Raw genomic sequence first — 113945 nt, forward strand, 5'->3', positions numbered from 1 at the left:
GAATTAGCATTATTTTCAGGGGATGAATCCACTCAGATCAACTCTGGAATTTCCTTGGCATTAGTATTTATTCTAGATTTCATGCTAAACTTCTAACAGGGGCCCAGTCCCCTAAGCTCACATGTAAGCAGGTGGGTCTAATCATCTCCAGTCTGCAGAATAAACTTGGTTCTGCATCCTTTTGCAGCAGATGGACAAAGAAAACGGGTCTTTGATCATAAAGCGCGTTCTTTGCACCGTGCGTAAACGCGCCGCCACCTTGATTGCATTGTGCTCTGAGAGTGGTCTAGTCGTGACGGGGCAGGGTAGGAGCTCCAGCGGGCTGAGAAGACTATAAAACTGCTTGATGCCCGCTGCTGGATGTGAGCTCAGCTCAGACAGACGGAGTTAGACCGACTCCGAGCTCTCACACGGAGAGAGGGGGCGGACAGGGTCGGATCCTCACTGCAGAGGCAAACGAAAAGAACATTTTTTTCTGCTCCACCGACTGGATTTCACAGCCACCCGTTTCAGAAATGTATTGATTGATTGATTTATTTTTGCGTGGAAGTGAATAGGATGCGCGTCTTCTCCGGTGCGTTTTGACGCATCTCCTCACCGAGCTGGACTCGCGCCCCCAGCCGGACTAATTTTTAACCCTCCTCGTGTTTTTTTTTAACTGCTTTCCTTGTTTGTTTTATTTTCTTATTTAACGCACAGAAATGGGATCGCACCGTGAAGCGAGCGTGTCCGCGTTCTGCGGGAAAACTTTGCTTCAGACGGTGCTGATGTTCTGGCTCGCCTCGCTCGTTACCGGGACGTGGAAGACTGGACTCTATAAAAGTTATTCAGTCGGGTCGCAGACAGCAGGCACTCACACCTCAGTCTACCACAAAAGGTGAGGCTTTAACTTTAGTTCAACATGTCAGTGCGCACAAAGGGACCACGTGTGTTTTTATTAAGCGCATGACAGAGCAGCTCCCATCTCCATCCATCCACCAGCTCCATTGTCTTCCTGACAGCTGGTTTCCCTTTTCCTGTGCTTAAAGCAGGGATTCTCCCATCCCCATTGTTGTCCCAATGTGGAGCACCTCCTCTGTCCCGGATGAGAGCAACGTGACTGTTCCCATGTCTTCAGATTTGACCACAGAGGACTTGGAAGTGTTAGTGACTAGAACATGGGATTAGGAAAGTTTCTGTAGGAGTTTAGAGGTCAAGCCAGGTCGGCTGTGAAGCGTCATCATAATGAGACAACTTTTATTATTATTTTTTTTTTCCTTTTCCACAAATATTTATGCTGACAGATCAGGTGTGGGTGTCTGAAGGAGGCCAGAGTTAGAGTTGTGTCCGGGTAGCTTCGTGTTACCCCCTCCAGCCTCCGTCAGCTCACCTCCTTCACATCCAGATGTTTGTGGACAAGTTTTCTAAACACCAGCAGCTGGGGCTCCACAGCATGTGTGCTTGTTTGAGGGAAACATGTAAGTGTCTGTTGGAATGGGAGTTGGAATAGCTGATGGTTTGAATCAGCTGCTTCTCTCTGAGAGGTCAGAGGGTTTAAAGTGATGTATAGGACCCTGGCTGGTCTGATCAGTGCAACAAGCAGCGGTTTATGGTTTGCAAACATTTCCCAACTGTGGTAATGCTGGCGGCTTGCCGTTTATTAACCAGAACACCTAGTCGGTGGAGTCCAGGTGGGATTTCTGTGTCTGCAAACTGGGAAAGGAGAAGGATCTTCACAGACAAAGCCCTCACACATCACACATTAGATGAGACTAATCAAAGTGGATTAACAGGTCTTGGGTGATTTTTCTGACTTGATAAAGAGTCCAGTCACCCTCGTCCTTCTTAACAACCACAGGCTCAGTACCAACGTCTAGTTGGAGGTGCTGCCCTTCTGAGGACATGTCATGGTCTGTAGAACACCCTGAACCCCATGGCTCTAGTCCTGATCCATCTTCAGCTCCAGGAGGAAGTGACTGAGATTCCAGAGTGACCCTGGATTTAACCCCGAACTTTCCAGAATAACTTCAAACACTCCCTCCTCATCCTCTCTTTGACTCAGTCCTCACCACTATATATATATATATATATATATATATATATATATATATATATATATATATATATATATATATACATACATACATACATACATACATATATATCCTGGCTACGTTTTTAATATTACACACAATGGGAGCTGTTTCAGCAGCATGACTGGGACCAGTACACTCAGTGGCTTTATTATTAGGGCTGATCAGCTTATAGGAATTCTTCCGTTGGCGGATTTTCTTTCTTTTTCTAACTTTCATCCTTTAACACTTACGGAGCCACAGACCCGTTCCATGCAGGCTGAAAGCTCACAGGTGTCCAGAGCTGACAAATGATTTTCCTTTGTGTCTTTCTGAAGAGACACTTAACTCTGACTTTGTGGTGCTTTGATGGACTTCTACCCAAAGAAACAGCCTCAAGCTTTGATATATTCAACACCAACACTTTTTAATTTTTATTTATGGTGGATTCAAATACTCGAAGTGTTTCCTTTTCTCTTCATTGATTTCACCTTGACTGCTTCTCTATTTGTCTCTCTGTCATTTGTTGTTGCACCACATTCATCTTCCACCTCCCGTCCCTCCCATGAGACCATTGCAGCCTCATAATGGTCTTTCTCTCATTTCCCTTTTCCCATCAGACTTTTATGCCCGTTATGATAAAACGACCTGTCCTTTCCTCTGTCCGGTCGTTCCCCACATCAGTATATGTCTTTTGTTCTCAAATCTAGACACGATTCCCTTAGATTTGTATCCTTGGAGAGTGTCACACATCTTTGAGTGTTTGGGCCTCCTCCCATGACTGGATATGAAGAGACTTCTTGCCCAGATTTGAATTTGAGTTGAGACATCCTCAGCACATCTATTGGTGGTTTCTCCCAGATTTTTCATCCATAAATATCTTGATGCCAAAAATGCCTCAACCTATCTATCAACCTCAGCTCTCTTTTGTTTCTCTCTGATTGTCCTCTCCTGGCGTCAGCAGCACTGCGGAACAGATGGGACAAAGCTGTGCGTTTTGTGGGATTTCTCTCTTAACTGTTGGCTGTGGATACATGTGACTGGGATGGTTGATGATTTATTTAGCTTGGGCCCAGCATTCAGAGTGTGCCATGTGTGCTTTGAGACCTGATACTCACTGAGGACTCGTCTGGTGTTTTGCCAGAGAAACAGCACGGCGCTGGTGGGTTTCACACTTCGCAGCACATGGGTGCCTCCAGCAAAAAGTAAGGTGTTGACTGCGAATATGAAAAGTGAAAGACTACGTGCACGTAGGATTTGTGCTCTGTGGATGTGAGTTTTCTGCAGCGTGTCATAAGAGAAGACAAAATAACTGCTTTTAGCTGCAATATCTGCAAGCCTGCTCTAACTATTGACTTGCTATACTCCCTGGTTTAATGACAGCCTTCGCAGCCTGAAGCGCCAATGCAGAAAAATTGAGCGCTTGTGTAAGAAAACCCATCTCCATGTTTATCTGCTGCACCTAAAGGATCTTCTGACATCCTTTAACTCTGCAGTCAGAGATGCAAGGGTTCTCCAACCTGGTGTCCCAGAGCAAAGGGAACCCCAAGGTGCTGTTTAACACCATCAGCAGCATCGTCTCTCCTGCCTCTCCTACAGCCTCCATCCACTCTGTTGCAGACTGTGAGATCTTTCTGTCTTTCTTTGTGGACAAAGTCAATAAGGTTAGATCTAGCATCTCTCCTTCAGCCTTATCTCTGCCTCTCCCGGCTCCAACCTGATCTGTCATCCTAGATAGCTTTGCTCCTGTTTCTTTGCCTGAGTTAACCAAACTAGTTAACCCTATGAAGACCTCTGCACGCCCCCTCGACATCTTACCCTCATCTTTGATTGAAAGTGCTTTTCAGTCCATCGGTCCCAGCGTGCTCTCCATTATTAATGCTTCTCTGGTTTCTGGTCAGGTTCCTGCTTACTTTAAGAAAGCTGTAATCCACCCGCTTCTTAAAAAACCGAGTCTCGACCCCTCTCTCCATAGCAGCTTGAGACTCATCTCTAAACTTCCGTTCATCTCCAAGATCTTGGAAAAGGTTGTGGCTAAACAACTCACAGCTGCTCTTGATGAACATAACATCTATGATAGCTTCCAGTCAGGTTTTCGTAGAGCTCATTCTACTGAAACAGCTCTTCTTAGGGTCTCTAACTCTGACTCACAGTGATGCAGGGGACTGTTCTGTTCTGGTCCTGCTGGACCTGACTGAGCCTTTGCAGACTCTGAAACTCTCTCCCCCTGAGCCTGAGATCAGTGGACTCAGTGGTCTCCTTTAAAAAGCAGCTGAAGACTCACTTGTTCAAGCTGGCTTTTGTATGACCTTCATCACCACTCTCTCTTTATTCTGCTCTCCCCACCTATTCCACCTTCCTCAGGATCCACTGATTTCCCTCTTTCCTATTCACTCTCTCTCTTTCTTTACATTTTTAATCACAATTGTCGATTTTTTGCTCATTTAAAATATATTTTTAATCATTTTCTAAATTATTTTTTATGTTTTTACAATTTTTGTTTTTGTGAAGCGCCTCGTGATTTTTATCTTGAGAGGCGCTATAGAAAATATCTTTTCTTCTTCTTTTTCTTAAGTGGAGCAACCACAGTTGGCATTTCCGCTTTGCACATGTGAACAGAACAGAGTAGATCATAAAACCCTCCCCCTCTTCCTCCCACCTACCCCCTGGTGACGGTCTTGGCTGTTCCCAGGTGAGACCTCGTCTCAGCCTGGGAAACTCAGTTGTTTATCTGTGGACTCTGGCGGATAAGTGGAAGGAAGGAGTCAGGACGCTGTCCTCCCCCTCCCAACGCCACCTGACTTCCGCTTCTTAAAAATCACATAATTTTTCCACCAGCAATTAAAGCAGGGAAAAAAACACACACATTTCTGCACACAAGTCTCAAGTCATCCCCATTTCTTCATGTTTTACTTCCAAAAAAACCAAATAAAAAAAATCGTCTAAATTAGCCAATAGTTTGGAAATAACATTGTGCTAAAATACTATTTTATCTGTCAAACTGGATTTTCTTTAGGGTCTTTCATGGATCTAACTAAGGAGATGGTCACCATCAACGTTTTTGACATGATTGTAAAGAGATCTGTTACACTGGTTCTTTGCTAAGTTACATGTGCCAAGCAACAATAAAGTCGCATTCCTTTGAAATTAGTTGGGCACAAGGCCCAAAACAAATCAGTTAAATGAGTGAAAAAGAGCCAAAGTTGCACAAAAACCTTAGAAAAACTCGAGAAAAACTCCTTTTTTTCTTTAAGCTTGCAAATTTCTTTAAAATATTGAAAAATATTAAGTTTGTCCTTCTTTTTAACAGTCGCCGCAAAAAGTTTTGTCCTTTTTGTCCTAGTTGTTATTAAAGGGTACATATTCTGCAAAACTCACATTTTGCATCTTTTGTGCTGCCATGTGGGTCTCTACTGCCTCTATAAACACTACATATGTAAAAAAAAAAGTATTTGTTTTCTGTCAGTGTTTGGTTTTAGGAATAGTGTGCCTAAAACAAGCAGTTTCAAAAGTCCCTGATTGTGATGTCACAGATGGGGAAAATAGAACATAACCACCTTCTCTTGTGCAAAAGAGAGCTACTGGTGGAGGAGGAGCGGCTCTACTCTGATCCCCTCCCAGATATTTGAGCTTCTCAGCTTATAGCAGCCTGAGTGGGTGATTGGTAGATGTTGCCAATTCCAGCTTGTATTCTTAAAGTGACAGAGCCCTGAATCGGCTCATTCTTGAAGCTGCTGAAACTGTCGAGATCATAACAGGTGAAATTGCTTTATGTGAGAGGGATTTAGAGTGAAGAACTTCATGAACATGTTTTATAGACCATTTAACTAATACAGCTTAAGAAAAAGCCATAATGTGTCTTCTTTAAATCTATGTAGAATACCAGTTATCCAGATTAAGACAGCCCAAATTAACCTGGAAGAGAGACATTTGATCCAGATACATGAAAACGAGTCCCGTGGGTTAAATCAGGTTTCTTGAACAGAAGAATCCCTTAATAACTGGTGAGATAATAAACTCATCATGTCAAAAAGCAAACCTCTGCGGCAGAACACAAATGTTAATCTTCTGGCGGGTTCTCGGCTGTGTGTGCGGTCACCACCGCATGTGGAGTTTATAAAGGAAGCTGCTTCACATCCTCTGCCTTTGGTGTTTTTTTTTTATTTTACTGTAAACTGTCTGATGCACACAAACATATGGGCTCACACATTGACAAACAGACTTTGGCGGGTCCAGCCCACTTTTCTTGCAAGCGTGCTGGCAGCCGAACACACAGAGTGGATGTTATGCTGTGGGCAGCACAGTCTGCTCTGTGGTTTCAAGAGCTCCTGTCTAAGAATCCATAGACGGTGTGAAAACAGAACAGACTAATTGTTTCCATGTTTTTCTAATAACTTTATGAGGGCAATAACCGTATTTGTCCATGTTGTTGTTGATGGTGTAACATGAGCATGTCATCATCGGCAGACTCATTGAGTTTTCCACAAATTAAAGCCACGATTGCTGGAAAAGGATGAAAATTTTCTTCAATGATCATTTTTCCTCAGAAACATCTCTCCTGCGATGCCACAGAGAAATGCATGAAACGTTTCTCAGTAAGGATTAAACTAAACCAATTAGCTCTCAGGCCTCTGGTAACCGAATGCTTATAAACCCTTTATATAACTTGACAGCTTTTAGAGTTTTCACGAGGTATTGTGTAAAAAAAAAACATGCTTTGCAGCTGAAAAATAAATAAATAATCACATTCTCATTGTCAGAACTTCACATCATGATTTTTCCTTCACTGAGAAGTTTCTCAGCTTCTCTGAGTCCCGATAATGTCCTGAGATGCCTCTCTGTGGAGGGAGTGAACTCGTGACCCAGCAGTCACCCGTGTTGAAAAGTCTCAATCCTTGGAGTCCTTTTTACTCCCTTTTGAGAAACTCCACCTCCTCTGAGAGCTGAATGCGAACGGATGTGTACAGATAGAGAACAAACCACGGTGCAGTTACAACCAGTGAGAATCTAGTAGCTGATTAAAACCATGTAAACAACACGAGGAAGTCTCAAAACAAAAGGGTGGGGGATGGAAAACCGAACGGAGCACGCTGAATGCGGCTGCATGGCTAATTAGCTTTTGTGAGCGTGTTTCAAGAGGAAACGTTGCACTGCATCTCTGACTATCCTTCACCCTTCCCTGTGTTCAGGAACTGGTGTCCTCATACAGTAACGAAGACCGTGACCTGCCAGGTGCAGAACGGGACCATCCTCCAGCGGGTCTATCAGACGTGCCGTTGGCCGCAGGGATGCTCGGGAGGCAGGTGAGAGGTCAAAGAGACACGCTGTCTAAAAAGAAAAATACACCCAAGACACAGATCTGCTGCAGAAGTTATGTTGCTGTTTGCATTTTAAAACCATTATTGTGGTTCTGAAAATAAACAAATTAATCAGTCATGACAACCACGCTCTTTGCACAGGTGCTTGTTGTTAAATGTGATGGTTGTGACTTTGTTTTTAGCTACAAGACAGTGGTCAGACCTTCGTACAAAGTGGTGTACCGCACTGTGACCTCCATGGAGTGGAAATGCTGTCCAGGATTCAGCGGCACTGCTTGTGAGGAAGGTGAGTCAGGACAGACGGAGAGTTTTCCGACTGAAACACACTCATCTAAAGTGGAGCTTTTATGCAAAACTCACCGTTTACGTCCTTTTTTGCTGCCGTGTGGGTCTCTACTGCCCCTACAAACACACGGAACATGAAAAAGAATCTGTCCATCTGTTTTCTGTCAGTGTTTGGATTTAAGAAAGAAATAAGCAGTTTCAAAATCTCCATGTTTGTGATGTCACTAGTGGAAAAGGTAGTACAGAATTTCCTCGAGAGAGCCACTGCTGGAGGAGCAGCGACTCTACACTGAGCCCCTCAGGCATTTTGGAACTTTTTAGCTTATAGTAGCCTGAGCAGGTGATGGGTGGGCGTGCCCAGCTCCAGCTTGTTTTCTTAAAGAGACAAAGCGCTGAAACGGCTCATTCTGGAAGGTTCTGAAAATGACAGAGAATTGCTTAATGTGAGAGTGATTTAGTGCAAAGAACTTCATAAACACATTTCGTATCGACGATAAAACTATTTAACATAAAAGAAAGCAATAGTATGTCCTCCTGGCTGACTGAAGTTATGTCATTCTCACGCCTACCTATGTATGTGATTGGCCTAGTGCTATGTGTGTGAAATGATGTCACAGAAAGACACGCGACCAAACCCAAATAAACAGCCAGCAACAAAGCATGTTCGTTTATTTCCTGCATGGAATGTGTTCCTCAAAAAGAACCATAGTATGAGTACCAAGTATAAAAGTACCTCAACATCCTCCATTGTTTTTAAACACCTTATCCTACTTGTCTCAGCTAACTGTGCTGCTTTTATGTACAGCGGTGCTTAAAAATGACACCACAGACCCCTCTGTGCCACTTTAATGGAAGCTGCCCATGTCCTATTCAACCAGCCCCGAGGGAGGGGGCTGTCACCAACCGGCCCAGGCCAAGCTGACCATAGTGTAAATACGGCTTAAAGGCATACTGTGCTACATATTCATATTTTTAAATCACTTTCTTGAACCAGTTTGGGCTAAAACAACTCTTTACATGGTAAAATGAAAAGTCACTTAGACCCCAGCACCTCCTGGGGAAGAATATTGCACTTGCAACATCAGAGTGTCCGGACCAGTCCCTGTTGGACTTGGAGTGGAGCTGACGCGCTAGCACTGGAGTCTGCGTCCATTACATTCCCTGCATGTTTCAGATCAGCTGACTTGTTTGATGTAGTGATGAACTGCTCCAGTAGACACCGATGAAGGCTGAGGAGACGTTTTAGCAGTTAGACTAAGGTGAAGGAGAGAGTTTCAGTTTCGTTTTTTACAACATTGAATTAATAATGGACCCTAGGGGGTGCTAACAGCAAGCTAAAACTACCAAGTGTGCCTTTTAGAAATAACTCCACAGTTTTCCATCTCATTTGCTGTTGAGTTTTCTCGCTTGTGCGTTCCATGAGTTAGACTTTAGAACAGAAGCAATTTCCATTAAGCTTATATAAGGTGGCTTCTGTGTCCCAAATTAAGTTATGAAATACAATCCTTAAACCTCTACAGGGTGAGTCAGGTACCTCCACTCCATTAATCAGCTGTAATGCCTTCATACCAAAAGTAAATGTACCACATAAGGGTTTATTTTCTTCTGTGGTTTTCAGTTTTATGACCATACTGGAACCAGTTCTTCATCTTCTCAGTTCCATGCTAGCAGGACACACACACACACACACACACGCACACACGCACGCACGCACGCACGCACGCACGCACAGAGTATAATGACTTTCCCTGGCACTAGTGTCTGCAGACTGGAGGAGGGCGGGGCACCTGTTTATGTTGTGACCCGGAGCTTGAATGGGCGTAACATAAATTGTCAGGCTATGTAACACAAAGGACAATAAATGTTTACTGTGGTTAAAGTGGTCACCTTTTTGTGGTGCTGAAATGAGAGGCTGTGTATTTCTTTTACGCTGCCGCGTACGAAGACCCGTCCAACTGCTCTGTGGTTTGCTGCAGAGCGGCTTCCTGCTGGCTTGTACTTGCACGCACCAAAACTGCCTGAAAATTCACGCTGGATCCAAACCAACTCGGTCTCAAAGTGAAAAACAAAACAAAACACTTGCAGTCAGACAGCATAGACCTTACTTTACAAAAGGAGTAATACACATAGTGATCCTGGGAGGAAATTATCCTATTAAGTTGTTGCCGGAGGAGATTCCCCTCCGGTTGTCATGGCAGTGGGGGTGGGGCTGTAGAGACAGCAGGGGGAGGGGGGGTACTGGGATCAGCCACTTATCTGAGCGCCGTTCCGGGTGGTTCAGATCACAGGCGCTGCTGAGTGGGAGTGACAGGTCCCATTCTCAGGAGGTTTTACTCCTCAGCACTGTGGATGCTATCGACGGCCTCCAGCACTTTGTTCTGCCCCCATGCATGTGAGCAGAACCCCTCGCCAGTACTCAACCCGATACCTCACCACCGATGTCTGCTAGGAATCACAGCTTGTTGCCTCACTGATAAAGCTGTAGACCTAACAGACCCTAAACCTGTTACCGTAGTGTTGCCAAGCGAAGCTCACGCTGCCCTCATAGTTCAGCGGGTGCACCTTTCAATTTCAGGGTTTTAATATCTGTTTGGCTTCTTCTGCAAATCTCCACACATCTTTTCTGTAGGTTTCCAGACGATGATGAGCGCTTGGTTGAATTTAGGGTCCGCTGCTGTAAAAGTCTCATCAGTCTAACCTGATTTATGTTTTCAAAAGCCGTTGTCTGACTCAGACTTTTAAAAAGAACTCTTCTGATCTCATGGATCTCAGTTCCCTCGGGGTGTGTGTGTGTGTACATCTTTAAAGACCTCATGTTGAGAAATAGCACGCCTTCGCTTCCATCACAGCTTACCCCCCCTCTAGTTTCGCCCTGCCCGTGGAAAATATGGACAATCCACTCATTTAATGCACTGTGTTCAATTTACTGGGCCACCCAAAATAAGCCCCATGGTCATGTCTGCAGTCTGCAACACACCCAAAGCAGCAGGACCCTGGAGCTGCTCAGTTCAGGACGAGTGTCACGGATACACACACACACACACACACACACACACACACACACACACATATATATATATACATATATATATATGAAAGGCAGATTAGAAAGATGTTTTCTCTGGAGAAAGGGTTTCACCGGGACAGATGAGAGGTCTTTATGATGAGAAATCCCACAGTCTGAGAAGCTTTAGCACTCACATGCAGAGTTAGTAATCCAAACATTACATCACACCCTTACAGATAAACATCCTTGCTCCGTCAGATTGTGAACGGAGCAAGACAATACTCCACCAGACAAACATCGTTCACATTTGCTCTCTTTCCTCCTTCTCCCGATCCTCAGGACTTGGCCAGTGGTGCAATTACTACGCTTTAATTGTTTTCTGTGAGGTTTAAAATATTTTGTCTTTCTGCTGGACTTGGAACACAATGGTCTTTATCTCTGATTGAGCCAGAGGGGAGAAAATGGGCTAAGTATTTGCAGATGGAGGCACTTTAATAGCCTGCCAGAAACAAGGGTTTAATGTATGCCTGTTAGGCTTTGGCAATCCAAGAAAGTGAAAGCCGGTTTTCAGTTGGGATATCTCAATTTATGCTACATTAAGCACAAATATCAAAATTACACCTCATTTAGAGGCAATTTTACTGATGAGAATATCAAATGTATCCTTTTAAAGCAACATTATTGTTTTAAAGTTGGCTCTGAGATGCTCAGAGAGAGCTTGTACTGACTTAGGGGTGATTACTCACTCAGCCGTCATTTCTGTAATTTAGCAGGTATTTTGGATGTTTTTATTCCATCTGGTAATTTTGACAGAGTTTTAGAGAGTATGAATAAGACACTAGAGTGACAGCAGTTGATTAGTTGGCCCAGATTTGATTCAACGAGGAAGGCACTTGAAAGGAACTCGGCTGCAGCTTATCACTGGAGGAGGCCGGCGTGAAGAAAACATATGAGGGAATGCAGACGGGAATTAGCACGCCTGTCAAAGAGGTGTGTGTGTGTGTGTGTGTGTGGGGGGGGGGGGGGGTACTCCATCCAGCTGTATCTCACAGCAAAGCGGGGGCAGCGGTTTTTGGGTCACAATTACGATGTGGCTGGGAGGCAGAGGCGCAGTGTCTGTAATAAGCCAGAGAAATGTAATCTGTGTTTTCACAGCTTAGCATGGCTTATCTCAGGCCTACACGCTAAACCCGGCGCTTTAAACATCAGTCGGCTGCAGCTTGCCGTTAGTAAAGGGAGAGTTGCGGTGCGTGGATGCTGGTATACAGTAAGAGTTTGCCAGGTATTGAGGATTTGTACAGTGAGGGATGCAGCTGCTCGCTGTGATTAGTTACTTTGGTAGCTGAGTGGAGGAACTCCACCCTGAGATCGCTGACCACACACACACACACACACACACACACACACACACACACACTGAGCTGCTCTGCCCAACTTATAACACAGACAAAACTTTTTCAATCCACTTTCTGCTTTTTTTTATTTTCCAGTCACATTCCCAAGCTCCCATGTATTTGCATTAGCAGGTGTTCATATTATTCCTTCTTGTTCCGAATAATTGATAAAACATCTTTTTTGGTGTAAGACTGCACTCACATCCATATTCAGAGACGAGGTTTACGATGGTGCACACATGACTTGCGTATGAACACAAAAAATGCCACAGCAGATGATCATCCAACCAGTCCACTGCTGAACTCAAACTGGAAATGATCAGCTCTGGAAAGTAATTTAGACTTGTATTAATTAACCCAGAGCAGAACTGAAAGAACCAATCAGCCAACCCTAAAAATGATCCAGATAGACGGAACTGAGCTTTTTTTCCCTTTCTGTCCTCATTTCCATCCATTCCATGCCCAGAAATCGAGACCAACCGTAGCAGAATACCCTCTGCAGGTTGGTCTAGCCTCAGCAGCTCTACCATTGGACCAAACAAATTTAGGCTGGGCCAGTCACATCACTCTGTTAGTAGAGAGAAATGAATAATGATGATGATGATAATAATAATAATAATAATAATAATAATAATGCATTGAACTTATATAGCGCTTTTCGGGACACTCAAAGATGCTTTCACACACTCTTACATTCACACACTGCCAGTGATGGTAAGCTACTTTGTAGCCACAGCCGCCCCGGGGCTGTCTGAAAGAGGCGAGGCTGCCATTTGGCGCCTTCGGCCCCTCTGACCACCACCAACACAGGCAAGTTGGGTGAAGTGTCTTGCCCAAGGACACAACAGCAGAGTACCCCTGGCAGGAGCTGGAATCGAACCCATGACCCTCCGATCATGGGGCAACCCGCTCTACCGCCTGAGCTACCGCTGTCCCCACATTAGGCAGGTTTAGCACCAGAGCTGTGACAGAGAAAAACTACAAAGATGGCATCGTCTCAGGAAATGGCTTAGGAATTAACTTTGGATTATTTGGTAACACTTTACAATAAGGGCCCCTTTAATAACATTACTTAATGCGTTATTAAGCATTAATAAACAAAGGTCTTTATTAAAGTTGCTTTTATTAACCATTAAGTGTCCTTAAGGTTAGGAAAAAAGGCCGGGGAGGGGGGGGGGGTCTGCTTAGTGATGCATTACATAAAAGGGTTAAGCGGTTGTTAATACGCTATTTAATAGTTTATTAACAGTTAATAATGCACTGAGCAACATTTAAAAAGGAGATGACTATTTAGACTTGGGCTTTTCTTTGAAACATGAGCAGATAGAGGTACTTCTACTTCTCTGACGGTGTATGGCAGACTGTTCTGCTGACTCATGTGTCACGTATTTTACTCTGACTGGTCCTAGTGCTGTCCACTTTCGAGCAGAGACAACTTAGAAGGCAACCATAGACGCTGCCCCTGTGTGTCATAGCCAGACTTTATATTTACATAGATGGGATGGCTTCAGGCTACGTCGTTGCTGCAACTAAAGTACGGTTGATTTTTAAAGTGACCAATTTGGATTGTTCTTGTTTTTTCAAAATGTTTTCCTTATTTTTAGAGCCTGCTGCCTTGCTACTGAGCTTTATCTATTAAATCTAAAATATCCGACAGTGAGCTTCAAGAAACACATGCTCACTTCCACCGAGCCTTCTTTAAAGTTTTATACACACTCTGCTTTGAATCAAGTTATGTTTTATATCTCTGGCTCCTGGACTGGAAACGACTCTTCTGCTTCCTGATTTATTTATTATTTCCTAAGACTTCCCTCTAGAGTACACTGAAAACTGCTTTTTTCAGTAGACAGAAAGATCTAAAGTGGGCCAAGCAGCGAGAGAAAACTGACTGTTGAGCAATTCTTCTGTCCCACATGAAACTAAGGCATTTGCCCCCTCGCCCAGTTGTTTAAGTGACACACCACCAGCAGATGAGCACTTTACAATCTGACAGAAGCAGAGACAGGAAAGAAGATAAAGATAAAACTTATTGAAGCTTTTATCCTAGAAACCCCTCAAATAATCCACTCCTGTTTAAAATCCTGTGAAGGTGACGGTTCTGTCTCCGTTCTGCCATCTTTGATCCACTCAGTGACTGATGCCATTAAAACTGCATTAACCCCGTCTGCTCCCCGCCTTTCAGCACATCACCATCTCTCAGCGTACAAGTATAGATTAGCATGATGTAGGTACCACATAACACAGCACCACTGTTCTTAGTTTGGCTCTAATGAAACATATTTGACGTTTCCTACGTCACTGCAGAGACAATAGTAGCTCTGATGGAGCACAGAGCTCTGAGTCGCTTCTCTACCGCTGATGAGTTCAAAGGACTCGGCTGGAACTTGGAAATCTCTTTGGTGATCTTAATCACAGCCAAGTTCTCCAACTTTTGGGCTGGATTTTCTTTCTTATAATCTATTGTAACTCACGACGTTCAATGTGTAAATCTGTTGTTTCATTGCTTGGTTCTAATCTAAACACAGCGTAGATGTGTTTTAACCTTTGAAGCTGTCCTCATTTCTAAAAAAAAAAAAACTGTTATTTTCTTGATTTGTAGTTTGATGACATTTTACCTTAAGTGTTCATGGACGTCTTTATCATGAGTTCATTGAAAAAGTAACATTTTATAAAGTCATTTTATTTGAATAAAAGTCTTGAACTTGTATTATTTTCATAATTAATGCCAAAAATACGTATTTACAAATAATAACTTTTATTATTTAATGAAACTAGACTAAACAAACAGATTGAACTTTATTTCCACAAACACACACACACACACACACACGCACACACACTCTCTCTCTCTCTCTCTTGCATCATTCAGCTGCAGAACTCAGTTTGTTTCAACCCGACTGCGCATCGAAAGACCAGAACACATAAAAACAAACCAGAAATGTTCTCGTATTTTGTATCTGTCTGTGGTTGTTGTTCCCTCCCAGTAGTCCTGGAGCTGCTCATTTGTCACTGTTATAAGTTCATAAACATTCACAGAACCACATAAGACTAGCTCCAGTGTTGTGGTACAGTGGGTGGGGATTTTATGAACCGCAACTACAAACGTTTTCTAATCCAACACACACTTGAGCAGAAACAGACCACATCACAGCCATTTTTGTTGTGACAACGTCATTCATTGCCTGAGAGCAAAAACAAAGCAGTTTTGGATCACTTGAGTTTCTCTTCGGTCATGGCTTTGGGGTCGACATGTTTTACTATCCACTCATAAAAGTTCATGTAAAAATCCCCTGCCTATTCTAGTATAAATTACGTAATGCCATGTGAAGATTCTGGAATCTGTGCATTGATTTCATTACTAGTAAGAAAAGGCACATATTATGCAAACTCACAGTTGCGTCCTTTGGTGCTGCCATGTGGGTCTCTTCCTGTATAAACACTATAAATATGGGGGGAAAAATCTGTTTTCTGTCAGTGTTTGGTTTTAGGAAACGTGTCTAAAACAAGCTGTTTCAAAAACTCCTTGTTTGTGATGTCACAAACAATAGAGAGCTGCTGCTGGAGGAGTAACAACTGTACTTCGAGCCCCTCCCAGATACGAGAGCTTCTCAGCTTATAGCAGCCTGAGTGGGAATGGGTGGGCATGGCTAGCTCCAGCATGTTTTTTTAAGCAAATTTTACAAAGCAATGCCATCAGTGTGCTGCAACGGCATGCCAACATCAGGGAGCCTTAGGTCGTTTAAAAGCTGCGCTCATTAAGTTTTTTTAACAAGCCGTTCCCAAAGGTGTCTGTCCTCCACAGTGCCCGTACCGTCTCTGGTGATCTCAGCTCCAGCTCTAACAGTGAGAAGCTGTAGCTCTCCAGTTTGCCGTCTCACCTGATTTTGTTCAAAAAGCAAGACTTACAGCCCGTGTTTACTTTCATTTTCAATATAGTTGCCGGCCGGAGCTCGGTTGTAACTCTCCACGTCATGACACCACCCTCTGTTGTGCCAAGGCACAATCACCATATATAAGACAGACAATTACCACAATATTAGTACTGAGCGATGCGGAAGGAATGCTGCTAAATTTGTGCATCGCCATGCCGGCATGGCACGTTTATAAGACACACTGGCACGGTGTGTTGTTTAAAATGGGCTTTAAAGTGACAAATGCCTGAAACGGCTCATTCAGGAAGGTACTGAAACTGTCACGAATGCAGTTTTGTGAGAGGGGTTTTGTTGAAAGATCTTCATAACTTAAGACAAAAAATTATATGTCCCCTATAATAAAATAAAGAATATATTGTTTAGAAAATTGCTTTGTAAAATCAAGAAGGTTTAGTGTGTATTAGTTTATTTGTGTTCAGAGGATTTACTGATGTGCACGTTGTGCAAGAAGAGTTTCTCTGAGGTCCAGGTGTGGCTGTTGAGTGTGTGGCAGTGATGGTGAGTCAGAGTCAGGGGCTCAGAGCCAGAGAGGCCCAGCAGGGTGACCTCATCAAAAACAGGCCGTACCTCTGAACCTCTAAACCCAGACCCACATTCTGTCTGCTCTACCTCCACCCTCGGGACAGATCCAGGGGGGGCCTTCATGGGTCTGATGTTTTCACTGGATCCTTGCCACAACCAGAGCCAAGCTCTCCTGTTTCTGCTCAATCGGGATCATCAACAGAGTCCAGAGAAGGTGTTCTTGCGTCCTCAGATGTTTACGGTCCTTGTAGTCCTTTATGCTGAGTTCACAGCCAGAGCCTGGCACCAAACACACTCACACACATTTAAAAACACCTGCTTCCAAATATATAAACGTATGACTCAGTCTTTCAGACTTTCATCACTGGAACGTGATTAAAAACAGTGAACGTACTGCATCACTGCAGTGATGAGTGAGGTGAAAAAACACAGACGTACTCCGCCTGCTCTTCTGTTTCTGGACAGCGTCGTGTCAGATGCTCTTTCACACTCCTGACCCTGTCCTGAACCTTATGTATAATCCTGAAACTGTGCTTCTGATGAACTCATCCTGACAGATTCTGTAGATTAGATAAAAAAAAGACTCTTGACTGCATCCTATTTAGGAAATGAATCAATGTTGCCTACCATAAATCTGGCTGCATGTTCTTCTCTCACTCTTCTTTTCGACATATCAAAGAGTTAAACAAACATTATCAGTTGGATATTTTGCAGAGAGTTAATTTATGTGGTTCTGAACCATTACTTGCACACAAATCTGCCTCTCTGAGCTCTTTCAGATCAGTTACCCTCTTTGGACATCCCACATCATTACATCCTATTTACAAAAGACCCAACGGATTATTCCCAGTTAATGCGTTTTATATGAACCCTTCACTTTGCCCGTGTAAACCTAGCTACTTGAGTAAACAGATCCCTATTGAAGCAGAGTTGGTAAATCTGCAGAGCAATCGAGTCAGAGACAAAAGATGTGAGTTGGTTGGTTGGTTCTGAAAGTCCGAGCTCAGCTCTTGCCTCCTTTCTTCCTTCCTTGCTCAGAACGGAGGGATAATGTCATCCCGGTTCTTAGACGGAGAAAGAGGTGAGCGTGTGAAATGAGAAGGACCGGCGAGCTCTAATGCAACATGTTTCCCAGGTAGAAAAAAATAAAAACGGGATGCAGGGAGTTTTTCTTCCCCTCTTGTCTCCAGCTGACGCACGAAGAAGAAATAGTGTGCTGAATTTTTCTATAACAGCAATTTAATCTTTTGTGTTTTATCTGAATTGAAAAGTCTGTTCATGCCACAGCAAACTGAAATACTCAGCAGGAAGTTCATTTCAGGTCATGTAGCTTTCAAAGAATGAAACTATGAGGAGTCTCTTGTCTCTGTAGGATGTGTCTGACCCAGCCGGCTTTGGCCGGATAGTCACAGGGATGCCAGACGGGTGAAAGGCCAGAGGATTTAGGGGCACACAGGTTTTGCTTTCCTACAGAATAATGGCGAGTATTGTTCATTAAGTGAATCTAGACTATGATAGGAAATTTCCTTACATGTCCTCAATCAGGGTTAGTCTTAGATTTCTACTTTACAGGAGCTTGACACAATGAGAGCACAATGTGCCTCTTTTAGTGCAACCGTATCGGTGAATCGATGGAAAGATCTTTTTAAAAAGACCTTTTGGAGGATAACTGTCTGGAATATCCACAGAGAATGAGATGTGTTTTGTATTGTCACATGTTTTCACGATTTCCTTTTATTGTCCGGTGTCAGACTGCATGACCAGAGTTCATTGGAGCGTCCAGCTACTGTCACTGGGAGGTGTTATTATGATGGAGGCCTCACACACTCCCAAGTTCACATATTGAAGGAAGAGTGCATGCTGGGAGATGAATTACAAACACAGCCCTTGATCGTTCATCCATCAGAGCAACTTTTTGCCAAGATGGAATTCTTTTCCTCTAGCTGCACCTGACAGTGCAGAAACTGTAGCCCCAAATAATGTCAGTTCTTTCACTTTTTTTTTTGTCAGTTCCAATCGAGCAGCTGAGTTTGTTGAAACTTTTCAGGAAGTTTAAGTACAAAAGGGTAGCAGAAAGCAACCAGGCCTGAAGGATTCGCCAGAGAGGGATGTGAAACAGATGGAGCGTAGATGGATTTCATCAACAACATGACTGATGTTTGAATAATGGTGACTTTTTGTAGGGATGCTGTTGATGAAAGCTGCTGATGTTGAAAGACGGGTGGGTGCACAGGTGTCACAGTCACTGTTTCCTTAAGTTCAACTAACATAACCAGCTGGTGATGTAGTTAAATCTGTTTCCTTCAAATATGAGAGAAGGACAATTATTAAATATGCTGATGATTCGGTAGTAGTAAGTCTCCTGAGAGAAGGGGAATGCAGCCATGGACCTGTTCTTGATGATTTTATCTCTTGGTGTGATGAATCATATCTACAACTTAATGTAATTAAAACAAAAGATATGATAATCGATTTTAGAAGGAAGCCACAACAACAGCATGATCTTTCCATAATCAAAGGTCAAACTATCGAGCAAGTGAAATCATATAAATATCGGGGGACAATTATTGATAGGGAGCTGAATTTTGAAGAAAACTGTGATGCTGTGGGTAAGAAAGGCCAGCAGCATTTGTACTGCCTTAGAAAAATGGCCTCATTGCATGTGGATAGGACTATAATGTCCATGTTTTATTGTTATTTATTGTTTTATCCTTTTCCTTAGCCTCATGGTTTGGCCAGGCCAATCTTAAACAAAAGGAAACGCTGAACAGGATAGTAAAGTGGTTGGGTCGTCTGCTTGTAAAACAAGTGAAAAGTGTGGCACAACTGTACAGTGGGCAGGTAGAGAGAATTGCTAAAGCTATTGTTAAGGACATGGGCCACCCACTGCATACCCAGTTTACTCTCCTGCCATCTGGACGGAGAATTATTGTGCCAAAGTGCAGGACCAAGAGGTATAAAAGTAGCTTTATTCCTGAGGCAGTAACGATTCTCAGTAAGAAATGAGTCTGGCGTTGCCATTTTATTTTATTTTTATTCATGTATTGTTTTTATACTTTTTATTGATGTGTGTGTTTTTGTGACTGTGTGTGTAACCTGGGCGCTAATTCTCGTGTCACATGGCAAATCAAATTTACCTGCGGGTATTAATATAGTTACCTTGACCTTGACCTTCATTTTAGAGACAATTCCATAATCCCATGAGTAGTTTAGGACTGAAAGTGGATCAAAAGGGTTGGTCCTCTAGCCTAGAAATCTAGACAAAACATAGCAAAAGATTTTGCTTTGCAGGTTGCCCTATGTGCCTTTGTAGCCTCAGCTAAGTGTGGATTGGTCTCAATCGCAGCGCTCTCTGTAGAACGACATTGGCGCCAGCATGGACGTAATTTTTTTTTTTTTGGGGGGGGGGGGGGGGGTGTTCCCCCCACTTTTTCCAAAGTCAAGTTTTGACCCCTGCGCATTTTACCATCCAAAAACAATATTACACCATATTAAAATGACACTGGTTGAGCTCTAGGACCAAGCGGAAAACAACCGTTTGTGTTGAAGCCTGTTTCCCATTAGAGCATACTGTAAAGATACCCCCCCCCCCCATTTCTAAAGCAAAAATGACGCCAGTTTTCTTTGCGCAGATGGCAGAACTGCATTGGAGCCAAAACAACATAGATTGCAGCAGCTCAGAACAGTGCTTGTTTGAAACGGCTTTGACATCAACTTTGGATAAGTTAGACTTGGGCTTTTCTTTGAGATGTGAGTGGATGCAGTAGATGTACCCAAGTTCTTTATTTCACAGAAAGGATGCATTCAATGGCTTTGCTGGTAAGATGCAGTGAAAGTACGTAAAAGTTCTTACGTTTGTTTCTCCGATTGATCTTTGAGATTTGATGAATTATAAATGACCCACACTTGTATAGTAAAGTAAGTACATTTTTATTTATGTAGCCCTTATCACAGACATAGAATCCCAAAGTGCTTCACATAGATCAAAACAAAATAAAACATAATCTCAAAACAGAAATAGATTAGCATCAGAAAATAATAAAAGATGATTACAAATTTAAGTTAAAAATAAGAATACAAAAGATTTATGTAAAAGGGTCTTTAGCTGTTTGTTTTTTTAAAGTGTCCAGACTGCCAATCCTACGTAAGGATAAAGGAAGATCATTCCATAGTCGGGGTGCAACAGCCTAGAAGGACGATCACCTCGACTTTTGTATCTGGTCTTTGGAAGCAGGCAATGTGGGTGAAGTGTTTTGCACAAAGAGACAACAACAGAATTGTTTGGCAGGAGCCGGGATCGATCCTACAACAAAGACACTTCTTCATCTTCTATGGCCGACTGCATCATTGCCTGATTTCTGTTGCTATGAATTAGTCACCTTTGTTCATTGCTCTGATTGGTCCTAAAACTGTCTAAATGCGTGCAGAGAAAGTTTGAAAAGGTAGCGTAGATAGACCCTACGACTAAGCTGTGTCTATGGGCGGTGGCCAGACTATATATTTACACATATAGGATGGATTGCCAGGCTACTGGTCTTAGGCTTTGGCAAGTTTGGCTATTTTAACACTGGACCCTTGCATTGATCCTTCAATAAAAAGATTTCATCATTCCTGTGGTTAAACTTTTATCCTGACTGTGCAACATGACCACTGAGTGTAATATCTGTTGACTGTATTAAAGCTGTCAGACAGTTTAGACTGTATGACTTCATCAGTCCATAAAAAGAGAAACTACCACTGAAGATTACCACAACACAATCTGCTTTGAGGCCCACTTGGCTGTGTGTGATTTTTTTCTTTAACGTGAATTATGATAACCATTACCGTCTGACGTGGAACTCTTAAAACTGGGCAGAAACGGAGAGGAGGACCTGAGAGCTCAGAGAGTTCAAAGTGACATTCATTTTCCACTTGTGTGGAGTCGGGAAGTCCTTCAGAAATCCACCCTAACAGTGGTCTTGTTTATAGATTCATTTAAATGGGTGTGTAATGGGTTTTAAAGGCCTCTTTGCCCTAAATTGAAACGTATAATTTTTACAGGTTTATAGATAAAACAGACACAGTTCATAAAGTCACCACTAATTCCTCCTCAGGTCTTTTATTTAGATCTCATAAATAAACTTTGTAACCATTTGAAACTCGTTTAAAAAGTCTTTAGCAGCTACTATTTTTTATTCTGTGTACTGAGGGGAGAACTGCTTGTATCTGTTGTATAAACCATAGATTAGAGCAGTGGGACAAACCCATTAGATCCAGTCTGATCCCAGCTCACAGTGCCAGATATCAGCGACAAAGAGGGGAGGACAGGAACAGTCCATACATCAAGCTTGGACTACATACTCGCTTCAGAAAGACGCTGCACACACTCACATGGGACACACATTTAGTCGAGGTGGGCCAGATGTTTTTTCTCAGTGTGAATGTGTCCGAGTGTTCAGCTCCTGATGAAGGAGGGTTATTCTCTGGAGTTTTTGTGACTTGGCACGTTCCCTCTGCCGCTACAGTTGGGACAGCTCTGATGATTTACACCGCAGGAGGTCTCACCTGCGTGTGATTTATACCACAGAACACCCCACGAGTTTTTTTTTATAGACGCCACTGCTTTCTTATGCCTTTGTCATGGATTTTATCAATATGTTTATAAATAACCCATTTCCTATAGTGAAGAGAGAAGGAGACGATGAGCAGACAAGTCGAACAGTTATACCTGTGGCATAGTGCACGAGGCAAAATGCCCCAGGGAGGGAGGGAGGGAGGGAGAGAGAGAGAGAGAGAGAGAGGGAGAGAGAGAGAGAGAGAGAGAGAGAGAGAGAGAGAGAGAGAGAGAGAGAGAGAGAGAGAGAGAGAGAGAGAGAGAGAGAGAGAGAGAGAGAGAGAGAGAGAGAGAGAGAGAGAGAGAGAGAGAGAGAGAGAGAGAGAGAGAGAGAGAGAGAGAGAGAGAGAGAGAGAGAGAGAGAGAGAGAGAGAGAGCGCAAGCAAGCAAGCAAAGAGGCATAGAGCAGGGCGACAACGTCCTCTGCTGCCCGTGGATAAACGGAGTAGGAAGTGATGCCACCATCAGCGTCAGCTCTGAGGATGTTTTGCAGTCGGCAAACGAAACGTTAGCAAGGTAAAGAAAAACATTTCCTGTTTTAAAAAGAACCAAAACTGGAATTAGAAACTAAACACAGTAAGAACACACCAAAGATATTATCACAGGAAAAAATATTGTGATACATTGACATGTGGATATTTTCTTACATCCCTAATGACCCTATTTCCATTTCCAAAAAGGAGGACAGGGGATCTGTGCCCACCAATGATGTCACACTATGGCAATGCCACACAAACCATGTTGGGACCAATTTTTTCCTGGTGTTAGCGCTAAAATTAACATCAGATTCTGCCAACCAAATGGCTCAAACTATTCAAATGTAAATGTTTTGCACGTTTATTGCCAAATCAAATTTTTCTGCTGTTTTAGTGCTGCAACAACATTATATTAATAAGAAATGATTATACCTTGCATTTTACTACAGCAACGGTAAAGCTACTTCTGCACAGGTTATTAAGAATGTGTTGTTTCGGCGCTCTATGTTCACCTTGGCCCCCAAAATGCCTTGAAACGGCCCTGGGTGTGTGACTGAGTTTTGATGGGTGATCTGAATTGTGTCAAATGTACAAATATTACATGCGTATAATGTATTGCTTCATACAGATAAAAGCGTGTAGTGGAGATAAATCTACCTACAGTGTACTTTTCAAGCACTTTGCTTTGTTTTCTTGTTTTTATTTGACTATTTTCCTGTCCTGTCTGTCTCTGATCTTTCTGCGTCTCTTCTAGACTCTCCAGAAAAACTGCTACCCAGCTTCTTACTTTTTCATCAGATACTTTTGAACTAAGCAGATCAAAGGGATCTCCTGACTGCAAAGCAGAGTGCGCGTTTCGAGGCTGTGTCGGTGAGGTGAAATCACCGCAGCACAGGTGATGAGCTCCGCAGTAGCGGAGTGTGTCAGGCACGATTAAAAGAGTACCAGAGAGTATGAACAGACACGAGCGACCGTGTGTTAATTATAATTTTTGGTTGTGCCACTTTGAGAATGTGCACCGGATGTACAGTAGCTGCTTGGAGCGCATCAACAATCAGCACTCTGTCGCTTTCTGTGCTTTCCCCTCAAAAGAATCTGCGCTACGCTGAGAGTCCATAAATAATGTAATATAGGTGGAAAGTGGATCTTTATTCTGGCTCTAGCTGAATGTGTAAGATATAATTCAAACCCTGCTTCTGGATGAAAAAGCGGACATTTAGATCAATATCAGAAACCCCCCAGACGCCCTGGAAAGAGAGTGAAAAGTGGACATGTCTGGGGAAAAGAGAACATACTGTATGGTCACCCTAGTCAACATCCATATTCAGACGTGTTTGATGCTGGAATTTGGCACGTTTGCTACTTTTCTCTCTAATTTTCACTAAATCATTTGTCAAAAGCTAATGCTAATGCTAGCCCAAGCTACTAATGCTAGTCTGAACTACTAATGCTAGCTTGAGCTACTATTCATTCTAGCCTGAGCTCAGTGAAACCCCTACAAAGGCTCAGGCGTGGCGCTGCACCATGGCTGAATTTCCAGCCTACGAGGTTCCATGCAAATCATCACGCATCTCATTTAATATTCACGTCTTGGCCGAGTGGGCGGGGACAACCAGTCTTTTCGTGGTAGGGCTTTATTATGGAGTTGTATTTGGCCATTATTCAGGGCTCCTTGACCATTGTGAACCCCAACAAATTTACTTTTTAGAGGCTCAAAAAAAGTTTCCATTTGTTTAAGATGTTGTTCTCGGACCACTTTAAGCCTCAGCTGTGCTGCTTGCCTTGAAGTTTCCTCTTCAGCAGTTTCTCTCAGTATAAATCTGAAGGAGCTCGGGTCGGCTGTGGAGAAAAAAAAATTACCAGCAGGGAGGAGTCTGGAGGAGAACTTGTGTTCCTTTGTAACACAGTCCTAAGATAAGAGCTGCATCCTCCACGTCAGCCCCTGCTGGAGCCCCGCGGGGTCACCTGACCCCCGTTGACTTGAAACAGCGATCACACAGTCTGTTTTATAAGCTGACAGGATAAGACATGATTGATGGCCGGGCATTGTTTGCCTCTGGTTTGGTCTGTGGTTTCTTGCACTGCTGAAGGCGGGGATGGTTCTGCTTGATTTTGATCCGGGGTTTCACCTCTTCTCTGTTCTTGTAATCTGCCTCCACTCTTGGGCTCTGCAGCTTCTCCTCTGCATGTGTGAGCTTTCATCTTTGTGTGCAAGTCTTCACACAGCCGGCTCTGTCTGTGGCCATGTGGCGTTGAACAGATAAAACCTCCATCCTGCAGAGTCAGAGGAAAGGTGGAGGATGAAGGCGAGTGAAAACATCATGAGGAAAACATTTTGTCTTCCTCCCCCTGTTTCTTGTCCTCTCTCATCTTTAGGTCTTGTATTATTCTTCCAATAGCTTTTTTTTTTTTCATTTTTCTGTCTCTGTGATTTGTGGCACAGGAAAATGGGAGGTTTAAGTGTCTACAGCACAAACCTCAGATGGACGTCACAACAGCCTGACTCTAAACCTGGCACCAAGACGCAAGGAGTGGGACGTAAACGAACACTGATGCAGAACTTCAAAAGCACAAATCCGTTCATCTGCTCTTCAACGGACTCATTCTGCAGTCAAAAAATCTGTCTTTCAAGCACAAAATAGCCTCAATCAAACAAAGTTCTGGTATATTTTATTCCTTATAACACAAATTTTAAATCATCAACTGTGGCTGATCTTATTTCTAGATGACCCTCTTTATCGACTAGCACACTGCTGCTAACCACTAATACATTCTCTCTCTCCTGATAATAACTTTTTGTTTTCATTGACTTTTGATGTGCTAATACTAGCTTATCCCGTTTAATTATAGATCCACTTGGATAAATACAATAAAGTTTATCTTTCACCAAATACAATATTTACTAAGACATCACAATATAACTATAGACACATTACTTGTCTGTGTGTGTGTGTGTGTGTGTGTGTGTGTGTGTGTGTGTGTGTGTGTGTGTGTGTGTGTGTGTGTGTGTGTGTGTGTGTGTGTGTGTGTGTGTCTGCTCTGTCTTCTCGATCCCCAGTGAGTCGTGGAGGATGGCTGCTTATACTGAGCCAGGATTCTCTGGAGGTTTCTTCCTGTTAAAAGGGAGTTTTCCTCTCTACTGTCGCTGCATGCTTGCTTAGTATGAGGATTGCTGTATAGTCACTGACACTTGTCAGTGACTTGATGCAATTTGCTGGATTCCTTATATAGGAAACATTATTTCTGATTGGCTTAATGAACTGTGAATTGGAATTATGTGAAGTGCCTTGAGACGACTCTTGTCGTGATTTGGCGCTATATAAATAAACTTGAATTGAATTGAATTGAATTGAATTATCTCATCCACTCTCTCTGAGGACCACACATAGCATGCACTCTCATCTCCAATGGTGCAAAACACAAACAGACTGTAGCCACCCCCTCTCGAGTGCATGAGGGCCCATTTTATTTCCATCTGTCAAAAGGAAGCAGACAGAACCACATGTTAGAGCTTTGTGATGTGTGAGTGCAGATAGAAGAAGACACCTGTAAGAGGAGGTGAACAAAAGGCCTTCATAGGTCACGATCATCCATTTTTACTGACGGAACTGAAAGCAGAGACAAAACATGAAGATAAAACGCGCAGTTAACTTCGGCGGTGATTATTCTTATCTGCTTGGTGCTGAAATCCTTTGAAGGTCATTTTCTATTCTTTTTTCTCCCGAGGGGAGTTACTAAAACATGCCGTTTGTTGCTGTTTGTCATCAGGATTTAGATGCTGCTGATAGCTCTGGCTGTAACCCAGATTAGCTTTAAAACGGGCTGTACCGTAATTAGTCTCCTCTTTGCATTTAGTCCCAGAGTACTACACATGCACAGACCCACTAAATCCCTACCAATCGTTTAGCATATTTGAGGATAAAGGCAGTTTATCATCCGTGTGCCTCTAGGGTCTCGCTGCTTAGCCTTTTTAACTCCTGCTCTTGTATCTTTTTGAGACTTTGCTGCTTTGGGATGTTTAGCTAATTTAAAATGCTTCAAACGTTGCTAAAAAAAGACTTCCTCAACTTGTTTTGTGTTGATTAACATGGATCAAACTTTTGGGTCATTACAGTTCATTTACCTTTTCACTGAAAAGGCTGTAGAAATCATAAACCGTGAACAGAATCTTAGATCTGTGTAAGTGTAAACACACACCGAGGTTTGGATGTGACCTCCTGCAGGCTGACGATCAGTCAGCATAGAGCCAGTTAGCGCTATGCTGGATTAACACAGGTTTGACCCCCACCAGGTGTGTGTGTGACCTGCATTGATGTCTCGCATCTCAGTGGCGGTGTCACGTTCCCGCGTGCCTCTGTGCGAGACTACCTTAGCTCAAGCTCGACTTTCCACAGCCACTCCCGCTCCCCGGACCCAAAAAGCTCAGACGACTTTGATCCCGCCCCGCGGCCCCTAGAAGTAAGTGGGGTCTAATCCCCAGAAAGCCAAAGAAAGACACAGAGGAATGCTTGGCATACAGTGCACCATTCACCCGGGGATTAAACCCAGAGGCGCTCAGCTTCACGCACTCATTTACTCACTCGGTATTTAGACTTGTCATGTTCGTCTACACATGTATGTAAAATCTGCAGCATTCAGATCTCAATCTCAGTCTTTGCAGATTCTGAAATGAAATCAGGTCAGGTGGTACGTTAATTAAAATGATTCTCCAAACCGTAGCTGAAAGCCATTTTCATTAGTTAGATTCAAAATGGATTAATTAATTCAAATAAAACAATTTTCCCTTTTTTTAAATTGATTACTTATTTATTTAAATAAAACATTCAGACCATCACAATATAAATCCAATAAATGCTTAAAGAAATGAACAAAATATGTTTTTTTTTTCTACAAAAGCTCATTGTAAAAGCTATATATATATCAGGACTGGAGCAATAAGATTCAGCTGAGTTCCAGTTATGCTTGAGGTTGATTTCTAATCAATTCCTGACTGAATGGATTCTCCAACTGTTTTACAAACATCTGCAGCGGCAGCAAATCCACATCTGGTTAGATCCCAGCACCACTCCCCTCAACACATTTTCTTGTTCTGCTCCTTGAATGAGAGGAGCTGAAGTCTGCTGTCTTTAATTACAGTTTCAGTTTGTGCTCCAGCAGGATTGTCTGTGAGGAATAGTGAGTGTGGAGGCTCCGTCTGTCAGCACAGCAAGCGTCTGAACTCGGGAGTATCAGGTGGATGAGTGTGTTATTCAAGCATGAGTCACAAGTGGGCAGTTTTGTGGTCAGTTTCTGCCCCTCGTGTGTGTGTGTGTGTGTGTGTGTGTGTGTGTGTGTGTGTGTGTGTGTGTGTGTGTGTGTGTGTGTGTGTGTGTGTGTGTGTGTGTGTGTGTGTGTGTGTGTGTGTGTGTGTGTGTGTGTGTGTGTTCAAAACTGAAGTGAGCAACGATATGTAGAGCAATGCTCATGTTTGGTATCATGCTGACGGTAAAAATGGTGAGGAACCATCAATCCTGGAGCGTGGAGGTCTGGATGTTGATCCTGGCTCTCTGCCGCCACTTTCAGAACTTTCACATGTGTGGCTGTTTTTGATCACCAGTTGGTGGATTTCATTTGATCCCGTAGTGAGGAGTTGTTTTACTCTCCTACCTGGAGTATTTATAGTGATAATTCTGTGCTTTTGGTTTATTTTTCTGCCATTCTTTACTCCTGAGTAAACAGGATCAGGGATTTGGAGATGCCGCTGTTGAGCTTTAAACTCCAGGTTATTCAACATGAAACAGGTTTGATGCACAGCTTTGTTTATCGTCAGCCAGACGTCCTTGTCTGCTTTGCATTTATGCAGGAATCTATCCTCCATCGGGCGCTTTTTATGGCTCCTAATGTCACAATGCAAAACCCTCCTCTCGACAAAAATCAGTTTATATTCTGTATTCATGCTAACAGGATATCTCTTTACTCGCATGAGCAGTAAAAGTTTTTTGTGATAATTGAATATATACAACTTATTTTAATTAAAGACCAAGTTCTCAGTGAAACCGTTATTTACTTGTTATTTTTGAAATATGACCCTCTGAGTTTAACATGCAGTCTGAACATAAAAATAGTCTTCTACCCCTATTTCCTACATTAGCCACTGACAAGGAAATACTCTGATAAAGCCTCTTTCATTAAACAGTGATGCTAATTTGCCACAAAGCAAAGGCAGCATCAGGGAGCATTTGGTCATTCATTAGTGGTCAGCCTGTGGCGTGATCTGGCGTTTTTCACTAAAAATTGCGCATCGGTGGTATAAAGAAGGTGCGGTCCACGTGGTTTTGCGGACATCCTTCTAGCTTGGGCGCTCCAGGTGTGGCTGACTGGAAACTATGTTTTAAATTATGTTTCACCCACCTCCTGAATTAGCTTCTGATAGAAAGCAGATCTACATCACACTGTGAATTAACATTCATGTACTCACCCATCTTGACTTGCAACAGGGAAGGCTGTTGTTGTTTTAACGTCTGGGAATCAGCATAGAATGTCTCGGCTAGTTTAAGCTAACAGTTAGCATCAGCAACACCATCACACGCCAGAAACTCCTCCAGGCTTGTGTGTGGAGAAGAAACATCCTTGCTGCAAGTCAGTGGTAGATTCATGTTGCTGTTATCCAATCTGAGGCGAGATGTCCAAATATCAGGAAATAAAACTCCCGTACCTGCTGTCTGAAGCTCAGCTGTGATGTGGCTCACTTCTAGTTCCTGGGAATGATGCACCAGGGCTTTTTTTCCCATGAGTACAACTTACAAGGCATTCATTCCTACTAGAGACCCCCTGCAAATGTATTGATTCAATTACTTAAGTTGTTTTCATGAACAGCTACAAAGCGCAGCTGTCCTTCACTGTCCCAGTAAACTTCCTGTGATCTGTGCTTCAGCTCCTAAGGCCAAGAGCTCCTGGAGCTCTGCATCGCACCAGTTTGTCGTCTCAGCTAATGCAGTTTTAAAAAGTAACACAGTCTACCTGTGTTTACCTTCATTTTCAACATTCTTTCCCGCCAAGGCCGGGCGGATGTTCCACATGTGGTCATGACATCACAATCTGTCGCACAAAGGAGTGATACTCATTCAGAATCCGCCTTTGCTGTAATATTACTATCAAGATACATTCCTGCATGGCTTAACTAAATACCTCCACGTTAGCATTTAAGGATAAAGAAGAGCCTCAAAGGAAACTGACAGGGAAATGATCAGTTATAGTGAAGAAAGTGGAAAACAAATAAAGCTGAGAAGAAGAAGCCTAAACAAACAAACAAATGGCCCGCTGTAGTCAACATCACACAGGAGCTGTCTTCATCTGGTGCAGCTGGATTCTCCTGCAAAGACTCAACAGTTTAAGTATTGAAATAACTACTAAAAGGACAGTATAGTTTAGTAAAGCTCTTAGTTTTTGTCTCAATCACAAATGAGATTTACTTTCAACATAATGCCACAACATACAAGATTTTAGACCAATCAACTGTACCGAACACTCACCCACCAGCCCAGCCGACTGGCCTACTTTCTGCTCGACAGCAGATGTGTCAGAGAGCTGGAACGCGTGTCAACTTCTGTTTGGTAATTAACAGGGTCAGAGTTAAAGGTGTGCCTGCCAGGAATTTAACAGGATGTTTTTGCCCAGAGCAGCAGTGTGTAAACGCCACTTATGTCCTGCTGTTATTCTAGCCGTTGGTCAGTCATCCATCTTTTTTATTGTTTAGTCTTTTCAGCCGATTGTTTGGACATTTAAAAGCCTCTGGAACTTTCTTTGTGTGTCATCTTAACATCTTCGCTCACTGCTGCAAGTCCTGCACTATTCCTAGCTGCTAGTTATCCTCATACTGGCACTCGTTCAGTAAATGTTCAGCTCTGTGGTTCGTGTCCCTCAGAAGATGAAATGTGGAGTTTAAAGCAATGTCACAACCGACCAGCTTCAAGTCTGTAAACCAGGTTGATGTGATGGTCGATGTGCTCAGTGAGCAGTCGAAGTATTAGCAGCCAATTTCATTGTTTCTTTTGCCATTTTTGCAGTTAACACATCCCAGCACTGTAGCAACATGCTCATTGACAGAGGTTGTTGCTTGTGCAAGCTTACCAGATGATTATTGCAGAGCCAATTGTGCCTTGCCAAAAGTTCTATGCCCAGCTATCTAAGTGGAATGGACACCACATAATCAAACATGTACTCTGAGCTGCTGGTGTGAGTTTTATGCCTGCATCACCTTTTCTGGGGCTAAAAAGGCTGCGACCCAAATCTCAACAGCCCCAGATTATGCCCTGCGTATTATTAATGGAAAAAGCCAGGTTTCCTCTCTTTAACCCTCCCATTGTCCCAATGGGTGTGACCCCGCAAGGAAAGTTGACCATTGAGCAGGGTTGATGGTAAATCCCTTAGGTCCATGTGGTATACCTGAATAATTGCATGTACAATACCTTAAATGCTTAACATAGTCAATTTTATTGCTAAACTTTATTGAAAAAAAACTGGCGACAATAAATTTTCACTCACCGGGAGCTGACGCCATTTTAGAGATGACTATTCACCGTTGGCTTGTGGCAGGGGTGAGGAGTGAGCACCACCTCACGCCTGCCAAGTAGACCTCAAGGGATAAACCATCAATCCTGCTCAATGGTCAACTTTTCTCGCGGGGTCACCCATAAAGACAGTCGGAGGGTTAAAAAGGCCAAAGAGTAATCTTTGTTTACAATATGCCGAGTCTGTGCCGGAATTTGTAATTCGACACCAGCCAGCAGTAAACAGGGGCGACCCAGAAGTTATTCCTTGTTTTACTCTAATATCAGGTAAAGAAGACTAGAGGCTAACATTGAGCTAACATTGAGCTAACGGTGAATTAAATACAAATAGTCGGCCCTAAAAATGTCTCAAGCTGCTTTTTCAATTACCAGCAATGTTTGTTTTGTTTAGAACATGGGCTGCAGTAATCAATTTTGACCACAGTGTGTCATTCTTACATCATTCTTGCATAATACACCTTTAAATAAAATTATTTATTTTTTCCTAGACCAGATAATTTCTCATATGTAATCGGTATACTACAAAGCTAAAAAATAATCCAGAAACAATCTAGAGATCTGGATTATCAGAGTACAGCTCAGTTGGGATCAAGAAAAGCATCACACAGTAACACCAGATGTTTCTGATTTAAGGGAACAGCATCAAACCAGATGTTTTGGAGCTATCTGTTGCATAGCGAAATATAATTAAGAAATTAAGTAAACAAAGCGATGAAGCCGAATTGCAAAAAGGGAGAAAAAAGAAAGTAAAACCCGACTGTGTTGCTAAATCAATAAAATTGAATGAAATCCCGACAGAAGGCCTCAGCAGATCAGCAACTCGCAGAGTGGCAAAAGTAAATAGAAAGTACAGCTGAGCTCGAAACTCAAACAAAAACACAGGCAGAAAAAAAACGTCATTGGGCCATAAAACAGACAGCTAAAGAGAAAACAGTTGTGCCTGATCATTTGTGAAACGTAAATCTTGTGCAGTCAGATTTAATTAGAGCCTGGACATTTTTACCCATCCTCTCCTTTCTGTATTAAGGGTCATGAGGGTTGTGTTCAGATGAGGGTTAATGGACTCATGAATGCATTAGGAAAAGAAAAGACCTCTAAAGGATGTCCAATACAATGTGTGTGTGTGTGTGTGTGTGTGTGTGTGTGTGTGTGTGTGTGTGTGTGTGTGTGTGTGTGTGTGTGTGTGTGTGTGTGTGTGTGTGTGTGTGTGTGTGTGTGTGTGTGTGTGTGTGTGTGTGTGTGTGTGTGTGTGCACGCATACATGCGTGTGTGTTTGTTTACTGTTTTTTTTCTGTGCTGAGTGAACTTTAATTACCACTGTGTTGTGCTTTATTGGAGGAGGTCACAGACAAGATGGTTCCCTCCCTGCCAACATGAAACACCACCGTGTGTGTGTGTGTGTGTGTGTGTGTGTGTGTGTGTGTGTGTGTGTGTGTGTGTGTGTGTGTGTGTGTGTGTGTGTGTGTGTGCGCGCGGCTGATTTTAGCAACTCTGCCCTTTTTCTTTAACTTGTTTTGTCCCGGTGACCCTAGAAAGCATACTCTAAGGAGGCTGTGCATCTCTGAATAAAATGTCCAATGGGAACTTTGCACAGTGAAGATAATATTTGGTGGCTTAATCCTGCAGGAGACTCAGAGTTATTTCCTCATTCTGGATTAAATAGAAAATCTTCAGCCTGCTGCTTTCAAACTGGTTGCAGGTTTGACGACTCCTGGCTGGATTTGTTGTTCAGTTTATCCCGACCGCATAGCTATGCTGCACTTTGACAGCACCCACCACTAATTTTAGTCGCTTTACACAAACAGCAGAGCTGTTTGCTTTAACGACACAAAGACAATCATTTCTGTTTTGAAGTGTGCAACCAAAGGATTTTTTTTGTAATCTGTCAATGATAAAACATCATATCAGAGATGTTTATTTTTAAATATGCTCACATTAGATCTTTCTCAAACCTATGTAAACACCAGAGGTTTTTTATTCCTGTCCTAGCTCTTTCTATTCTCACTAAATTTTTCACAGAGGCTGCCAATAAATGCTATAACTAGGATAAAGATGATCAACTCACCAGAGTTCACAAACAGCAGAGGAGGTCTCCGATTAGTAATTAGAGGTGATGGTGGTGAGTGATTTTGAAACAAAGGTAAATAAATGCTAAAACTAGGATAAAGATGATCAACTCACCAGAGTTCACAAACAGCAGAGGAGGTCTCCGATTAGTAATTAGAGGTGATGGTGGTGAGTGATTTTGAAACAAAGGTAAATTTTCCAGTAATTACTATCTGGAAAGGCCTTCCAGGTTTGAGTGCCTGCTCGCTGTCTGTGGGGCAGATCGCTGCAGGTTTCCCATGATAAAACTCTCCAGACTCCTGGTCAGAGAGCTGCACCTCACAGCTGTCGGTGCCTAGAGTGACCAGGTCTCCTGCAGACAAACACCTCTGTCAGCAAACCCCGATCACCCCTCCGCCCTGTAATTACACACCGAGATGCCTGTCTGACATCGGCAGGGTCAGAAATATGGGGAGAGTGATTGAGAGGGACGGTGAGGTAAACTCACCAGAGATGTGGGAGGAAGAGGCAGCAGACCCTCCTCTTTCCTGTGGGAGATTAGAGGCTGTGTGTGTGAACACATCTGGATGGGCTGGAAGCGCTGAAAGGAGTGAGAACACAAACTGAAGGCCATCAGTGAGAAAATACTGCTGGTGAAAATCAACAGCAGGTTAGCTGCTCATGATATCTCAAAGGCATTTCAAACAACTCCAGTCAAGCCAAATTACAGCAATAAAAATTGGGAATGGTATTAATTAAGCATAACTTATTAAACACACATCTGATGAATTCAGCTGAACAATTTGCATCTTAAAACCTAATCAATCTGCAAATAAGATCAAATAATTAGTAAATTTTCTCGCTAAAGTAAATTAACCAACTGCTAAATGACAAAAGGCATTTTACATCTAATGAGAGAAGTTATTATAGACTAAAGGTTGATGCTGGACTGATGGAGGTTTGTCTTGGGGAATGTCTGGGTGCTGTAGAGCCTACAGCCCTGCAGTGTTTAGTCTTCCGTCTCATTGCTGACTGATGAGGTGAGATGTGTTGTGCATGCAGGCGAGAACTCTGACCCTGCATAGTCTCACCTCAGGGTCCTTAAAGGCTTCAGCATGTTTTCATTTGCTGCAGGTCTTTGCAACACCTCTATCAGACTTAAAAACGCAGATGTAGTGGGCTGGATGCTTCAGTGCAAGTTTGGATTCATTCTGGCTCCTCTGGGATTAATTACCTGACCATTTGTTAAAGCAAACCAACTTTCCTCTCACCTTTACTCAGAGCTGAACCTGCTCAGCCTGCAGGTGAACAGGCAGAGCTGTGGCTCCAAATGACCACGTCTGCCTGAACATTTAAGAGAAACACACAATAAAAGAAACCGCAGACCCTGGAAACCTACAGAAAACTCTGGAGTTCAGATGCGTTTATTTATTTATTTTTTCTGAGTGGACTGAGACTGGTCAACATTGTTGTTGCATGTTAATACTCAACAGGTGTGTAGCTCCTGCCAAATTTGAAGAATCGGATGAATAATTAAGTGTTTATCAGTGCTAATTAAACCAACCACCCCCCCACCTCTGAAATAACACAGCTGAGTGTTAAAATACTGGAAAACGACACAAAGTGTGGATTCTGCTCTAGCTGACCTCGTCAGATTAAGTGTTAAATCAGTATGAAAAACAGGCTGCAAATGTATGATTATATATAAAAATGTACCAAATTGACTGGCAGTCTGCAGTTTTAGATTCACACAATTAGTTTATTCACCGAAATCTATAGTTAATAGTCCAGTTAATTGTATATTAAGCTTAATAAAAACATTGTGCAGTTTTTAAGTGTAAAATTCCAGTTTTTAAAAAGTAGTGCTGCTTTTTTAACTGTTTATCTTCTTTTCATTCAAGATTTTCAAAATAAAAGCAGAAAAGTTATTCTAAATCTGTAATAGGTAGGATTGGAAATAATCTTAAGCAAAATAATGAAAAACTCTCGAAATGAGTTCATGAGATTTTACTGATTTATACAACAACAAGGGTGTTTGAGGCCAAATTTTTATTGAAGACAAATAGGTTCTATATTTTGTAAATGTTAATAGAAATGCAGCTAGATTGTTGAAAATATATCCATTTTTGGTTATTTTATTTGATGATAAACAGGTAAAACAAAAGTTTTATTAGGTTGTATACTTATTATTTCTGTTCTCCGTACATAAAAATGTCAAGAGATTGTCAAGAAATCCGAGGAAGGCAGAATGAAACAGTAATAAGGTCACACAAGATTTCGATTAGTCTGTGTTTATTTTAAAATTTGCAAAAAAGGCAAAAAGAAAAGCGATTATTCAGCAGTCCTACTGATTCACCACCAGCTCGATTTGTATATAGTCCAGAGTTCCCTGTGAAGGGACTGTGTGTTTATCTGAAGGCAGCAGCAGCAGCAGCAGCTTTAGGTCTGAGTAGTGCAGAGACAGAGATAAACGCGTCTTCCTTCTGGCTGTCAGCACCTGGTCACTAATGACGCCGCAGCGCTGAGCTCAGCTAATTGAGCAGACAGAGATGGATCAGGACTTCACACTCTGCTGTTTCTGCTGTCTGCACTGTGTGTGTGTGTGTGTGTGTGTGTGTGTGTGTGTGTGTGTGTGTGTGTGTGTGTGTGTGTGTGTGTGTGTGTGTGTGTGTGTGTGTGTGTGTGTGTGTGTGTGTGTGTGTGTGTGTGTGTGTGATCCCATAGTCTTCTTTTGTTTGCAACTGCTGGCAGACTGTTCTCTCCAATAAAAAGCTCAGACCTTGAGACGATACAGTCTAACTTGAGAAAGAGCCGTGCTGTTCCAGCTTGTCTCGCAGGCTTCACCTGAGAATTCAAAAAGATAGTTAAGGTCCAACTTTCTGCTGAGAACGCTGCGTGGAAAATGATCTGGGAGCGTCGCAGAGCGAGGTGTGTGATTAAAAGTCACCAGGATTAACAGAGCTGTTTACATTAGGTTTGTTGATTTCTAATAAGAGGAAATGATTGATTGCCACGCCTGCAGTTCACAGAGAGGTGCAGCTGCAGTCAGATAATTGAGGAGAATTTTTAGACCATTAATAAATGCTGCTGTGATAAAACTGCAGCGTCATTTATGGACATTACTGATGGTTTTATGAAATTCAAACCGATACTGATGTGTTCTCCTGAGTATAGACTGTTCAGATGAAGAGCTTCCCCCTCTGACCTTGTTCACACTTGCTATAAATGAGTCTCTTGTTGGCTTAAAACTCTACTCATGTCAATGCTTGGCTCTTTTTTTGGCTCACATTCTTTAATAATCCTCAAATCAATTAAAGGTTTTGTGCAACTTTGAAAATGACAAATGAAACCGCTAAGAGCTGCTGATTTTAAGCCATATTTATTATTACATTAGTCTCAGCTGGATATTTACACAGCCTCACTGTGAAATATAACAGTTAAAAGCTGGACTCACCTTCAGTATTTTTCTTTTATTGCAGCTGGAGTTTTAAAGCAGAGAAGGAAAAACTGTGTCTGGGCTCTCAGGTCTACACGTGTGGGCAGACAGCTTCTTTTACAACCATAAAAACCTGCTTAGAAACGCGTTTTGGGTTTCTTAAGAGCTCCATATTGAACTTGCGATCAAAATTAGTCTAAAATAGATCAATTAAAAAGTCAGATTTGCCTTTCAGTTGCTCCTTTTGTCACCATCAATGTAAAGTATGTTTTTGTTGTGCTTCTACTGGCTCCTGTTAGTTCAGGCGCTCAGCTGCATTTTGCCCTCATTTAGTTTGTCTTGCTAAGCAATCAAAAGATGGACACGGCTGGTAAAAAAAAGAGGCAGAGAAAGAGCTGCATGTCTTAATGGATAAAGAACAAGGTCACCTGTCCACATGAGTAATCATGTTCAGGTTTACCTGAATACAATCTTCTTATTTCCTGAATATATTTTTTTTAAATTCAAGATTATTACAATCTATAACTTTATGTTTTCTGTCCCTGAGGGAAGAATCGTTCCTGACATACTTTACCTCATTTTGGGAAATAAAAATATCCAGCAGAAACGTTTTTTTTTCCTCACTGAAGCATGAGGCAAGTAGTGCAGGTTTTTTAAATTAAAGGGATACTTTGCAACTCAGTTTCTTGAGCCAGTATGTGCTAAAATTACCCTTTACAAGATTAATGACAGGCCACCCAGCTTTTATCGCCCCCCTGTGGCCAATAGTATATGACTACAGACACGAAGACCACGGATTCAGGCCAACTGGAGATTCAAGCTTTCAAGAAAGCAACCTCTAAATTACAGATGTTTATGGTCCTTTGGGTTAGGACAGGGGTAGTTACCCTGGTCCTAGAGAGCCGCAGTCCTTCTTGTTTTCCAACAATCTTTGTTGTTCCTGCCATTGATTGCCTGAATCAGGTGTGTTCAGCCAATTAGAAGCTGCTACTTCATGCATGGCTGGAAAACATGCAGAACTGTGGCTCTCTAGACCAGTGTGGCCTACCCCTGGGTTAGGACACGATTTGTTTAGAAATGTAGGCAGAAACATACTCTGGTTTTATTAAACAGACAGTTAAACAAAAACCGTGCTCCACGTCCAATACTCAGGGCTGGCAACTTTTGAACTTTTCTATGTGCAGGATTGGGGGGGAATGGGTTAGAGGCGATACTGGAGGTGTAGCATGACGGCATCAGATTGCTATGAAATCAGGACGTGGCACTTTCTCCAAAAACAGTAGAAGCCTGATTCTGCAGACGGCCATGCTCTGCGGTCGTCCTGAATCTGCAGTCTCTGTGTCTGCAGCGATACCTTTTCTCCCTGTGGCCAGAGTATTCCACTTGCAACTTCAGACTGGTCGGCCATTCTGTTAGGACTCAGAAAGCATGGAGCTGACATACCTGGCGCTGCAGTCTGTTTTCAGCAAGTTTCCTGCATGTTTTAGATCATGAACACAGAGGATTTGTTTCATTTAGTGATGAATCACACCAGCAGATATTAAGGACGGTTGGGGAGACATTTCTGCTCTTAGATTGAGCTGTTAAAAAGACGAACGCACAGCGAGGAGATTGTTTTTGGTTCTACAAACGGACACTGGGGGGGTGCTAAAACCAAGCTAAAAGTGCCGAGTTCCCCTTTAAACTGCATTTGCAGCAACAAGTGTGCAGGTTTTCCTCTTAATGCAGAACAACCATCACCTGGCAAGTGTTGACCCATGGATAGAGCTCAGCCGTGGGCCAAAATCTATGGTTGTCTTTCAAACTGTCTCTGCATGCAATTGGACGGCGCTAGGACCTGAGCCGCCACCATCTTTGTTGTTTTGCTCTGCCATTAAAAAAACAAACGCTCTGCTGTAGTGGTGCTAAGCCCACCCAACATCTCCTCAATAAACATAGAGCGCTGTGATCGGTTAAGCCTACACTTGATTGAGCTACAATGGAGCGTGACTAGACCGCTACGACTACGGTTTGTCTGATTTTCTAATCTAGAATCACACGTGGTTTAGATGTGAACAACTAGACACAAAAATCTCTTTGCTTAGTGAATTACACGATGCACAAAATACTGTAGACACACAATCCTTTAGTGAAGGCAGGGCGCATTCTGTAAAGACTTGAGTTAAACGTAAATAAAAACCCGATCTGCCTGGGCGGGGGTCTAGGTAAACATATAATGTGTGATTTTAGAATCCCAGTCTTCCGTCTTTAGTGAACTTTCACGCAACGCTTGAACTTTTTTATCTCAGGGTTTTTACACACATACCATCGATCACTTAGCTTCAGCGTCCCTGTGGTCATCTTTTACAGCCTTAAAAGGTAACATTTTGAACTCAGATCTTGCTTCTCTCTTTCTGATGACTGAAGCTTGTTCAGAGATGTTTGTAAACAAATGACTAAACCATGCGGGAGGTAAAAGTGCAGCCTTTGGCCTGAGCTCTCTGTACGGGGGTCTGATTAGAAACCAATGCAATGATCAACTCCCTCCTAAGGCCCCGGCTGGGATAGCGAGTCCTCTCAGATCAAAGAGTGAATCCAGTGCAATGACGTTATCACTGGCTAAAAATGCAATGGATAACACTTTGACTGTTCCTGTCCTCCTCTGCTTGCACACACACGCACAACACACACACACACTCACTCACAAACTGTAAAAAATGTGTGCGGGGGGGGGGGGGGGGCAGATTAATGCTTCATAAAAGCCCAACTCCAAGTGAGCGGGTCTTTAAACTTCTTTAGAGGGAAAAGAGGTGCTGTTATGAGGGGAGAGAGATGTATATTCTACCCTGAGCCCCCTTTTCTAATTGAAAGCAGCCGTCTGCATGAGCTGAACTCTGCAGGAAACCTCAGCGGGTGTGCTAGCACGCACGCACACACACACACACACACACACACACACACACACACACACACACACACTTGTCTCTGTGCAAAGTTTGTGTTGGTATTGAAACATGTGAGAGAGGGCATGCAGAGCTCCTGCCATAACATTTCAGTCTCAGGTGGTTTAAGAATACCTACACATGTAATCCTCTGATAAATGCCGCGAACCCAAAACAGTGAAATCACGAACAAAAGGGTAGAGGAAGGGGAATAATTGGAGCGCTCTCAGTTTACCCTAAACCATGTGTTGTGTGTTTTCTCTCATGGTCCTCCTTTGCCTTCTCTTCTTCCACTGTTTGGGTAACCGCCCCACCACTTTGCTGTTGCATCCTAAATTCCTAAATCTTTTCATTTCTACATGATAATCTGCTTCCTCCTCTGATTGTAGCAGAGTTTGATGAGAGAAGCGGAGCTTTTTAGAGCAGCCTTAGCTCTGCACTGCAGGTGCTATTTTGTGGCTTGGTTCTCTGTAGCACTTGGCGTAGCCGTGGCTGCTGGCCACTGAAGGGAAAGACATGCTTCCTGGTGGCTAATGAGGTGCTGAACCCCAACCTCCTATTTGTTTTAGGAGCACCTGGGCCAACCAGAGCAGGGCTGGGCCCAGACAAAGGAGTCAGTCTAGCGTTTCCACTAAAGTCTGCCCATTCAAAACATCCAGAACCTCGGGACAAAAACTCCCACACTCCATAAAATGAAGGAAAGACAGAATGCGAGTCGAGTCTGCCCATTCTCGTCTCACAAGGAAACTATTGTTTGTCTTTACACGCCTCTCTCTCTCTTCAGCCTTGCAAGTTTAAACTTCATAAAATAGAAATGTTCTCCATTTTTCTTTAAGCAGCTTGGAAAAGACGCAAGCATTTTATTTTATATATAAAACATTACAGGAAAAAGCTGCTAAACTCACTTGTGGTTGAAGGGTTTCACCCTGCTTTTATTTTGGTAGGCTGCTTCGGTTTTACAACACTCTGGATTTGCACGTTTGCTGAAACTTTCAGTTAAATTCTAGATTTACCTTCATATAAAATTTAGTTTAACCTTGATATGTTTAGATCTCTTTCTAAACTGTTTTCCAATCAACAAATAATTTAGATTAAACTCTAACAACTTTTTCATTTGACAGTCTTTTCTGTTTGCCTATGGAATTGATGGGATTACATCAAACCGTGTTCATAATTCACTGTGGAAATAATATTATGTCTTGCCTGTCACAGAAAACCACAGGCTGGATGAAGATCCTGTCAGACTGGTTTGTAAACATCAATCTTAAAGTCACAGTTGTGGTGTTTAAATACCTCAAAATACAAGTGAGCAGTGGATCTGACTCAAAACCATGAATCACATGCAGAATCTTGTTAACCTAAGCGACAGTTTTTCCTTTTTAAAAATTATTCAACTTTTCATTCAGTGATGAACTGAAAACTATACGTCATCAGTTACAACGTGAAACTAGTCGTCACCTACAAACATTAAGAACACATTTGCTGGTTTCAAAAGTTAAAGAGTGAGTTCTGAGAAACCGTTTCTTTACTCACATGCAGGCTGAACTTAAAAACTACTCTTCTACCCGTTTTATCTGCTGTAGCCGTTGAAAGTAAATGGATGGGAAACACTCAGGTGAGAAAAAGCCACACAGATCTGCGTCATACTGTAAGTTTTCATTCGTGGACTCCCCCATCTTGGCTCACTTCCGGGGAAGGTTGTTGTTGATTTAGAATCCAGGAGAGAGCAGAGCGAGCCTTTACTATTAAAAGCTAACTGTTAGCATTAGCAGCTCCACAACATGGTAGAACTCCTTCAGGCTTGTGTTATTAGAGGAGATGAGACGTCAAGGCACAGAGCAAACACAGTCAGCCGCAATTTTATTAGCCAATCAGAGGCAAGACGTTTGGTTATCAGGAATTAATAAATGAGTTTGATGCCAAATTCTGCTGTTTTGGCTATCTTTTGCTGCTTGAAACAGCGCCAGAGCTTTTTTTCCCCCACAGAGAACAAGTCAGATACCATTTGTTTATACAAGAAACCGCAGCAATTTTTTAAAATAATGAGTAAATGAAAGGTTTAAAAGAGGATTTTTTTCCCCTGCTGGCCAACTGGAATACTGCAGGTTCAGGCCACACGTTGGCCCTAATTTTGGTTCATGAGGGAAATAAAATTTACAATTTTTGTTTGTTTATCTCTCATCACAGATGGAGGGAACCAGCTTGTAGCTCAAGAGGCAGTACGGAAACCCTCCACCCTGCGGCGCCCAACTGCACGTGCCGGAGAATCAATCTCAAGTAAGACCTGCTAACGTTTTAGAAACACGAATATGCAAGAAACATTTTAAAGCATGCTCATACTAGAATCCTGCATGTTACAAAAAAAACCACATTTTCTGTTTTGCAGATTGTCTCAACTGCAGCCGCATCACAGCGTTGAGCGAGAAGCTGAACTCGCTGGAGGCGAAGGTGACGACGTCTGACGTAGGCCTACTCAAATCCTTCATCGTAATCTCATCTGTACATATTTTATGTCTCAGGTTCAGCTACTCACAGAACCAGCCTCCATATCGCATCGCCACCTTCAGACCAAAGGAGGAACTGCTCCAGAGGCGTCGCTTCTGATGGGGGCGTCGCCCTCTCAAGGAGCTCCTGGTGAGCAGGGGCCTGCAGGTAACTCATTCAAAACACTTCCAATCATTAGTTCTATTAACTGAAGGCTAATGTCTTGCTCTTACTAAATACTTGAGAAAAATCGTTCTTTACTAATTACTTTATTTTCAAATTTGATTCTTTTCATTAAAGCAGGAGCTGATATATAAAACAATACCAGGTTTTGCTCCACCGTTAACAGACTAACTGAATAAATTTGATGCTTTTAGTTTACTTCCATAGGCATAAATGTTCATTTGTAAGAAACGGGTGTGGCACGGTCGTCTTCTGCTGTGACCAGAAATCACATGCTTCTGAGGCACTTCTTTTGAAATGGACATTTTCATGGTCAGGGCAAATATTTTTGGCACTCTGGGAGCAGAAAGGGGCAACAAGGAGGTGGCATCTGCAGGAATGTGTGTAGCAGTGATGTAGTTGGGACACGAAGGTCATAGGATGATTGTGACTGGTTAGAAAAATGAAAACTATTTCCTTCCTCCTGTTTTTTCATAAGACAACACAAATACACAAAGCCACAAAAGACATTTTAATGTTATCTTTGTTCAGTAGCACCCCTCAAAACCCGCAGAGAACTTGATCTAAAAGTATTGTAGACAAAATATTGTTTTCAGACTCATAAAGACTGATTTAGACACCATGAAAATAATTTCATTTTTCTTTAATTGATACAGTCATTTTGCATTTTAGAAGGGAATTTAAAATTTTTCCCCAAAGTTGATTTGTTGGGATCCTTTGTACTCTCTCACTGGGACAGAAATGCTCCCCACCCCGACTAGATTTTACACAACCTCGTCTACAAGTGGCATTTTCCGCAGATTTAAACCTCTCAATTAAAGCAACTCTCTCGTTTCATGTCAGGTCCTCAGGGTGAAAACGGGAGAGATGGGCTTCCTGGCAGAGACGGTATGTTGTAATTGTAGTCGCCGTTCATTTGGTGTCGAGCCATTTAAGATGTAAACCAGTTAAGGGCTTCGTGATTACTCATGACTATTTTTTTTTCCTCTTAGGAAAGCCAGGGACTCGAGGGCTGCCAGGTCCCAGTGGGCCCCCGGGGGAGACTGGGGCGAGGGGTCCATCTGGAGCTCCTGGATCGAAGGGACTCGTGGGACCGGCAGGTAAGAGTAGACTAAAGGTAAAAACACACACAGGTCAGTGCTGGCCAACAGCCATGAGGTTAGAACTGGACTGTGTCCTGCCAGATGCTCAGCAGCTGTTTACCACTTATGTTGTCAGTAAGAGTGAGGTGTTTATATTGAGTGCTATTGAGCAAACAGCAGTTGAGGAATCAGAGCAATCTGACCTGCGATGTCCAAATCCAGAGTGTTTGTCTTTCACTTAAAGCTCTCGGTCAGCCAGCAGACCCTCAGCCGGTGAAAGCTGCAGCATTCCAGAGGTCCTTGAGGTCTGCTGACTGGAATTAGCATTTAATTTGCTTTCATTTTAAATCATACGTTTCTAAAAAATAAAAATAAAAACTGAAAGTATTGTTTTGCTGCTGCTGTTGGTGATCATCAGCCAGAACAGAAACCAGATCATACATCTCCTCCTTAACCTCAGAGCTCACTGGTTCTAAGTGCAAATAATGAACGACCTGTTGAGGGAAATAGTAAATCTACCATCAGCTGCAATTCCAATGATGAATAAAGTAAATGGTGAGTGTAAGTGTGTCACAACATCTGCTCTGGCTATCAGCTGTTATTCTTCTGCTCTGGATCATGAAGGGAGTGTTTCTCTTCTCCACGCCGGGTAATGATGAGATTTAGAGCGAAACCTGAACTACAAACCCACTTTCTGAGGAGCTCCATGTGACTTCGATCTGAGAAAGCAGGAGTCATACGTCTACAAATCCCAGCTCCTTATGAGTTCCATATGCTCGCGGTGGTACTGTTTTTCTATCCTCATTACTTCATAAGAAACCAAAAGCAGCACATGGTTTTTCTTATTGCAATTTTATCCTAATATGATGAGTAAGATAAACACGAGATTGGAATGTGGTCGATGTCATGTAAAAGAGACTCAAGTATGGGCTAAAAGTCAACTTTGTGTTGCACATATCTGCAAATATTTTGTCACAGGGATGCTATGATCGAAATCTGCTGAAACCCAATGACGCTCCAGGGAGAATCGTTGAGCAGGAAAAGCTCAAACTGTTTTCTCTAATATGTTACATAAACTTTGAAAGGCCAGTCGGGACACTAATGTGAACCACTGTACTGCAGATGGCTCACCATCTCCAAGAAGCAAGCAAAACCTTGTCAGATGTGCAGCAATACCTCGCCGAAGTTTAGTGAAAACAGGCCACATAGATGTCAAATCAAAGCTGTAATAACATCACGATGCGATAGCCACTGGACTGTAGCTGCGAGTTGCATCAGCACATAAATGGAAAGGTGCTGAGTGTTGATGTGATTGAAAGAGGAAGGTGATCTCAGTGAGGCTGAGCGATGCTTTTTCCATCTTCAGATTGTTTTCTGATGGAGTTGAAGGAATTCTTTAAAGCAGCAAGCCTGAGTTTTCCCCCATTTCAGGAATAATGCATGATTATTTAGAAATTTGTACAAGTGATAGTCTCAACCTCTACGGTGATATAATTCAAATTCAATTCAATTCAATTCAAATTCAAAAATACTTTATTAATCCCAGAGGGAAATTGATTAAATGTGTACAAACATTTTTTGTGCTAAGCCTGCCGCCGTCCCGTAGAGCCTCATGCAATTTCAATTCAGCGCTGCTCAGCATTAGCCAAAAGCATTAGACGTCTGCTTACATACAGTTTTCAATCACAGAGCATGCAGACGTATTTTGGAAGTGCCTAGACTGATAAAGAGTTGACAGCTGTCCTTATGAAGCATTGATTACGGCACACATTCACTGTGGCATTGTTTCGATAGGCTTCTGCAATGTCACAAGATTTATTTCCATCCAGTGTTGCATTAATTTTTCACCAAGACAGCACATCCCAAAGTTACTGCCTTGAGTGCTCTAATGACCACAGGCACCACCGATGTCTTCACTCTCCAGGCTTTCTCAAGTTCTTCTTTGAGGCGATGGTACTTCTCTAGTTTCTCCTGTTCCTTTTTTCCTGATGTTGCATCACTTGGTTGCAGAGGTCACCACTGGCCACTAGGATGTGCTGTAATCACACCTCGAGGGAATAAGGTGTATTCAAGGATGTGCCTGAAGTCACGTACATGTGATTATCCCTGACTGGATATACTGCTGCTTCTCATTTGGATTGCTGCTGCTCAACCATCACACTGCTGTCTATCCATGCTACTGTTCGACTTGTATTTGTAAGTCTTCACCTGCTTGTTAATGTAATGGTCACATTGTCAGTGTGCATGCTAAGCTGTGCTGCATTTATTTACCTATTTTATCGCATTGCTTAGCTTTGGCCTTCAGCCCATGCTGCTGCTTCACGCTGCCGTTAGCTTCTGCTCACTCAGCTTTGTATGTCGCCGCAGGGCTCCTTCATCCTTGTCAATAAAGCCATTAGACATCGAGGAGTGTATTTCTTCATTGGTATTGCCATATCAACCGCAACAACTGTCCTCTGTTGTTTGCCCACCTCCACAATGTCTGGTTGGTTCACCATCATCATTCTGTTGGTCTGGATCTGGAAGTCCTAGGATCTTGGCTCACCCATTCTCAACCACCTTAGGGGTGTTTCCGACTTTGATCTTGGGGCTTCTAGTCCAAATTCTGCACAGATGGTCCTGTACACTATGCCAGCTACTTGGTTGTGGTGTTCCATGTATGCTTTCCCTGCCAGCATCTTTCACCCTGCAGTTATGTGGTGGATTGTCTCAGGGGCCTCGTAGCCTACACCTTGGGTCTTGTCTGGTGTGGTAGCTCTTGGCTTCTGTTGCTATGGTGTTCAGGGCCTGTTCCTGTGCAGCCATGATGAGTGCCTCTGTGCTGTCCTTCAGACCAGCTCTTTCTAGCCATTGGTAGGATTTCTTGACAACAGCCACTTCAGTGATCTGTCTGTGGTACATCCCATGTAGAGGTTTGTCCTCCCACAATAGTATTTCAAGCACCTCCTCCTCTGTTTGCCATTGTCTGAGACATTCACTGAGCATGTCACTTGTTGGGGTGTAGTCCTTAACGTGCTTATGGATCTTAGATCCTGGACAGTGGCTCTCACACTCAAAGGCTTCGGTCTACTTCCTTGCGGCTAGCATACAGTCTCAGGATGCTGGGTTTGGTATAGAACCTCCATGCATGGTTTGGAGCTTCTTTGTCTTAACATCTGTGGTCAGTTTTTCTTCCTTTGGCCACCTTATTATTCCTGGAATATCTTGGAATAGCCTACGAGATATCTGATTATGCAGGGCATAGCTGTTAATTGCCCAAATCTTGTTCTTTCAATTGAGCTGACTTCTTAGTCAGCCAAGACTGCAAAGCCCAACCTGTCTTACTCGTAGGTATTTGGCTGTGGCTCCTTTCCTTGCAGCTTCATCAAAAGTTGTCATTTGTGGGATACCAAGGTACTTGTAGCTGTCCTCAATGTCTACCTTCCCTTTCTTTGTCACGATCCGACCACACTTCTCAAGAGCTGTAGATTATGGTGGTGTGGATCAGTGAGTCGATGTCCTGCTCACTCTTGGCGTACAGCTTTTTGTCATCCATGTAGAGGAGGTGGCTGATTGTGGTTCCATTCTTGAGTGTTTATGGCCAGTCTTGTTGATTATTTGGCTGAGGGGGTTGAGACCTATGCAGAACAGCAGTGGGGACAGGGCGTCTCCTTGGTTGATGGAGATTTGTGCAAATGGCCTCAAGGGTGGTTTTCCACAGCCTCAGTGAGTTTGCAAATAAGGCTCTCAGACTCCTGTTGATGTTGTACAGCTCCAAGCATTCAATCATTCATGAGTGCAGCATTGAGTCATAGGCTTTCTTGTAATCAGTCCATGCCAGGGAACAGCAGTAGCTCAGCAGGTAGAGTGGAAGGTTGCAGGTTCAAGCCCATCTCCAACCAGAGAATGCTGCTGTTGTGTCCTTGGGCAAGGCACTTAACCCTCCTTGCCTACTGGTGGTGGTTGGGGGGACCGGTGGCGCCAGTGTTTGGAAGGCCTCATCTCTGTCAGCGTGCCCCACCAGCGTGTAAATGTGTGTATGAATGGGTGAATGACTGATAGTGTTATGGAGTGCCTTGGGGGGTTGTAGAACCCTAAAACTGCAACATACAAATACAGGTGCACAGGTTAAGGCTTTGGAGTCTTGGGCGACTGTTCGGTCTTTCAGCAGCTGGTGTATGGCTTCTTTGGTACCTCTGGCAATGCCCTTCTGTGCTGTGGTCATGTATTGATCATGAGCCCACTTATCTTGGTTGCTATAATGCCTGACGTGAGCTTCCATGTTGTGAGGAGACAGGTAAATGGCCGATAGTTGGATGGGACTAGCCACTGTGCACTGCTGTGTGAAGCCTCCTTTTCCCCATATGCCCTTATGGAATTGTCCAGCCTTGGTGGGTCTGCTCTGCTGATACTACCCACCACTGAGAGTACACTTTAGCTGGCTGTCTGGCTTCACTTTATCTCATGTACATCTTTAGGCGGCTGGCCAAGGCTTGGAGCCTTTGTTTGGCAGTTTCCAGCGCTTGAGGTATGGGTATCTGGCTGTAGCTCTTGGCTATTGTTTTTCCCATTGTGCCTTTTCGGAGCTCTGACAGTTGGCTAAGAACCTTCTTTTCCATGGTAGGTATTGTTTCTCATGGTTGCTCTTGCTTTTATAGCCAAGATGATGTTAACTCTTGTGTTTACTGTTGTGTTGCATCTTGTCGATCTCAAGTTGTGATTCAAGTTGCTGATAGTGGATGTTGGAACATTGGGCTAGTTGTTTGGCTGTTAGTGTTAAGAGCAGGTTTCGACGTAACCACTCTTCCCATATTCTCTGCGGGAGAAAGGAGAAGGGATTAAGGTGCAATATATTTTCACACCTCGAGATGGCACCTTCTGAGAAAAACTCTGGATCGCCTCTTCTAGAGCAGTTTTAGGTTGTTACGAGTTTACAAACATACAAAAAAAATTGATGGTATTCATCCAATAATATTTCATTTACTCTGAAGATTCTTGCTTATAGTGTAACGTCCAGCAATGGTCAGTTTTTAGGTACAGTTTGAAATTCAACATCTGGTCAAAATGGAGACACGAGACTGCACGTGTTCCCTTTAAATTGGCCTGCCTTCATCCCATCAGCTGGAGCTCAGAGCCTCTCTGCAGCTCTGAACACAGATAACGAATTGTCAACAATAATGTTCTCTCCTCTAGGTCCAAGCTTTGCTTATCGTCCTACGACAAGGCCTCCGAACAAGGAACATTCGCAGCTCGGATTAGTTGCTAAATCAAAGAATGATTTTTTAAATTAAATAAGAACTTCTGAAACTTATGAGGTTAAATAATCATTAAATAAACATTTGTTTATGGCTTCTTATAATAATTATAGAATAATTAAATGTTTTCATTAATCTGTGCTCAATGATTGAAGTTTGAAATGAATGTTATGTTATGATTACATTGATTGATATATGTTTTCAGCATGTTGACATGACAAGGTCATAACCATTTGCACTCACACAAAGACAAAGTAAAGTTAAGTTAAACACATGACACATAGATAGCCCTTTACCCCAGATCAGAGCATCCGGATCAAGGAAGGCGTGTTTCTGAGTTGTCTTGGTAATATTCCTCAACTTGTCAACCTCTGGTTGGCTACACAAATCATAACATGAGAACATTAAAATTGGATCACGCTGGTCATTCTTCAGTTCTTGAGAAAAGTTTCAGACCGGCCATCTGAAGCAACACCTCTTTAACCCATCAAAGCTTTTGACACGTCGTCAAAATCTTTTTGCATCTGCGAAGCTGATACAGCAAACAGTTCCTGCAGAACAAGCTGATATTGTTCGACTCCTTAAGAGTCCGCCAGACGCGCGGTTCCATCCATCTGTTGTGACCTGGAGACAACTCTTAAGACTGGTCTAGTAGTGCCGCAATTTCTTCTACGGACCTCAGTGCCTGGAAGTCTGAGGACTTCGACATTCCGGATCTATTACGAGGGTCTTCAAGTGGGTATGTAGACATGACAGATTGCGTCTGATGTGCTTTTGATAATAATCAACTTCATAGCTTAACGCAAACCAAATTCTTTTACATCCAGAACTCAGCTCTCCTAGATACGGAAGTTCTGATAACATCGCATTCACACTTAGGTTTCATGTACATCACATCTAGTGGTAGTTAACCTGTCAAGTTTAATTGTTTGTAAATAAATTCTTACTTTTATAAACCTGACTCTTTTCTGAATCAAAACGAAGTGTGTACAATCCCTTAATAAACAAAGAATCCTAAAATCTTATGATTAAACACCGTAAAGACCAAGCAGGTTGATATTCTACATTTATATAGAGCAGGGATTCCCAAAGTGTGGTGCGCGCACCCCCGTGCGCGAGGTGAAAAGTGTAATGGCTGCGGAGCTCAGAGAAGTCTGTCAGATGTCACCATTCGTGTAGCCAGAAACTCATTTGTGGGTGGGCCAAAGAAATAGTAAGAGGGCACAATAAATGTAATTGAAAACAAGTATATTTTTGCGCATGTGTCCTCCACATGTGCCCTAGCTTCATAATAACAATGCGCCGAGCTTCAGCACTCTGGCCTGCGCACGCCGATATGTTCCGTATTTGATCATTTTTAACGGTGTTGGAGGAATCTGAAGGTGGTGAGTCATTCTGGCAGATTGTAATTAACACCCTGTCTCATGCAGGTGTTCTGACATTGTAAACCTCACACACAGAACATTGTGGATGTAACAAAATAAAACAAGAAATGATTCCCATTCAGCCTATTAAAAGCGCGCTGAAGATCTGAGGTTCAGAGTGCGTCTGTCAGAGGTCAGACGTGTTCCAGCGGAACCACGGCTCACAGGTGCACATGTGAGCACATCTGGGCTGGGCTGAAGTTTAAATAGCGCCAATAACGAGACGCGGTTAAACGCTGCAAGTTGTGAAGCGCGTTCCATCCGCGAGCTGCATCACCAAGCGGTAAGTGAATGCATCAAGCATAAGCTGTGCCGCGCGCGCACGCACACACACACACAGATTCAATAAGCGCGCACGCTGCGCAAACTTCGGCGCGCCGTCACTGAAAGCAGAAATGAGTGCTGCCTCCATTGTGATAAAAACTTTTAAGAGATTTTATAACAACATTTTTCATTCAAGGTCAAATTAATATATATATAGCCATGCCCTGATGTGGGGGCTGGGGGGTGCGTCGACATGGTCGGGACATAGAAGGGGGTGCACGGCTAAATAAGTTTGGGAATCCCTGATATAGAGTATTACAGCTTATTGGTCATAAGTAGAGGTAATATATATATTGAGCTCTTAAGGCACTCAATTCTCAAACCCTACAATAGCAATTTGCAGAGTTTATTTCTGTTTATTAGAGTTTCTTCATATGTCTGAGTTCCCAGCACTGGTCCATTAATAACCCTCCTGTTATTTACAGAATAATAAAGACAGTTAGTTCCCATGATCCAATGCACTTTCCCCGCTCTTACTCCACATGCAAACAGGTCGTCATGGAAAAACACACTCAAACCTCCCAAACATACAATATGATGGTTAAACAACATTTTCTCTAGCAGTCTCCTCTGGTTTTTATCCTTCAATCAACACATCCCCGTTATTTATCAGTCCATTATGATGTCTGTTGTCTTAGGTCCCCGTGGTCCACCAGGTCTCCCAGGAGAGAGAGGTCTACCGGGTCTGCCTGGACCACCAGGGCCTCCGGGTCCACCGTCACCAGCCAACGCCCAAATCCCAGATCCAGATCACAGTAAGACCCAGGAATGCTGTTCATCTCCTTACCAACTCTTTGACACGAATCCACAACGAATCACTAACAGGACATTTGGGATTCGACAGAAATATTGGTGTTAAATTCAAACATGTAACATTGAGGTTACACAGAAACACCATCAGAGGGTTAGATCCTCGTCTCGTCAGGACTAGAGGTTATCATTTTGTTCCTGATCAACATTCAACTTTCTAAACATTTTCTTTAAAAATGGCTGGTATTTATTGAATGGATGTGGGCATTGTACCAGTCTGTTGTGGTGAAGATTTACCAATTTACGTTCCTACCCTCACCTGCGGTCAAGAGCTTTGAGCAGTGACAGGACGAGATCGTGGATACAAAATGAGTTTTCTCTGTAGGGTGTCTGGGCTCTTCCTTAGAGACAGGGTGAGAAGCTCGATCATCCGGGAGGAGCTCAAAGTAGAGCCGCTGCTCCTCCACATCGAGTGGAGCCAGTTGAGGTGGCTAGGGCATCTGATGAAGATGCCTCCTGGACGCCTCCCTGGTGAGGTTTTCTGGGCATGTCCAACCTGAAGGACACCTAAAGGGAGACCCGGCACACGCTGGAGCTACTATGTCTCTCAGCTGGCCAGGGAACACCTTGGGACCCCCCTAGAAGAGCTGGCCCAAGTAGTCAGGGAGAGGGAAGTCTGGGCCTCTCAAGTTAGGCTGTTGCCCCCACAACACGACTCCGGATAAGAGGAAGAAAATGGATGGATGGATGTATGAAATGGTCAGTCCTGTTGCCTTTAAATTTAAAATGTCCCTTAACAGTTGATTAAACCACAACCACGAGTACACAAACACCAGATGATGCTTTCGACGCCTCCTTTCTGAATAAAAAGTTCTTTTAAGAAATATTTCAGACTTCAGGACCCAATTTCCAAACAAAATCAGTTTATAAATGTTTACATCTTTAGTCAGAGTTTTGCATTTTTAAGAATTTTCAGCTAGATAAAGTTCAGAAGAAGAGTAACCCACCTTACCCACCTTGTAGAACAGAATTAAAGGGAGCTACATGTATGCAGACGGCTACATTGATGGAGACTTCACATGCTGAGATGAGAACCTGTATACCTCTGGTGTCACACAACAGCTTCCATATGCAGGCTGCTCAGACGGCTGAGGGGAGGGAGGGTTCTCAGAGACAGACGGGGGCCTTCGTGGGCTCTTTCAAGGTCAACACATGGGCGGTTTATACATGGATTCAGTGGTAAAACTGAATATGCAGCACACAGATTTGTAAGCTCTGGGTTCCGCTGTGGAGAGCCGCGGGGGTGCTGAGGTTGGCACAATGACTTCCGAGTCTGTGGGCTATTTCTCTCACATCAAAGTAACAGTGGGGGAACATTAGTGGGGGTGGGTCTGCACTCAGCTTCCTTTGGAAAACACTGGATTATTTGGCTTCTACATCTGCATCAGGCCTGATGAGGACCACGGAGTGGGAATATTTTAGCTTCCCTGCTTATTTTCACTCCAGATGAAGTCATAGAGTGTTCTGAGCTGAAAAAGTTGAACAGAAGAGTGCTGTTGCAGCTCTGATGTCACCTCTGGTTCAGATCTGCCCGTGGTGTCTAGTGATCAGGAAGCAGGAGGATGTTTACCGCTGTATACCCTCCTCCTCATCATCTTCCTCTTCCTTTTCATTTCTGAAGTCACAGACTGTGACTGAATCTGTTTCCTGTGGGTTTAAAATGACCCAACAGCTGCACACTTCCCTGGATCACACACAGGTTTTCTACCGTCTTCCTCCTAGTGTACTGTGGAGTCCGAACAGTTTTACTCAAAACACAGTGAGTTTGGAATGTAAAACAACACAACTTTAATATCTCAGCAGCCTCAACCTATTGGTAAAGCTATTGTGGCCCAAAACTGAGGTGATAATTAGAGAACATTGCCCTCTAGTGGATGAGCTAAGTAATGAGCTAAAGTTTTTTTCATGAGACCCAACACAACATGGACTAGGACTATCATCCAAAAAAAAAATAAAAACAGCAATTACAAAATCAGACACATGTAACCTTTTTTTATTAGAAAGTGCTTTTTACAATCAGTATCAATGGTTTCATTCATTATTATTTCTAAAATGTGAGTTAATCCTCAATAACAGCTTATTAAATGTCTTATAAACAACCTAACAGAGCCTTTATTAAATAAAATGGATTTGTTTGCATGACATTATGACTAAATTAGATTTATTGTCACAGACAAAGCTCCATATGAGGCTTGAAAATAAAGGTTTGGATATTTTTAACTAAATGTTCACATTTTCTTTCCTCTCCAGATCGCGGAAAAGACCCTTTCTCCACCAACACTTTCCATGACTCTCAAGGTTTGCCGGTGCCTGGACCTCAGGGTCCTCCTGGGCCAGTCGGTGAGTGTCTGGATCAATTTTTTAGGAATGAAAAACATCTGTGTAAAACTAAAACATCCATATATTTAAAGGTGCAACAGGTAATAATTTTACAGGGAAATAATCACAAAAGAGTTTAATCTCTCAATCATGTTGGAAGGAAGGTTACACTGACACAAATTTCCTTTTCCAGCTGGGTGTTTCCAAGATTTTCTTTGTTTAAAAAGAAAGATGTAGTCAGTTCTTACAATCTGTCCCACCCCCATACTTCCTGTTTCCAGAGCCAATCATGCGTGAGCCCACAATGTTGCCATGTCTTTAGCACAAAGACTGCGCTGGCATTTGTAATTCAACACCAGTTGGACAGAATGTTAGTCAGTAAACAGGAGCAACCCAGAAGTTATTTCTTATGACCTTAATAAGCCATGACATCTTTTTGTTTTACTCTAACATTGGGTAAAGAAGGCTAGAGGCTAATGTTGAGCTAACAATGCTAATGATGAATTAGAAACAATAACATTTGGCTCTAAAAATACCTGAAGCTACTTTTTCCATAGCCTCATAAAAACAACAATGCTGCCAGTTTGCTGCAACACCGAGCCGGCATCAGGGAACCTTAGGTCGTTTATAAGTGGCTGGACCGTGGCAGTAATGGAGCGCAATCATGTCCTTTTTACAAAAGATAGGGGCGGTCTCTGCACTGCTGCTTACTTCCGTTTAACTTGGACATAACTTGCTTTTTATTGAAATTGAAGCTGCGCCCATTAGGTTTTTTCATAAGCTGCTCCTAAAGGTGGCGGCTCTCCACAGTCCCTGTGCGGTCTCCGGTGATCTGAGCGTCAGCTCTAACGGAGAGAAGCTTCTGGAGCTCTGCACCACTCCAGTTTGTCATCTCAGCTGATTCTGTTGACAAAAGCTAAACTTGCGTGCTTACTTTCATTTTTAATATAGTTTTCTGCCGGAGCTCGACAGTAACTCCTCAAGTGATCACCTCCCTCTGATGTACATAATATGTAAGTCTGGTGTTGCAGCAATATTACTACCAAGCGTGACGGCACGAATGCCGCAACATTCCAGCAACGCCATGCCGCCATGGCACGTTCATAAGACACACCATGTCAGCAGTATTACACAGATTTGCCAGCATGGTTGGTCTTCTTGAAAGGGCTAATTGGGAGCCCACGTCACACCCATCTACTTTTGGACTATGGGTCCCCGGAAGAACGAAAAAAAGAAATGCAAGTCAATGGGGCTACAACAAAAGCTATTCACTAATCTAGTTTATGTCCCATGGATTTGCCATAAGCCGACCTAAAAGGGAGGAGACTTGGGCTCCCTATTACCCATGGGCGTCGCACCCGTGGGGGATGTGGGGGATTCAACACCCACACTTTTCCAGCCGTTTTGTTCACCTCCACAACAGTCTGGTTTCTCTACGTCGCACTCACTCTGCTTGCCTCATCTCCTTCTTCCCCTGCATCTTCTGTTTCTCTGACAGCCGATGTCGGGTTTCAAGGAGAAACAGGAGAGGGAGGGAGGGAAGAGCTCGACTGAATTCATAATTTTACATCTTGACATTAGCTGTACAAAGTCTGAGTTTGATAAAGTGAAGCACAATAATTTGCAGAGGTTTATAACTGGCGCGGCGCCAGGTTTTCATTTTTGGGTGGGCCACGGTAATTTTGGACGGACCTTAATAAGCAGTGACTTAAGTGAAGCAGGCAGGTCGCGCTAGAAAATTTCGTTTAAAACGACGTCATAAAATTTTTCCCCTGTCATTTTTATTTCTAAAATACGAAGTAAAAACTCCCAATTTAATTTTCATTCATTTTTCATTTATAGGCACCAGAATGCATTACCTGCACTTCTAATATTTACCTCTCAATGTAGGACTCTTTCACAAGGGTACATGCACACCAGTAGTTTTTACGGTTGTTCATGGGGCAAAATCTCCGACATTTTAGAAAAAAAAAATCCATCTTCCAGTAAAAGCAAAGCATCCAGCCCACCTCTTCAAATGCGTAAAATGTCCATCACAGCCGCTAGGAGTGCCGCGCGCACCATCAGCTGCGTCAGCCCAGACAAGAGCAGAGCAACTAGAGAAATAATAGAGGATAATTCTGTCTGGATGTGGATGGAGATTACATTTTACAGCAGCCTGATCATCATTTAAATACGTAAACCATCACCTGGCTTCTAGTCCACGCTATCAGCATTATTTTAATTTGTGTGTGAGCGTTTGTGTTTGTGTGTGTTTGTGTGTGTGTGTGTGTGTGTGTGTGTGTGTGTGTGTGTGTGTGTGTGTGTGTGTGTGTGTGTGTGTGTGTGTGTGTGTGTGTGTGTGTGTGTGTGTGTGTGTGTGTGTTGTGTGTGTGGTGTGTGTGTTTTCCACTTCAAACACTGGTCTAACCAACCAGACCAGCGTGTCCAGTAACACATTAATGTTACACTTAAACAGTTTCCCTTCATGTAGGCTAGAAACATTTCACCTGCCGTGGGCCGACCGCTTCTGCTCCACATAAACTTTGTGCGTGATCAAATGTCTCTACAGGTGCTTTCTGAGCTGAAGAGGCTATTCTGCCTCAGACTGGATGCGTCATGCGTCTCCATATTAGAGACGGGAACAAGCGCTGTTCAGCCAAAGTTTCATAATCAGCAAACATTTTTCCAAGTGACACATCCCTCAGAGAGACCGGCTTTCCAGACCGCTTCAGTGGGAGGAAATCTTATTGCATGCGTCGTGGTTCTGCACTGTGCTGTGAACCCCTATACAGATCTTCAGCTCACTGTCCACCGTGTGCGCTCCAAGCCGCGTTGAGCACAGTGTCCAGTATAAAGCTCTGATGTTCTAATGGGAATCATTTCTTGATTGATTTAGTTACCTCCGCGATGTGCGTAACGATTAAAATGTCAGCTCATCTGTGTTTGCATCAGTGTGCGTCGGGGTAATTCTTTCAAAACAACCAACATCCTTGAGTTTATCCGTCAAAATAAACAGTCAAATAGAAATATCTGTAACCTGCCATTTGACTGTTTTGCCTTCTTGTGAAGATTGTTGCAAAGAGAAACAATTAAACTTGATTAACCCCAGCCATGCGCACTGTAAATGAGCGGGAAACAATTTAATCGGATCCTTTTCTTTTCAACATGGTTTAATGTGAAGTTTCATTCAGTACAAACTTTAGTTACACCAATCTAACGAGACAGAGCCTGGATTTGTATTCTGAACAGTTTAAACATGTTTAAAACAGAGACATGCATGACGCGTCTAAAATTTGCACCTGCTCCGCTATTATGGAAATTAAATCAACAAGATGAATAACATGAAATTATTTTGGGCACAGACAACATCCCCCACACTTTTAGAAAATGCGCCTGCTATTATCAACAACTTAATATTTCAGTGAAATGTATTTATCTACTTATCAACTTACGGTGTATGACTTGTCCACTCGTCATCTAGAATCCTCTGACGTTGGGCCATAACTGGAAACCAGCGTGATACTCATGAACAGGAGAGGGGAGTAGATGAGAGCGGACTCCTTAGTTTGGATACATGGACTGCAGCACCCAAATGTGACAACAAGATTTCATTCATACTTCATACACCTTTAATGCTCCTGTGATACCTAACTTTTTAAACTTCCCCACCCAGATTAATGTATTCTCATCATGAACTAACTTCCTGTTCCTGTGCTTTTAGCTTGACCAATTTGTTCTTCCAACTTAAAAGACCACATAATTAGTCCACGCGGTAAAAGTTACTGAAGTTATAGATTCCTCCGGGTGTTTCTGTGTGTCAAGTTGAGCTTGAAGTAATGATTGTGTTCATATGTCGCATAGGACCTCCAGGTCCCAGAGGCCCTGCCGGCCCCCCTGGACCCTCAGGACAGAACGTAAGCTTGCTCACATTACTAGTGGATGCACTCAGTGAACCTAACTCCATCATATTTGCTGATGCACCAGTGGATCTTTGTCATTTTGCGTTTTCTTTTGACATAATACAGGGAAAACCTGGAAATGTGGGGGCACAGGGCCCTATGGGGCCAAAGGGAGAACGCGGAGAGAGAGTGAGTCCTTGTTTTGGATTTGCAGAAACACAAGAATTTCACGAATACTATAAAGGGATGTCCAATATTATCAGACAAATGTTATTTTATGTTTGTGTGGCACAGCTGGTCTAACTTAAACCGAAGTAGTTGTCATATTTTGCACAGAAAATGTTTAAAGTTTAAGTATTTGTGATGTAACGTTAGTTACCTAAGATGATTTTGTTTTTCTTTTCTTTGATGAAGGAAGGGGGAGGCACACATATATTGGTATTGGTTAAAATCAAGTTAGACTATATCAGTGAACTGGATATTGGTAAAAACTAAAAGCTGGTATTGAACATCCCTACTTTAGGAGCAAACATTTGATTCAGTAGAATAAAGTTTGTGGGAGGTTTTTTTTTTTTAGCTTTATTTGTATTGACATCCAATTGTGCTATTTTGTTTGTTTGCCTACAGATTTATAGAAACCAACTAAACCTTTTCAATAGATTGATCAACTCTATGAAAATATCTTTGGTTTTCCAGGGTTCGTTAGGTTACCCAGGAGAGCGAGGCCTTCGAGGAGAGCCGGTAAGCTGCCTCTACTTAACTCAGTGAGGTTGAAATTAAAACAGAGCTGGTTGTGTTACAGTAAACTGCACTCATCAGCAGCTCTGAAGAGTAACAACACCAGAGTGGAGATATTTAAACTGCTGCTTTACTTTCTTTAAAGTTGTGGAACACTGAAAAATAAAAAAAAAATTATCTTATTTCTGATTACAATCGGTCACTCTGAGTTTTTCATGCAGGCTGAACATGAAAATAGTCTCCTACACCTATCTCCTGCATTAGTTTCTAAAAGCAAATAGACGGTGAAACGCTAGGACTAGAGAAGCCTGACAGATCTACGTCACACTGTCACTTAACATTCATGGACTGACCAATCTTGACTCCCAACAGGGAAGGCTGTTGTTGGTTTAGCATCCAGGAAACAGAAGCTAGCAGAAGTTAACCGTTAGTAACTCCACCTCACAGCAGAACTCCTTCAAACTCATGTTATTTGTGGAGATACAATATCCATATTGCAAGTCAGTGGTAGAGATAAGCTGCTGATATCCAATCTGAGGCAAGATGTCCAAATATCAGCAAATAAGTCTAAATCCTGCTGTCTGAAGCTCACTCTCTCCACTAGTTCCTGGAAATGTTGCACCGGTTCATTCCTACTGGAGACCACTACAGATGTATTAAATAAGGGTTCCACACCTTTAATGTTTCAAAGTTTTAATGTTTCTCCACAGGGAGCACCAGGTCCTAAAGGAGAACCAGGAGAAAAGGGCTTACCGGTAAGACTTTAGTTCACGGTGGTGACATGAAATGTCATTTTAAGACATTTATTTCTTCCCTTTTCTCATTGATAAGATCAATCCAAGAGATATGTTTGTATGTTTTATCACATCATGAAATTATGTTTCAACAATCATTGTGCTTATGGCACTGACTCCTGTGTTTTTATGTTGGACTGGTGTCTGTTGTTGTTGTTGTTGTTGTTGTTGGTCCTCGGGGTGAGCTCTGGACTGCTGTCCCCTGTCACAACATGGTCCTCTTGACCCTAAAGCTGTCTGACTCCCTCTGCAAGCTCCTGTCCCCATGGCTACCTCTCACAGTCACCTTTCAGCATCTGACTTTGGCATATACATAAAGATATACTGAACTGACTGATGTGTGACTGATGCAAAACAATTCCTAGTGTTTACCAATTTCTTAAAGTTGTTAATTATTCCAACGAATCACAAAGAAAACATGAGATGTATATGCCAAATCATTCCATTAATTCAAAGATACTTTATTAATCCCAGAGGGAAATGTGTTAGTGGTGGTCCTGGTGGGTTTAGAGGTATTGTTCTCTGTTTTTGTGTGGAGTGGATACAGCTATGCTCTTTCTTCCCAAAATGTGCATGAAAAGCATGACTCAGCATAAAGATGTCGTCAGAATGTTTTAAATCTGCTAATAAATCTATCCAGTACGTGAACTAAATAACACTGTTGCATAAAAAAGAAAAAAAGGCAAAATGGGGCATTTATTTAAAATGTTAGCTGCTTGATGGCACTCTAACATACTGACTGCTATGAGCATAGACATGAATACGCAGATGCCCCGTTGAGGGCTGGAGAGTGCAACAGCGTCACCGCCATATTGGGTGAGTTCCTCACTCTCCAAACCCAACTGGAGTCAATGCAGAATGAGCAGCTATGCATGTTATTTTGTGCAGCTTATGTTTGCAACAACTGGCGTACTGTTGAAAACAGATCATGTGCGATTACTATTGACTTTTCTAGCCTACCTGTTGAGATTTTATATTTCAGTTTATTTTACTTATTTTATTTAATTATATTATATATATATATATTATATTATATATATATTATATATATATATATTTATATTTGTATTATTATTGTGAAAAAGCATACTAAAATGTGTATTTTTAGCTGGGTGAACACCTTCCTCAGTAGAAATAGCTCCACTGAGGGCGAACAGGAACCCATCCAAGATGGCGGCCTGGTGCTACTCCAGCTCCAATCGGCAGCGTCAGACAACATAGCATCTATGTATATGATGTCTGTGGCTATGAGGCTAGCAAAGATGTGATGCTAACCATCCTAACTACGGGTGTTAGTTTGCAGAGGTTTGGTGCAATTTAAAAGATAAAAATCAGGACTGCTCCATAAAGCTCTAGTTTCCAAACATTTAGACTTTTAACTCAATGAATTACAACAACAAACATTGCGATAAAAAATGGTAAATAAACAAGACAGTGAAACCTTGAACATCTTTAACTTGTTTTGACTTATTTATGGCAATTATTTTTAGCTTTTACATCAACTATAGTGAAAATATTGTGTAACGGAATGCTTTTCAGTTTTATTTGATTTCTAGAGATCGCCTCAAAACTCCAAACCTAGTGTTCCCAACTTTGGGAACCGCCCCTAAAGGTCATGAAATAAAGGGGGTTTTACCAGAGTCAGAAGCGTTTTCGTCCTCTGGGTACCGTACCACAAATAAAAACTTTTTAATCAGAGAACATGTAAAAAAACTTCTGGAACAGCATTGCTAAAGTAATTTTGCCTTTTATTTTCTTTATGCATTAAAAATCAGCACATTTCTCAGATGAAATCCCACCTGAGTATCCAAAGCTTCACCTCTGCATGCCTTCTCTAGTGGTCGTGATGTATCCAGCTGCCTATTCTACATCTCCTGTGACTGTATCGTTGTTATGTTTGAAGCTGTGACTCATAAGGTCACTACTTTACCCCTTAACAAAAGACAGACATCAGCCTGAGGATGACGGCGAGTAACTGCAGTATGCCTTGCTGACCTGATACCCAACAGATGGCATGATCGTGTTTGTATCCTGGCCGTGTTGTTGACTGTTGTGATGTGCATGCTGTTCCCCAGCTCAGCATGGCAGAGAATAACAGCAGCAGCATGTTCACAAGGGAGACCTACAGAGAAATACATGGAATGGATGCTCATGCTGGGCGGATTTATGAACCGTTTTAACCTTCTAACTTGTGTTGAGAAACATGACTTGCATCTTGGTGAGCCGTCCTTGTAGCTTGTGCTCTTTACCTTGACAGCTGTATCTATCTTCACAGGGGGACGGGATACATCAGATCAGAGAGGCGCTGAAGATCTTAGCCGAGAGGGTTTTAATCCTTGAGACTATGATCGGTATTCATGGTGAGTAGGAGGCCTGAGGAAGGGTCAGCTTTAGGCACCGGTCAAAACTGGTGGATGGGGGCTCAAACTCCCCCCTGCTGAGACAGAGGGGGGGCGAGAACAGTCACGAGCAGCTCCAGGACTCGGACAGGTTTTTCCACAGCCTCACCCCCTGTCACTGCTCTCTGATAGGACGTTAGTTTGCAGATGTTCCAAACCTTGCAGGCAGACCTTGAGCTTCTGGCTCGCAGGGTGACACTCCTGGAGGCTATCATCTGGCCAGGTAACGCTGAGACACCCACAGTCCCACCAGCCCTCACTCACCTTCTGAACAAGAGTTAGAAAGTGCCAGAAATTTCACTTGTTACTAAACTGTTTGTAATATTTGTTCAAAAATGTTGTGTTCTCTGTTTTTGGTTTTAAAGTTCTTGATGATAGTAGGACGTCAGTTCATTGATAACTATGTGCACTTAAGATTTTCATGGATCTCTGATGTCTGTGCGCTTGTTGTCTTGAAGTAGGCTTGGGGGGGTTCGGCTGGGAATTATAAGCCAATACGTCCGAGCAGAAACGTTTCAATCTGGCTTAATTTTTAATCAAATCAGACCTTGTCACAGTCCTCGCTGATTTTTAAGTGTTATTTACTGTGGAATAGTGACAGTGATTAGAAAGACAATTAACACCAGTAAGAAAATGTGCAAAACCAGTGCTTTTTGAATGTTGTCTTCCTGCTTTGTTTCCAATAAAATTATACATCTTTGGGTTTTGGTTTCTCCGTTGGAGCAAACAGATCATTTAAAAAGTGTTGATTCAAATGTGGATATTCTTTTCTCCCAGGTAATTTTTCCATGTGCAGGTGCTGGTCGTAAAATTTGAATATTACGACAAGGTTGATTTATTTTGGTAATTCCATTCCGGGTCGGGGGAGAGGTCCTACCTCAAGTGGAGGAGTTTAAGTATCTCGGGGTGTTGTTCACGAGTGAGGGTAGGAGGGATCGGGAGATCGACAGGCGGATTGGTTCGGCGTCTGCAGTGATGCGGACGCTGAGCCGATCTGTCGTGGGGAAGAGGGAGCTGAGCCAGAAAGCCAGGCTCTCGATTTACCGGTCGATCTACGTCCCAATCCTCACCTATGGTCATGAGCTTTGGGTAATGACCGAAAGAACGAGATCGCGGATACAAGCGGCCGAAATGAGTTTCCTCCGTAGGGTGGCCGGGCTCAGCCTTAGAGATAGGGTGAGGAGCTCGGACATTCGGGAGGGACTCGGAGTAGAACCGCTGCTCCTCCGGATCGAAAGGAGCCAGTTGAGGTGGTTTGGGCATCTGGTCAGGATGCCTCCTGGACGCCTCCCCGGGGAGGTGTTTCGGGCATGTCCTGCCGGCAGGAGGCCCCTGGGTCGACCCAGGACACGTTGGAGAGGTTACATCTCCAATCTGGTCCGGGAACGCCTTGGGGTCCTGCCGGAGGAGCTGGTGGACAAGGCCGGGGAGAGGACGGCCTGGAGCTCCCTAGTTGGGATGCTGCCCCCGCGACCCGGACCCGGATAAGCGGAGGAAGACGAGACGAGACATTCAAAAGGGGAAACTTGTATATTAGATGAATTCATTACACACAGACTGATATAATTTAAATGTTTATTTCTTTTAATGTTGATAATTAGAACTGACAACTAATGAAAGTCCCAAATTCAGTATCTCAGATTATTAGAATATTGTGAAAAGGTTCAAAATAGAGGACCCCTGGTGCCACACTTTAATCAGCTGATTAACCCAAAACACCTGCAAAAACCTTTGAATCAGTGAAACTCAACTGGCGGCCCGCCAGACCTTTCCACCCGGTCCCCCAACCCTTTGGGCCCTAACATTCCCCAAATCAGAAGATTTTGACATTTCACAGCAAAATTCATGTCCCAAATATCCATAATTGTTTACGTTCTCCAAACAAAACTAAAACTACAATCAAAATAGTTTAGATGGAAAACGGCGCCATTTTAAAGATACAATAATACTTAACTTTATTTTAGAAGAGCATCTGGCCCTCACTGCTTCTGCTGGAAAAATCTACGGCCCTTGAACAAAGTTAGTTGAGGACCACTGCTTTAAATAGTCTCTCAGTCTAGTTCTGTAGGCTACAAGATGTTGTGGAAGACTGCTGACTTGACAGTTGTCCAAAAGATGACCATTAACACCTTCCACAAGGAGGGCAAGATACAAAAGGTCATTGCTAAAGAGGCTGGCTGTTCACAGAGCTCGGTATCCAAGCACATTAATCGAGGGGCGAAGGGACGGACAAGATGTGGTAGAAAAATGTGTACAAGCAGTGGAGGTAACTGCACCCTGGAGAGGATTGTGAAACAAAACCCATTCAACATTGTGGAGGAGATTCACGGAGCTAGACTCAGTGTTTCAAGAACCGCCACGCACAGACGTGTGCCAGACATGGTTTCAGCTGTCACATTCCTTTTGTCAAGCCACTCTTGAACATGAGACATCATCAGAAGCCAGCCTGGGCTAAAGACAAAAGGCACTGGACTGCTGCTGAGTGGTCCAAAGTTATGTTCCCTGATTAAAGGAAATGTTGATATCCCTATTGACTGGCCAGCAAACTGGCCTGACCTTAACCCCATAAGAAATGTATAGGATATTGTGAAGAGGAAGATGCAATATGCCAGACCCAGCAATTCTTAAGAGCTAAAGGTCACTATCAGAGCATCATGGGCTCTCATAACACCTGAGCAGTCCCAGCTAAATACTGAGTGCTGTTCATGCTCATACTTTTCAGTTGGTCATTTCTAAAATTACTTTTTCTTGCACTGGTCTTAATTGGTATTCTAATTTTCTGAGATACAGAATTTGTATTTTTCATTAATTGTTAATATAATCATGAAAAATAAACATTTGAAATATATCAGTCTGTGTAGTGAATTAATGTAATATACAAGTTTCACTTTTTGAATGGAATTACTGAAATAAATCAACTTTGTCGTGATATTCTAATTTTATGACCAGCACTTGTACATCTATTCTTTTTAAAGCAGTTCTGAGCCAGTTTAACCTCTTATTTATTATTTTGTTAATTTGGTTTTGGTCAGTTTGTTTGAAAGAGAAGAAATTCTGATTAATAGAGATCCTGAATTTACTTATTTTTAAATGAGACAAACCTCTCTAAAATCTCCCATTTGATTACCTTATGCTGGTGAAGGTTCTCAGTCACCCAAGTCACGATAATTCAAAGGGGGTTTAAATGAAGGCAACTGAACTTCTTTGGTTTCTTGAGGAGGTTTTGCTTCTCATCCGAGGAGCTTTGTCAGTTTTAACAAAGAAGTCAACCTTATAAACTGCAGCTGTCTGTTGTTTCTTAACTAGCTGAAACTATCTATGAATACCCCTCCTCCCTACCCCTCTGAGGAATCGTTGGAGTCATTAGGCTCTATTGTGTGAGGATAGTTGTTTTGATTAGATGCAGGAGAGTGTGACCTAGACTCTTAAACTGTTTTGGAATTAGGTGTAAAGCTGCATTGTTGACAAAGCTCCTCAGATGAGAAGCGAAACGTCTTCAAGAAACCAAACAAGTCCAGTTGCCTTCATTCAAACCCCTTTTGGAATGATGACATTAATTTTTTATTTTATTTGAAATTTGATAAAAAGTACTTTCTACTTTATATGATATTTTAAGTAAAAAATGGTAAATATGACTTTAAAAGTACCTTTATTCTAGTCTACCTTTAGTCTAGTGTTTAGAAGGATGATCAACGGTTGCTGAAAAGACCTTTTAATTCAGTTTCAATTGTAAGTCTACTTTGGATGAAATTTCTCAAAGTTGGGGTCAGGAACTGCTGTTGTCATCAAATCAAAGTATTTATTTTGTCAAATATTTTGTAATAACCATTTTTAATCACAATAACTGAAAACGTTATGGATAGATCTTTGTGTAAAGTTAAAGTTTGTTCATTTCAACATTATTTCTTTATTTGTTTAGCTTGTTGGTGATGTTTACCCACAGATAGTTTGGGTAAAAAATGCAGGATTATATGAAAATAAGCTGACCAATAACATCAAGTGTCCAATAAGAGACTGATAATGGCTATAACACGAGTCAGAATGGCAGAGCAGTGGCAGCAGGTTGGGGTTACAGAATTAAAGGGTACACACACGTTGATGGACAGGGAGGTCCCGTTCCAACTGCTGTTTCTCTTCAACAGAGCCTGATCTAGGGTCTGGGGATGGACCATTTGGGACAACCTCCCCTAGTTTCTACAGGGATAAGCGAGCGGGCACACTTTCACATCGACTCGCTTCTCCTCTGTTCACCGACAGCAAGGTTCGAGGGAAATAACGGACCACCACTACCCACTGAGGATCACAGGCTGGGCTGACTTCCCCTCCTCTAAGTCTCATCGGCATTCATCTGCTGCTCGATCTGGGCTTTAAAATAGGACTGAAGATGGGGGAAACCTCAGGGAAACTCCACTGCTACTCCTGTTACTTCAATAACCTGAGAACTGCTTCCAACCCCACCCCACCCACACAGCGAACACCCAGAGAATGCTCGAAATAGCTGTATTTTATGTCTAGAATCAAAACTCATCACAATAACCAAGCTGGGGGGATTTTTCTGTGGTGCTTGTCAAACTATGGAGTTCTCAAATAAAAAAGGGTCATTTAAAGAAATGAAGTGAAGGAGGAATCAGTTGTGAGGAAAGAGTTGTTTTTACTTTAACATGTTAACTGAAGTTTGTTATTTAAGTATATTCAGCCTTTAACGTTTACATGACAACGTCACAAACATTCCCTTGTATCCACCCTGTTATATGTCCGTCACATTGTTTAACTCAGTGTTTTGTAGTGCACTAAAATGACGTCGCCTCTATTCTGTGTGAGTTATATATTTTTATTAGTGTTCTGTAGTCTTCTGGTGCCCATCCCCATGAGTACTGATGTATGAATAATTAGCATTTTCACTTAAAAACATGAATTTTTGCTGAAATCTGGAAACAAAATGGGTAAAAATTTTAACAGCTGTCCATTTAAGTTGAAACTGTTTGTGGAACTTGAAGATTTATTTTTTTTACCACGTGTGTGTTGGTAAACTGCTCTGATGGTAATATGTTGTTTTCCTCTTATATCAAACGTATTGTGAGACTATTTAAATGGTAAGTTGTAGTTTTTGTCGTAAGCTGACGTGTAATCATTTCTGTATTTCTTTTTCTTGCAACTGTGTTACCGTGTTAAGATAATCCTGTCGAGATGATCGGTGTAATAAAATTATGTTTTTATTATAATTATTATTTTAATACATCACCTGGTCAAATTAGTGGTACAAAAGTATTCATTTAACATTTTTATTACATAAATAAACAACATCTACTCTCTCTGTCTCTGGTGTCTAGATTTGGAAACAAATGGGAGTCATTTTGAGGAGAAACTTTGTGTTGTTCAAACACTGTTAAAGATGTGTGAGTCCAGGAGTGCGAGGCTGTCTAGCTGCTCTTTAGAGGTGGGGGCTCTTTCCTTTAGATACCACCACAGCTTGTTCTCCGATGCTGTCTTCAATGAGTAAAGAGATGGCGCCATCTAGCTGTTTGGTTGCTGCTAACGCCACCACAGCCTTCTCTGTTGGGAAGCCCATCTTCTCGAGCTGCTGGAGTCTGAGAAGAAACAGATCTGTAAACGTTAGCTAGAAAACAAGAGGGGGTGTATTTGCACATTCGCAGGATAATCAGCGTAATACTTACCGCAGAGAGGAAACCGATGATTTGGGCACCTCCACTTTTTTATTGGACTCCACCTCAGGAGCATCCTGTAACGAAGCCAGAATCCCTGCTCTCAGCATCTCCTCCTCCAGCAGCTCTGCTTCGGACACCGCAGCAGACTCCTCCATCACCCAAAGTGGTGACTGTTCCATCCAAGGATGGTGGTGGAAAGCTGTCCCTGGGGGGGAAGTTGCCTGATCTGCAGGCAAGAATTGGGGACGTGATCTATACAAAAAGGAGAAAGGATTAAATTTGCCACTGACATGATTGAAGACCGCAGCTATGATTCAATGAAACATATGTACAACACCTCTCTGAGGTCGCAAAAGTCGGCAATTTGAATCTGGAAGAAGTCGGAACAAACAGCCAATGAGGAATGAAATCAAAAATCTTGACGTCCTCTAATTCCTGTAACATCCTGATTAATGGTTGATGATCTGCAAGTTATATTAAGTACTTAAAATATACTTTATAGGGAAATGCGTAAACAAATCACCTTTAACTTTAATGCACTAAACTTTTAACTCAAACCAGCTACACATCTTGAGACATTATGAAGTGTGCATGGATGTAATTTTCAGTTTAGAAGTGGGGGGGGGGGGGGACACGGGGGGTATCTTAACAGTATGTTCTAATGTGAAACAGGCTTCAACACAAACGGTTGTTTTCTGCTTGGTCCTAGAGCTCAACCAGTGTCATTTTAATATAGCGTAATATTGTTTTTGGATAGTAAAAAGTGCAGGGGTCAAAACTAGGCTTTGGAAAAAGTGGGGGGGACATGTCCCCCATCCTCCCCCCAAAATTACGTCCATGGAAGTGTGGAATGTTGTGTTGTTAAGAATGTGCATCTTGAAGAGATGCGTAAAATAATATGAAAAATTAAACATTTAAGAGCAAAATGCTTCAATTCAACAAAACCACATAAAAATGCTCTAAGTATCAATCGACTAAAGTCTGCTGAGAAACATGAGACACAAAAAACAAGCACCAACAGACTGTAGAAACTAACAGAGGATACAGTTGTGTCCGATGCATATAGCACAGAAGTGAAGTAGAGCTGGTGTCCCTGGCAGCAGCAGCAGGCCAACCAGCAGGAGAAGCCAGGGGAGTATCCAGACTGGTAAAAACCTCAGAAGCCGTCTTTGTGCGGTCTGTCGACATTGAGCTGTAATCAGGGTGAGCTGAATGGCGGAGTAGCCACAGATCCGACTTGCTCCACCTGAACCCACGAAGAGGACCAGGGTGTAAACCAAAGGCAATAAAATCATTGTCAAGATTGAGAGGGACATCCAGGCGACTGTTCCCCAGTGGCGTTCCTGACTTGATCCAGACAGCAGCAGAAGAGCAACACTGACCAGCAGAGAAGGTAGGTCATCATGACAGAGAGCGAACAGAAACACATCTGAGGAGGACAAAACAGTTACAAGCCTTCATTTACCAAATGCGAATCTCCTGCTGCATTAAAGAATCCTAGTTCACATCCTTAAGGTACCTCTGAACTTTGGGAAGTCTCCTCCTGGACCCAAGCTGAGACTTGCCTGGATTTCCCCAGCATACGTCAGCACCATCACTATTACCAGCACATATGTTGCCAAGCAGAGTCCAGGTCGACCTGATCTGAACCAAGCACCTAGCATGTTTTTTTCAATTGTTCTAAATCTGTTCTGGCAAACAAAAATCTGACGTTCACGATAAGACACATATAACAGATGTGAAGTTTAAAAATAAAAACTCGTTCATATTTTTGATCATGTGAAAACAGATGGAAACTATCATAACAGGACTGACAGGAAACTAAATGAAACCATTCTCTCTAACGTGAAATCTAAGACATCACAAGCCTACACGTTAAATCAAAGTCTTATCCAAATTCCTAAGATGTTTACAAATGCTGGAACTCAACCGTTACCATTAAAATGTATGTAGAGTAATCTCATATTAACGCAGAAATCCGAGTGTACATTAACTTCCGCAAACATTTTCTTCTTCTTTGTTTTCAGACCACTCTTCCGCCACCTAAAGGTTAAAAAGTGCATAACACAACCACTCTGGGAGCCATTTCTGGTGATAATGGAAATATTGCAGTCAAAAGTGAAATGTTAAATGTTTCTCGTCTGAACTTCTCAAATATAATCAGGTAATTGTTCTTGCTGACAGAAAAAAAATGATTTATTTATTGTTTTTTTCACATAAGTCAACTGGTTTCAAGAAGCAATGGCAGATTTACACGGGGTCCAACAGGGTCCATAAATAAAACAATAGCTAACAATAATTTGCATAAATGTTCATATAATTTAAATAAGCAAAAAGATAACCTCAATCAGGGGTGGATCTACAAAATTATTTTTGGGGTCGCAGAAGAGGGCAAACATTTTTCTAGGGTGGCAATACATATACACACATACAAATCATATGTGTGTGTGTATATATATATATATATATATATATATATATATATATATATATATATATATATATATATATATATATATATAATATGATATGATATGATATGCAGCCACTGATCAGAAATTACAAATTAACTAAGAAAAGATAAAACATATAATCAATACTCACTTTAGATCCTCAGACACCACAGACAGCAGAAATAACGTGTTTGGGGCTCAAAATTCATGTTGTTGACCGAGGTGGGGAAAAAAAGTCATGGAGGCTACATCACTTCCGGGTCACTGAATTGTCACTCAAGAGAAACCACTGTCCTATGGGAGAGGACTTCTTAGAAGTCCCACCCACCCGAAAGGGTTGTGTCAGAATTGCAACCAAAAACTCAGGGATTGCAAAGAGAAAGCCAGAAAGTGTAAGTGCAAATCTGGTGGTAGTGAGAGCAAAGCTCTGAGCAGAGAGAATGAAACTAAGGAAATTGATAACAAAAACACATAGAGGCAAACAGAAAAATGAAACATACTTTGTTACTCATTTTAAGAGGTTGATTCAGATAGTACGTTTTACTTTTGAAACATGTCAATATTTTTGTTCTGTCAATTTCTTAATTTTTGTTTGACCGTCAAAGTGTTTTTCTTGATCATTTTAAGAATCTGATTCAGATAGGATGGGATGAGGATCAGCACCTCCAAATCTGAGACCATAGTTCTCGACCAGAAAAGGGTGGCTTCCTACCTCAAGTGGAGGAGTTTAAGTATCTCAGGGTCTCGTTCACAAGAGAGGGTAGGAGGGATCGGGAGATCGACAGGCAGATTGGTTAAGCATCTGCAGTGATACGGATGCTGAGCCGATCTGTCGTGGTGAAGAGGGAGCTGAGCCAGAAAGCCAGGCTCTTGATTTACCGGTCGATCTATGTCCCAATCCTCACCTATGGTCATGAGCTTTGGGTAATGACCAAAAGAACAAGATCGCGGATACAAGCGGCCGAAATGAGTTTCCTCCGTAGGGTGGCTGGGCTCAACCTTAGAGATAGGGTGAGGAGCTTGGACATTCGGGAGGGACTCGGAGTAGAACTGCTGCTCTTCTGGATCGAAAGGAGTCAGTTGAGGTGGTTTGGGCATCTGATAAGGATGCCTCCTGGACGCCTCCCTAGGGAGGTGTTTCGGGCATGTCCTGCAGGCAGGAGGCCCCCGGGTCGACCCAGGACTCGTTGGAGAGGTTACATCTCCAATCTGGTCCGGGAACGCCTTGGGGTCCTGCCGGAGGAGCTGGTGGAGGTGGCCGAGGAGAGGACGGTCTGGAGCTCCCTAGTTGGGATGCTGCCCCCGCAACCCGGACCCGGATAAGCGGAGGAAGACGACGACGACAACAATGACGACGACGATTCAGATAGTAAGTTTTTCTTTAGAATTGGTTTTTTTTCTCTCAATGTCTTAAAATTTGTTTGATCTCCAAAGTGTTTTTTCTTGATCCTATTGGCACAAATCTAATCCCATAGCTATAACAGCTAATTTTATAGCTCATTCATTCATTTTTTCTTTGATCTCCGAGGACCCATGAGCTGACCGGAAAAGGGATGAGACTTGCGGGGGAGGGGCATGGTCTGGAAGTGGATGGGCGTGACTTACGCTCCCTGTTGCCAACAGTTTGTAGCCAACGGTGAAATAGTCATCTCTAAAATGGCGTCAGCTCCCGGTGAGTGAAAATTTATTGTCGCTCGTTTTGTTTCTTTCTATAAAGTTTAGCAATAAAATTTACTATATTGAGCGTTTAAGGCATTGTATATGCAATTATTCTGGTATAACTAATCATTTAACCTTTTTTTTAATCAAATATTTATCAAAGAACGTAACCAGCACTGCGTGGAAAGGCCTACGCGCCTAGTTTTTCTAGCTAGTCGCTTAGCTTTTTTAGCTAGTCGCTTAGCTTTTCGAATAAATGCGGTTTGGCACGGTGCGGAGTTTTTGTGTTTTGTGCGTAGTCTGATTTATAATTAATAGAAAGTGTCGGCAGATTTGATGTTTTTTTGTAATAATTCCTGTATTTGAAGCTGTTTTGAAACGCTGTGAGGATTTTCGGTGCTCCTTGGTAATGAATGACAAGCTAGCATGGCCTACACATCGCGTGCTCCTTGCGCGCGAAACCTTTAATCAAATTTACCTTCTTATTTTTCACAGATTACAGCTCTTACAGTCAGACTGGTGCTCAGCAGGGGTAAGCGTTACGTCCCGACATGTCTGAAATCGCTCACATTTTGCATAAAGATCAAACATTTAAACAGTTTTACAAACATGTTGGAATACCGTGAATTATCTTTTGCTACGTTTTCAAACTTAACTCGTTCAAAATGTTCACTTCTATTACTTGAATAAGTGTTTCAAATGTGTGCACGAAATTTAGTTTTTGTTTCGATTTGGGTTCTTTGCAGGTATGCCTCCTATGCTGCCCAGCCGTCTCAGAATTACGGACAGTCTGCACAGGTGAGATTAAAAAGTCAAGTTTCATTTTTAACTATAACGTATAATATATATATATATATATATGCACGCATACATGCATACACACATACATGCATAAAGCTTTGTATTAAGTGTTACATAGCAGCTAAATGTCTATTTGTGTGTGTTTTTCAGCAGGGTTATGGCCAACAGAGTTATGGATCTTATGCCCAACCTGCTGCTGCTTCTGCAGATGGCAGTTACACCCAGACCACCCCTGCAGCTGGAGGATACCCTCAGCAGCAGCAGCAGCAATATGGATCTTCATATGGGCAGCAGGCATCAGGTTAGTGGTGCGAGTTGCTTGGTGCTTACTGGTAAACCGCGTGGATTACTAAACAGAAAAAAAACAATGTCATTTACATTAAAATTGAATGTTTAATTAGAAGATGCCCAATAATTCATTAGGTTTGATTTGTTTTTCCTTTCTCTAGCAGCTGGATATCCTGCTGCCCAGTCAGCTGCCCATGGATACACTCAGTCAGCTCAGACGTATGGAGCCAGTGGTTATGATGGCACTCCAGCTGTTGCTGCAGCAGCTGCTGCAGCTGCTGCTGCTCCGGCTGCAGCCACCCAGTCTTATGGCTCTCAGGCAGGATACACTGCCCAGTCTGCCTATCCTGGGTACGGTCAGCAGGCTACTCCTTCTGCCCCTCAGAGGTATGAATCCCTCAAAGCCAGTATTTTAATTACGTTCTACAATGCGTTATGTAGATCAATGATTCTATGTTTTTGCAATTCTTTTTTTTTTAAGTTATAATGCTAACAGTCAGCCTAGTAGTTACAACCAGAACAGCTACTCCCAGCCCGCTTCATATGGACAACAGCCTGGCTACCAGGGTCAGCAGGCCGGCTACAACCAGCAGCAGGGCTACCAACAGCAAACAGCACAGCAGCAACAAGCTCCTCCTGCTTACCCTCCACAAGGCGCCGGCTCTTATGGACAGTCTGCAGCTAACCAATACAACCAACAAGGTGGACCACCAAGTTATGGACAGCCTGGCCATTACAGTAAGAATTACTTTGAATCCCATATGAAATGCTGTGTTGAGTGTTTTTTTTTAACTAGTTGGGTTGTTTGTTCTGTTGTAGGTAACTACAGGCAGGATGGCCAGGGTGGAGGTTCTGGTTATCCAGGCTCTGAGTCTGGGAGGTACCAAGGTGGAGGAGAAGGCAGGGGCCCAGGCAGAGACGGCTTTGACCGAGGTGGAATGATGCATCGTGGGCGTGGAGGCATGGGGCGTGGAATGGGGTATGTATATTTCCTGACCATGTGATCATTCATTCATTTGCAGGTGCGGATGCCACTTGGGGCAGGGCTGAGACAGTCTTTTCATTTTCTCAAGTGTGTTTCTACCCACATTTAACATCAGAAAACAGAAATCCATGTTTTAGCTATTCATGCTTCTAAGTTGAGAGCATTTAAAAAAACATACAGCCAAGTATTGCAATTTTCCTTTGGACTCCCTCAGCCCTGCCTCTTCTGGTTTGAGGTAAGCATATTTCCTTTTTCTTACAAATTATTTTAGTACAGAGACCTGTGCATAAACATTAGGGTGAATAGTTAATATATAATTATGTGTTAATGGGTCAGTGTTGTGGTTTGGATAGTTGGGGAATTACAGTTTGGGGAGTTGTCAGGCGTTGTTCATTTAACAATCAACAAATATTTTACAAATCAAATTAATTTTATTAGGGTGACACAAACCCACTGAAGTGGCTCAAAAACAAAACATGCAAGATTTCAGTGTTTTTCAGGTTTATAGTTCTTTGTGCCCCGCAAAAATTAAACATTAACTTTTAGTGGAGTGGTGCAGCACCAATTTTTTCTGCTCAAATGCTGTCAAGCTGTCAACAGTTTGTTCTCAAGACTTTCCCCCCATTTTTATGGTATTTGTAGGGTGTTAATGAGTCTTTGGGACAATTTTCACTGACAATGCACCTTTTTTATGACATTTTACTGGTGTGAGGAAGGATTACTGAGGTCTAAGATGAAAAATACTTGTGGTCAAATGTAAATTACAAAGTTAGGAAGCTGCCCCCCCAGCTGCTCTTTATGGGTTTCTAATGTCTTGAGTTGTTTTCAAATGATGAAAACTGATTGCGTTAAACCCTGAAGTGATTTTGGGATCATTTTTAATGGGTTTTCTGTTTGAGAGTAAAGAAGTAAAGTCCCATTAGTCATCATCACACACTGGTAAAATGACATCTCCACATTTGAACCCATCCCTGTGGGGAGTGCTGAGCTGCAGCTTTGACTGCACTCACGAACTATTTGGTGGTGTAACCCTCCAATCCAACTCCTTAAAAGCAGAGTGTCAAGTGGAGAGGCATTGGGTCTTATTTTGAACCCCGATCTCCCAGTCCCAGGGTAGACTATCTACCACTAGGCCACTGAGAAGGTACCAAACTGGGGTTAAATGAATTTTACTCAAATATTTTCTAATGTGTACACTTTTAAACATTCACTGAAAGTTTTTGGTGATGTCACGGTCTGTCAGAGTTGGACAGGGGAACTTCTAAACCACCCAGAGAGGCTAAAATCTAAAACTTGTGCTAACACAGGACCACTTAACTGCTAGCGATGACTTTTAGGGTGGCTGTGGGACTGTTTGTGCAGTTTTGTCAGTCCATGGATGTTGGGATAGTTGTAGTCTAAATGTTGTTCAGGTGGATTATACCTTTGTGTAATGCCACAATTTATTTAAAAAAGTTCCCCATGAAAATAATATATCTGTCTTTAGTCTTGTTTAAAAAACTTACTTTCATTAAACACCAAATTTACTCATCCATTCAGTATTATTGGAAATTAGTAGTGAATAATTTCAGAGCTGTTGTCACAGGTATTGATGTACATTTGTTTTGGTTGAGACCAGGGCTGCAGCTGTCAATTATTTCATTAATCGGTCAATTTGCCAGTCAATTAATTGGATAAGCCTTTATATTTATTTTGCTTTGAAAATATGATAAAACGGGAGCAGTACCAGTTATTTCATTTGCTGCCTGTTAACTGTGGTGCATGTTCAGCTGAGAAGGATGGATTCGCCCAGACCAATCTGTTAATTGAATCCAATTCCTGAAACAAAGAAAAAATTTAGTTTAACTAACAAATAAAGTCAACGTCCCATTGGTCACCTTCACACATTTGTGAAATTACATCTCGTGGGGAGCGGTGAGCTGTAGCAGTTGCCACGCTTAGGAACTATTAGGTGGTTAAACCCTCCAATCCTACCCCTTAAAGCCGAGTGTCAAGAATCAGAAGTTTTTATTGCCATATGTGTGCCAAGTCACAACATTAGGAAATTGCTGCGGTATTTTGGTGCAGAAGGTAAGAAAGAGAAAAAAGAAAAAAAATTAATTAAGAGATAAGCAAATATAAGAACTAATAAAACACTCATGATAAAATTATTAATGTAAAAAGTGGCAGGAATTAGAGAAGCAGCTATCTACTCCGTGTAGGTACTAATCTGAGTGTTTGCTGCAGGGAGGCGTTGGGTCTTTGGTATGACCTGGCAGGGATTTGAGCCCTGATTTCCCAATCATCCCAGGGTGGACACGTATACCAGTAGGCCACTGAGAAGAGAAATATCCATCAAATAAGATTTGATCACAAGTGTGATTTTTATATTTTCTACCATAAAGATAAAACTGAAACATAACTGAAAATAAAAAACATGTATGGGGTTATTAGGTGAGCTGACAAGCAAATGTTAGCACAATGCTAGTGTAGCATTGGCTTGAGTTTAAAATATTCCACACTTTGGAAACTTTTGGGCGTTTTCTGAGTCTTTTCCCTTTTGCCATTGGCCCTGTTGATCGCTCTAACTGCATGATCTGTTGGAGCTGCTGAACAAGCGGCCTGTTGAGTCAAGTAACCAGAAGAAGATAGTTATGACCCACAAGTGATTTTTAAAAAATGAAGCGCCAATTTGAAAAATGTAAATTGAACATTTTTATTCAATCAAGCTATTCGATTATTTGTTTCAGCCTAGTTTAGACTTAAGCAACAAGTTGGCTTTTTTAAGTCATTCGTTTGATTCACAAAACATTTTTCAAGTATGAAATAGAAGAGTTGAGGTTTTTCAATGTTTAGAGTTGGTTTGGAAAAACATGTTTTGTGCCAGAAATAATCAGGACTCTTGGTTTCTTTTTGATAAAGAAAACTTTATTGTTAATCACTGAAAACTGCTAGGAGTGTTTTTATTGTAACCAGTAATATTATTTTAAAAAGTATATTTACATAAACACTCAAGTACAAATACTCAATACGAGACTCTAACACAGAGGTGGGAGGTGGGTTCCATTTGTTTACGAGAAAGAAAGCCAATATATAAATATCAAAACAGTTACTTTTATTCACAGGTTTTTAGTTGGGTTAGCATTTTAGCCTAAGCACGCTTTGCACAGGTATTTGGGTGGGTGGGATCTTTGTCTTCATGAAATGTCTGAAATTGTTTTGTGGCTTGGTAAACCAATGTCTGATTTTCTTTTGAGCACTTTTTAACATGCTTTGTCACATTTATACTGTGCAGGTAACAGTGAGAGCCATTTAAAAGCGTCTTTTCTCTAAAAGTATCTGTACTCAGTGCAGAGTCTCCAGCTTAAGCAGCAGGAAGGAGCTTAAACAAAGATTCAAGTCTGCCTTTTTTTCAACAACTGAGGATGGTGTTTGTTTTGTTTACTAAGCAGATGGGTGTATCTGGTTTATTTTTGTTTTTATTTTTAAAATATCCCCAGAAAACAATGTAAATATATATATATTTTTGGTGTTGATTTAAAGAAAATGTACAATGTGTAAATATTTTTATTACATGGTAAATGTGATCACATTGCTTCTGTGAAATTTCAGGTGCATTGTCATTTCTACATTTAAGTTGTAACATAAAAGAACTGTTAATCAGCCAATGACATGCTTTAGGTACCTGGTGGGTGCCATCAATGCATCTGAAATAGTTCTACTTGTGTACAGATGTTTGTCACATGGTAACATGTTAGTCATAAATGTTTTTGCTTTTGTATCCACTACTGAGACTGTACTAAGCTAAGAAATGGCACGTAGTTAATGAGCACCTCAATGAGATTGTGATTTTAATTTAGGGAAGCTCATTTAAGTTGCTGTCGGATTAGTTAGAATGTTTTGATTACTCCCTCAATCAAGCCACTTTGCTCGAGCCGTGGAAGTGGCTGTAAAGGGGAAACGCCTTCATATCTCCATTTATTCCCCCCTAGCAGCGCTGGAGAGAGAGGTGGCTTCAGTAAGCCTGGTGGTAAGTTAACGAGTACTACACTGGTTAGTCCTTTCAAAACCTTAAACCTTTTGGGTAACTATGCCATTGATGATTTACATTGTGGTATTCAAAATTACACACTGATGACAATTTGTTTTGTTTTTACGCCTAAGACCATTTGCTCCTGGGTACTTTTATAATTCAGTCACTGGTTTTGGTTTGAGTTCTAGACGGGGTAAAAACAAATTTCTTAAGCGTTGCTCTGACAGATTTGAGCTGAATTCATTTACATTTTTGGAGGATATCGCTCTGGTCTTTAAGGCTTGTCGTACGACACATTTTTGGGTCAAAAGCATCTTAAAAGTGTTCAATTCTCTATTCAGTTTATCATTTGTGGGAATTGTGTACCATAAAATACAGTTTTCAACTCCCTAATATGAGTCATTTCCCTTAAAGGGAGTGTTTGGATTATAATCTAGCATTTCTCAGGTGTTTTCTATTGGATCGCTGTTCCACACACTGACTTCTCAATCTGTTTTTTATTTTCTTTCTTCGACTGATGGATGACAGGACCAATGGGTGACGACCGTGAAATGGGTGAGTAGAGCTCTGCTTAACATCGTCTATAATCACCTGAAAATGAATGACATCGGTTATTCTCTCATAACTTCTGTAGGACGACCAGAGGAGCAGGATGACTCGGAGAACAGCACGATCTACATCACAGGGTTGACCGAGAAGGCCAACATAGAGGAAATGGCTGAATTCTTTAAGCACGTCGGTCCAATAAGGGTAAAAATAACACATTTTCTTTGCTTGTGAGACAGCAGTCATTTTGATGTATTTTGATTGGTGTTAAAACCTGCTGGAAACTAAGGATTGATGTGGTTTTATTGTAAGTCGGTGCAAAGGTAAACCGATTTAGAAACTAACTTTGCTCCTCTGTGTGTGTGTGAAGATGAATCGCAGATTGGGCCAGCCTGCTATCAATATCTACACAGACAAGGAGTCGGGGAAGCCCAAGGGTGATGCCACCCTGTCCTACGAGGAGCCCGTCTGTGCCAAAGCGGCCGTCGAGCATTTTGATGGTAGCGTTTACAGATTAAACATCAGTCGAGCAGTTTTCATACGGTTTATTCCTTGTTTTACTAATGAGTGATTTCATGGTTTTCTAATAAAGGGAAAGAGTTTCAAGGCCGAAGGCTCAAGGTGGCCATGGCACGCCGAAAACCCATGATGGGAGGAATGAGGGGGGGCATGCCCATGCGAGATGGGATGATGGGTCGTGGAGGTAAATGGCAGCGTTCATGTTCATCTCACCACATTCAGCTTCTGTGTTTAAAAACTGATCCAAGTGTTAAATGGAGAAAAAAAAACAAGTTATTCTCATTTTGTTATCTCTGTGTCAGGTATGATGGGCCGAGGAGGAGAGCGTGGTGGTTTTGTCCCACGAGGGGGTCCACGTGGAATGGGCAGAGGTGGACCTACCGGAGGAAACATGCAGCAGAGAGCTGGAGACTGGGAGTGTCCTAATCCGTATGTGTAGCCTTGTGATGTAGAGCTTTTCCAAACTCCTTTCCTGGACTCTTGGGTCATTTTGGTTTTTATCATGTTCACAGGGGGTGTGGAAACCAAAACTTTGCTTGGAGGATGGAGTGTAACCAGTGCAAAGCTCCCAAGCCTGAGGGCTTAGGCGGTGGTCCCCCTTTTCCCCCAGGAGGTGAAAGAGGCAGAGGGGGAATGGGAATGCGTGGGGGAAGAGGAATGGACCGTGGAGGGCCAGCGGGAGTCGGCGGCCCAGGTGGACCTGGAGGTTTCCGAGGAGGGTGGGGAGGTGACCGCGGTGGATTCAGAGGACGCGGTGGAATGGACAGGGGGGGGTTCCGTGGTGCTGGGCGGGGAGGCCCACCTATGGACCGAATGGGTGGCAGAGGGGGAAGAGGAATGGGACCGCCAGGTGGCAAGATGGAAATGAGGTGAGCGTGGCTCTTGAGGGCAGCAAAAACATGTTATTCTCACTGTAAATAACTGGATCATCTCCTCTTTGTGCTGCTCTTTTAGGGACCATCGCCAGGAGCGTAGGGACCGCCCTTACTGAAGGAAAACTTCTGGACAGTTCCTTGTGTGGAATCTGAATTTTAAAGGAAGTTTTAATTTATGATTCCAGATTTTGATGGTTATTGAACTGCTTTCACACAACCTGTGCAGTTGGTGAACTCTGTTTTCAATTTAATTTTACATTTTTTAGTTGGTCTATGTTTATGCTACATCTTGTATTGTGCATGTCTTTTGTTTATTTTTAAAAATGCAGATTAAGTTTAGAATTGTAATGTAAAATGCAATAGTTTTCATTGGTTGTCACAAGTTTCTCCTGTTTCCAAAAACGTACTGTTGTATGATGATTAAGGTGGGAAATAAAGTTTTACTCATTTCATGTTGAATTGTGGCTTTTCTTTTACTTAAGTTGATGTAAGGGCAATAAAGCCAGATTATTATTTGTTTAACTCTAAGGGCCGTGTTTGCTTTAAGAGCTAAGTTTGAATCTATTTTTGTAATAAATGCTGAAACGTTCCTCCACTTTCAAAGTGAAGCTTATAAACATGATGCCCAAAAGGGTTCAAATGAAGGCAACCGGGCTTTTGGCTTCCTGCAGATGTTTTGCTTCTGATCCGAGGAGCTTTGTTAATTCTGACTGGAATATGGGAGAGTCAAGTTTATAAGCTGTAGCAACAATAGACAACTACAGTTTATAAACTTGATGCTCCCGTATTCCAGTCAGAACTGACAAATGTCCTCGGATGAGAAGCGAAACATCAAACCAAAGAAGTCCAGTTGCTTTCATTTGAACCCTTTTGGACTACCATGACCTGGATGACTGAAAACCTTCACCAGTCTAAACCCAAAGATTTGTTGGTTATTTTTCATACAGGTATTTTAAATTAGCAGTCATGTTTTTACAGAAATATAAGATCTAATGTGTTCGTGTGAATGAATCCATGTGGCATAAACATTTAACTGATTTTTGCCCTCTGCTGTTAGACTTCCTGCCACTAGGTGGTACCAGTTTAAAGGAGACTTCTTTCTGCTCTAACATGGTGGGGTTCACATATGTGTGATTGAAATAAGAATAAATGAGTCAACATGTTCCCTGGGGTCTGAACCAGTAACTATAAATATAGCAGTAACTGGTTTGCTTTCATCAAATCTGATCCTGGTCATTTAGTGAGAAATGTTGCTTTTGAATGAAACAGCTATTTTTAGACTGTGTGGCCACATTAAACAGCAGTAATCCCTCATTGTAGAGCACTTTTAAAAAGTCTAACAAGTCTTTTGCACACCAGTTTGACCTTTATTTGAATGTAACATTCAGTTTATTCTCCAGTTGGGGTGTTGTTTTGTTAAACATCTTCACTTGTCCTGTTCCCTGCCTCTAAAATCTGGATGGAGGGAACAAAAGTCATTTATTTTCTTTGACATCAGAGCCCACGAAGCTCAGGAACCCTTAGCTGCATGTGTAAATATTTCTGTGTTCTCCTCCAGTTCGTTGTTTCTTCACTGAGAAAAAAAAGCTGATTCATGCAGGCGTAGAAAATGATCTCATCAACCCCTCCACCTTCTCCCATGCACTTTTTCTCTGTTCTGTTTCTGTTCCAGCCTCGCCCCTCCTTTCTTTTCCTCTCTTAAACAGACACGTCCCTCTTTTTAAATGAAAACAAGCCCTCCTTTTTGGCAAACACTGCTCTAATTTCAACTGCCACACTTGAAGAGCAAAAAGTTTGTCCAATCAATGGGAAGTCAATCATTTTACTAGATTTTTGTGGGAAACATGTAAGTGCACTTTATGTAGCCACATTGAATTTGCAGATGCATCCAAGTGTTTAACCAATTATTTAAATCATGAAGGATTTCACTGCATCAGAAAACAAGCATACTGCACTGATAACGCTAAAACTGAAGATGATGTTTCGGGATTTGGGCAGGGGAAAATGCATCACAAAGGTATGCTCATCAAGGACTGAGTCAGAAGGTTTGAAGTTTTTAGATTTTGCATTATTCCTAGTCTGCTGGTCATGATCTTTTGGCCCAAATGAATCTGATTTAGTGAAGTCGTCTTTAAATAAAACTTTACAACTGCATAACATCTGACCAAAGTGCTTAACAAGCCAGATACAGTAAAACAACAGCCGTTTGCTATAATGCTGAGAATAAATGAAAATAAAAGGCTCATAGTAAAAGAAATAAAAACACGAAACATTCACACTGAATGAAAAGCAAAATGAGTTTTTAAAGCGGTTTAAAACCACACGAAGAGATTTAGTAGCTGGGCATGCTCTCATGCTCCGGGGGAGGCGGGGTACATTGAGTCTGAATGGACCCTGTTCCGTGTCTCCATTGTTGAGGCGGCCGACCCGAGCTGTGGTCGCAGGATCGTCGGTGCCAGTCATGGTGGCAACCCCCGAACCTGCTGGTGGACACCGGCGGTTAGGGATGCTGTCAAGGTGAAGAAAGAGTCCTATCAGGTCTTTTTGGCCTGTGGTACTCCAGAGGCAGCTGACGGGTACCGGCAGTCCAAGCGGAACGCGGCTCGGGTGGTCGCCAAGGCAAAAACCCAGGCATGGGAGGAGTTCCTTACGGCTTCAAGGAGATTCTGGTCCACCATCCGGCGCCTCAGGGGGGGAAGCAGTGCGCTACCAACGCTATCTATAGTGGGGATGGTGTGCTGCTGACCTCTACTCAGGACGTTGTGGATTGGTGGGCAGAATACTTCGAAGACCTCCTCAATCCCACCGACACGTCTTCCAGTGAAGAAGCAGAGTCTGGGGACTTTGGGTTGGCCTCTCAAATCTCTGGTGCTGATGTCACTGAGGTGGTTAAAAAGCTCCTCTGTGGCAAGGCTCCAGGGGTGGATGAGATCCGCCCGGAGTTCCTTAAGGCTCTAGATGTTGTGGGGCTCTGTTGGCTGAAGCGGCTCTGCAATATCGCGTGGACATCGGTGGCAGTCCCACTGGACTGGCAGACCGGGGTGGTGGTCCCCTTATTTAAAAAGGGGGCCGCAGGGTGTGTTCCAACTACAGGGGGATCACACTCCTGAGCCTTCCTGGTAAGGTCTATTCAGGGTTCTGGAGAGGAGGGTCCGGCGGATTGTTGAACCTCAGATTCAGGAGGAGCAATGTGGTTTTCGTCCTGGCCGTGGAACACTGGACCAGCTCTATACCCTTAGGGGGATCCTGGAGGGTGCATGTGAATTTGCCCAACCAGTCTACATGTGTTTTGTGGATTTGGAGAAGGCATTTTACCACGTCCCTCGAGGGGCCCTGTGTGGGGTACTCCGGGAGTATGGGGTACCAGGCCCTCTGATACGGGCTGTTAGGTCCCTGTATGACCGGTGTCAGAGCTTGGTCCGCATTGCCGGCAGTAAGTCGGGCTCGTTCCCAGTGAGAGTTGGACTCCGCCAAGGCTGCCCATTGTCACAGATTCTGTTCATAACTTTTATGGACAGGATTTCTAGGTGCAGTCAAGGTGTGGAGGGCATCCGTTTTGGTGGCCTGAGGATCAGGTCTCTGCTTTTTGCAGATGATGTGGTCCTTTTGGCTTCATCAGAACGTGATCTTCAGCTTTCGCTGGAGCGGTTCACAGCTGGGTGTGAAGCAGCTGGGATGAGAATCAGCTCCTCTACATCTGAGACCATGGTCTTGATTCGGAAAAGGGTAGAATGCCTCCTCCGGGCCAGGGATGAGGTCCTGCCCCAAGTGGAGGAGTTTAAGTATCTCGGGGTCTTGTTCACGAGTGAGGGAAAACTGGAGCGTGAGATCGATGGCGGATTGGTGGTGCATCTGCAGTGATGCGGTCGTTGTACCGGTCTGTCGTGGTGAAGAGAGAGCTGAGTCAGAAGGCGAAGCTCTCGATTTACCGGTCGATCTATGTAACTACCCTCACCTATGGTCATCAGCTTTGGGTAGTGACGAAAGAACGAGATCGAGAGTACAGGCGGCCAAAATTTGTTTTCTCAGAAGAGTGGCTGGGCTCTCCCTTAGAGATAGGGTGAGAAGCTCGGTCATTAGGGAGGGGCTCGGAGTAGACCCGCTGCTCCTCCACATTGAGAGGAGCCAGTTGAGGTGGCTTGGGCATCTGGTCAGGATGCCTCCTGCACACCTCCCTTGTGAGGTTTTCCGGGCACGTCCAACCAGGAGGAGACCTAAAGGTAGACCCAGGACACGTTGGAGGGACTATGTCTCTCACCTGGCCAGGGAACGTCTTGGGATTCCCCCGGAGGAGCTGGCCCAAGTTGCTGGGGAGAGGGAAGTCTGGGCCTCTCGACTTAGGCTACTGCCCCACGACCCGACTCTGGATAAGCGGGTGAAAATGGATGGATGGAGGGATGGATGGCATGCTCTCATTCAGAGAATACCTTGTTGGTGTCTGTGGAACAAGGCTCTATATACAACAGCTCGCCTAAGATGGTAGACTGATGTAGGAGATCTCTACCGCTGGATGCGCACAATGGTGAGAAAATATTCTTTGCAGACTTTTAGAGGGGCTAAAGTTCATTGGTGTCCAATCTAGTCCTCTAGAGCTACTGTCCTGCATAGATCAGGGATTCCAGACGTTTCCCCCTCAGTGCATCTGAGTAAAACTTGTCTATAATTCTTGATAAATGTCTACGGAAGAGGATTAGGGCCACTGAAAGAGGTGGTTTTTTTATTTTCAGATTTTATTTTAGAATAAAGTGAGAATCTTTAGATTAAAGTTGTCATGGTCTGTGTCTGCGTCTCCCTCATGTGTCTCCTTGTGTTCTCCATACCTCTCTAGGTTCTCCTTATGTGTCTACTAGCTCCCTCATGTGTCCTTGTCTGCATCTTCCTCATGTGTTCCCTGATATGCAGCCCCTAGATTTTCCCCCTGCCCAGGTATCCCCCCAGGTCCATTGCTCTCGTGGTCTCCCTTAGTCACACCTCTGTAGTTTTTCTTTCTGTAGTTGTTTCCTATAGGTTCAGCTTTTCATTTATTAGTCTCTTTTAGTGTGTTCCCACCGGTTCTTTAGTTCTCCTTCCTCCTTATCTAATTAGTTGTTTATCTTAATCTTCTTGTCTTCAGGTTTTGTTTTTACTCTTAGGTCAAGTTATTTTCCCCTCCTCAGCTCACTTTCCTCTCCCTGATTAGTTATTTTAGTTCACTAGGTTTCTCTCCCCACACACCTGCAGCTCATCTCCCTCTCATCCTGCCCCAGTGTATTTAACCCTGTCTGCGTCTCAGTGTGTTGCTGGTTCATTGTTTTGTGTCAGCCTCGTCTCGTCCCCCTCTAAGAATCTCTAGGTCTCTTGTGTTTTTGGATTCTCCAGGTTTAGTTATTAGGATTTTTGGATTTTGTTTTTGGCGCCCTGCATTCTCTGGATTTACTCCTTAATAAAAGAATTTTACGTTTTTTCCACCTCCTGCCTTGTTATCTGTTTCTGCATCTTGGGTCCTAAACTCTCTCCAAAACCACCTCGTGACAAAAGTCAGGATTCTGACAGTATTTGTATTATTTGTTCAGTTATGTGTGTTGACTAAATCACTGGATTTATTAGGTTTTAAAATGAAGAAAAATGTGCAAAAACTGGTAGATATGTTTTTTTTTTTTTTGGGGGGGGGGGTGTTTATATATGCAGCAGTAGCTCAGGAGGGTAGGGTGTGTTGTCTACAAATCAGAGGAGGGTTGTAGGATTGATCAGAGAATGCTGTGTCCTTGGGCAAGACCCTTAACCCTGCTGGTGGTGGTCGGAGGGAGCGGTGTTGCCAGCTGTCTGTCAGTGTGCCCCAAGGCAGCTGTGGCTGTAGCGCCTCACCATCAGCGTGGAATGTGTGTGTGTGTGTGTGTGTGTGTGTGTGTGTGTGTGTGAGTGAATGATTGTGTTGTAAAGCACCTTGGGGGGTTCTAGGACTCTAGAGCTAAATCAAATACAGGCCATTTACCATTTGTGACAAATTATCCTGATAAACAAAACTGACAAAATGATTATCCTGATAAACAAAACAAAACATCTGAAAATATTACAGGTATTTCAATGTCACTCTGTGATGCTCAATACTTTTTTCTTTTTACCATGACAAAACCGGCTAGCTGCTCAAACCTGCATTTCCCCCTAAAAGAAAATCTTCATTTACAATATTTTTTTTATCAGTTGGGAGACATTGTGGCTCCAGAGCTGCAGGTTGCAGACCCCAGTTTTTTATTTATCTGCTTCAACTAGTTCAAATGAATAGATTTGCAGAAATTCAAATATGCAGAATCATATTGAATGGTGGTCCTTCAGCAGGATTGGACATCTCTGCTTTAGGTTCTTCTGCCCTTCCTGCAGGCATCATGCACACAGAGGCTCTTGAATTGGCTGCTTTGTACTGAACATTTAAATACGCCGGTTTACATAACACTGCTTGGTGAATTTGACTAGATTATTTAAATTATTTGTGGTTTTGGATTGTGCAGATATTTTGTTAAATCTGATTTGTTTAAAAACTGAAGGCACAACGTGGCACTGTCTTTCATAATGCAGATTTTTTCCTGCCAGTTTTTTTCTTGTGAAAACTAGTTTGAGATTTGAAATCTGTTTTATGAATGATTCATTTCCCTCCAAGTGGTGCTCGCTGCAGAACCACAAAGGCGGAGCTGCACCAGAAGGTGGAGCTGCACCAGAGTCAGCCCCGCCCATTCCAGAATCAGCCCCGCCCATTCTATCAGAGTCAGTCCAATTCCTTCCAGTTGTCAGGCTTTATAGCATTCTGGAACCAAAGAGGGTGTTATAGCTAAAAAATGCAAGATTGAGGACGGAGTTGAGAAGTGAATTGAACAGTTTTTGTAAAGGTTCCATATAATTAAAAATCTAACTTTTGGAACTTTTAATCATGTTATATTGTCATTTCCTCATAAGAAACACGCCAAAGCCATTTTTGGCCTCATTCATGCATTTTCTTCCCATCTCAGCTTCAATTTGGTCTCCTCCCCCGAAGCGGGTCTGGTTTTGGTTCTCAAATCTGGATATTCTGTGAATTTTCTGACAAATTATTTCTGAAATGACTTCTACTGAGACACCGCCAATAAACCATACATCCCATCTCCAAAGACACATCAGATAGCATAATAAAATGTAACGCCACCTGATTTTGATCAGATGTGGTGGTGTAGTGGTGATGGTGTCAGGTTGACATGCAGTTTTGCGCGGGTTCGCCTCCCAGCAGTGGAAATATCCTATAATCTATTTTCCTCATTTCTAGCTACACTTGCCAGTACTATGTTTACAACAATTTATTGGTATGCCGTTTAACATATAATGACTAATGTGTTTTTTTATTTATTCATTCGTTTATTTAGCCAGTGTGAGTCCATCTGTGAGCAGAGTTTCAACTAAAATGCTGTTTAGGAACGACCAAATTCAAAGAACTTGTAGAGACATAAATATTTTGCTGAAAATGAACATTACAACTAAAATATGAACAAATTAAATGTTTCAGCTGGCTAAATAGATTGTTGCCGACCCCACCGAGAATCGAACCAACATCAGCTGAGGGGAAAGCGAAACTTAACTCCGACGACCTTGCCACTGGACTAACAGAACCCACTTGGTGGTGGTACATGCTGTTGTACAGGAGTTTTATTAGAGCGGCTGTGGGCAGATATTCGCTAAGAGAAACCTTTTTATTTCGGGATATATTCAGACTTTGTCATGTAGCAAGTTATATTTATCTTGTTTAATTGGAGCATAGAACATAGCATTAACGACTGTAAACTAGTAACAGCCGTAATTCATGTGGGTCAGGTCAGTTTGCGATAAAGTTGAAAACAAAAACGGAAGTCAGTGGGCTAGGCTGAGTTTGCGTGAATGGGCGGGGCTGACTCTGGTGCAGCTCCACCTTATGGTGCAGCTCCGCCTTTGTAGTTCTGCAGCGAGCACCCTCTCTTTCCTTCTGGCCCTTGCCCTTAATCACACCAGCCTCTTTGCTTCAGCGCGTGTTGGTGAACATGGGGTTAAGTTTTCCTCCTCTTCCTTGATCCTTCATAATGGGATGTGCCACCGAATCGCTCTGCTAGTTTTAAGCCACAGCAGGTCAACGTATTCAGAGGCGGCGCGTCGTTCAGCATGGGCTGAGCCTGATCGCAGGGAGCGCGCCTCGGACTGGGAGTCGGGATTTCACCGCCTCGGATCGGACGGATATGACGGTGACATGTGGGAATTAGCGGCCGATCGGCTGGGTTTACTGCTCGTGAGAGTCCAGTCCTTGCTGTCGCTCCAGGACCCGGCGGCGATGCGCCCTGTGGAGGAAGCGGCTTTCGCACACATCCGGAAACGCATCCATGCGCCACGGCCGCTCCGCATCCCGATGTGCTCCTGACAGCACAAAGCCTGGATTCAATTAGCTCCCGTAAGGAATTACACACGCAAATCGACATGGGTGCGTCAAAACGGCGCACGTTTCCACGGATGAGGCTTGTTAGCGCGGTTGCGCCATGAGGCGATCGGGAATAATCAAGTAGAGGTTATTGGTAGATAATCTGACAATATGGCTGATCAGAGCAACATTCAGTCTGCCGCCTCCAAGAGCATCAGGCCTTTCAAATCCAGTGAGGAGTACCTGTATGCCATGAAGGAGGATCTGGCCGAATGGCTGAACACCCTGTATGATCTGGACATCACCGCGGACACCTTCATGGATGCGCTGGAGACGGGCTGCGCCTTGTGTCGGCACGCCAACAACGTGAACCGCACCGCACAGGAATTCCAGCTGGAGTCCCCGCAGGCAGCGCAGTCCATGAAGGTGCCATCGAAGGATGTGGTTTTCCAGTCCCGCAATGTCGTTCCCGGCTCGTTCCTGGCGCGGGACAACGTTTCCAATTTCATTGCTTGGTGCAGGCAGGAGCTCTGGATCAAGGACGTTCTCATGTTTGAAACCAACGACCTGGTGGAGAGATGCAATGAGAAGAACTTCATCCTGTGTCTGCTCGAGGTGGCGCGGCGAGGGTCCAAGTTTGGCATGCTGGCCCCCATGCTGATCCAGCTGGAGGAGGAGATCGAGGAGGAGATTCGGGACCAGGAGAGCCTGCGGATCACCAGGGAGCTGCCAGCAGAGCAGAGCTCGCCCAGCAGGTGCAATGGTCGGAAGGAGAGCCACGAAAGTGTGGAGGATGAGGAGGAACCTGATCCAGAGCCACACATCTGGCCGCAGAAGAGAGTCTTGTTGGACATGAGAAATCTGGATGAGCTGGTGAGTTGATTAAAGGACATTCTATCTCCTCCAGACACAAAATGTCTCATGATTGATTCAGATTTTTTTTCTTCTGCTTTTTATGTTGTGATGATAACCCCTCACATGGTACAGAGCTTGTGCTGGGAGGTCATTCCCCCAGGATGAAGATGTTTCCCAGACATTCTCCTCTTAGCCTTGGCAAGAACTAAATACCACACAGTGTGTTTTGTCTCGTGCTAGGGCAGATGATAGAAGGTCTTATTTTTCCCACAGTAAAACACAAAAACCTGTTAAAAGTGTCGTATAAGTGTTATAAAGAGGTTTGGCGCCACATATTCCGTGGTGTGGGTTTGTGATAACACCTCCACCTCTGGGGTCAGTTTTTGTGCATCCCATTTCCAGAAATAAAACCCTCAGATTAGGACCTCTTTTTGGTTTTTGCACCTTTAATTGCAGTTTGTTTGCACGCTCATCCTTTATAGCATCATGGCCGACCTCCATGTCAGTGCCATGGACATGGGGGGCCAGAAAGAGTCGGGTCAGCAGACAGGACACTCCTGCAGAACACACGCCTGCAGGGTGAAGTTAATATTTTCATGCTGGTGTGAGGAACAATGCCGTCTTTTACACTGATGATCTGAGAGACGATAGAGAGAGAGAGAGAGGGAGGAGGGGAGGCAGTCCACAGGTACTCTTCAGGCAGCAGAGGGAAGAGCTTGTTGTGTGACCTCTGCAGACCAGCATCTGAGTCGGCTCACTCTCGTTCATGTGACTCAGGATTACACGAGCAGTTTTGGGACAGGAAAGCTTTTGATGCAGTTTTCTGTTCTTTCACTGACACAAAACCTATACGCACACACACACACACACACACACACACACACACACACACACACACACACACACACACACACACACACACACACACACACATAAAGATGCACAATGCCATGTGTCACTCAGAGACACATACTGGACAGCTTTTGACCTAAGGGACTTTCTCAGGAATCGTATCAGAAGAATTAAATCTCTTTTCTCATCATCATTTAGAAGTGCATACTCCAGACTTTTGCTCGATTTAGCCTATTTACCAAGGCAGCAGTCAAAATAAAACCCCTTAATGTCGCCTTAGCCATTTAACCAGTCTTTTGGTGTTTTTACAGTTTTCTCTGCACAATAATTACTACTTCACTGTGAATGGGCTCATTATTCCAGATTAATGTTAAATTAATCACTCACTTGTAGCTAATACTTTGATCCATAATAGCTGTTTTTCTGGTTTTACCCAGTTTTAATTCACTTCTCTCCAGAGACGTTTGTGCACGTTGAAACCTTGATTTCATCTTTTAACTGAAACAATACAGCTGATTCAATTGTTTACATGTAGAAAATCTGTGTGATCGTATGAACTCTGGTATGAAACTTTATTTTTTATTTAACACACAGACTAATTTGCTTTATTAGTACAGATAAAGGGTTAGAAACGTGTGACGGCCTCTGATTAATCTTTGAACACTTGTGCAAGAGTGAGGTGACTCAGTGAACTTGTGGTGTGTCACATCCACTACCTGTTGTAGACAATTGGTATGAGCCGTTGACTTTCCGGGTTCCACGCCCTCATGTCAACACTCACCACCGCCATCGCCTCTTCCACTAATCTGCCACCACTTACTCATCGTGCACCGTTGAGGAAATGGCTTCTGCCTCCAGTGACAAAAGTTATTATTCCACACGGTTTTGAATGATCTGTGTACGCATTTAGTTTTATGTTACCTTAAAAAGATGGATCAAAGCTGTGATTTGATTTTTGAATCTTATGCAAAATCCACAAGATCATTTACCTTTTCATGTACTTTTTGTTTTATTTCTGCACACAGATGCTTTACAGATGAGCTGAAATCACAATTTGCATGCTCTTTAATTGTTCATGGGAACTCCACGTGAAGGCATCTGTACCGTAAAGTGTGTGAGTTTACACAATTAGAGACTGATTCCTCTGGTCAGCATCTCTTCTCCTTGATCGTTCTTTTAAACCCTTAAAACAGGCTCATGCATTTTCTCACTCTAGGCTTCACACTCAGCTCTTGTTTAGCACACATGTGAGCCATGGCTCCCGTCCCCCACCCCGCTCCCTACTGCAGACGATAAAGCAAAGAGTGGAACCGTATGTCTTGTCGGTGTCGTGGAAGAGGGGAAATGACATCTCCATCTCTGGATGGAGACACCTCCAGAGCGCAGTAGTGATGGTGAGGGAGGGTGAACATGGAGCCTGTAAGGATATGCTCTGCTCCATTAACCTTATGGTTTAAATCGTGCTTTCAGAGGAAAAAGAGGACTAGACAACAAACAGTGCGCCTAGAGAGACTTCACTGCACACTCTGTTAAACCTGACTGTAGAGGATTTTACTTTGGGAGGCAGGGCTACAGTAGAGAGAGTGAAGGGGGAAAGTAGGTCATCCTCAGTTGTGTTGGTCCATGCTCAAACGCTTTGCTGAGTGAGCATGGCAGCCATCAGTTCCACATGTGCTCCTGCTTTTAGCTCTTTAGTGTTTTAATGGGGATTTAGCTCTATTGTTTTTTTAAAGAGCAGGTTCACTGAGAAACAGTTTTTTACTCGTTCTTTCTGTAATAGGATCAGTTACTCTGAGTTTTTCATACAGGCTGAATGTGAAAATCTTCTGCCGCTATTTCCCGTATTAGCAGCCGATTGAAAATAGATGCAAATGCTCAGATTAGAAAAGCCTGTCAGATTTATGTCACGCTGTAAATTGGCATTCATGGACTCACCCATCGTGGCTTGTGAAATGCAAAGCTGTTGTTAATTTAGCATCCAGGAGAGAGTATAGCATGTGTCTGCTAGTAGAAGCTAACTGTTAGCATTAGAACATCCAATTCATGAACCAACAACTTCAGGCATGAGGTTTTTGTGGAGGTAAAACATCAATGTTGCAAAGCAGAGCCAGTGGTAGAGTAGCGTTGCTGTTAGCCAATCAGAGACAAGATGTTTAAATATCAGGAGATAAGAATCCAAATCCATTCATTTCAATTCAATTCAATTCAATTCAAAAATACTTTATTAATCCCAGAGGGAAATTCAATTGTTCCAGCACACACAATTCCAAGATCAGACATACATACATAGACACATGACAAGAATTGGTGACTGGTCATTCGCAACACGAGTCGCGCTACCGTTATAAATCAAGAGGGTTTATCTGAGGATAGAGTCAGAGGGAGGGAAAAAGGCACTTCAGAGTTTCCCCTGACAGAGAGGATAGCTTTGCTATGCAAAAAAACACCTCAGACAGATATGCACACTGACTTCAGACGATACACAACATAAGTATCCACTAGGTGGGGAGGTAGAGTTGAAACTCTCCTCACTTCAGAGCGTGCAGCCGCAAGAGCAGCGTTCATCACCTCCGTTTGGACAGCAGAGGGAGATAATGAGTTAGAGAGCCCATTGAATCCTAGACACGGTTCCACGGCCTTCACCGGTCACAGTCCCGCCCAGGCTGGGATAGAGAGAAAGGGTTTCCATAGCGACGGCAGCATTCCACATTTCTTCTGAGGGGGGAGTTTTTACTTCAGCCTCACAGGCTTCAAGGGCACCAGATTCAGATAACAAGAACTGTTTTGGTTGCAGGCAGAGATAATTTCCTCTCTGCCTTAGAGTTCTGTTGGTCTTCAACCCCTCCAGGTCCAATAATGGCGTTATCAATCTATTCCGATCCGTGCTGATCCGTCAACTCTCTCCTTGATCGAAACAACCTTCTGTGCCAGAGCCTGAATCTCAGCTAAAGTTCCAAGCTTATGACTCATCTCGACAATGATATGAGTTTGTGAGTTTACAGCATGATGCATTCCATCCCTGAGCTCCGGGATTAAGCCAGTATTCCTCGAAAGCTCGTTAATTTTCCATTAAGCCAGGTAACCGCTCAGGCCAAACGGCAGGAATCCCGACACTAAAACGACAAATATCCAAACTGTCAGGCGTGCCGGTGAAGTAAGCCGAGGAAAGGCGCGGATCCAGACCGGGGAGGAAACAGGCAGACAGGTAGGACTTCTTACAATGATTTATTCTGAGACACGCTGGACAATGAAACAATGAACCGGCACAGGACACAAAACAGACGGGGCTTAAATACAGGAGGACCGGGAGCTAAGGTGATCGGGAAAACGAGAGGCAGGTGGGAGTAATTAACGAGACACAAGGCTGAAACAAACAGGGAGACAGGACAGGGTGTGACACAAACATCTTCAGAATCGTCTACAGACGGTTGAGAGAGGCATATCAGGTTCCACTTGTTCCAGGAGTCCATGATATACCCAGCTTGCTCTGTCCCAGAGGGGCATCCGGGAGCCCCTTCTCCCGTTTTCATCATTGAAAAGATTTTGTCAATTGCGTTGAGAGACTAACTGGCCAGATCCATGTTTAATAATTTCCAGTTTCCAGAAAAAATGCAGAGAAGCGCAATGCACAGGCAGACAGGACAGAGAACCTTGGGAGGAGCAGGGAGGGAGAGGAGAGAAAGTGTCTGTACTCTCCAAGAGCCAGAAGAGGAAGACCACTATGTAATAGAGACCACTACAGATTTATTGTAAAACAAGTGGACTTGGTCTTCAAGTGTGATTCTGTGGAAAGACGCAAATAGCTCTTTGTGTGACCTCAGCTTGGAGAAACAAAGAATAGTTCTGATCTGACTGACTAATCCATGTGGACCATAAATTACTGTTGAACAGTTTCATGAAGCTGTGCATTGTCATTGTGGTGGAAATGTCACGATGTTCCTGCTGGAAGTGCTATGTAGCTAATAACGTCATGCTAACTTGCAAATATTTCATAAATACATGAACTTGTATAAAACATTTCACTTCTGAAATGTATTTGGTTGTGGTCCCCACCTCAACTAGCCGGTAGCACATCAGTCAGATCAGAATCAAACCATTCCTCCAAAGATTAATTAACAGATAAGATGGAGACATAACTTCACTTAAAAATCTCTCTCTCTCTCTCTGTGAGTGAGTGTTTGATGCTATCTGCTGACCATTTTCATGATTGCCAACGACTGTCTGTCTGAAGCAGATTTTGTCCCTTGTAGCTGTGCGGTGGGTGTCTGCATCTGCCTGCTGGTCTCAGGTGGACACTGAACATACATTCCTCTGACCTTGCTTGTCACCAGCAGGGCAGCTCAAAGCAAACGAGCCAGACTGTGGCCTGATATTTACCTCCCTGTTCTGAGTGATTACTCTGCTGTTTGTCTCAAGCACATGAATCCTAGAGGTATTCCCCTTGATCTCTCAATGCCCATCGGTTCCTTGCATCGCTCCTTCTCCTGATGGACTGTCATGTTAGCTGAAGCGAGGATCGATTTCAAGAGAATATTTTCCTTCATGCTATGTATGTTGTCTGCCGCGGAGCGCAGAGGGTCACAGTTTAGAAGGTTATCAGATGCGCAACACAAAGCAGGATTCCTCATCATAGCAGGTTTGTCTACAGATAGCAGGCACAAGAATAGTTTGGCATTTAACAGAAATTGTTTCCTTGTGCCGATTATAGAAGCATTTATTTAAAATGCAGAGAAAACCCCATTAAAATATGTTATCTAATATTGTTGTAGATTATTCAGGTCTAGCCTTTTTTCATAGCTCTTAGATTAGCAATAATAAACTTTACTGTGTAGAATTATAATGATTTTGTCATTATTAGCAACATCCATCAAAGTGACACAATTAGCAGACTTCAAACTGATAATGGCCTATTTTCCTCTCGTTTACTGATGCATCAGGTGTTCATCCGTCTCTGCTGGTTAGACCTGTTACCCACACCAGCTCACTCCCTCAGGCTGCTGCTACAACATGATTAGAAAACACTATTATCAGTCATACCGTTTATGTTTTGTCCTCCTCGCGTTATTGTGCAGCAGCTGTTCTGTGGTGTATTTGTTTATGTAGCCGTTTAGCAGGACTTTGATGGAGGTTTAGATACGTTGCTGCAAGAGGACTTATTCATGAGTTCAGCAACTTCAAATCTTAGATCTGCCAAAAGGTCACCACCATTGGTCCCCTTCTCTTGTTTGCATCTGCTTATCTGATGGAGAAGGTTTGTCAAGGCTTCAGGGGACTAGATAATTTAACAGAAGTTTCTTTTCATTTAAAAACAGAAAAATAGTCAACCCCTACCAGAGTCTAACTCCACTCCCACTTCATGTTTGTGCAACAAATGCTGTTGCCTGGCAGACCGAGAGGGCGGAGCCGCTAACAAATACACACACACACACACACACACACACACACACACACACACACACACACACACACACACACACACACACACACACACACACACACACACACACACACACACACACACACACACACACACACACACACACAGGCTCACAACGACATTGTGACATCATATGGTACCAGCTAACGTTCTAGGGTACCTCTTAGCCAATAGCAACGGCAGATTTAAATTCAAATGCAGTGCAGAGTGTTTACCTGACAATGGCACAGCACTGACATTTTTAGGCAGAGAATAAAAATTTTAACTAATATGCACTAAAGTGCAAAACTATTGACTTCACGTGTCTGCAGCACAATTAGACACGCATTTATATCGTTTATCAGGGAAAACAAGTTGATTTGGGGGTGACTTGCTCTTTAAATATGTGAACTTTTTGACTGTTTTGTGAAATCCACACTTGTAGGGAACTCGCAGGAGCCAAAGCTTGTATAAATTCCAATGACGTGAGTTGTGATGTTTGTTTTTTTATTGTTGGAGTTTAGCTGTAGTGTAAGACTCGTAAAGGAGGCCAGTTACAGCAGGCTAGTTTCACCTACGCTTGATGAAAACATTTAAGCTCCCGAGCTAAATGTGTGGTCCTCGTCTCGTATGGGGTTTTTGACTCATAAAAGGGAGCAGGTGATTATCCAAATGAATATGTAGCTACTTCACCAGCAATCTGAGCCATACAAACAAAACTAGAACAGCAGCTATGCTTTGTTATAATATCATTTTTTTTTATGTAAAATCCTCGTTCAAGACCTCGTTGGAATCAATAAAGAAGTCCCCCCCCCCTCCCCCCCATTTCCTGTGTTCTTCCCCAGTCGTCGCCCAGCCTCAGATGTTTGCAGGTCAGGAAGGAAAAGAGCCAGGAGATAGTGGAGTCACGCTGAGCAGATATGACGTGATCTGAGCTCGAGCATCTTTAGAAGAATGTTACTTATGCATGAATCACATCGGACACAAAAGCAGTCGCTCGGACTTAAGGGGAAAAGCACGTTTTCTCTTCCTGTTCCTGATAAAACATCAGTCAGAAGGCTGATTCTCAACGTTTGGCCGTGAAGTGAAACATTCAGTAACTCTTTAGTTCCCGGTTTCTTTAACTCTCAAACATCTGCAGCTCCTGCTGAAAACGTCCCTCGTCTACTAATCATCCTTCAGTTTTTCCTCAACATTCCTGATTCGCTTCCGCGTGTTTCCTGTTTGACCTTTTCCTCGCTCCTCCCCTTTGACCTCATTCTGCAGTCCCTGTATGTGTGTGTGTGAGAGACAGATTGAATGTTTTGCTTTTGCAGCGTTTGCTCTTGTTGACACAGTGGAGATGTGGGAAGTGCGCACAGTTTTTAGACCAAATACTTCCAGGTTTTTATTTAAACTCATTCTTCGTTTTGCTCCCACTGCAGGAAGAAGGTTTTTACTGTACTGAGAGGCCTAACTGTACACTCGAAAACGGAAGTGTGACACTGTGTTAGTTAGTGTCTGTTGCCATAGCAATCTTTCCATTAAGTCACCAGTTTGGGTATTTCCAAACTGGGCTGGCCATCCTATACTGATTGAAGAAAAGATAGGTGGATGGAGAAAAGAGAGAGAGAAGCCTGAAGTCAAACAAAATTTAAATAAAACACATGAATATGAGTTTGGTCTTGTCAGGTGGCGCGGAGGCAAAAACAAAAACACAAAGCAGATGCTTCATAGTGGCAGGTGAGCATAGCAGCAGGTGAGACGCAGAAGCTTAGCTCTAATTCTCTCCTCTCTAATTAGCACAGGATAGAAGGAGGGTGCTGTTTCAAGAAAATAGCAAGGTGCTGCACGCCAAAAGCAAAAATAAATACTCCTGTGCAGAATGAAAGGTAGGGTAACTGTTTAATGTCAGTGAAACACAGCCCTGTTGCCCTCTCTCACCCCCTCCTCCTGTGTGCTCGTTCACTTCGGTGCTCCACTTTCTCCACCTCCCCGTCAACAAGCACACACACACCCTCGTCTGAGAGAGACGCCAAGACAAACATCACAGTTGTCCACGTGCATCAGAGGCTGATCTGACTCCACCCTGCAGTTGTGTCTGGTTGCCTAATAAGCACCCCCCTCAACCACAGCCAGGGCGCCGGCTCTGACTCTCAATTCAAATCCCAGCTGGCAACGCGGAGCAGCTGACATCATCATCGCCACCACTCTGGTCTCTGGGATCTTAAGCTCTGTGCGTGACAAACAGAAAACACATCATAGGTATTCATTAGCGAGCACAGATGTCTGTCTTTCTGAGATTATTTGGTGATTTAAACATCCTGCATACTCGGAGAGCCTTTTATTGTGTTAAAACAGCAGATCACACCACTTTTATCCCCCAGAAGTTGCTCGGAGAGGAGATCTAGCAGAAAGAGGATGTGCACGCTTCCTGACACCCTCCTATTTTCCAGCATCATTCATTTATCACTCCTTAAAACAGAGTTGTTGTATTGTTGTCCAGCAGGGTTTGAGTCACACGTCCAGATCTGACAAACCATGAGCTTTGCTCAGAGCAGGAAGCACCGCAGTCCAGGTGCTATAATGTGTGGATTATGTTTGTAGGCCCTACTCTGTAAAATCTTTGTTTTTTCTCTTCTTTAGGTACGAGAGATCCTGGGCCACTGCTCCTGTCCAGCTCAGTTTCCTATGATTAAAGTGTCTGAGGGGAAATATAAAGTAGGAGACTCCAGCGCACTGATCTTCATCAGGGTAGGTTAAACACAGACTGTTCTTTTATGTATTTATTTATTTGAGATTTTTATGTTATAGTGACATTTTTTATTGGAGATTTGACCATGAAGCTTGCAGATTCAAATAAAACACTTCTCTATTAAAATCAAACAATTTATTTGGTCAAAGTGAGTTTGACTTTTAATGATACACATCAGGAATATTTTTTTTACCTTGCTAACAGTTTTGATTGCCCCTGCTCTTCTTCAGAGCTAGCTGCTAATGACGACGTCACTTAATAAACGAAGGAAGTGACGCCGTCATTAGCGGCTAGCTCTGGAGAAGATCGCAGGAGCAATCGAAACTGTTAGCAAGGTAAAAAATAAACTTTCCTGTGTTTATAAAAAGAACTTAAAGAGCAAGTCACCCCCAAATAAACTTTTTTTGCTGATAAACTAAATAAACGAGTGTCTAATCGTGCTGCAGACACGTGTCGTCAATAATTTGGTACTTCAGTGCATCTTAGTTAAAATTTAAATATTCTGCCTAAAACTGGCAGTGTTGTGCCGTTGTCAGGTAAAAACTCTGCACTGCATTTTAATTTAAATCTGCCACCGCTATTGGCTAAGAAGTATGCTATGATGTACACTGGTACATTATGATGTCACAGTGCTGTCGTGAGCCTGAGTGTGTGTGTATTTGTTAGCGGCTCCGCCCCCTCGGTCTGCCAGGCAACAGCATGTGTTGCATTTTTCAAACATGAAGTGGGAGTGGAGTTAGACTCTGGTAGGGGTTGACTTGCTCTTTACCCGGGTACCCGGAGAGAACCCACGCATGCACAGGGAGAACATGCAAACTCCATGCAGAAAGATCCCAGGCCGGGAAGCGAACCCAGGACCTTCTAGCTACAAGGCGACAGCTCTAACCACGGCGCCTCTGCGCAGCCCTCAATTCAATTCAGTTCAATTCAAGTTTCTTTATATAGCGCCAAATCACGACAAGATTCGTCTCCAGGCACTTCATGGTAAACATTCCAATACAGGCCAGTTCGTTAAGCCAATCAGAAAAAAAGTTTCCTATATAAGGAACCCTGCATTATTTTCATCCAAAGTTATTAAGTTTGTGTGTGGAACAATGAAAACACATTTATATTTCTGATAGAAAATAGACAGTGAGATGCTAGGATTAGAAAATCCTGACAGATCTATGTCACACTGTCACTTAACATTCATGGACTCACCCATCTTGACTCACGACGGGGAAGACTGTTGTTGGTTTAGCGTCCAGAAAACATCAGAGAACATCTTGGCTAGTTTAAGCTAACCATTAGCATCATCAACTCCACCACACAGCAGAAGCTCCTCCAGGCTTGTGTTGGAGATAAAACATCCACGTGGCAAGTCAGTGGTAGAGTCGTGTTGCTGTTATCCAGTCTGAGGCGAGATGTCCAAATATCAGGAAGTAAGACTCCAAACCCTGCCGTCTGAAGCTCAGCTGTGATGTGGGGAACTTTTAGTTCCAAGAAGTGGTGCACCGGTGGTTTTTCCCCCAAAACGACTTACACTGAATTCATTACTACTAGAAACCACTTCAAATGTATTGATTAAACAAGTCTTCATCACCTTTTAAAGATCCACCTAAAGCTCCAGAGCCACAGGTTGCAGACCTCTGACTTAGTCATTCAAAAACCAAAACCCTAAAGGGTTCAGAGTTTAACGGCCTGATTAAACTTTGGAGCTGGTTCTGCTGTCATAAGAAATTCTGTTACTAACTACATTTCTGCTGCTGTCTTACCGTAACAAACGTCTTTATTATTAACATTATAAAGCAGGATAAATGATCAATCGCACCTCTTCATTTCTCATAACTGCTGTTGTTCAAATCTGCATCAAGTCTCATATTCGTGGCTCATAACCTCATTCCATGAAGTCTGAACAAACACATTAGGCTCTAAAGTATTTAAACAAGTGATAAGGATTTGGCTCACTGAGCTGATGCATCACAAGTAGCCAGTATTTGTTCTCCAGAACCAGTTTAACCAACTCCGACTCTCTGGGTCCCAGTTTTCTGCTCTTGGTGTTTGCATACAGCTCACAGTTCTGTGGATGAGACAGAAAGTGGGGAAGTTTAGTAGGAATTTAACACCAACTTATAATCACAGTCTTTTAGTTGTGTTCTGGTCTCATTTTAGCTCAGCTTTCTGTTTTGTAGCATTCTCATCCAGGAAACATTTGAGTTTCATCATAGATGTGATGCATGACACGTGTCCCTGCTTGTCTCACAGGGCTTCCATAACTGAGCATGTTTAAGGAGTTTACGGACTGGAGTAACCTTCGGTTGCTGCTTTGCCTTTCTTCATGTTTTTGCTGAGGTATTTATGGCAACACGCGGGAAGGTGTGGCTGTAGCAGCTCTTTTTCATTTAAAGCCACAATGCACCAAAAACACCCTGTAGAGGTATTCTGACGGACCAACCTGTGCAATGCCTCTACACTATCAAACACACTCTTTAGATTATTAATAATGTGTTTAAAACATTATTTTGTGTCCTTTAATTCATCTTAATTACAGCTGATGTCTTCATCAGACTCGTTTTTTACGTGATCAAATGATAAAATCTTACTAATTCAATCCCAGATGGAAAACTGATCCAATATTCACTCCAAGATGGAAGCAGATTGACACAAACCCAGATTATAGTGAATGTTTGACGTTCCACATTTCTCAGCTATGTTTGGCAGATAGCACAGGAGGGGTGCAGTAATTGAGTGGAACCATATGGTGTTAGCATATGGCATCATATGCAACAGATATAACAACACTTAGCTGCATGACTGAACCAAAGCCCTTCAAGCTGAACTACAGTCTCCACATATTGTTATTTTTCTTTCTTATAGATGGGATCACAGCCTGCCCCTTTTCCCTGGCCTACTTCCAGGAAACTCCTTTATCCACGCAGACACAAATATAGTTTTAAGTCATTTCCTTCGTTCTCCTTATCTTGGTTGTAGCTGGATTGTTTGTCTCAGTTCAGGAGCTGATACCGAACCCATACCAAGCCTCAGAGGATGGTGCCGGCTCAGCCGAGGGATCGATCTGGTCTCTCTGACCTATAGCAGCCAGTTTAATGGACTCTTTGGCTGGTGTCCCTGGTTTCCTGTATTTAAATTACACTTTCTGACTCATGTAGTCATTGATTTCATTATTTTCCCTTCTGCTGGCCCCACTCGGCCCAAGTCAGGAGATGTGATATTTAGAGTGTGATGAAACACGAGTAACAACCAGTTTTAGAACGTGCACTCTAGTTTTTAGATAAATTATTCTAAACAACTTTAGCCAAGCAATAATGTTTAAATCAAACAATTCTGACTTAAAAAACTCAATCAGCACACACACACACACACACACGCACGCACGCACACACACACACACACGCAGGAAAGGTTTACTCTTTACAGGAACACAAAGGGTCATTAAAAACCATCAACAGTGCAAGCTAAAATGAGTCAAATGATTTCCCTAGTAATTGTGTTTTCACCAAAACTAAGAGGATTAATTAAGTCCTTCAATTCCAAAATCATGGAAAAAGATCCCAAAGTGATTTCTGTAATTCTGGAAGTTTTATTAAAAGCAGAAAAATGATTTGACTGATTTTGTAAAACGCTTGCATCTTAAAATTTAAGCTAAACTGCAGCTATTGATAAACTAGGCCATTCATCAGATCATCAAAAATATTTGATTTGAGTTTGACAAATCAGTTTGATGTGATGTTGTGTTATTTCACTTACTGCAGCCTGAAGCGTAGAAGTGAAGCTTGCTTAAAAAATGCAAATGTTCATGAATATAAACGTTCAGCCGGGCTGGGGGTTAAATCTGCAGACAAACAACCTTTGGAAAAATAAATTAATCACTGATCTGGAAAAACATTTAGTTAGCTGTTTATTTTTGGAAGACCAGAAAAACTGAACTTGGTGTATTTTCTAGCGTGACTAAAAGGACTTCCTTACTGTAATCAGAATGGTTTATAACTCGGCGTAAACATGTTGTCCTTTTGGACGATGTGTCTCGATTTAAGATGTTTACATTTGGGGTGGACTCTGTGTTTGTGTGTGTCTAGGAGTCTTTTGACTGATCAGACTGGCTCTCCTCATGCTGTTTCCACCCTTTGCTGATTCATCTCTGGGGATGACAGTGATTATGCACGTGTTCAAGCTGCTACAAGTGCAGCACACTTCTCCTGTTGCCCTGGTGGAAGGAAACAGGCTTTTATACCCAACAAAACCCCATTCAGCTGCTAAAGCTGTTACAAGTCTGTCTGGATGAAAAGAGGTGAAGTCATGAAAACAAAGGAGCGAACAGGGTGTGTGTGTGTGTGTGTGTGTGTGTGTGTGTGTGTGTGTGTGTGTGTGTGTGTGTGTGTGTGTGTGTGTGTGGGGCTGCTCAGTGGCTTTCAGCTGTGCGGAACAACAGCTGAAGTGAGCTGTGAGTTTAATATTTGATCTCACTGCATTTTAGAAGAAATCGCTTCAACACGCCCCATCAATGATGACTAGAAGTCTTTCTGTTCACTGTTGCCATAGAAACAGGGATTGGGTCTCTGTAGTGGTAAATTGTGTGAAACCCCTCTAGTCATTGAAGAAAAAAACATGCAGCCACAGATGTGGATCAGGTTTCCTAAACATCTACTCAGCCCCGGGGAACTCCCGGCAAATGAAAAATTTGGTTCTTAAAATAGCTTAATTTGCCCGTTGTTGTCTCACCAAAGCATCCCCAAAAACATTTATACTCTTTTTTTGAAAATTGTGAACCTCTGTGTCATTTATTTCAGTTACAATGCATTTGCTCAATAGTTGTAAATTGGGTTTTACCTTTGTGTCTTCAATAAAGAAGACAAATGTATGGTTTGTGTGAACATGAATAACATTTATTAAAAGAAGGAGTATTTCCCAGGGGGCTACCAGTTTTCCAGGGGTGGCCATAGACACTCCTGTCCACCCCTTAGGGTTGCCGCTGCAGCACAGGTGCGGCTTTAAAGACGTATTATGAAACATTTTTATTTTTTTAAATAATTTTCTTCAGTCAGTATGTACTAACATGACCCTTTACAGGATTAATGATGTCACTCAGGCCCCCATTGCCTTCTGTGTAGTTGCAACTTCAGGGTGCCGAGCCACTCCCTGTTGGACGTGGACCTGACGTGCCAGCGCTGCAGTCTGCTTATGTTTCCTGCATATTTTAGATTGTTAACATAGCTGATTTTTCTGATTTAGTGATAAACCACTCCTGTAGAAACCATTGAAGGCTGGGTTGACATTTCAAGCTGTTAAAAGACAAACGCATGGCGAGGAGATTAAAGGGACTTTACGGAGTTTTGAATTTTTATGCTCGCGATTGCCCCCTCAGGCCAAAAGCGTAACGGCAGCTTCAATAGTAGGCGCGTGCACGAGACGCGCATGCTGTACGTGCACACTCCTTAACGAAAATACCGTGTGTGTGTGTGTGTGTGTGTGTGTGTGGTCTGGAGGACAGGAGAACGCGCAGCTAATTAATTAAATAATTTGGTTCTGTACCTTTCTCTTCAGCACAGCCGACAAAGGTTTATGATGGGTCAGTCCTCCTGCATGCTCAGATCATTCCCTTCCCTTGCTTGAAAAATTGTTCCAAAATGAAAGTTGAACCCACATCTTTTTTATCTGTGAATTCAATGCCGTTCGGCGAGTCTCAAATAAAAATTAGGGCATCTTACTGTAAAAAATATACCATTAATGTAAAAAAGAAACTCTAAATAAACTATGTTCACACCCAGAATTGAACCCAGCTCTCCTGCACAAGAGTCCAACATCTAACTAGGTGAGCTACAGCGACATCTTTGACATCTGTAATATTTATATTCTTAATTACAGCTAAAACAACGTTCAAAGAACGGTTCAGAGCGAAAATGGCTATTTTGTTGCTAATTTGCAGGAAATATCCAGAAGAAAGTAGCTAAGGGTCCTCAGAAATGTAGCTAGGTTTGTCACTAGGCGTTAGGAACAGCGACAAAGTCGCTGAGTTGGCACTACCTCTCTCTCTGCTGCTAAAGCTACTGATAGCAAATGCTACGGGCTATGCCTGAGCGTGAACGCGCATGAAGCAGCCTGCTCGACCCGAGCAGCTCTCTTTTTCTATGATTTTACAGAAAAACGGGCAATCACAGTAAAAATGCCAGGGCTCATTCTACAGGACCAGGGCATTGCAGGAGAATGTATGAAGAAGAAATTTATTATTTATATACATGTTTTGGCTGTCAAACTTCCATAATGCCCCTTTAAGTTTAACGTTTGGTTCTACTAAACAGACACTAGGGGGTGCTAAAAGCAAGCCAAAACTGCCAAGTGTGCCTTTAAGAAATAAATCTCGGTAAATGGTTTAATTCAAATCTGAGATTATTTTTACAGATTCACAGATTTTCTGAAATAACATCTCGGTGTAGGTCTGCTATCTGCTATCATAACTTCCATAAGTCTTACATTCAGCCAGTCATTTAGGGTGATGTCACTGGCAGGCGCAGGATCCCTAGCCGATCTGGTACCTACAATCAAAGCGAATCAGAGAGCAAAGCAACATTTCGTGCAAATCTCTCTTTGCAGACGTTGGGGAAATTTTTTTTTCTGTGTTGACCAAGTCTAACTGCAGCAAGGCTCAAAATACAATGATATGTTTAAATCTTGTGTAACCCGCTTTTCCCTGCTGGCTCACGGTGGTCATACAGCATCACACAGACAGTAAACCTGTTACTGGCATTGGGTCAAAGCTGTGGCGAGTAAGCAGTTTATACCCCCTGGTCTGATAGGGATAAGCTGATCAGCTGTTTTTGACAGATTTGATGTGGAAGGACGTCACTGCTGATGAAAAGACTTGTAACTGAAGAAGGTGGGGTCAGACTGGGGTTCACATGAGATGTTTTTTTTTGTCCTGTGGGCAGGGTAAGACGCAGTGCCACATGCGTGTGATCTGTTGGAAACAAGCTCCAACCCACGCAGATGTATCGTTATGTATCCTCTCAGATGCCCTCAGATACATGGGTGCAATATTTAAAACGTGGCTGACAGACTGCGTTACGCAACCTAAAGCTTGGCGGGAACACGAGGCATCAAGCACGGTGTGCTGCTTCAATGAAAGCTGCCTCTGGCTAAAACGGCAAAGACTTTTGAGTTAAGAAAAGCATTTATTAGCAGAAGTGACACATCATTTTGTTCTCCTGAACCCCCACATCCTCCTTCTTCTCTCCTGGAAAGTGAACTCTCCTCCAAGGGGCCCAGCAGACAGCAGGGGTGATGTATTCCCGTGCTTATTCATCCTGCTGCCCTGCAAAAACATGAGGAAACCAGCTGAGAGGCAGGAGAAGGTGCCAATAAAGAAGAGAGAGAGTCTTTTCCCAGATCTGTGGCTCTTTATCACGCTGCTGGTTAATGGCTAGTTGCCACAGTAACGAACAAACCCTCATAATGGCAGCAGCTGGGGGTGAAAAGACAGAAGGGTTATGTAATACTCAGCATCAGGCGTTTTATGACTTTTTTTATCTTCTTTATTAACTGGTGCATTTGTGTGTGCATGCTGCATTAGTTTTATCTGTTAAAGCCTTGTTTTCTCCTCCCCCCTCAGGTCCTTCGCACTCATGTGATGGTGCGTGTTGGAGGGGGCTGGGACACACTGGAACACTATTTGGACAAGCACGATCCGTGTCGTTGTGCTGCTTTTGGTGAGTTTGCTCCCAGTTTCCCGTTAGACGCTCAAGGAAAACGTGTTTTATTTGTTGCAAATATCTAATGCAGCGTTCTGGTCTGGGACAGAGCGCATAAAGGTCAGCGGTGTGGGATAATTCATGGAAGAAGGTTGAAACTTTGGAAGTTTTAGACACAGAAACAAGTTGCTTCTGTTTTACAGACAAAACACCAGGTGAACCCCATAATAATCCATCCATGCAGCAGCTCGTGGTGTGATCCAAACCGTTGGAATGAGTAGAGAAAGCAGGTCAGGAAGCGCGTGATAAATCATCTCTCACTGCTAAAAATGTTAACGTAAACAGGTCAGGAACACGATCGAGTTATAAAAGAGCTTCTTAGAGAGAAGCGCAAGTAAAGGTTGTTCGGTTACTTGATTAAAACAAAAATTCAGAATTGATTTAGATTCACATTTATAGAATTCAAGTAATCAGAAAGATTCTCTGTAAACACAAAAATTCCTTTTCACAACTTTTTTAAGTGGCTGTGTGATTTTTCCTGCCACTAGGTGGCAGTACACATTTCAGGGTAGTTTTACACCTTATCGCTGTGACTGTCGCTAGTTTAAAAAACATTACGGTAAACGGGGTGACGGTGGCACAGGCGCTAAGTGCTCGCCCCGTAATCGGAAGGTTGCAGGTTTGAGTCCTGCTCAGTTTGTCGCTGTCATTGTGTCCTTGGGCAAGACACTTAACCCCATTGCCTGCTGGTGGTGGTCAGAGGGACCGGTGGCGGCAGTGCTCGGCAGCTTCACCTCTGTCAGTGAGCCCCAGGGCAGCTGTGGCTAAATCGTGTCTCATCCCCTCCAGGGTGTGACTGTGTGTGTGAATGGGTGAATGACTGATTGTGTTGTAAAGCGCATTGGGGGTTCCAGGACTCTAGAAGGCGCTATATCAAATACAGGCCATTTACCATTTTAAGGTTACTTGTGGAGCAGAAAGGATGCAACCGCGACATATCTCCTCAGATTTTCCGTTAATTCCATCGAGAGAATGTAATGCCGAGTATAGTTTTCTGCTGCTGTACTTTCCGGTTCTGCTCGGGGTCCTGCCCCTCCCGATGACATCATCACACTACAGCAATGCCATTTGACGAAAAAACATTGCATCTCTTTTTCGATTCTCTTACTTCACATGTGTTTTGGAAAGGGTTTAGCAGTTTTAACATTTTTTAGCGTGGTAATATAACTTCCATAAGTCGTACGTCCAGCCAGTCACCTAGTGTGATGTCATCGACAGGCGCAGGACCCCGAGCCAGCCAGAAGGAAACATGGCATCTAATATGGCGTCCCCCTAGGACGCTAGACCCATGCTCTATGCACTTTAGACCTGATTTTTATGGTGATATGGTACAGAACCACTAGTATTTATATTTATAACAACTGGGCATCCTTTTCGATTGATATTTCCAGAAATTAACAATGAAAACTACACATTGTCTCTTTAACAAATCTATTTCCTAAAAAAAAGCTTCTTATTTTAATGATGTGGTGTTCTTATTTTTCTAACATGTTACACAGATTTGCTGGGCTTGTATAAACTCTTGAAGTGTCCAAAGTGTTTACATGCAGCAGCAGATGACTCTGCGTGTTACAGATGAAGCCAAACTGAAGATCAAACCGTGATGCTGAAGCTGATTTATTATGTTCCTAACATCTATTTTGTTTGACCTATCCGGCTTTATCTCTCGCTGCTGCTGCTGAGATGCTGTAGCGTGCTTCCTGACCACTAAATGCCGTCACTTGTTGCAGATTCCACAGGCTCTAAGCCAGCATGGGTTACAAGTCTCTCTTAATCACTTTTGATCGCTCTGCCTCCAACAGCTCACCGCTACCACCAGTCCAAAGCTAGTGGCCAAGGTCAGGGAGCCCAGAGCAAGTCGTCCAGTGCCCACTCTTCTCGCTCTACCAGCCCGGGCCCACACTGGAGAAACGATGGCATCGCACCGTACAAGCCTCCTGACAGACGCTCCATGGAGCCACAGAGTGCCCCCACCTCCTCCTCCAACACACGCACACCTCGATCCCAGAACTCCTCTGCTCTTTCTGAGGTAGACGCCGGTGCAGCTCGCGCTCTCCTACCAAGACCTCCACGGGACCGCTCAGAGCCTCGACACTTTAATCCTCTCAGGTGTGTGTGTGTGTGTGTGTGTGTGCGTGTTGATGTCTCACAGGGGCATGCTCTGTGGTTTCTGCTCACAGATGGACTGACAGACCCTGAGGACTCACTTTGATTTGGACACATAAACAAACCAGGGAGCCACAGATTAGACCAGAACAGATTTATCTAATCTCAGGTGACATTGGCTTAAAAAAATCCAGCCAGCCACCACACAGCGCCTCCTAGTGGGTAGAAGGTAAACCTAATCTTAAATCCCATTGGTGTGTGAAATTTGTTCTCTGCATTTGAGTTGCAGGTTTAACACCCAATCAAACCCCTTAATGCAAGCAAGGAGGCATTGGGTCCCATTTTTTAAGGTCTTTAGTACGACCCAACCGTGGAGTTGAACCCACAAACCCCCCAGTCCCAGGACAGACACTCGTACCACGAGGCCACTGAGCTTGCTTAACCCCCGTTTCATAGTGGGATTGTTAGGGAGAAGATTTTCTCCTCTTAAACGATGAATGTAACTGAAACTACTTGCTAATTTAGTCTGGTCTGCTGTTTTAGTGTTTTATCAGAGCGCTAGTCATAACGCTGCAATCATTGTTCATATGGGGAAATAAAGGCTGTAAGACCAAAAAGGTAAAGGTGGTCGTGCAATAAATCAGAGTTTGACTCTATCGTCATTTCACACAACTAGTAGCAGATTGATGGTTTACCTTGGCTATGAGCCTTGTGCTACTCATTTCTCTTTATAGCATCAGTTCAGACCAGATGTCAAGGCAGTACTCAGATTAACCCCGGGAGGGTTGGGCATTTCCTTTTAGCAGGGTCAGAATGGGTGAAGGCTAGTCTCACGACTACCCCTGGAAAGCTGTTTGCAGCACAGCGTTCTAGTAAACAGGTCAGCATGTCGCCGTCAAACCGATTTCCATGAATTAAAGAGGTCTACTGTGATTAGGCAACAACTAAAGGTGCAGATTTTCATTTAAATTAAAACACACTAATATCTCCTACACGTTTGTGCCATAACACCACTTTCATAAATCACTTTAATGTGGAATTTATACGTCAATTTGTATTTTAATGTTTTTTTTTAATTGGTTTCATTAAAACTAACGATAATATAGCTAACCTGAGAGTAAAAAGCTAGATATGAGCTGTTAGAATGGCTAGTGAACACACTTCTGAAGATGTGAGCTGGTTGTGTGGTTAACCCTGATGGTCCTGTTGCTGCATGAGAGCAGAGCAGTTTCCAGCTGGGGAAGCATAGTGGCGTGTGTCGGGCTACACAAGTAGCCGGGTTTTTGTAAAACTGAATGTTCTCGCCCCCGGGAGAAAAACCTGAGTACACACACCTTTTTGTCTTTCAGTATAAAACCCAGTGCATTGTGAAGCATGTTAATGCCAAGCCTGTAGGTGGCAGTAATTCCCCAAATCATTGAAAATAACCAGGAGGTAGAAAACCTTAACGTTGTCACCTTTGGTCTGCTACACAGAGCAGTAATTTTGTAAAAACAAGCAGGTGAGTGTAAACACAGGTCGCCCATGTGACATCAGAACATTTTGTCGCGGGTAGTAATGTTACCAAGCCAAAAAGCCCAGTTATTTAAGTCCACAAGCAAATGCTGACAATGGAAAATGCACAAATTGGAGTCTTTCAGATAATTACTTTTGGTGCTGTTTACCTCCACATTTTTGTGGATGACTGGGTGTGTTGTAAAGTGCCTTGGGGGGGTTCTAGGGTTAGAAAGCGCTACATCAAATACAGGCCATTCACGTGTGTACAGGGTTGCACTGCTCCCTGTTACAAAGCACACATGAGCCCTGGGTCTGAAACTCTGACTCAAGATGGATTACTTCATGGTGTAAATAAAACAAAAAACCCTTCTAGTGCTTTTACAGCCATGTGAAATTGTCTCCTACCAGTTAAAAATGTGCATAAATATTCTCTTAATATGTGTGAAATACTAATATGATTGTCGATGGCTGCCTCTGCTTTTACAGGAATAAGGAGACAAAGATGCCAATAACGAGGCGTCTTTCTGGAGACAGCGACTCGTCTACGGCCTCTTCCAAGGGAGGAGGAGGAGGGCGGCGCTCCCTTGGTGGCACATCGTCGCGCTCTGGTGAAGAGGTAGTGTTTCTTGTAAACCGGAAAGAAGGGAAGCACATGATTGAAAGGGCGGGGGCAGGAAATCGGACCCCATCTCAGCGACCCTCTATTACCCGTGCACGCAGCAAATCTCAAGAACGTCCCACGCTTGCCCCAATGCTCAAACCCAACCCTCCATCTGGATCCTCAGATGGAACACGAACGTCTCGCACAGAAAGGGGGCGCACCCTGGGGCCTGAGATGCATAGGAGGCTCCATCCGCCTCGCTCCCACAGCCAGAGCATGTTAACCAGACCGACTTGGTCAGGTGATGGCAGCCCTGGACAGGCCGCCTCCTCTAAAGATCCTCAGCCGCCACCGTCAGAAAGAAGAGAAGACCTTTGCGTGAAACAGGCGCCACCGTCCTCTCCTAGAGTAGCTGTTGGCCTTGCTAAGAGGCAGTCAACATCATGTTCTAACTCTCCTCTTAAAGGCGTCCAGAGCAACAACAGTAGCCCCGGCAAAAAGACAACAACTACTCCCAAACCCCCTGCTCCACGTTCACCATCCATGGGAAGAGGCAGGCTTCTACCACCTGTCACCCCTGGAGGGCGACGTTCAACACAATCATCTCCTCGTCACGTTAGTAACCATGCTCCCCGCTCCCCTCGGTTCTCGCAGACTCCTCGCTTTGCTGGGCGAGGCCAACCTGGAAACAGCTCTAGCCTGGAGTGCCAGGAGCCTGAGAGACTTGGCTTTGGATACCAGATGCTGCCACCATTAGACCCAAAGAGGGAACAGGACCTGTATCGCAGCTTTGAGGCCGAGTTTCTGGCAAATACCCAGAAAGTCAGGGAGAATTCAGCTGAAAAGACTCCAGAAAGAGCGTCCCTGCAGGTACCCGGGAAACCACAAGAAACTGCACCCACTGAGCCTAATGTCTTTGACTTTACCGACTCCTCCTCTAACTCTTCCACTTCCTCCCTAAATGTGGGCACAAAGACGGGACTTCTGCCTGAACTGAAGGAATCCAAGAGGACTAACCTCCGTCACTTCTCGCAGGAGGATCCTTTGAAAATGCTTCCTAGAAACAATCATAGAGGTTCTCTTGGTCAAGGAGAGCCTGAACCTTGGGGGGATCATAAAGGGGGTCTCAGGAAGCTCCCAGCCATTTCCAGCTCATTAGATGAGAGAGATGTTCCATCGTCTTTATCTAGAGAGACAGACAGGCTAATGAATCACATTCCCTCACAGCCTGAATCTCGTTGCAGAAATATGAATGGAGTACTTGGAAATTGTCCTCTTACTGGGAGACTCACTGGTCAACACAGCCAGCTTGATTTGAGCTCTACTGCTGAAGGAGACGTCCCACTAGGAAACCATCTTTCAAGCCTTCCTTTTGACAACGATGACAGGAGAGACGACCTTCCACCTCTTGAAGTTCGTCATTCACCCACACCCCTCCCCCCTTCTGAAGACTGCTCCTTCCAGGATTCTTCAAGTGAAAATTCCTCCACGTGCTTCAGCTTGAGCGAATCCCGCTCTGAGTCCCCCCCTCCGTCAATAACGCTGACCAATGGGGAAACTGAGCAAAAGAATGCTAACAATGTAGCCCCGGTCTCCAAGCTGGGACGATTCAGGCCTCGCACTGACAACAGGCCCCAGAACACACGCTCACGTATCCCCACACCAGTCGGCTACAGAGACGTCCACACTCGTGAAACACTTTCACCCTGTCACACCCCACCGCTGTCTCCTAAGAGCTCCCACCCCGCCGGTTGTCCAACCACATGCTCCTACCCTGCACAGAGCGGCCTGGATGTTGAAGCTTTAGCACAAAACTGATGGAAGGAGCAGGTTGTTGTTAGAAACTTTGACTACTGTGTAAAAAATACTCTTAATGTTAAACTTAAAGGTGTGGGACACTGAAAACCCATTTTTGATGAGTATACTCAGTCAATCTGAGTTTTTCATGCAGGCTGAACATGAAAATAGTCTCCTACACCTATCTCCTGCATTAGCTTCTGCTAGAAAATAGACAGTGAAAATCTAGGATTAGAAAATCCTGACAGATCTACGTCACACTGTCACTTAACATTCATGGACTCACCCATCTTGACTCACAGCAAGGAAGTCTGTCATTAGTGTCCAGGAAACAACAGTGAATGTTTCGACTAGTAGAAGCTAACCATTAGCATTAGCAATGTCACCACATGGCAGAAGCTCCTCCAGGTTAGTTGTGGAGATAAAACACCCACAATGCAAGTCAGTGGTAGAGTCGTGCTGCTGGTGTCCAATCCGAGGCAAGATGTCACTTGCACTTAGAGGAGTTGCGTATTAAGGATTTGGGTACCCTCCCCGGGGTCTGAGCTTCCAACGCCGTCCAACGCCCCGGGGTGCAGCTTGTGAGGACGGCGGGTAAATCCACCACATAAGTCCACTGCCAGAGTCCGTAGCGGCAGATGTCGGTGTGGCCTTGGCATCACCTATGCCCAGCCCTTGCTGTCTAAAGAAGGCGACCAGCCTTCCCTCCTGACGCTGGAACTCTAAACACCTGTTTAGCTATCTTCGTCGCCGGCAGCCCTAACGACTGCGAACGACCCCACCCCCCAAAGTCCGATGCCACAATGACAGGTCGACCACGCACCCCTCTCAGTAGACCTGTCACCTTTTTATCCTCCCTGGCCTCGTTATGAATAACGAGGACCAGCTGGTGTCCAATCACCATGCCCTCAGAGTCCGGCAGCTTCCTTCTTCTGTCCATCACATTAACAACTTTTAAACAAACAATAATTTTACTAAATTTAAATTCATTGCTGTTCACTTATCTTAGTCTAATCTAATCTGAGTATAAAACTCAGAGCTTGAATAAATATCATTAATCGTCTTAAAAAGAACTTCTTTCATTTGAAAAGACACATTTTCAGTAAAGGCACTTGAGCCATTGCTCCGCCTACTTCTCAAAATTCCCACACAGCAATGGATTGTGGGTAATGCCCTTGCCTGAAGTCTGCATTGACTTGGGCGAAGTGCTGATCAAGGGTTCAAAAGGGGTGCGATCACCTTCCGCTCTTGAGAATTCGGACACCCCACGCACTCACCCCTGGCCGGGAATGCGCAATTGAAGAACACCGCAAATGAATTGATTAAATGAGTGTCCCACACCTTTAAAAGGATTTTATTGGATGTCAAATACACCTTTTGCATTTAGCTTTCTCCCCTGTCCGGGGGTTCACATTGCTTTGTTTGCACTCAAGCCAGAATATTTATTACCAAAGGTATGATTAACGTGTTTACTATAATTTTATTGTGCGTATGGGGATTTTTTTTTTTGCCAATCATATTGTGTTTAATTTAATTTCTTTCTTGACGAGAGACTTACAGCTGACTCACAGACAGAATGAGTCCTACCAAAGGGCATGGTAATGTGTCTTCATTAGCCGCTCAAACGCTAAGTTGAATGGATCGACTCGTCGAATTTGCCATAACTTTGTTTTTATTATCTCAATAGTCAATGTACTGGTCTTAGAACTGTAAGATTCTTCACATTACTGGTATTTATCTGTACAGATTACTAACTGCTAATATTAGAAAGCTCGATCATCCCTCTGACTGTACAAATCAGACATGATTTATTTACAGTCGTACGATGTTGTTACTGTACTGTGTTTTGCAATCAGCTGATGTCATCGTGGATAACGGTATTTGTTATTTAATGCTTCATTTTTTCAAGATTATTTTGATGCAGTTAAACCATTTAATTCATGTTTTGAATGAAAAACATCAAGCACATTGAGGATTGTGTCACTTTGTGTCGTTGTCACTGAAACCGAAAAGGTTGAGAGCTCTGCCGCTGACCAAACTGCAATCTAGAGTTCAACGTGTCACGCGCTGAGGAGGTTGAATGTGTAAATACACGCCTATGTGCTCGGTAAACGTAAGTGTTTTGTAAATAGAGGACACAGAATATACAGCTCGATGTACATATGTTCTGTTTTAAGGTCTGCGCTGCCTTAGCTATGCAATATTGGTGTTGGAGATGCCTTGACCAGTTCCCTTTGCCTTAAAACGATTTGTCACAAGATTCGTTTTTAGAATGTTTTTGTTTCAGTTCGGTGACACATTATTACTACTCACTGTTTATTGTGTTAGAAATAGAAGGACCTGAGTGAGAATGTTAGAGAAAGTTGTCAATTTTTGTCACACGCACTAAAGCTGTAGATTCTCTAGGCCCCTGTTTTAAAACACAAGAAATAACATCTAACAGTGACATCTAGTGGCTGAAAAGGACATTTTACTGTTAAAAAATATCTTTTGACTTTCTTTTACTGCATTATGTTCATTCTGCTCTTTTGTCACAGCCTAGAGTTGATAATGATGTTGGATGGATGAAGAGTCTGAGTGTGTGAGAAAAGTGCATGGAAGATAAACTGGACAATAAGGCTTTCTTTTCTAAACTTGCAGCCATCACTATGAGGCGCCAAGCTCCAGTTGCTGAGATAAAAATCCTGTTGTAGGTTTTAACAGATGCAGACTTGGAAAAAATGTATTTGAAAGATGAAAAGTTGGAATTTTGATGTTTGTGTCCTGCAGAACTCCTCAAACACCCTGCTGTAAATGAAGTTTTGCAACAGTTTGAACACGAAATGAAAGAAAAGTTGTTTTTTTGCATGACAAAATTAATGTGTGAGCTAAAAACAAGGTATAGAGAGTATGTATATATTTGTGTATATATGGTATGAGGATATGTGCAGAGCTGGAGCGAAGAAGGGATGGTTGT

General features: G+C 43.0%; 4 protein-coding genes across 9 annotated transcripts; 3 read left to right on the forward strand and 1 right to left on the reverse strand.

Moving 5' to 3' along the window:
• The first annotated feature begins 408 nt into the window (after positions 1-408).
• On the forward strand, positions 409-65672 carry emid1 (EMI domain containing 1). Of its 3 annotated transcripts, none has more exons than XM_015973062.3 (17): positions 409-574; positions 700-877; positions 7241-7354; positions 7552-7655; positions 41718-41807; positions 41917-41978; positions 42050-42182; positions 43041-43085; positions 43190-43297; positions 50900-51016; positions 53322-53411; positions 57234-57286; positions 57398-57460; positions 57968-58012; positions 58720-58764; positions 61079-61163; positions 65345-65672. In XM_015973062.3, the coding sequence occupies exons 1-17, from the start codon at positions 559-561 to the stop codon at positions 65476-65478; spliced, it is 1482 nt and encodes a 493-aa protein (XP_015828548.3). In that variant the 5' UTR covers positions 409-558; the 3' UTR covers positions 65479-65672. The 3 variants fall into 3 exon arrangements, with proteins under 3 accessions (XP_015828548.3, XP_015828547.3, XP_054587725.2); XM_015973061.3 differs by lacking the exon at positions 61079-61163 and adding an exon at positions 61335-61425; XM_054731750.2 differs by lacking the exon at positions 61079-61163 and adding an exon at positions 61335-61425 and having other exon boundaries at positions 561-877.
• Positions 65673-66470: 798 nt separating this feature from the next.
• Positions 66471-68718, reverse strand: rhbdd3 (rhomboid domain containing 3). The gene is made up of 5 exons (XM_015973072.3): positions 68388-68718; positions 67914-68297; positions 67206-67332; positions 66878-67120; positions 66471-66790 (listed from the first exon to the last, which is right to left on the reverse strand). Exons 1-5 carry the CDS (start codon positions 68530-68532, stop codon positions 66634-66636), a joined length of 1056 nt encoding a protein of 351 aa, XP_015828558.3. The 5' UTR covers positions 68533-68718; the 3' UTR covers positions 66471-66633.
• A 2023-nt stretch (positions 68719-70741) lies between these two features.
• On the forward strand, positions 70742-79465 carry ewsr1b (EWS RNA-binding protein 1b). 4 transcript variants are annotated; one of them, XM_015973041.3, is made up of 15 exons: positions 70742-70993; positions 71476-71512; positions 71727-71778; positions 71932-72082; positions 72231-72456; positions 72551-72807; positions 72889-73048; positions 77026-77063; positions 77595-77621; positions 77701-77816; positions 77983-78112; positions 78205-78315; positions 78434-78560; positions 78644-79000; positions 79086-79465. In XM_015973041.3, exons 1-15 carry the CDS (start codon positions 70897-70899, stop codon positions 79120-79122), a joined length of 1923 nt encoding a protein of 640 aa, XP_015828527.3. In that variant the 5' UTR covers positions 70742-70896; the 3' UTR covers positions 79123-79465. The 4 variants fall into 4 exon arrangements, with proteins under 4 accessions (XP_015828527.3, XP_015828528.3, XP_015828529.3 ...); XM_015973042.3 differs by having other exon boundaries at positions 77029-77063; XM_015973043.3 differs by having other exon boundaries at positions 72234-72456.
• Positions 79466-87416: 7951 nt separating this feature from the next.
• Positions 87417-111154, forward strand: gas2l1 (growth arrest-specific 2 like 1). The gene is made up of 5 exons (XM_015973023.3): positions 87417-88262; positions 97138-97245; positions 104850-104946; positions 106791-107097; positions 109078-111154. Exons 1-5 carry the CDS (start codon positions 87561-87563, stop codon positions 111008-111010), a joined length of 3147 nt encoding a protein of 1048 aa, XP_015828509.3. The 5' UTR covers positions 87417-87560; the 3' UTR covers positions 111011-111154.
• Positions 111155-113945: the final 2791 nt, after the last annotated feature.

This window comes from Nothobranchius furzeri, chromosome 17, assembly GCF_043380555.1.
Source record: "Nothobranchius furzeri strain GRZ-AD chromosome 17, NfurGRZ-RIMD1, whole genome shotgun sequence".
NCBI classification, from domain to species: Eukaryota; Metazoa; Chordata; class Actinopteri; order Cyprinodontiformes; family Nothobranchiidae; genus Nothobranchius; species Nothobranchius furzeri.

Excerpts from the sequence above, each read along its gene's own strand:
- emid1 (XM_015973061.3), top strand. Across the intron at positions 878-7,240 it reads ACCTCAGTCTACCACAAAAG|GAACTGGTGTCCTCATACAG; the intron begins GTGAGGCTTTAA and ends CCCTGTGTTCAG. Across the intron at positions 53,412-57,233 it reads GGGTCCTCCTGGGCCAGTCG|GACCTCCAGGTCCCAGAGGC; the intron begins GTGAGTGTCTGG and ends TATGTCGCATAG.
- rhbdd3 (XM_015973072.3), bottom strand. The coding sequence starts at position 68,532 with ATGCTAGGTGCTTGGTTCAGATCAGGTCGACCTGGACTCTGCTTGGCA. Across the intron at positions 68,298-68,387 it reads AGACTTCCCAAAGTTCAGAG|ATGTGTTTCTGTTCGCTCTC; the intron begins GTACCTTAAGGA and ends TGTCCTCCTCAG. Across the intron at positions 67,121-67,205 it reads ACTTTTGCGACCTCAGAGAG|ATCACGTCCCCAATTCTTGC; the intron begins GTGTTGTACATA and ends CTTTTTGTATAG.
- ewsr1b (XM_015973041.3), top strand. The coding sequence starts at position 70,897 with ATGGTCTGGAAGTGGATGGGCGTGACTTACGCTCCCTGTTGCCAACAG. Across the intron at positions 73,049-77,025 it reads GGCATGGGGCGTGGAATGGG|CAGCGCTGGAGAGAGAGGTG; the intron begins GTATGTATATTT and ends ATTCCCCCCTAG. Across the intron at positions 78,561-78,643 it reads GACTGGGAGTGTCCTAATCC|GGGGTGTGGAAACCAAAACT; the intron begins GTATGTGTAGCC and ends TCATGTTCACAG.
- gas2l1 (XM_015973023.3), top strand. The coding sequence starts at position 87,561 with ATGGCTGATCAGAGCAACATTCAGTCTGCCGCCTCCAAGAGCATCAGG. Across the intron at positions 88,263-97,137 it reads TGAGAAATCTGGATGAGCTG|GTACGAGAGATCCTGGGCCA; the intron begins GTGAGTTGATTA and ends TCTCTTCTTTAG. Across the intron at positions 97,246-104,849 it reads GCGCACTGATCTTCATCAGG|GTCCTTCGCACTCATGTGAT; the intron begins GTAGGTTAAACA and ends CTCCCCCCTCAG.